Genomic DNA, 144179 nt, shown 5'->3' with positions numbered 1-144179 from the left:
AATCGTGTATGCTGCTACTGAGGCCCACTCTGACCCAAGAGCAAAGCAAGTGCATGAATCTGGGGTGTCACATAAACAAGAACTCCTTTTCAGATCCATTCATTTCTTCTAATGACGTCCATGTCTCTCTTAAGCTAAAGATGCTCTCATTTCTTCCTAGGATAGGAAGTGCAAGTCTAATTCATCAAGGGGGCCAAACATTTTAACTTTCTAAAAACCTTAACAAGGATTAGCAAGGCAGCCTCCAGAACCCACTGCTACAGTTGATTCCTAACCTGTAAGTGATATTCCTCACCTCCCTTCACTATCTCCCATTTTAGATTTCCCTCACTCTCAGCTAACACTCTTGCTAGCCTGGACTGCCAACCTGATAGGATGACCCAGATCTTCATCCCCAAGAGGTCTGAGCCCATAGTTGCCTTGCCCTTGTCAGGCTGTGGTTGTTACAATTCCCCATTTACAGTTTTCATTTGACATAGGAGTGCCAAGAGACACCATAGTTAGTCCCTGGATTCAAGATATTCCTCCCTATCTTCATTGTGTAACCATCAACCCAGGCTTGATTACCCACACTGGTACAGTAACGCCTTTCTTTGCCTAAAAAGAGGCCAGATGATACCCGCAACCTCTAGTTCAGTGTAACCTATATTGTGTTCCCCTGTACTCCTCCCTTGAGTACACATGACTGTGCAACCCAGAGAACAACACCCCAACCCCAGAGTGCTGTCCTCAACTTGACACGTCAGCTGAGCTTTCAATAGGCCTTTCCACCATTCATCAGGCTGGCTATTCCTGGATTACGGGGTTTATGATAAGTAGGTGAATTCTATAGTCAGGAGCCCACGGTGGCATGTCCTTCACTTTAGAATCAGTACAGTGGTCAAAGATGTTGTGTAGGATACTATTTTCACAGATTAGACATTCTGTTAGCACTTGTCTCCCATTGCTTCAAGTCTGACCCATGGGATTTGTTCGCGGGCACTGAGTAGTTTCCACAGCATCTCATGCCTGTAACAGGAAAACCCTAGACTTAAAGTGAGAAGCACACGGTATATATTTGAGACCTATGTCAGAAAGAAGTTGCTAAGCTGAGCTCCAGATTTATAGTGATAGAGGGATAGCATATGCTGGTGCTAGGACGCTTCTGGCCTAAATGCAGATCAAATGTATAGATCATGGTAACCTGCAAACTGAATATGGTGTGTCCTGATTTTCTGGTGCCTTAAGCACATACTTATTCTGCTTATTGGGTAAGTCAGCCCTGCAAACATAATAAAAGGCAGAATGCCATATACCAAAATTAGGACTGACATTCAGCCAGTAAGTCTTGGTGTGGCATACTGCCCAGTGGGCCTGATGGATCAGGTTTCCCTCTGATAAAATTTCAGAAGGCATAAATGAGCGTAAAAAAAAAACAGAGAGATTTCCAAAATGGCATAGCTAAAAGAAAGTCAGAGAGGTAGAAAATAGAATGCATCACATTGGAATCACTAATCAACTCATGGTTTTTCTTAAATGATAAGTTAAAAGCAGGACCCTAAAGAGACTGGAATGAAAAACAAGAAATTTTCAAAATTTAATAGATAGTTAAAGGAGAGCTATCAAAGGTTTTTATGAGGGGCAACATGAGATCAGAACTTGGCTCTAGGAAAAGCAAGTTGGTAGTAATATTTAGGAGAAGAAATGTAAAGGTTGGGAGAACAAGTGACTTTAGCCTTAGTTGAGGCACAGTGAGGCTTGAATTTCACTAACATTAATGAGACTGGAAGGAAAAAAGCAGACCAAAGTAAGACACTACTTATAGGCTTATGCATTGGCTGGGTGGAGGAGGGGAGGAAAGATATGTCAAAAACAACTTGAGGTGTCAGCCCTAGCTTATTGACCTCAAAGATGGTTATCTTTTAATTTTGATCACATTGAATTTGAGGTGTTAGATCACCCTTCAAGGAAAGGCTTGCTAGTTAGCAACAGGGCAGCACTTGGTCAGAAGTCAGCAACCAGCTGTCTTCCCCATCAAATCTGTCTTAGCTTCAGAGAACTCCTTTGCCTGAGGTTACATCCCTCCCAGAGCAGCTTGCATCCACTGCCTGAGTGAGGCAGGAGTGTACAGCTCTGGCCTTTGTGACCTGGGCACGATGTTCTGATGGGCAATACTTTCTTCACAGCTCCTTGCCAGTTTGACTTCTTCCTCTGCCTCTTAGAAGTTTCTGCTTCTTAACTTTTCCTTTGTACACTTTTTGGTCCCTAATAAACATCTTGCACCTAAACTGCATCTCAGCATCTGCTTCTAGAAAACCCAATCTGTAGCAGTAGTGATGTATCATTTGGTGGTTCTTTTAGATGCAAATAATGGAAAAACCAACTAAACATGTCTAAAAACTTTATTGTCTCATAAAACAAAAAGTTCTGAAGCAGGGTCGTTACAGAGTTGACTAATAGATGACTCAATGACATCATCATACCCGCGAGCATATTTCCATTCCCTTATGATAGGTTTTTGCTTTTATTTTTGTTTTTTTGCATGACTTCTTTGTTTTGTTTTAATCAGAGAAGAAACTCTCCAGGTCCCAGTGACCTGAATTGGGCCACATATCCATAGCTTATAAGGAAGCTGGGATGGCAATTTCTAGTATGTTCAGCTCTTATAGCAAAAGACAATCTGCCAGCAAGAATAAATTTGGGAAAATAAATGGTTTTGGGTGAGTAGCCATCAGTGTCTTCCACAAAAATGTCTGAATGTGATTCCATAAATGTAGTATGGAATACCTCATTTTCATTTTTCCCTTTAAATCAAATTGCCGTAGACTCAAAGTGCCCGTAGTTCTGTGCACAGGAGGAAATTTAATCATAGTCCCCTGGTGTGAAGGTTCTGTGATATTATTTGATGCCAAAGCATCAGGTAAAACCCTGTGGTCAGCAGCTGACACTTGTTTTCACCAAACCACCCATCATTGCAGTGCACACAGAACCTTCAGGTCTGATGTGTCCACCGCTTCCGGGCCACTCACTGCTGACACATGTGAACAAATAAAGGGGCCAGGAACCTTGGTGTCATGTGTTCGACCTCCCTAGACACACCATTCTTCCACATCATCTTCTTCAGCATCTTGCCTTATAATCCTTGTAAGGCAAGCGCTTGCAAACAATGTGCTGCCCCCTGATAAATGCGAGACCCGCCAATCTCTGATCTCTGCCATCTAAGGGACATCTCTCCCTCAAGTCACTCTCCTACCTTCTCCATCTTCTTTCTTTCTCCTCTTCTCTTTAAACAACACACATAATCTTTTCATTGAGTTTCAGCTTGGACATTATATCCTGCAGAAATCCTTGAGACAAGGAAATGTTTAGGGTTTGATTATTGCTCCGAGTTAGGAGGAGGGAAAATGCAGAGATCAAAACATGAAAGAATAAAAACTCATCCCAACCTCCACCCCAGGGTTGCCAGAATTAGCAAATTAAAATTCAGGAAGCCTAGCTCACTTTGAACTTCAGGTAAACAATGAACATTTTTTTAGTATGAGTTTGTCCCATAAGTTTGGGACAAATTTAACTGGGCATTATGCATTTTACTTGGCAACTTTAAACCTCCCCTTCCTCATAAAAAAAACTTTTCAACAGGTATAATTAAGGTTGGTTTGAAGTTTGGAAGAGAGGTTGCTATTGAAAATATAGATTTTAGAGGCTTCCAATTAGACTATAGCTGATGCTATGTAAAATGATATAAACTCCAAGGGATAGGATGTACAAAGAGAAAGAAAGATTCTTTGTATTCTTCTTAAAGTCTGGAATAGTGCTAGACATATAGATCTCAATAAATTTTTCTGCCAAAGTAATAGATTCTTTCTTCCCTGTTTTCATGATCTCTTTAGTAGATTATGTAACATAAACATATGTAGTAATTACTGTGACACCTTTTATGAATTAAGTGTAGAAGAGAGATTCATGTTTATATTATACTTTCATGATTATTCAAATAGTCCATGCATGTGACCTGGACATTATATTGATAAAAGATTCTCTCATAGATGAATAATTAGAAAAATTAATTTGAGAAATCAATATCTATTTCCAGATATTCTCAGGCAATGCATGGTATCAATAAAGCCTTAAATCTCAAATAATATTAAAATGTACACAATAGAGATGCTTTTCAATTTTTTTATGGTTAACTTAAATTCGTCATCCTCTTCACATGGCGCTTCTTGGGCAGATTCAGAGCTGTTGTCTAGCAATCAAAATTAAGTACTTTAACAGACCAGATTCTAGAAAGTACGATTCTAATTATATTGATATGATATGCTCAACAATATAGTCCATATAACTGGCTTTTCCCCCTGGGATAATTAAGAACACAGAGAGCCTACTACCTAGAGACTGGGGGAGGACACCGTCAAGCACAGTCATGATTGGAACTGCAGCTGTAGAGATAGAGCCCAGGTGGCCAAGAGGTAGTGTTGAGAGTGACAAGCCTTGCAGTCACGGCTTCCAGTGGCCAGGAAAATAACAGGTTCCAGGTAGCACTCACAAAGGCCCTGCTTTTGCTCAGCCTCGCCGCATGGCTCCCTCCAAAGCATTGTATTCAAATGCAGAGGGTTTGTATTATTCAGTTATTTTAGAATCACGTTAACCTGGTAACATTTTCAGAAAATAAGAATACCCTATGTCTAAATTGACAGTAGAAATGATTTTGAAATGAAGCAGGAGGATGTTTCCTTGGATCAGAAAGACTGTGCAGTGACTTTGGTGGTGATTATTATTCCATCTGTTGATGTGATTATGGAAATTCTGGCTGAAACTGTGAAGTCTTGTGCACTCTGCCTTCCCGGTACTCCCCAAAGGACAGAGGGCTGCCAGCTACTCAAAGTGCTGGAAAGGGATGAAAACAAACCACTGACCTTGAAGTACTGTTCAGGAGTTCTTAACCCTTTTGATATAGGTAGAGTGAGTTTGTTTCTGTTTATTTACACAGCCTACCAAAGCCCTTCAGATGTTCTTAACCGAGATTTTTTTTTAAGCTGACCTTTGAACTCCACTGCATGGTACCCAGAAAAGCTGATGAAGCTCAGAGGGGATAAAATGAAAAGCAGTAGCAAGTTTAATTTTTAAAAATAGGGTATAATATGCACATGACAATGTAAGCAGCCGAGGAAAATGTGAGTGGACCAATGCTCATGCTACACAGACAAAAGCAAAAATAATTCTTGTGAAGAGAAACAATATAAAGTAATTGACACCTTCACTTCTTATAATGTATATTTTTTTCTTGGCCATAAAGATAGACAGGGGATGTAAAAAACCCCTTCTACTTAAAAAAATTATTTGACTTTGAGTCATTGATTCATTTTTAACAGAAAAGACCACTGAGACTATTACTATATGACATCAGATTTCTCAAGAAGAGTTAAAAAAATCCATGTCATGCGGAGTCTTCCAACTCTTGGGAACTCTTGGCATCACAGGGATTTAGTCTGGTTTCTGAGATGCTCCTACACGAATGGTTTGAATTCCCTAAGGTATCCTTTTCCACCATCTGCGTGGTTCAGTGCAGTAAGATATTTTCTCTCTGAAGATAATAGAACGGGCCATTTTGCATGCCTCTTTAGAACACTGGCCATGAGGTGCTTTGTAATATTTGTGATTCAGCTTCTCCAGTGAGGCATAAGACCTGACAACATAGTTATAGAAGAAAATGAACCCTCTGTGCATCTGAATGTGTTGCAATATCTTTAAAGGTGACGTGACTCATTTCAGCCTCTGAGAGGTGGTCTTGGGTAGCTTCATTCACGTTATCGCCCACTGAAGCTATTTATTACCTAGAGGTTTTCTTTTTCACTCATAACTCATTATTCACACCCACTCCAGGGAAGCAAGCCTGAGGACAGAGATAAGACCATGACTGTTAAAAACGAATGGTGGACACCATCGTGTATTGTTACAGATCCATCGGGATCAGTTTAAGATAACACATAACCACAGTTGAAGGTCTTCCGTGCAGTGAGTTTCCTCAGTTCAAAATGGCAAAAAAAAAGTTTTATTTGATCTTTTTTGCCCAAGCCATTTCTTTGGTCACACTATGGTAATTCTAATCCCTGCCCATGTTTGAGAAATTAGAATGGCCTCATTAAATCCAGGGCCTAAATAAAGCCAGAATGGGTTTACAAAAGTTATTCTGGAGGCATAATGGACAAAAGTTATTCTGGAGGCAACCTGTTATTTTAAATCAAAATTGGAAGTATGAATGAAGTTCATAGCACTAGTACTAATATTTTTTAACGCCAGACGTGTTTTTCCATTACTTGGAATATCGCTGTGATTTGGAAATAAGGACAGTGTTGTTGAATCCTTAATGAATTTAGGAAATGCTGTTGGCTAATTTCTCATAAATGAGTCTTTAAAATTGTTTCCTCCTTCCTAAGTATTTGCTTCCAAATATTCTAGAATGACATCTGTTGGGCCTGGGAGCCGGATGAATCGGCTGACTGTTCCACAGAGGCACAAAGCCAATGAAGTGAGGGCACCAAAGTTCTTTGGATGGTCACAGTTTCCTCAAAATTTCTCCTTCCCCCTCTTCATTTATGAGCCCTGAGGTTCCTCCTATGTGTTCTGCAAATATCCCTAGTGAACCAGAGCAGGGCTGGTCTTATAAGCAGTACAATTGGCATTATTTGAAGATGTTCTTTTTATCATCTTCACAAAAATTTATTGAGGACTTACCTACCTGTGCCACTATTATAGTCACTCTGGAAACAGCCTTATAAAACAAACAAATAAACATCCCTGGTGGAAGAAACAGATAATAAACAAATAAATAAAATTTGTAGCTTGTAGGAGATAATTACCGCTATAGTAAAAACCAAAGAATGGAAGGGCTCAGGGAATCCTGAGAGTGAAGGAAGAAACCTGCAGTTTTAAATAAGGTGGTTGGGAAAAGCTTTACTGATGAAAGTAATTATTATTTTTTTTTTCCTTTATTTTTATTTATTTATTCTTGGCTGTGTTGGGTCTTCGTTTCTGTGCAAGGGCTTTCTCTAGTTGCGGCAAGTGGGGCCACTCTTCATCGCGGTGCGCGGGCCTCTCACTATCGCGGCCTCTCTTGTTGCGGAGCTCAGGCTCAGTAGTTGTGGCTCACGGGCCTAGTTGCTCCGCGGCATGTGGGATCTTCCCAGACCAGGGCTCGAACCCGTGTCCCCTGCTTTCGCAGGCAGATTCTCAACCACTGCGCCACCAGGGAAGCCCCGAAAGTAATTATTTTTGACCAAAGACCCATAATAGGTGAGGGAGAAAACTTTTTGGATATGTAAGGGAAGAGCATTTCAGGCAGAAGGAATAACAAATGCAAATGTCCTGAGGCAGGAACGCACCCAGCAGGCTTGAGTTACCACCAGGAGACTCATGTTGTTGGAATGAACTGAGCACGGGGAGGTGGGCATGGTGGTCAGAGAAGCTATCACAGGGGGAGAGAAGACCTCATCTAGTAGAGACATTTAGGATACTGTAAACAATTGGGTTTTACTCTGAGAGAGATGGATACTCATTGATGTGGTCTGGCTTAAATTTTAACAGTATCATTCAGCTGCTGGGTGGAAAAGAGGGGCAATGGTGGGAATAGGAGACCAATTAAAAATCTATGGTGATAACAAAACTGGCAAACAATGACCGTCACTAGGAACAGGCTGATTGATGTCCTTGCTGATGGAATTTGCAGCTTGATTAGATATAGGATAGGAGAGAAAGAGAAGAGTCAAAGAAAACTCCAACATTTTGGTCTGAGCAATTGGAAAAATAAGAGTTTTCATTTATTGAGGTAGGGAAGAATGCAAGCTCTTCTTTTTTTTTTTATTGGAGTAAAATTGCTTTACAAGGTCGTGTTAGTTTCTGCTGTACAATGAAGTGAATCAGCTTTATGCATACCGATATCCCCTCCCTCTTGAACCTCCCCACCTGCCCACCATCCCACTCACCTAGGTCGTCACAGAGCACCGAGCTGAGCTCCCTGTGCTATACAGCAGCTTCCCACTAATGCTGGAGAGGGTGTGGAGAAAAGGGAACCCTTTTGCACTATTGGTAGGAACGTGAATTGATACAGAATGCGAGCTCTTAAACTCCTTGATATTTGTTCCTTGGTCTTGCCCCTTGATCTGTTACAGTTCCTGCAGAGAGACAATCTGTCATTTCACTTCCTCTCTCCATTTCCCAACCATCTGGAGTTTTGAAAAATCTAAACCCTCTGTATTCACCTTACAACTCAGAACATGGACAACCCAATAACTTTTATATTTTATCAACACAATTATTTTTCAACATCTTGCAAACAGAATAAAAACATGTGTGTCTGTGTGAGTCCATTTTGTGGTGGTTGTTTAAACATCTTAATGTCTTAAAAGCATGATCGTCAGAGTCACCCCTCAGAATTTCACTTTGTCCCGGGCAGAAGGCACTTTGAATGCTTGACTCACTTATGTGGATGACTTTTAGCTATACTGTTGTTTCCATCTTGGACACTTGTTTATTTTAGGCCTTGTGACAGATGAGCTCATCCAGATCTTAAAATGCAGAATTTAAGGTTGTGTCAGACTATAATTTTATGCTAACTTTGTTTATTCCCCTCTTCAATTACTAAAGTTACCACCCTAGACTCCGGAAAATAACCGGAGACAATGTTTGTTTGGTGGCAAATTAGAAGCTGACGTCCCAGCTTTCCCTGAGTGTGACTATGTGTAGGCAATTTAATTATATTGAAACTGAGCATTATGATGTCTAAACTAACTTTCCTTTATTCTAAGATTGACTTCATGTTTGGGAAAAGCAAGAGAAAGTGGTAAATGTCTTCTAAAGTGGAAAATTTCAAACTCGAGCTACAGAGGTGGAATGCACATTCATAATATTTACATAAAACGTAATCATTTCTCCTGTCCTCACCAGAGAGCTGAAGGCAGGGGAAGTGAGGGCTCAAGCTACCGCCCATAATTGAGTTAGAGGCGTGGATGGTCTAAGGCCTCTTTCTTTGGGCAAAGCTGTAAACCATGATTATGACTGTGTCTGGGAAAACATTTTAAATGTAGAATAAGGTAACAGAGGACTGAGAACATCTACTTTATGGACACTGTGGGTTTTATTTTCGGCATTTGTAAATCTACAGTTCTTTATAAACAGAACAAAGTGGTCAATTTTCACAGGGGCTGTGCTGGCATAATGGTACCAAGGGCTTAGTCTGGGAACAAAGTCATTAAAAATAACTACGTACAAAGAACTTAGTCATAAATAATGTGCCACAAAGGATCCAAAGAAATCCAAAGGCAATAAATGATATACTTCAGTGTCTAAAAGTCTGCTGTGGGCTGCCTGATCCTATGTATGGTGAATCCCCAAAGAGCTCCTCCTATTCCTTCCTCGCTTTCTCTTGTTTCTTCCTTCTTTCCTCCCCTTTTACCCCATCTTCCTCTCCCTGAAAGCTGATGGCTTGCTTTCCATTCAGGCAATCAGCAGGAGAAAGAGAGAAAGAAAACAAAAGATAAAAAATTCCTGACGCCACTTTGCCTTTCCACTGGGCTTCAAGTTGTGATATAGCGTTTCTGTGATTTTTTTTTTTCTTCCATCAATACTATCTTTAAAATGTAGTTTTCACCAGGATAAAAAAAAGGTTAAAAAAAAAGAGGGAAACTGACATTGCTTGGAACCTGAAATATAAAGGCCATTCAAGACCTCCATGATCTTGCTTGCTTTTTACTTTATCTTTTCCTCTTTCTCAAATTTTTGTTCCTTCTAATTACTTGTGGCTTCCTCTTTGACTCTTCCTCTCATAGCAGACATCAGTGTGGCAGGAAATTCTGTTGTCTCACTCATGTGTCATTCATGTATAAAGAGTGACCTCTTCTTGTCCCCTCCACAAACCTGGACTTTTCACACTTCCAAGGGCTTACCCTGGGTTCTCTGTGGTTCATGGTCTTCTCCTCTATGAAGACTTTCCTGACTCTCTGTCCTTCCCAAATAGAATTAACCTCTCCCTTCTCTGGGTCCCAATTATGTGTTATCAAAGCAAATATGACATTTAGTTGATCAGAAAAACAGCAGCTCTTCTCTTGCTAAATGAAGGCCAAGAAAATATTTCCTTTTTCACTCTGTCTTCCAGTGTCTGTCACATATTAGGTTCTTAAATGATCCTGGAATCAATGTGTATATCATATGCCTGGCACCCCCAATTGCTTTCTTATAGATTGCCATTTAATCTTTACAACAATTCTATGATTATAAGCATAATGTTTATTCACTTCTTCTGTTTTTGATTTTCTGTGACTGAGAAAACTGAAGCTCAGAGGATGTAACTGGTTTGAAGTCACAGGTCTAATTACTGGTAGTGACAGCAGTCAGCTGTCACGTTGCCTCTCTTTCAGTGGTTCTCTGCTTTGCGTGTGCATCAGAATCACCAGGAGGTCTTGCTAAAACAGATCGCTGGGCCCTATCGTTAGAGCTTCTGACTCAGTAGGTCTGGGTTGGGGCCAGATAATTAGTATCGCTAACAAGTTACCAGGTGATGCAGATGCTGCTGCGTCTGGGACCACACTTCGAGGCCGAGTGCCTTGCATCATCTGTGCATCCTAATCTGTGAACAACTGCGCTCAAAGTGGGGCGGTGCATGGCTGAACCTTTGCAAGGAGTCTAAGAGCTTATTTGTATATCAAGCATGCCAGTAAATTGAATAGTCCTCACATCCTACCTATCTAACTATCTACCTAAAATTTTAAATTCAGATAGATGTTGTTCTAATCTACAAACTCATTGAAGGTGTCACTGAATTGGTGGGAGATTGTTGTCATTATATGTTCGTTCCTTCCATGGATATTGGAAACACAATTGCTTTATGTGAAGAGAAAACACGTTTAACATGTTAAAGGGAGGTTATCATAAGGTTACAATAATTGGGTAAATAATTGTCTCAACTTTATTGGATAACTATGCAGCCAATAAAAAAAGGTGTGGTCAAATGTATTTACGGTCAGAAAAAGATGATAAAGATCAGATGTTGAGTGAAAATAGTGGGTTACCAAAGGTATCATTTTTTAAATCTATGCACATTTTCATAGAATCCGTATGCAAAAAATAAAAAATAAAACATGAACAGTACTTACGTTTGGCTGGTAGCTTAATAGATGATTTCTTCCTCCTTTTCCTCCTCCTCCCCCATCCTTTCCTTCTTCCTTCTCCCTTCCTTTATTTATGTCTGTGCCTTCTTAATTAACAAAAATGTTATTAATTTCTACAATAAATATTATTTATTTATAAGTAAATACATTTTCTGCAATAACTATTCCTCATGTAATAAATACCTTCTCCAGATGATGAAAGCACCCTTCCACAGTACGCTCTGTGTGTAGACTGTGACTTCTCAGCTTGGAAAGCTCTAGAAATCCCCTGTTTCTGGGAACTCTGTGCAGTACAGCTCTCCCCTACCTACCTCTGGCTTTGTTTTCTTGAGGCCATCAGTCTGGACAACCCAAGCTCAGAAAGGCACAGCATTATCCTGTGATACTTCTGGGTGGGGCAAGTCTGAAATCATTGCTCCTTGCTTTGCCCCAAAGAGGAACCCTGTCAGCTTACTTCTTTTCACAACAGTGAGCCTGTTGACTTAAAGAACAAGAGAGTCTCTGTGCCATGGTTAGCATAATTAGATCCTCTTACATTAAACAAAATAATAAAAAGGGGAAATATTTCTATTTCTGAGATTCAGACACTAAACAGAATTGATAGTACTTATGGAAGACTTTCTAGGCCCCAGGCATTGAAAAAAGTATGTCGTGATCTCATTAACGATATCACAATTCACCCAGCTTCTCAAACTTGGCAATAATATTCCCAACACAGTACCCTGTAATTGCTCTTTTCTCTGCCTAGAAAGTTATCTTCCCTGGTATTTGCATGACTTGTTTTCTCACTTCATTCAGATCTCTGCTCAAATAAAACCTTCCTGGAGCAGCTTTCTCTGACCTCTGTATCTAAAGCAACATCCTGTCATTCTCTATCCCCTTAGCTTGTATCCTTTTTCACCATAGCACTTATCATAGGAGGTGCCCAATAAATATTTTTAAATATATGAATGAATTTTATCCTCATCACAACCCTATGAGGTGAATACTGACATGATCCCTATTTTCAAGGCTTCAAGATAATTGAGTAAATTGCCCACTTGAACCAAGTTGTCTGACATCCAAGTATACATTCTTAATCAGCACATATTGGAATGTTCTTTTATTGACTGGATGAAGTCTATTGTCTTAATGTTAAAAACAGGCACTTGAAAGAGCAGAGATGGATAGATAGTAAAATATTGTTGATAATGAAATGTCCAGACACATGACAAATTACTAGGGGTATGAGTATGAAAAATGATGTGTACTTCTAAGCTATCAGCAAGCAATTGAAAATACCTTCTTTTATGAGAGAGTCAAGATGGTTTTATTTTAAGATCTGTACTTACTGACAAAATTGATTGCAGTATGAGCAGGGAGAAATATTTCATTCTTCTCTATCTCTGACAGAAAGTGGAAAGAGGAAACACTGAAAACAGGAAAATATGTGTGATATCTATAGAATAGCAGATACGTAACTCACTGAGCAGCTGAAGAATTAAATCAGAGGTATGTTTTGGCACCTTTTACAGGCGCTACTCACTTCCCTTAGATTCTTTTTCTTTTCTTTCTTTTTTTTTTTTTATCATGCAGGCCTTGGATCTGGAGCCCCTTTTCTGTCCCTGTGCCTGATAGTTACAGACAGTCACTAGCGGGGCTCTTTCTGGTTACAGCAGGAAATCAGCTGGACATTCAAAGAACCAAAGAAAAGGGAATCCGGGAATCTAGCACAGGGCTGAGGCTGCTGCCCCTGCAGTAGTTCTGAACCTGGTCTGAACCAGGAACATTAGGGACTTACTTGCCAACATGATCATTTCTTAGGTGTAAAACCTACACCTTGGGATAATAAATCAGTTATGCTGAGACCTGAAATTCTTATGCCCTTTCCTTCAGGGACAGTCTGGTCCACTCTCTTTGTCATTGCCCTGGCCAGGTATCTGCCACAAGGAATTGCCCTTTTGTCTGTCATCTATACTCTTATAGGATCTGATTCTATTCTTGCAGAGACTGTCTCTTAAAATAACATTAAGCATCTTCAGATTTTTCAGAAAGTTTTAGAAGGAGATGGAGTAGCCTATAAGTAATGTTTTAAAAAATTACATTTCAAAGTCTACAGAGTAAATATCACTGTGTTTTGGGTAGATGACATAATTTGGGGGGCTTCAGGTTTCCCTGTAATCATACTGCCACTCAGTATACTAGACCAAGACTCTGTTCCAAGCTCCAACAGAAAAAAGACCTATAATGCTCTCAGTAATCTGGGACCACCCACTTTGCATATCCTAGTATAACTTCAAATAAGACCCGGAGAAGGTCATTGGTTAAATTACATGCTGATGTCTGACCAAAATCAAGGCAAGAGTGTTGAAAAGATTTATTTGCTTCTCATGGCCAAACTTCCTTTTTAGTTTCTTTTCTTCATAAAGGGAAAGAGAAAAAAAATACTAAAACAAGCAAACAAAAACAACTCATGGTATTATATTACCTCTTCATAGATATGGAAGATAAGCCAAGGAGACCCAAGATACCATACGGGGAATTATAGAATAAATTGAAATAAAAGAAAACAACACAAGTATGTAAAAATGTAATTTATTAAGGCTTTCCTGAGATAAAAGACTATTTCAGCCTATATATTTTAGAGGGATGCCAAATGCAAGAATTCAAGGGAATTGTTCCCATCTGTTCTTGAGGAATCTGACTGTAAGCAAGATTTAGCCAACCGAGAAATGACTGGAAAAGCCACAGCAAAGAAGTTTGTGGTGGTTACTGAATATATTTAACCATAAAACAAAGAGGTCAGGTCAAAATGTAAATAATATAATCTGCAGTAATTAGAAAATTAACCAAAGTTAGAAGAGTAAATGTCCTGATCTCTTTAACAAAGACTGAAGATGCTGAGTATGTTTAACAGCACCAAGGTAAATATACCCATATACCATCATTGGATTCCTGGTGAGCCTATAAAGTATTTTTAAAGCTGTAAAAATAAAAAATCTAAAATAATAAAATAGAATAAAATCAGTCATATCAATAAATGTAATTAGCTTACACAGTAGCACACACAGAAAAGAGAAAAGACTATTTGGATTACAAAGCAAAATGCTATGCTGAAACAAAAGAGGAAAGTTATGCCAGGTGAATGCTAACTAAAGGAAAGCAGGGTTTCCCCTCCCCCAGTATGAGACAAGATGTCATTGTGAAAGAAATAGAGAAAGATGTTAAAGACCTACCTTCTTGTCCAACTCTCCTATGAGCATTGTACCCAGATCATTTCACCAGAAAAATCTAACAAATTGTAATATGAATAACAGAATAAATGAAATTATTCTAGTACATTAAAAAAGAATGGAAGAGCTTAACAACACACACACATATTTGTTTATATTTGCAAAATACATTTCTGTAATGCTATCCAAAAAACAATAACATTGAGAGGGAGAATTGCGTAACAGGAGGAGACAGGTGTTGAGGTTGCGAGAACTCTTCGTTGTACATCCTTTACTACCAATAGGAAATAAAAATACAATTGGATAAAATTAACGTGGTCCATGGTAGTAGATCTTCTCATTTTGTCAAAGGGCACCTTCACTAGGTTAAAACTAAAGGAAGTTGTATCCTCTTTCAAATCTCAAAAAACCACTGTAGTCTTGGCTTAACTGGTAGGGTCAGTCCTGGCAAGGAAGTGAGGAAGAGGAGATGGTGGTCTAAATGGACCAATTCTCTGAGTGCTACTGAGGCTCCAACAGGTGGAGACAACCTCAGTGATGGCTATGCACAAAGCATCCAGACTGTCAGGGTCAAGTGGTCCTGGCAAAGCCCCAGGTAATCAGCAATGCACTCAGAGTTGACACCATCTAAGTAGGAAGGGGTGAATTTATCAGGAAGCTAATAGAGTTTCCGTTTCAAGGACTCTTCCTTATCCAGACTGTACTCAGGGACCATTTCTATGAAGCATTTCTGGCAAATTGCCTAAAGTAAATCTTAAGAGAAAGGGACCTGAATCTCTAATGATTCTGCAACACATTATGATGTGTTTCCTCGTTCAAAATAAATATTTTCCTCTGTACCTAATTATGTATCTAAAATGTATGATTTTTTATTAAAAAGGACTCAAATTATATAAGATTTAGTCCCACACAAACCTATTATTGCCCCTGCATATAGGCCTGCACTTCACTGATGCCAGAGACCTAGTTTAGGGATGCTCTTTCCTACTACCCTTTTAGACAAGCATAACAGAAAGAGCTCTGGGATCATAGAGAATGTCAAGGTGCAGTGGAGGACAATGCGAGTCCATCTACTGTGGGCTCAGTGATTTCCTGCCCTTGGGACAAGAGGCTCGTCTGTACGCTGATGGCTTTGGGAATGACCACCAGGTGGCCTCAGTGAGGACTCTATAGGCCTCTAGGGTGAGATGGAATTTATGACCCATTAGCAAGCAGCTAAGACAGTAGGGACCCATGGGAATTTTTGACATATTAAACTGGGCTTCCTGCTGAATTGAACAGGTGGGAGCATTGAGTTTGGGTACTCTGTAATATCAATTAAAGAATGACATGGGGCCCTGGGCTGGTGGGAATCGGCCATCCTAGTTATATAACTGAAATTCCATTAAGCATGTTAAATTGAATCAAGGTGCCCCCATGATACCTTTCAGCTTACCAAACATATGGAAGGTAAAGTGGGTTTAATGGGATTCTGAACATCCCAGAAATCACTTTTTTATACCAATTTCCTGCCTTTTAAAAAATTCTCATACTGTTTCTCTTTCTTTAAATTCATTTTATTTTTCCAACCAGGGCAAACAGTCGTTCTTGTGTAATGATTATTCCAGCCCTCGTCTACGTTTCAGGCCTAAGGATACAAAAAAGTGAACCACCTATTCTCATTTCACAGCTGCTGTACAATAGCAGAAAGGGTCCTCAACATGTCATTATTTCAGGCAAAGGAAAATTAATTGAATGAAGAAAGAAAACCATGCACAGTTCAAGTTCGATCACTGTTTTATGACAGTGTATTCAAGTAGTAGTATAATCATGGCAAGGCTTTCCATTATTGATCAGTTAATTATAAAGAAGATATGTATCATTTCTACCTACACTTAGCCTTCAAGCAGGAAATATTTTAAAATAATAGAAAGCTTTAGCAAGATAAATATTTAGTCAGTTATTTTTATTGACTCATGGCAGGACAGGGGGGTAAGAGAAATAGAAAAAGTAATGCCAATTTTATTATATTTTAAAAATGATTTTGAGCAATTTGTGAGAAAGGATCATTTTCTCCAAGCTTCTTTTTCAACCCCTGGCTCTCACGTTACAGTTGGAGAACTCATAATTCTACCAGGCAGTGAGTATCTGAGGAGGTGGTCAGTCCCTTCTCTGGCCACTCAGGAAAGGTACCTCTCAGGTTACATCACATGAAGCACAGGCCTCCCTGTCCTGTCACTCCTTTCCCCAATTACTTGGAGAGAAAAGAGTACCATGGGTGGATTCACCAGGTCCCTCCCCTGAATGGATACCCTGAAAGGCCTAGGAACAGGTTCTAACAGTGTGTCACTTGGTTATATGTTGTTGCCAAACTTGAATATTTTTCCAGATTTCCCAAATAAATTCCCAAACAATCCTACACATTTACATAGAATTATTATTAATAAGTTATGAATCTGAAACTTTTCTAAACTATCAATAATTAAAAATTGATCATTTTTAATCATAAAAGCACAACTAATTTATCTTTCAATTTTTTTCTATAGAAAATGGCATTATGAAAACTTTGTCATAGGAAGATATAATCAAAGATTTTTTTGCAGACAAAAAATGTAGGAAAAATATTATAGAAATGTGTTCACTTGTCAACCTTTAAGAATTACATTAATTTTCCAGATTTCGTGATGCTTGCACAGCTTTTAAAGCATACAATTTGTTGTAAATTCTTTTCTCATTTTAAATATTTAATTCCATATCTAATTTTGTAGCTGTGAATTTACATTCTTTTTCTTACAGAGGACTCCCCAAATTGCATACTGTTTATTTTTTTAAAAATATATCGTACTAATGTTATGATTCTTTTTATTTATTTGTTTATTTATTTATTTTTGGCTGCATTGGGTCTTTACTGCTGTGTGTGGGCTTTCTTTAGTTGCAGCGAGCAGGGGCTATTCTTCATTGCAGGGCACAGGCTTCTCATTGTGGTGGCTTCTCTTGTTATGTAGCATGGGCTCTAGACACACGGGTTTCAGTAGTTGTGGCGTGCGGGCTCAGTAGTTGTGGCACATGGGCTTAGTTGCTCTGTGGCATGTGGGAATCTTCCCAGACCAGGGATCGAACCCATATTCCCTGCATTGGCAAGCAGATTCTTAACCACTGAGCCACAAGGGAAGTCCTCCATATTCTTTAGATACAACAAAACCTGGATCCAGTTGATCAGGAGTGTTTTTGGTTGTGTGAAATGGTGATTGGGAGTTAGTGCTCTCTAGTCAGTCTTGGTTCAAATCTTGCCCTTGAAGTTTTCTAGTTATATGACTTTGACATTATTCCTCTACTTCTCTAAGTCTCACCTGTTAAGTTAGAATAATTTTAGTATCTATCTCATTGGATCAATAAGACAATATAACACATGACACAGTGCATATGAAAGCAGTTGACAGTTCCCAGCACTTCTGTGAATGTTTGAATAGCTGTCATATAAGTTTCTTAAACTTATAAAGCCCAAACAAAACTCTTTTTTTCTCCCTCAAACTGACTTCTCCCTTTGCCTTGCCCACCTAGTGTTAACAATCATCCAGTTTTTCAGACAAAATACCAAGGAGCTTCATGCTGTACATCTAGTTCCATCAATCAACTCTGTTGACTTTACCTTCAAGAAATGACCCTCAATGATAATTTCTCATCACTTCCACCTCCACTGCCCTAATCCAAACCACTAATGTCTCTCTCTGTACTACTGCAGTAGCCTGAAACTGGTCATCATGCTTCCTGATTTGACTCGTCCCTCCCATCCCAACTCCATTCTCTTAGCTCACTAATGTCGCTTCTACGCCATTAACTGGCCACTCTCTTCTTCTTCTGAAGCTATAGCTGTCTCTCTATACTACCCCTAATCAACTCCTTCTACCTACTTCTATCACTCCTTCTATTTACTTCTATAGTATAACACCTATAGATTTCTCGGTCTCTTTCACCTTTGTGGGGCATACTGGACATGACTCAGAGTCCACATCTCCAACCCAGGTCTTGAAAACTCAACCTAGAACCTAGTTCTCTATTCCTTGGCCTTTTCCATCCATCCCCCATGCTACACAAACCTCAAACAAAATCATTCTACTTCATGATGACATTTTACCTTGACTGAATCTTATCACCTAGAAATGGAAATACTTTTAAGTAATAAATTCCAATATCACGTTCCGTGACAAAATTGACCATATTTTGTCTCTCACCCCTCCCACTCCTCCTTCTCTCTGACTCCACTGGGTCTTCTAATCCCTACAGTCTTGCCTTTTGTCCCAGTCTCTCCATCCCCTGTGAAGTCGCTTTTCTTCCTAATCAGTCTACATTCCATGACATATCACAGCAACGTTTATTAGAGAGGAGATCAATTATTTTAGAGGGTGGAGGTGTTAGGGCAATAAAACCATCTGTTTCCTTGTCCTTGTTAGTGAACATTGTTGAAAGAAATCGTATAATCAGGTAGACTGTGGTCACAACAGACTTTCCTCAGTTGGGAAATCCTTTTGTGGGTCTCTGATTGTCTACTTTTATAATTCCCCACAATAATGATTACAAATCTTCAGCATTTCTTTTAGACCACCTTAACTCCTGCATTCTTTCACTAGTCAATAGTTAACCTTGTCTCCTTCACAAAGAAGGATTAAACAATGGATATCTTTAATTCATTCAACAAATGGTTATTAAGAAGCTACTATTTGCTGGGCACTGTTTTAACCACTCAGATATGTCACTAAATAAATCAGGCAAAGTCCTTACTCTCATCTTTAACTTTCCTTTGTTTATCCAAACAAATTCAGAAAATATCCAACAAGTATTTTGAAGTATCTATTTCATGCCAGGATTTTTTCTTGGTGAAAAGAATACAACAGTGAAGAGAATAAGTAAAATAGTCTTTCTTCATAAAGTTTTCATTTAAGTAAGGGGATGGAGAGAAAAAGATGGCAAAAAATAAATAAATTTTAAAATGTATGCACATAAATGTCAGATGAGACAGGTAAGGGGGGTAGGAACTGGTAAGACATAGAATGTAAAGTTAATACAATTATTCATTAAGTTCAATAACTTTCAAAATTCACATGCAGTTTGTAAAGAATGAAAATGGGAGAGCCAAACTTCAGATTCTGTACCCATAAGGAGAGTTGACCTAACCTAATACACAGCTGAAAAATGGGAAGGTTGACTGACCCATCTCTCTTCCCTTCTTTGTCCTTTCTATAAAGCCAATGTTGAATAACAACAGTAATGTTCAAAGGTTCTAGACCATCAGTTGTCAGGTTAACAAATATTCCAAAAGTTTTAGATTTGTGTAAATTCTGTGATCCCTAAAGTTAGCATTGGTCTCATGCACATTACTAAAGCCTCCCCCACCTGGCCATCTGCACCTCCTTCTCCAGCTTTCTAGGCTACCAAGCAAGAGAACACAACCATCTGCCTTCAGCAAGTACACTCAGTTGCCTTACAGACAGATTTCCATGAATTTCAAACAAAAAAAAGAAAGAAATGGAAAGCAATGGACTTAATATGTTTTTCCCAACACCTACTCATCAGTTTCTTCACTAAATGTCCTGAGCATATGTTTATTAGTTGCTGTGTTTCATTGCACTATTATTCCAACTAAAAATAAAATTTTTCTTTAATTGTACATTTCTAAGTTTAAAAAACTTATTTCTAGCAGAGTTTTCTATACCTAAAATTATATAGTAGAATTATGTTGATCTTTGGCCTCCTGGAATCCGTTCAGCCTTCCCTAACAGCGCCACAGTTTCCCTCTGGGGAACCACTTCCTCCCAACCCTCAGCATATGGCTTATAGTGGAGTTAACTCAAATTCCAACCTCAGCGGGGACCTGTGATGCAGAACTGGGCAAATAGAAGCCCAGTAATGGTTTTGGGAAAGTTGTGTGATCCAGGCAGCTCTTGTAAGATCTGTGAGACTTTTACTTTGGCTGCCGAGAGAGAGAATGAACTACTTCATCCAACCAAGTGTTGATAAGATTGAGGTGCAACTAAAGATCTCCTAAACTGCTGAGTGGAATGCAAAATGGTACAACCACTTTAGACGACTGTCCATTTTTAAGACAGTCAAACATAAACATATCATAAAACCCAGACATTCCACTCCTAATAATTTACCAAAAAGAAATGAAAATGTATATCTTAACAAGGGCCTCAAAACTAAAAATAATCTAAACGTCTATCAATATGTGAATGGATATCCAAAATATGATACATGCATTTAATGGAAAACTACTTGGCAATGAAAAGAACTGACTTACTAATAAATGTAGCACACTGAATGTTCAGTGAATAAAAACCAGACAAAAAAGCATACATAGTATATGACTCAATTTATTTAAAATTCTAGAAAATACAGATTAATCTACAGTGACAAAAACCATATCAGTTGTTGTCTACAGCTGGGTTTGATGGGAGACATCCATGGCAGAGGGGCAAGTAGAATATTTTGGGGGTTATGAGAATATTTTTTTAATTGATAGTGGTGGGAAGTCACATCATATGCAACTGCTAGCATTTATTGGATTGTGCACTTTGAATATTTGCAAGTGAGTTTTATGTCAATCAAGTTGGTTTTTTTTTTTTATTTTATTTATTTATTTTCAACTGCATTGGGTCTTCGTTGCTGTGTGCGGGCTTCCTCTAGTTGTGGTGAGTGGGGGCTACTCTTCGTTGCAGTGCGCAGGCTTCTCATTGCAGTGGCTTCTCTTGTTGCCGAGCAAGGGCTCCAGGCGCGTGGGCTTCAGTAGTTGCGGCTCGCAGGCTCAGTGGTTGTGGCGATGGGCCTAGTTGCTCCGCAGCATGTGGGATCTTCCCGGACCAGCGCTCGAACCTGTGTCCCCTACATTGGCAGGCGGATTCTTAACCAAGGGTAAGATGTGACAGGGTGAGAGAGTGGCAGGGACATATATACACTACTAACTGTAAAATAGCTAGCTAGTGGGAAGCAGTCACATAGCACAGGGAGATCAGCTCGGTGCTTTGTGACCACTTAGAGGGGTGGGATAGGGAGGGTGGGAGGGAGGGAGACGCAAGAGGGAAGAGATATGGGAACATATGTATATGTATAACTGATTCACTTTGTTATAAAGCAGAAACTAACCATTGTAAAGCAATTATACTCCAATAAAGATGTTAAAAAAATTTTGTTCAATAAATCATTTTAGTTATGTGAATACTAATTTTAAATATGACAACTTTTTTACATTTAAATACTATAGCTTTAATATTATAATAATATTTATTTTACATTGACATTCATTTGTCCAGGTTTTTGGAGTAAGTCTTCTGTGCTAATTAGATTTTTCCATTTTCTGTAGTCCGAAATGGAAGAATTTAAAGAATTTGCATATGGAGTCACAGGCACTATATTTTTATAATCTTAGTTAACATTTCATTATTCCTACTCACTATTAATAAAGAAGGAAAACAAGCCAGTGAAATTTACACAGTGATCTCCACCATGAATTAAAGCTGGCAGTCAGAAGAGGGAATAAATGTGGAGTGAATCCTGAAATACACTTGGGATATCACCTTCCTACACTGCCCATTAAAGGTGACATAGGCCCAGAAGAATGAGCTCCTCCTGATCAGAGGAAAAAGGAGACAAGATTAGTGTCTGTGTAGATAGTGATTGAATTTTTCAGTCTTCTGGAAAATTAAAGCCTGACCCAAACATACACTTCTGTTTTGTTTCCTTTGAGACAGCCAAGAGTATGAGATAATAATTCCAAGCATTTCAAATACCAAGAGATGCCAAGACTGATGCACTGTTTCCTATTTCATGAGCTCAGGACAGGATGCTCAGCTCATAAACACATTTAGGGAGCTTCATGGGACACAAAATCACTTACACAGCACTATGAGTCTCCATGTTTAATTCCCCTCCAAATTAATTTTTATGACTTCTCAGGGAGTCTTTTCAATTCCCTACACAGGTCATGAAATTTTGATTAAACATTTAATGAGATTCTTTACATAGATCTGTCTTATTTCCCAAGCTTCTTAATTCTACCATGTCTATTCAATTCAGTGGCCCATCTCTAAAATAAACTATTAAAAGAAACTCATTATCCCTTCATAGTTTTAGAGCATACAGTTTTGCAGTCTTGGCCTCCATAGTTATAAGTTTTTTAAAAATATGTTTTTATCTAACACTCGTTGGGAGCCTACTATGTGCTATTCACTGTGCTAGAGGGTAAAAAAGACAGAGATGAGTAAAAATGGTGATTTTTTTCTCTCAAATAATTCACAGTATGTTTGGAGATGTCAAGAAAGGTATTTGCAGTATGAAGGTGAGATGAACACAAATTGCTATGAAATATCTGGTGCACTGGTACTTTCTGGCACATCATTTTTTTTTTCAGTATGGTGTGGATATAAATTCACTCAGAAATTAATCTAGATTTATCTGTTCAATGCAAACAATAAAATTAGTCACTGCATCTTGACTCTTCTACCAATAAACATGCAGCATATCACATATACAAATATTTTTAAAAACCCTTTGTTTTATATTATTATTATGGTGATAGTTATTAATGTATGTCTGGTGTCCAATATTTTACTACAGATTTTGATGTTAAAATAAGGTAAAATAATGATGGAAGAAGAAATTAAAGCATTGTTGATGTAAGAATAGTAAGAACAGAGAACAGAGAATAGTGAGGAGGAAGCTACAACTCTGCCTGAGGCTGAGGAGTTAGGCAAGGCTTGACGAGGGAATCACATGTATATTGAGATTCAAAGAATAGACATATAGATAGACACATAGCTAGCTCGTTAGCTAGATGATTAGATAGATGGATGGATAGATAGATAAAGAGTTCGTGGTCAGGAAGAGATGGGAGAGAGAACACCCTAGTCATTAAGAAAAGTAAATGTATAATTAAATTTGTTATTAAATATCTTACCATAAAAAAATTCAGATCCAGATGATTTAATTGGTATTTCGTACCACACATTTAATGAAGAAATAAAAGCAATGTTATCCAAACTCTTTTGGAAAATATAGAAGGGAACATATCCAAACTTGTTTAATGAGGCATGCTTAGCTCTATTACCAAAACTTGACAAATACACTAGAAAAACTAGAGTCCATTATACCTCCATGAACATAGTGACAAAAATCCTTAACAGTAGCAAAAATAATTCAGCAATATACAAAATAAATAATTCACTATTGAGGGATGCAAGTCAAAAGCAGTCAATGTAATTCACCATATTAAAGAGAATAAAGGGAAAAATACCTTAAAAAATGCAGAAAAAGCATTGGACGCAATTTAAAACATATTCATCAAAGTTGGAATCAAAGAGAATCTCCTCAATCTGATATAGAGCATCTACAAAAAATACCTGTAACACAATCATATTTAATAGTAAAAAAAAGAACATTTTCCCATGAAGATTGAAAAAAAGAGAAAAATGTCTGCTCTCATCGTTTCATTCAACTTTGTATTGGAGGTCCTAATCAATGCAATAAAGTAAGATAAAGAAATAATAGCCATAACGTTTAAAAGAAAGAGTTAAAACTCTCTTTAACAGGTACCAAAATTGTTTACATACAAAATGTTTAAAACTTTTAAAAAATAAGCTTATAGAACTCAGAAATAATTTTAACAAAGTCACAGGATATAAAGTCAATATACAAAATCAACTGTATTTTTTAAAGCTAGAGGCAATAAATTGGAAAGGAAATTTTAAAAATCCATTTACAGTAACGTAAAAAATGTAAAATACTTAGGATTAAATTTAATGAAAGATGATAAACCACTGCACATTGAAAACTATCAAACGTTTATGAGGAAAAGTGGAGAGATGAACCATGGTCAGGAGTTGAAAAACGGTTGTTAAGATAGTAATTCTCTCCATTGATCTATAGATGCAACTCAATCCCAATCAACATCCCAATAGACTCTTTTGTAGAAATTTAACAACTGATTTTAAATTTATGAAAACACAAAAGATCTGGGATAACCAAAATAATTTTTAATAAGAACCAAATCTGGCTTCAAGACTTTCTATCAGGCCACTTTAACCATGCTAGCATGAAAACAAAGTGACCAGTGGAACAGAGTTATTTGTTTTTTCAAAAAGGTGCCCAGGTAATTCAATTGGGGTAGAAAAAATCTTTTTAGCAAATTTTGCTGAAACAGCTAGCTAATATATAGAAACACAAACTCAAACACTTGTCTCACACCACACACATACATGCAAATGCAATTCAGATGGATCATAGACTTAAATGTAAAAGTTAAAACTACTAAGCTTCTTGAAAACAGTAAAACCTTGTGAACCTGGAGTACGCACAGTTTCTTTCAAGATGACAAAGAAAGCACTACTAGTAAACGAAAAGAAATAAATTGTACTACATTAAAATTAAAACCTTCTGCTTCACCAAACAGCATTAAGAGAAAGAAAAGGGAAGTCATAGATGGGGAAAAGATATTTTTAGTACATATATCTGATAAAGTCTTGTATCCTGAATATATAAAAACTTCTATAAACCAACTTGTAGAACAAGTAATTCAATTAAAAAATGAGCAAAATACTCTGTTCCAGCTTTCTATCGCTGAGTAGTGAGCCACCCCAAGATTAATGACTTGAAACAAAAACTATCATTTATTTTGCTCACAAATCTGCAATTTGAGCAAGACTCAGGAGGGATAGCATGTAACTGCTTTATACGGTGAGAGCTCAAACGGCATGAAGACTGAGGGTAACTCAGTGCCTGGCGGTTGGAATGAATCATCTGAAGGCTTACTTATTTGCATATGTGGAAGTTGGTTTTGGATGAAGATTGGTACCTCATCAGGGACTGTTGTGCATAACACACTGCACATGTCCTGCCCATGTGGCTGCTTGGCTTCCTCGTAGTGGAGCAGTTGGGTTCCAAGAGTAAGCTTCCCAAGAGAATGTGGAAGCTTCAGGTTATAAGGTCTACTCAGAAACTGGCACTGTTGAGCAAGTGGCATCTGTTGCCTATTATCAGGAGTAGAAGTCTGAACACTTCTGCCCGTCGCATCTCGGTATTGAAGTTGCCAAGGAAAATACAAGACAGTCAAGCACGTGTATAGAGAAGAGACAGAGCTTGCTTCAGTAGCGGGTGTCTGTCTCCCATAGGCTGTGGGTTCCTCCTTGCATCCTATGCAGGGCAGTTAGCCTGCACACATCCTTCTTGTGCTGCAGCCGAAGGATCCCATACCCTTCTTACAGGTGACAGATACTGCAGTGGGATTGGTCAGGTGCTGTGTGACATGTTTAAGCAGAACAAAGGAGTACACATTGAGTCTCAAACAGGGAAAGATATTTTCACACAAGTTGAAAAGTCCAGCACTGGCTATGAGGAGGAAAGTGTTTGGTGAGGAAGTGTTTTGGTTGCAAGGCCCATTCTTATGTGACTAAGTAGGGGCTGGAAGACTGCAGGCACAAGACTCTTTCCCAAATGACACAATGCTTCTTCTGCCATATAAGATGAGTCAAACTGTCACAGAGCCTAGATCAATGAGCTATAGAACCTAATGAAAGAAGTGTCAGTGAAGTTTGGGACCATGTTTTAAAACTGCCACAGTCTACCTTCTAGCCACAAATTACTAGTATTCTGTTCACAACTGAAATACACTCGCCCCCTTCAAAAAACCCTTAAATACATATCTCATCCATTACTTCAGCAGGCTCAATTTTAAAGTCCAGGATTTTGTCATCTAAATGAGATATTGGTGAAGACAAGGTGAATTTGTTTTAACTTCTAAATGTGGTTCGTTTCAACATGAAGATCTGTGAATTAAAGAAACAAGTCATCCTGTCCCCCCATTTCCCCCCATCCAGCATATACTGGTGAAAGAGGCAAAGAGTAACCGAATAACTGCTACAGACACATTCAAAAGGAGGGAAAATTGGAGACACATATCAGTTACCAGTCAGTAGCAAGTTAGAGATCCAGCTTGGGCATACGTTGTCAACATTCTTGATTAGGGTCAAATACTGCTCCCTGAAAATGATTTTCTGTAACTCATGGCTTCATACTTTTTTTTCTGCTTAAAAGATTTTATGAAGCATTGCCTTAGATCTTCCTGAGCTCTTAACAATGGATCTTAAGGTATCCCCCTAGATTGAATCTTTTTCTCTGAAATGTTTTCTTACTTTGAGAATTTTCTGCCATCTGGAAAGGCTGGGAATGAGGAACAGTTTTATTTTCACATCCAGAAAGTACGGGCTTCTTTATATTTAACCAGTCATTCTTAAACTCATCTCTCTCCTCTTGCATTTTATCACAAACAAGAATACATAAGGTGGACCTTTCAATATTCTACCTGGATATCTCTTTAACTGTATGAGGGCAGACTATGTCCTGCGAGATGACGTCTATTCCTGTAAACAAAGTTTTACTACAATACAGACATGCACATTCATTTATGTATTTTCTATGCTTGTTTTCACACAACAATGGCATAGTTCAGTAGTTTTGACAGAGATCGTACAGCCAGATAGCCTGAAATATTTACTTTCTGGCCCTTTAAGAAAAAGTTTGCTGACCCCTGATAAACTTATCCTGGAGTTGTTTTGACAGAGATCGTACAGCCAGATAGCCTGAAATATTTACTTTCTGGCCCTTTAAGAAAAAGTTTGCTGACCCCTGATAAACTTATCATGGAGTTCATTTGATAAATTTGGCAAATTTCCTATTTTCCATGTAACCTCAGTTGTCAGTATTGCCACATATTTCACCAATAAATTGCGAGGGTCCCCTTTCCTCCTGCTTCCAGTAATTTCTTCACATAACTTTAAACCTTCACTGCCAGCCTTCTCTTAAGCTTCTGCTTGATGTCTTTAGGATTTTAGTAATATCCTTTGGTTTTCTCTCACCATTTAATCACAAAGCCATTGTCACATGTTTTAGTTTTTGTTATAAAGCAACCAAAGTATATTCTAACGTTGCATAGCAAACCATTCTATAGCTAAGTCTCAAAACAAAAACAATCATTTGTTTTGCTCATCAATCTGCTATCTGAGTAAATCTCAGTGGAGACAGTTTGACTCTGTTCCACTTGGTATCAGCTAAGGCAATTCAAATGGGGCTAGAGGACCCACTTGCAAGATGGTGCCCTCACATGATGCAAGTTGGTGCTGGCTGTCTCTTCTTATGCACGGGCATCTCTCCACAAGGCGGCATGGGTTTTCAAACTGCATGATGGCTGGGTTTCAAGAGAGAGCGTCCCCAGAAAACCAGGTAAGATATATAGCCTCTTATCATCTAGCCTCTGAAGTTGAATAGCAACACTCACACCATACTCTATCAGCCAAGACAGGCACTGTCTCACTTGTCTTTAAGATGAAGTGACATACACCCCTAGTGGCAGGAATGTCAAGAAAGCATTGTATAAGAAACATTTGTTATGGGAGCTATTATTGTGGCTATTTTTATTATCATTATTTTGGAAAATGTATCTGAAACAGATTTCAACAGATCCTTCACAAAAGAAGATAGATAGATGAGGGGTAAGCACACACAAAAAGAAGTGCTCAACGTCACTTGTCAACAGGGAAATGCATATAAAACCCCAATAAGGCACCATTTCACAGCTACAACCATTTCATGTGACTAAAATTAAAAAGACTGGTAACACCACACTAAACACTGGCAAAGATGCGGAGCGATTGGAACTTTCATATATTGCTGGTGAGGACATAATATGGTACAACCACTTTGGAAAACTGGCAGTTTCTTAGAAAGTTAATAGCAATTCCACACCTACATATTCACTCAATAGAAAGAAAACATTGTCCACAAAAGCCTTGTATAAGCATTTTTATAGCTGCTTTATTTATAAAAGCCAGAATGCAAGATACAACCCAACTGTCCATCAGTAGGAGAATGGACGAGTGAGTGTGGTATGTTTGTACAGGGATGAATAAATAAAAAGTAGTTAATTATTGATATGTGCAACAAAGTGAGGTGACTCTCAAAAGCATTATGTTGAGGCAAAGGGTCTAGATACAAAAAAGTACATAATAATACTTAATATATTCTAAGTAATTAAGAACAAGTAAAACTATCTATGGTGATAGAAATTAGAGCAGTAGTTGCCTTTGGGGATGAAAATTAATTTGGGATGATGAATATGACATATATCCTGGTCAGAGTGGTAATTGCCTGGGTGTATACATTTGTCAAAAGTTATCATGGATTTTTTTGCATGTAAATACCTCATTAAAATAGTTTGAAAACTCATTCAGTTGTACACATGATTTGTGCATTTTTTCTTTTATGTTATATTATAGTAAAAAAACATTTGAAGAAAAATTGAGATAAATCTGTGCGAGTTTTTAGGAAAAATGTGTGTAAGGTATCTGCCCTGCTTGTGACCCTGATCACCTCTGCCCCCTCTTTAAGAGCTATATGGATGCCCCTGAGTTATTCTTGGCAGTTTTATATAATTTGAATTTGCTTTTGAATTCCCAGTCTCTGTGTGATTCCGAACTCTGAACTCTCACATTTTCAACATCAGCTACATCCCTTGACATTGAAATCCCAGCTCTCACTGGTGTAGCACTTTTCATACTTTACTGTGCCCAGGAATCTTGTCAAACTGCAGATTCTGACTCAGGAGGTCTGGAGTGGGATTTGAGAGTCTGTACTTCTAACAAGCTCCCAGGTGATGTTGCAGCTGCTGGTTCGGAGGCTGCCCTTAGAGCGACAAAGCTCTAGTGCTGGCTGCTGTGGCTTTCCTCTCTGACTCTCCCTGCCCTGAGTGGTCTCAGGCAGGAATCTTCCCCAGTTTCTGGCACCATAAATGCAAATTATGACACTATCCGCCAGACCACTTCCTATGCCAGGCTAGCCCCAGGTCCAATACAAGGGAATTATTTAACCACTATCCACATGGAAAGTATGTTAAGTATCTCATTTATCTGGGGATAAATGTTTCCACTTCTGTTAATTTTCCAAATAACTGAAATTTACTCTAATCTACATTAACATTATTTTTGTGCATCTAACTCTTTGTAAGACTCATTACACTTCCCCGAAGTCATATTTGAAGAATACTAAAAATGATTGAATCTTTCATTAGTAACTCAGGGACATTACTAGTCTGAAATGCAGTGATACCGTCTGGAGCTATTGAGATCTGTTTATCCCTACTTAAAGAGGTCCTAGACTGCCATTCTTTCTGGGCTTTTGTGCACTTTTGGAAATAGTTTTTGTTTTCCTCATTCCCCAACAGACTCTCAGCTGTTAGTTCTTATTATTAGACTTCAGCTTGCCTGGCTCTAGCAGGCATCTTTCTCTCTTCTAATTGTTGTTTTGATTCAATTATAAAAATTAAAATAAATGATCAAGCAATGGCATTGTTCATTTGTTTACAATAAAATTTTAAAAAACTCTTAATGAGGCCATATGATTTCCTCCTGTTGGAAGATGCTGGAGCTTTAGTGTCTAACTTTCACCAATTTGGTAACTTAGAAGCTAATTTTGCCTTCTTTTTATTATGGACTATGTTCTACAACAATGTTTGTTTGTATTTCGTTTACAGACAATGTACAATAGTATCAGCTGTGGCACTGACATAAAATTAAGACTCTAGGGCCCAGCGTTAGAGGTGCTCACACATTAGATCCTGAGTTGGACCCAGGAGTCTGCGTTGAGCAAACACTTTGGAGGCTTCCTGTGTCAAGCAAATTTGAAACCCACCGTTCCTGTGCAAGTGTCACTACTCATCTGAGGATCATTGTGCCTTCTTTAAATTCTCTTTACAGTATCTCTTTTATCTCCCATCTTCTCGATTATAGCTGAGACACTCTTCATGCTGCATTAGAAGACTCGTTTGTCACAATGAGGAAGCTTCTTATCACTTAATGACTCAATCCTTTTCATTTCTTGGGGGTAGAAAATCAGAAGGGAATGTACTAACTTACCTATCAGTTCTCCACACCTGATCTGTGACCCTTCAAACTTAAACACTGACTGGGTAGAGCATCTAAGCTGCAAATTCACAGATCTGCCAACAAATACATGTTTTTCCTAGATGAAAAAAAACGGATGTAGAACTTAAGGTTTAAACTGAAGCTCATCTTGTGGATGTGGAAACAATTTCCTCTATTTGAAATATGTATCATGTATCCAACAATTAATAACTCTTGTCTGAATTTTAAGAAGTCCTCTAAAAGTGGCTCATCTTTCATTCTTTTCTGTCTAAAGTTGCATGAGACATTAAAGGAAATCCAAGATTTTGTCTAAGGTAGAAAACCAGAGAGAAAAGACATCTCTGAGATCAATTCTGGTGGAAGAAAAGCCCTCTCCTTCTCTGTCTCCCTGTGCCTGTCCCCCAGCAATTGACAGCTGTAGAAGGAAATCACATACTCATGGTCACCACCCTCAACTTTGTTCCTGTATTACCTTAGCACGTTTTAATAAGCACCTGACTCTCCACTCTCTATAACAATTCATTTATTCCACAAATATTTATTGAGCATCTATGAGGCAGGAACTGTGCTAGTTGCTAGGGATACAGGAGCAAAGAAGGAGATAAAAAGCTCTGCTTTCCTTGCATTTACATCCTAGTGGGAAAGGTAGACAACAAACAAGACAAAACATTAAGTGTATAATATGCTAGGTAATTATAAGTGCTAAGGAGAAAATAATAAAGAAGGGATGGAGATAAGAAATGTTGGTAGGACAGTTGACATCTTAGTGTGGCCAGGAAAGTCTTCTCTGAGAGGCAAGTTTGGGGTAAGTCCTGAAAGATGTGAAGAAACTAGCCACTTGGACATCTGGAGAAAGAGAATCCCAGGCTGAGGAAGTAGTGAGTGCAAAGGTCTTGCACTGAGATCATGGCTGGTGTTTTCATGGAAGGCTGAAGCTGAGTGAACAAGGGAGAGAGGAGTAGGAGAAGATCTCAGATAGGAGACTAGGAGGGACAGAAGCGAATGACATGATGCACAACAGGTCTTAATTCTTGCCCGGTTCTTCATCTGAACCAGACAAGTCATTGGTGGGCTTGAGCAGAATGATATGATCTGAATTGAGTTTTAACAGGATCATGCTGCTACGTTGAGAACAGGTTGGAGAGAGATGAAGATAGAAGCAGTATGAATGGACTAGAGTCTATTGCAATAACCTAGGCTAGAGAGGAAATGATTTCTACTTTTCTGTACTGTTACCAAATTCCCAACGTACCCTTTTCCTGCTCACTCTTAGTTGATGTGCCATCCACTGGGAAATGTGGAGCAATCTCATGAGAAGTCCCTCACCTTCCCACCACGAACTTCATATCTGCAACTGTGGCGAACCTCTCTTCCTTTCTTCTAACCACAGTGGAGGAAATTATCTTCTTCTAATAAAAGGTAAGTAGTAAAATACACCGAGTGAATACCGGCTCTGGAAATAGATGCTTGAAATATAATTTTGTCTCCTCCACTTAAACTCTCTGTGACTTGGCAAAACTCCCCTGTAGCTCTGCGCCTCCATTTCTTCATCTGCAATATGAGGACAATGGTGAAAATTACTTCAACACATTGTGTGAGAACTAGAAAAATAATAATAGTATATTCCTATCATTGAGAAGGGAGCCTGGCACATAATTAGAGCTCAGTAAAACTTGGTTTCACTTTCCATGCATGCTCTGGGGCCCCTCTTGCCTCCTTGAAAATGACACCCCAGTGATGAGTCTCCCTTTCTCCTGCATTTTCAACATTTTCTTCCTGACAAGATCCTTTTCTTCAGTGATTAAATATGCTGAGGTCTCCCCTATCTGTGAAAAAAAAAAAGGCTCCCTGGACTCTTTTATTAGCTCAGGTTTACTATTAACTAGGAAGCCTGTTACAAAAATTGAAGCACGAATGCTATATTTGAAAGGAAAAGTGAGGCAGGGAAGGCATAAAGCAACATAAAATGGGGTGTTATCAAACAGCTACCCCGTCATTATTAGCTCTCAAGTATGCAGAAGGTTATTCAACAGATAGGACTGCTTGACTCTTGCACTTTCTCTGGAAAGGCTGCAAGAAGAAAATGTGTCCCTAGTAGTACTGGCAGGAAGAAAGGTGAGGGAATCGATTTGCCTAACTCTTGTGTAGCTCTTGTTTTCCAGAGGGCAATGCATGGCCTTTGAGGAGTGAATTTCTCTGCCCTTTGGAGTTAGTGGTCTGAGTCTCTGGGATGCCAGAATCCACACTGGAATATGTTAGTCTGGCTGTGGTTGTGATTCATCCAAGTTCAGAAGTGACAGGAGAAGCCAGAAGGTCCTGTGGTGCAGCTGGTCAGCTTGGCCGCCTAAAGCAGCCGAGAGAGAGCCTGGTGCTCTTGGGGGCAAGTGACTGGTCAGGCCCCGACAAGGAACCTGTGTTGGTCAGAGCTGTTTAGCTGCCACTGAGGCTGAGCATCTGAGAGGCGGGTGGTGCCAAAGGAATATGAGTCACAAAGTACGTATGGCTGATGCAGCCTCAGAGCAGCTCACATTTACTCCTGTTTCTTCAACTCTTTACAAATTTCTTGAAATAACAGTCTATACGCTCTCTCTCTTCTTTACATCCTATTAGCTCTGATGTTGCTTTTCACACTAACCCTAACCATGTATTCAAATGGCTCCCAGTAGAGATGACCTCTATACATTGATGACCTCATCAATGACCTCTGTGAGCCTAAATCCAAATAACGTTTTTCAATCCTTATCTTATTTGCCTTGTCAGCATCATTTGTTGCAAATTGATAATCTTCTTCTCTAGTCATTCTCTGCCCTTGGCTTCCAAGACAAGGACTTCTTCTAGATTTCCTCCTATCTTTCGGCTTGCTGCTTTCCTTCTCCTCTACCGCGATTCCTTTAGGTGGTAGAGTTCCTCAGGGTTGCATTCCAGATTGTCTTCTCTCCTTTCTCTACTTGCTCTCCCTTGATATCGCATCCATTGCATGGCTTTAATTACCACATATAATCCAGAGCTGCCTCCTATGAAACTATACCTTTGACCCAATCTTCTCTTCTGAGGCCCAATCCAACTTCTGTTTATTTTTATTTGGTGTTTTTACAGACACCTCAAACTTAATCCTACTCAAAATTTAATGCTCAACGTGGGAATCATCCTTGACTCCTCTCTCTCTCTCTCTCTCTCTCTGTGTACATATAATCACCATGTCTTGCATATTTTACCTTCAAAATCTTTCTTGAATTCATCTAGTTCAGCCCATTTCTTTCCTAGGTCAAGCCGTCCTTTGCCTGTATGAAAACAATGACCTTATCTTTAGTTTCCTTTCATGGGCCACTCCAATCTATTTGCCACACTGCAGTATAAGTGATCTTTCAAAACTATTTCCTAGGCCCTACACCCACCTCCCAGTAGTAACTTCCCTCTCCTCTCTTCTCAGCTGAGCAGAAAAATCTCTAATATGTACTTGCAATCTACATTTACTGTTTCCCATCTCCTAATCATAATTGGCCCACTCCAAAAAAGTTTCCACCTCCCAGTAATTCCCTCTCTTCTCCAATTCTTCCCAGTTAAACTAAAAAAAAAATAATTGCTCATATAATTGCAGTCTACATTTTCTCAGGATAGTTCCCAATCTTCTAATCATGCATTAAACCGTTCCAAGATGGCTTCCATCCACATTGCCTGCTGAGATGTTGCTAAATCCACAGGGGCATTTTAAAGTCCTCATCTTATTTAACCTCGTAGCAGCATTCCAGAGTGTGGGTCTCTTCACTTTTCTTGAGATACTCTTCTTTTTTCTCTGTCAAGAGGTTTTAATTTTATATTTTAGAAGTTCCTTTTGTCTTCATAGACTCCTCATCTTTCATCCAACAATCACATGTTAGAATTACCGTAGACCCTTTCTTCCTTTTCAATTTTATCCATTGCATTTATTTTAAATGACAGTGTATGTATAACATACACTAAATTCACATCTCTAGCTCATGCTTTTTCTGTTATCTTCAGATAGATATATGCATGTGGCTACTTATATCTCATCTTGAATATCTCAAGAGAACCTAAAACTCAACATCTTCAAAACCAAACTTATGAGCTCACTCTTGAAACCTTGTGTATTTTTATTGTTCTTTGTCACTGTGAATGGCACCACTAGTCTTTGAATTTTGCAAGCCAGACTCTTAGCAACATTTTACTGTCCTCAATTGTTAATTCAGTCCTGCATCAGGTCAGCTCAATATAACCTTCTGCATATCTCCTTAAATAATATTTTCTTTTGCAAGGCATCAGCAACTCACTCCCCTGCCTAGAGTAATTCCCTGAAAACTTTTGACCCTTATGATAAAGTTCAATATCCTTATCATGGCAGGCTTTTGCATGACCTGGATCCTGCAGATCTTTCTGATCTCATATTATATTACCCCCCTCTTGCTCATTTCTCTCTAACCACAATGACCTCTTTTCCTCTGCCTTGAATGCAATAAGGTTTTTCAGTTTCTGGGCTTTCACAATTTCCCAATGAGGTCTCTCTTTGCATATCTAAGACTCACTCATCTTCTAGGTCTTGAGTTAATGTCTAGTCCTCAGAGAATTCTAAATTACTAGAATAGAGTTCCTTTGTTGTATATTTTCACTGCATAATTTACACTTCTTTTGTAACTCTCATTACAACTTTAATTAAATGATGATTTTAATAATTAAATATTTATAATTATGTTTTTATATTTTTAATTAAGTAAGTGCTATGGACTGAATCCCATCCCCCCGCTCCAATTCATTTGTTGAAGTCTTAAGCCCCAGTGTGATGGTATTTGGAGATAGGGCCTTTGGGAAATAATTAGGTTTAGATAAGGTCATGAGGTTGGGCCCTCATGATGAGATTCATGCCCTTAGAAGCAGAGACACCAGAGAGCTGGCTCTTTCTCTCCCACCATGTGAGGACATAGTGAGAAGGAGGCCCTCTGCAAGCCAGGAAGAGGGTTCTCACCAGAAACGGAATCAGCAGCATCTTGATTCAGTCTCAAGAACTTCCAGCCTCCACAACTGTGAGAAATAAATTTCTATTGTTTAAGCCACCAGTCTGTGGTATTTTATTATGGCCGTTTGAGCAAACTAATACAATAAATCATTAAATATTATTAATTAAATAATTTAAAAATAAGATTTGCTTTCACATCTTAGATACCATGAGAGCAGGGACTATATCTGTCTTATTGTTTTATACCTGTTCCCTACACCAGTGATGAGCTCATAATAGGTACTCAATAGATATTTGCTGAACAAATGATGATTTAATCTTTATAAACTGTTGCATCTTATTTGCTTGATTCCAGTTATTCTGAGAATTCCAAACTTGTCCACAAGTCTTGAACTCTAACTAGTTTTTAAGCTCTTGGTTTATTTTGTGATGCTGAACCTTAATCCATTGCTATTTTAGACCTACCGTCTCTTGCTGGAGTTCTGGACAGAGGATAGGAGTATGACCAGAAAAGCACTGGACCAAGAGCAGGGAGGCTGGTTCAGAGGCTGACACTGACCTAGTTAGCTTCTGAGACTTTAGTATGAGTGTTATACCAAATGAGGACCTCTCAAGTTTATTAGCATAAACTCATCCAGCTAAATGTTTTTCCTTTACTTCAAAGACTTTGTACAAAAAAAAAAAAAAAAAAATCCAGTCATTAGTTTTGTAGATTTAGTTATATGATCTATTCATCTGAACACAAGGAGTATCTTCCTTCTGGATTTCCCAGAGAGAACAGAGCCTTTCTTCCGCGTGAGTTTGAGCTGTGTTCCGAGTTAGCATCTGCAGCATAAGTAATCAAGGACAACTGCTCAGAAATATAAGAGGAGTTTAAAGATTTGCTCTCAGGAACCCAGAGCAGGTAAACATTGTTTAGAGACATAAAGGCTTGAGAAGAGTGATCTTTCCAAGTAGATTTGGAGTCAATAGAGGGGAAGTATTATTTGGTCTTTTGGGGAGACAAGAAAACAAAGTTACTGTAGAATTCTTTCACTGAGGCTTAGTGATTATCTATGCAAATTACAATGCTGAATGTAGAGAATGTCTGTTCTGTTCTCTAAAGTATGAAAAGCCAAGACAGCCTCTGTGTGTGTGTGTGTGTGTGTTTGTGTGTTAGAGAGAAAGAGAGAAAGAGAGAGAGAGAGAGAATGAAAATGAAAAACAAGAGAACTGGTACAGTTTCATGCTACCCTGTACAGATTTAGAGACATGTTTCCAGAACCACATTATTTTTTAGTTGAATATTTTAGACATTTTAACGTCCTCCATTTAGCTCCCCCAGGAAGGACAAGAAAAAGATTTTGTGGGGACTGAAGCTTATAAAAAGTGATAGTTATTTTTTTTTTAAATAAATTTATTTATTTTTTTAATTTATTTTTGGCTGTGTTGGGTGTTCGTTGCTGTGCGCGGGCTTTCTCTAGTTGCGGAGAGCGGGGGCTACTCTTCGTTGCAGTGTGCGGGCTTCTCATTGCAGTGGCTTCTCTCGTTGTGGAGCACGGGCTGTAGGCGCGTGGGCTTCCGTAGTTGCAGCACATGGGCTCAGTAGTTGTGGCTCACGGGCTCTAGAGCGCAGGCTCAGTAGTTGTGGTGCACGGGCTTAGTTGCTCCGTGGCATGTGGGATCTTCCCAGGCCAGGGCTTGAACCCGTGTCCCCTGCATTGGCAGGCGGATTCTCAACCACTGCGCCACCAGGGAAGCCCGTGATAGTTATTTTTAAGGAAAAGACATAAGGTATGAAGGCAATTATTCATTTAGAATGAGAGGAAAAAAGCACAACTGATGATATATTTTAAAAGCCAACAAATATCACAAAAGTCACAAAAAACACAGTTCTGTAATACTTATTTTCTACATATTTTGGCTTTGTAATATTTGATCATTTCCTCATATGACAAAAATTTTGTAAAATCATTTTCTACAGGGAGAAGAGAAAGATAATCATTCTTTCTCTAGCTGGGTTGAACAAAATTTGTTCTAGGTTACTTATAGTTGAGATGCCTAAACCTGTGACTGCACACATATATACTTGCTACTTCTGCTACTAATCTGAGAAATACTGGCAACGTGATAAATTCTATTTCTCATAATTCTTATCAAAAAAGAAAAAAATTACATTGCATTTTTATGTGAATGTGTGGCATTTATTGTTTTCCTGACAGAAGGGAACAAAAGGAACCACATGTTCAACATGTAATTTGATGCATTTCATGATTAGAATTATTCACAAACTACCATTTGACTCCATACATTTCAAATATTATTTTGCTTCCACAGTCCAGAAAATTCCAATTCCAAGAACTATCAAATGCATTCATATCGTAATCAGACACATGCCTATCCACGTACAACAAAAGGCCTATCAGTGCAGTGACCAGTGAAGACATTCCTGAAAGACAGTAGTACATTGAAGCAACTAGCAACTTAATAATACATAGAAGTGACTGTAAACCATAAAAAATACATGCCACCAAATCCTAACTAAATTCCCAACTCAATTTCCCCTAAGCCATATCCTCATAATATCCATTCCAATGCTACCCAGCAGAAGAGGAAGGGAGACAAGGGAGAGAGAGACAATAATCCTAACTGATTTCAGCTAAAGCATCTTCCTTTTATAAAGTTTATAGCAAAAACATATAACTACATGAATACTTTGCTAAGTCCCACCCAGATAACCTTGATATCAGTATATGCAAGTGAAAGTCTCTGAAGCATAAATTTCATTAGCTTTGTGATAAATCTGCTTTTGCCCCCAGATCTGTCTCTGGTGGAAGTTTCATTCATCAATGTATGGTGTTTCATGCAGAATGAAGACTGTGGAAAGGACAGTAGGTGGAGAGGAAGTCTGGCCTCCTGCAGAGTAGAGGTTCCACATGGCCTCTTAAAGGGCCATTAGTCCTGAGCCTCATATTTTGTCTTCTACATCTTTGTCTCCTGGAATATCAAAGGAGAAAAATATGTTTAGTATAGCAGGGGCTTCCATTTTTCATTATTTTCATCATGAAGAAAATCAACCAAAGGAATAGGCACTGCTTTTCCAGTGATGCCCAGGCAGGACTCTCATAGAGGGAATATGTGGTCGGGCCACAATGGGTCAGTGTCTAGCGTTCAGTTTTGTAGACCCAGAAACTCAAATTTGTTGAATCTGGAGAATTAAACCTAGCTAGTTACACTCAAAGAAGCTGGTAGGAGAAAAACACAAATGCTAATTTAGTAATTTAATAGAGCATAATTACTGCTAAGGAGCTGAGACATTTGCCTTATGGGTCAATATGTTTTTTGGTTGTTTATGGTTTTGGTTTTTTCCCAAGAGAATTCTACTTGGGTTGCAAAGGTGTTATTAGAAGATTATTTGGGCAGCACAAATCAAAACATGGTATTATAAACTGATTAGACAGAATGCCATTCTAATAGAATCACACCTTGGTCACCATGTCTCAAATCTGAGTGTTCACAAAAACACCTCAACCAAATAGAAAGGAAAACATCTAAAACCACTTTGAATATAACCATTACTTCACGAGTTGGCAGTATTTTATTCTTGTTCTATGAATCAGGATGCAAATATAATGAGATTTAAAAGGGGTTCATGAACAATTATTCAAGGCAGTTTGGAATGTTTGGGATTTAAGAGCTCAGAATCATAAAACCTAAATATGTCTTTCCACAGACTGGACTCATTGCCACTTGAAAAGATCATGACAGGCTTAATTAGCTGTGAGGTTGACAATATAAATGGAATTAATGGAATTTATATTTTAATTTAAAGCAATAAAAATTCTGTAAAAGTGAGTTTCTGAGATATTGTTGCTGCTTTTTAAATCTTCATTTTACTGATGTTGAGAAGGCCTACTAAGAGCCAACTCGAAACAGTTATAGATTCTTAAAGCGAAGACTTTTGGAATGGATGCAGAGAGTGAGGGCTAGGAAGCACAGCTGCTTCCTTTTAAATAATAGCAAGCACACATTTTTTTAAAGAGTGTTTTTTTAATAATGATCTAAATCAGTAATTATTAACTGAGGGTGTCCATCAGAATCAACAGTATACATATATATATATATATTTTTTTCTCATATGTATGCCTGGTCCCCACCCTGGACTTCCTAAAGAGAAATTTTATGGTTGAGGCTTAAACATGTATGTTTTTGAAAAATTCCATAGGGTGATTCCAATATTAAGATTCATGGATAAATGTGGAAAAAACTGCCCGTGGTATACTGTCAGGCCAAACCAGGATATAAGAATCTAAAGACTCCTAAGGCAGGAAATTTGGATTCTATGGTTGGAAGTGTGCTCTGAAGCGGCACTCGTCTGCTTGTGAAAGTCATTACTATGTCATTTCCTCTGACTAAAGTCTGGATTTGGAAGAATGGGTCGAATTATGTCCAGCTTTGTTGTTCATCCAAGGTATTTTTATCTTTAGTTATACAGGATGGGAAAATATTAAGCTAGTGCTAGTTTAATGAAGTTGAAAACATTTATAAACAATTTTATTTGGTGATGAAATGGAAGTGATTTATTCTGAGAAGCTTGGTGCAAAAACCATTTGCATTTTACTAAAATTGTTTGCATTCTGGCAAGGCAAGGCATTTGATAATGGCCAGATCCTTAATTATTAACACCCTCTTCCTAAAATTATTTGTATTACATTATGAAACATATTCTTAATTTTCAGAAAACTTTAAAAAACTGTATCTTACTTTCATATAGAAATGAATAAGTTTTAACATACTTTCATTCAAGTCATCTTTAATTTTTAAAATCACCTGGATAATTTCAGAACTAAGAACTGTCATTATCATATAGGTAACTAAGACTCAAAGAAAAAGTTTTTTCTATCCTAGTGTCATGCAACAGGACTGGATGTGAGGAGTATCAACTGCTTTGGGTAATTTACATATGTAAATCTCAGGTATTATTTTGATAACCCCATGGGAAGATTATTTTTTCTACATTTTAAGGGTGAGAAAATGAGGATTAGAGGGCTTTATTAACTTGCCCTTAGCAACATGAGAAAATAACAGAGTTAAGACTGTCTGCCCCCCAAAGCCCATGTTCTAATGATATACTAACTCCTTTCAGTAAAATGAGGAAACCTACATAATCTCTAAGAACTATCTGGACCTCTTACCTGCCCACCCACCTCTTGGGCCAGTCAATGAGCCTTCAATTGGGTCAAGAAAGATTCCATTGCATTTTACTGCTGAAGGAAAAATGGAGCAGATAAATATGGAGGAGAAAATAGGACTCAGTACAAGGCCTTCCTAAAAGGTTAGGATCAGAGCTGAGAAATCAATCTAGTTGATATAAAAATGTAATCATTTTGCATCAGGCACTGTGTTAAACTATGGGATAGATGACGAAGACAAATGATGTGCCATTGAGAAGTTTACTATCTAGTGTGGGAGGTGAATGATGTCTGAAAAGTGCGACCAATTTGGTCTTAATTCTATCAAATCAAGGTTTTCAAGAGTAGGTAATAAATAGAATCCTCTATTGTTCAGAATAAGCTTCAGTAACAAAATAAACTTGAAATCTCATTGCCTTAATACAATAAATGTTTATGTGCTGCTCATGCAAATTCAGAACAAGTCTATGGTGCTGGAGGTGGAAGGCTCTTCTCCACACTGTCACCCACAGACCCAAACTCCTCCATCAGGGATACAAGGTTGTCATGGAAGGGAAATAAAAGCATAGAGGACTCATACCTGCTCTTCTGTGCATTGTTCTAGAAGTGACACATGTTACTTCCCCTTAAAGCCTCTGGCCAGAGCTTGTCACATGAACCCACCTAATACAGGGATCCGGACTTTCATTAAGCATTAAAATCTTGACTGCAAATTTCAGCCAGTTTTGACGAGAGTCAGGGTGGGGTGTATGGAACATCATAATCGGGGAAATCTCTCCACAGGTTAGTAAAATGTTGATCTGGGATACAGCATCCAAGGGGAAACCAAACTGAAACACCAGTAGGTAGAGGCCATTATGAAGGGCATCGACTGGATCCTGGGAGAGAGTGACCAAAGAAGATGGGGAACAAAATAGACAAAGAGAGCAAACGGCAGTTTCTTGAATCCCCGGGGGGGGATAGCCCAGGAGCCATTAGTAAGGTAACTCTTTCACCGAGTTATGTGTAAAGAGTGGTTTATTAAGAGGAATGAACCAGTACAGACACTCCATTTCTAACTTTAAGTTTATATGTTTCTATGAATACCAGAAAGCTGTGCCTGCAGTTGGCTTTCTTTATTTGGAAAAAAAGAGAAAAAACAACCCAGTTTCTAGAGAATTAACTTCAACTTCCATTTGCCTGGAAGTTTGGAAAGGAGAAGTAAATAAATCACCTCATCATGCTTTTAAATTGTTTCAGATCTAGTCCTGTGAAAGATTCCTTTGAGTATTACGAAATGGCCACAGAGATGAACAATGCAAAAAGGGATTTGAGAAACAGAATAAGAGCTAAAATGGGTAGAAAAAAGGAGTAAAATCTGAATAGGTAAATTAGTTAAGCTGGATGGAGTATATATAAAGTGAAAGCACTTAGATGCCATTCAGTTATGTCACACTTTTGCATGAACATATCTGTAAAAAATCCCTGGCATATACTACTCACTCAATTTTTATTAGGTGTCATTTGACATAAGAAAAGAATATTTCCCTAAGATACTATTTCTAACACACCAAAAATAAGACATCGGAGCAGAAATCTTGGACATGGGGTATGTGGTAACAGCTGAGCTAAATGGAAAGTTGAGTAAATAATGAAGTACTTTATATTTGCCTATTTATCAATATTTCTGAGTTCATTTACATATTAGAACTCCAAGGAAGTAATCATACCTGTGCTTCATTAGATATAATTAAATGAATTATATTCTGTCTTATTCCCCAAAAGTGCTTGTAAAAATCTCATTTCCTTATTAATATGATTAATGGAAAAAACCCTTAAGCTCAGTTTTGTACACAAAAAACCAATTTATGACAATGATTTCCAAAGCTTTTTAAGGCAGATAAGGATGAAAAATGGTGATTGAACTTTTTAACAAGAAGCATGGTCCAACAGGAGAATTGCCTTACAGAGTGATGAGCTCCAGTCATTTCTACTTTTGACATGCAAGCTCATTCACCATTTGTCAAGGGGATTCCTGACAAATGATAATGTTACTAAGAATTTTGTACTAAAGTAACTTTTTTATATATCTTATCCATGAGCTACTGTGCTTTTACAATTTCAAAGGATTTTACAAATCCTATATTTATGCCCTTATATATCGAGACTTAGAGATTGAACCTTATAAGGTTAGGGAGTTGGTGTGAGGTGAGAGAATTGTCTTTATATGTTGAGGTGTAAAATTATAATGGACCATTGCAGAATGTAAAAGACAAGCTCTTCGGAAACTTCAAATATCAGCTTACCGTGTCTTCTTTTAATTTGAGCAATAATGAAATAGCACTGGCCCTTGGCCACTGGGAGTTGATTACTAGAAATACAGTAAGTGAGGAAGATATTTTACTGGCGTAAGTTTGGCCAAATGACTGGGCCCACCCACTATTGATCCTCATATCCATTTTGGCTTTGCAGGAGGGGGACTTAATATCTCTAGTACCATGAACCTGTTTGTCTTCAGCTCTGTCCCCAATACCTTCAGGAGATTCCCCAATTCCCATTTCAGATAGACAAGTAACAAAAGTAATCTGTTAGGTTCTATCTCCACTGAAGAAAGGACTTGATATTTAAAGAAACTTAAAAGTGGAGCATGGAATAAATTCCTAAAAATAAGATTTGGGAGTCTGTTTAATCTGCTGTCAACAATATTTTGGGACTCTCATCATCTGAATACTTCTTAGGAAACTGGTCAATCACTTTGGAATAATATGGTTTATTTAAAATCTGAACAACCTGAAAGCATGCCATGGAACTAAGACGATCTATTTTAGCCTAAACTACAAGGTTAAGGTTTGTCTGTTTTAATATACAATTTTAGAAGACTTTCTGGAATCTCACTTAATTCTCTAAACACATTTGAAGTTTCCATGGTGATTATCCCCTTTTTTTCATGGGGAAACCAAGGCATAAAGAGGCCAAGTAATTCAGTTGAGCCATGAAGGACGAAAAGAAGGAGCCAGGATTGAACACAGAGCTCACGCTCTTTGCCAGTTCATGATCACCTTTTGGCCTTCCTACCATTTTAGGTGATTTTATCCAGTGACACGCTAGGAGAGAGGAAGAAGGCAAGGATGGAAAGGAAGTTTAATTTGGGGCTCAATAATGGTGCCAGCTGAATAATCTTCTCAGCACCACACAAGTTAAAGTATGCCCATCAGTGTTGGAGTCTTCACTATACAATTTCTTAGTGTCAAAGATGTCAATTGCAAACCTTGAGATGTGCTGGGAAAGAATTCTGAGATTGCTCTTGCATGACCTCACAACAGCTTATCTCTCAGATTCAACAAGAATACAGAGGACGAATTGTGAAAAAAACCAAAGCAAAAACATCTTTTCATTTCTCAGATTAGGGTGGTTTAGTTCTCTTCACAGGTTTTCTTTTAATAAAGTGCTCTTAAATCACACACTTCCAAATAATTAAAACATTCAAGTAGGTTAGAATACAAAATGTTTGTATGAATATTCCCCCAAAACATTAAATTAAACAAAAAGTATCAGGTCAAAGAAAAGTTTTGTTTTAAGATAGAGATAATACATTTTACTCTGAAAATCTTTTTAAGAAAAATAAAAAAATACAAGATAAAAACCATCCATAATTCACTACCAGGAGATAAGCACTGTTAACATTTTCTATTTTAAATATATGTATATATTCACACATATGTATGTATGCATATGTACATACAAATGCATAGATACATGCAACAAAATATCATGAAGGTGTTTCCACATCCATAAAAATTTTTCAAATACTATTTTGTGGCAGAATATTCCATCTTATTCCCCAATAATTAATGCCCTTGACAAGTGTTTGTAATAACATAAACTTTAATGAGCATCTTCCTTTTTAGAATAAGTTCCTACACATATCATTGCAAGTTCAAAGAGTATGGTTCTTTAACATAGAAGTATATTGTTTTGATGTATCAATAACTTTGAAGTATATTGTCAGGTCACACCCCCCTGAAATGTCATACCCCAAGAATAAGACAGTAACTTTCCTTGAACATTAATTAAAACTGGGTATTGTCAGAAAATATACCTAATTATATTGGAAAGGCAAAAAAAAATTCTGTTATCTCAGTTCTTGAATATCCATGTCTTTAATTTCTACTGAGATAAATATACTTATCCATTTTGTTGGCCTTCTGTTTCTTCTATGATGATGTTATTTTCAGGTGCAAAGTCATTGTTTTATTATTGATTAGCAAAAGGTCTTTTCATATGAAGGATATCAAATCTGTATTATGTATTATTATTTTTTTTTTTTAAAGAAATTCACGTTCTTTTATTTATTTATTTATTTATGACTGTGTTGAGTCTTCGTTTCTGCGCGAAGGCTTTCTCTAGTTGCGGCAAGTGGGGGCCACTCTTCATCGCGGTGCGCGGGCCTCTCACCATTGCGGCCTCTCTCGTTGTGGAGCACAGACTCCAGACGCGCAGGCTCAGTAATTGTGGCTCACGGGCCCAGCCACTCCGCGGCATGCGGGATCCTCCCAGACCAGGGCTCGAACCCGTGTCCCCTGCATTGGCAGGCAGACTCTCAACCACTGCGCCACCAGGGAAGCCCTATGTATTATTTTTTCATGAACTTTTACATTTGCCTTTTCATCTTGTGTGTTGAGCCAAAAATCTTTTAATTTCTATGTAAGAAAAAAGATCAAGTCTTTCTTTTATGTATTCTGCTTTTGGAGTTATGCATAAAATGTCCTCTCTACCCCAGTTATATGCAAATAGTCACCCATGTTCTCTTTTAGAATGTTATAATTTTGTTTTTTACGTTTAAATCTTTAACATATAAGAAATTTATTTTGGTATTTGAAGTAGATACCTAACTTTAATTTTTTTAAGATTGTTAAAAACCTGTCAAAAATCACCTATTAAATAATACATTCTACTCATCACATTTACTGTATATTAAATTCACCTGTATCTAGTCTCGCCACACACACATATGGGCAAATATATCTATATATATATGTAGATAGCTATATATATTTCTGTGTCTGTACTTTCTATTTTATGCCATTGATCTGTCTGTCTCTTCTTGCAGTCGCCACTGTTCCAATGAATTCTTTTACCTTAAAAATACCCCTGATCTATTAAGATAAAGCTGACCCACCGTATTACTCCTATTTTTCCTTTTTTTTTTTTTTGCCTAACCATTTAAAAATGCATTTCTCAGATTTTGTTTTTATTTTTTTCATCTACAGGTCTTATCTTTTAAATAGACATAATACTCTATTATCAAGCATTCTTGGAATAGGCATCTAATGTTTTTCACGGAAATGCCTAGCAGTCAGGCATCAGAATCAAAGAAATCAAAATGCTATTGAATTCCTGCAACAATGATTGGGACCAACATCAGGACTGACCATGTGTGCTGAAAACTCCCTAGTTAAAGCAGAGCAAGGAGCAGGAAGTGAGGTAATGTGAGTGCTCCACTGTGAGTTCATGGCCACACCCCAATTTATTTCTGGAAAGTGCATGTGACATCTATTCACATACATTGCTATCTTTATACTCTCCAGGATATGACAAATAAAGTAACAGCTCCAAAGGCAGTCTGTTTTAGAAAATTACTTAGAAGAGAGGGTAAAATTAGGTTTTATACACAAAATAGACACTTAGAGGCTCTTCTAAGACTTGGTATAACTTAGGATAAAACAACCTAGTTTTTGGGGTGTTTTGATCAATCAACTTGCTCTATCCACTCTCGGAATAAGTCCTTCCCTGCACCGTGCAGCAGTGAAATGTATGTCTTCCTTATAAACAGGTAAAGGTGTACTTTTGGAATAGTTTTCTTGGTGGAACAGATGAATTAATATTGACCCACTGACACTCTTTTGTCCAGGGGCTTCATGCCTAAAGGTATATAAAAGGACGACAGGCTGAGATTAGATGTGTAGCCTGTGGCTGGGGAGAAGTGTAGAATTACTTGGCACACACAGGGATTTTAGTCAGAGCTGAGGCTGCATTAGCACCATGTCTTAATCAATTGCTGCTAACATCAAAGAGATCCCTAATACACAGCGTATCTTGCCTGATTGGCATTCTGGTCCAAAGACTCCATCTCTCCCTACTTCACTGATTTGTTACAAGAGCATTCCATTCCAGTGCCATTCCAATCACATTTCCTAGAGAAGAGTATCCACAGGGTATTATAAGTATTTTTTCCTTTTCCTTTTCCTTCATCGAATTCCAACAATAAGACCAGGAATGATCAGTGAGCATTCACATGTCTTTACTTAATTCTATTAGAAATATCCTGAAAAACCTCCCTGGACATCCGATAAGAAGTCTTTTCACTTACTCAAGTCAGAGCATGATCTACTTAATAAAGTTTTGCACTTATCTCCAGAAGGTGGTCTTTACTAGTCTGGCTTTCAAGTTGGAAAGAGAGAAGAAAAGTTGATTCTTTGTGGATTCTGCTCTAAAATTTAACCCTCAGGCAATTAAAGCCTCTTTATCCAAATCAAGTCGTTGTTTAATGAGGCCCCTTTATAAACACTCCAAAACATACTTTCAAAACAAAAGTTAGAAAGCCTGTAAGATCCATTCTCAAGAAAGATCTCTTTCTGTTCAAAACCCGTCCTGACCTTTTTGTTGAAGAAGAACAAAATAATGTAGTAACAAAAACACAAGTGGCTGCCAAAGGAAGAGAAAAAAAAAGTTCCTGTAAGGGGCTGAAACAATAAATCTCCTCTCTGCTGAACTCCCAAAGGGAGTGTGTGCATTTCCTCCTGTTCTTTATCAGAACCCCCGAAATAAGTAGGCATGGGCAGTGGCTGTTCACATCCAGCACACCTTTTCCATTTGCTAAGAAGGCCCTGCCAGGCTGGGAGGGAGTTTGTCCCTGCCTGACTCTGGAGAGAAGAGCCACTGTGACGATCCACAGGCACCATGAAACTGCTTCAAGGGACCGTACTTTGTCTTCTTCTGTCCAGTCTTTGTAGCAGTGTGGACGACGCAGGTACCCTTTTCTCTTATTGTTCTGACGGTGTGGATCAGAAATCACTAGTGGGCGGCTCTGAGCCTCAGTTTACCTTCAGGGAGCCTCCCCTGAAAAGCAGACGCAGCAGTGCATTTGCTGAGTTGAGTGTGTGTGCAGGTGGGCGGGGGGTGCGTGGAGAAGGCTCCACAGAGAGGATGTTTGTTTTCACGGAAGGAAAAGTGTTTGCTGCTGCAGCGGCCTTGAAGTGTGTTCCATGGCATCGTAAAGGTACTGGGAATATACAATAGCCTTTTCGGACAGTAACAATCTGGGGCTCAAACGCTGGCTAAAAATGGGCTATTTCTCAAAAATGTGCTCTTTTCAGACATAAGCCTAGAAATAACAAGATTGTCATGTACCGGTGAAAGGCTGTAATCAGAAACATTGCTCTGCAGATGCTGGCCTATATTTGTCCCAACTATCTTTTGGCTCTGATAAATTGAGAGGTTGGATAAAACTGCCTAGGGAAGTGAATCTTAATATCTTGAGGGGGGGTGGGTGAGAATGGAGGAGAGTCACTTGATTAAAGTTTAATGGATGCTTGCTCTAGAAATTAACACAGATACGTACAATGTTTTGCATAACATTTCAGGGAATTTATAGACATAAAAACCCTACCCATTGACTGCAGGTTCTGAAACTTAGATAAAGGATATATATGCACCTACATAAGCCCTGACTATATTAATGACCAGTTGCAAGAAATGATTGCATTTGACTTTTGACCCTTCTGGAGGGATTTACTGTAAGCAATTAGATTTAATCAATATTTATTAGGCTCTCACCATGTGTTCAGCAGTGCAAGGAATACAAAAATGAGTAAGACATTGTCCTTGCCCACAGTGGCAAATGCACTATTGGGAGAAATAAGCATGTAAATCTAACATAAGACAGATTTAATAGGTGCAAAAACTAAAGTACAAACTATCATAAAAGAACATGGTTGGGACACATTGATTCTGACTCTGAGGAGCCCTGGAAAAAACTCAATTCTAACTTTATTTTGCATGTGCTCTTTTCAAAATTCACTGCTTACAAAATTCCATTTGCAGTGATTATGTAGGAAAAAATAAGCACACTCCTTCTTGAACAATATTTATCATTAATTTCTCAAAATATGTATATAAATTTAGTACAAATACCCAAACACTGCAAAATCACATACGATTGATTACAATCCATCTGGGAGTTTCCAGGGTTAAGTTGCAGTGGGTATAAGACCAGAAAATTTAACTTAGATGAGTTACAAAGTTCTGATTATTTTAAAAGAAAGAATATTTATGAGATGACACAGAAATCAATGCACTAGCTTATAAGTAACTCTTCAGTTTGCATGGAAGAGATAGATAGGAATGGATTACATGTACTTCAGAAAGCAAAGTGTAATAGAATCAATAGAAGCAGCCTGCAAAACCTGACCGTAAGGAAGCTGGAAAGGTGAGAGATAACCCAAAGATGACCTGGCAGATTTTTCTATTATGATCATTTTAGGAAAAAAATCAGCGTCCTTTAGCTCATTGGTAATGAGCCCAACCTCTCTATTAATAGTGTCTTCTTTCTAATGAGCTATTAACCAAAGTAAGATAATTTCTTTTTTTTTAAATTTAATTTTATTTATTTTTTTATACAGCAGGTTCTTATTAGTTACCCATTTTATACATATAGTGTGTATATGTCAATAATAAGATAATTTCTTATTTGAGCAGAGACAACGGTTACATAATGACTATCTCCTTCAACCTCTCCCATCGAGCCTTTGTTAATTTAAGGCAAGTGTCTGTAAAATCTACCCCATTTATCCTAGAAAAAGAAGTGCTGGCTCAGGAGCATAAATTGACCATCGGAGTGAGGCCTACAAGGAACTGGAAGAGATTTTCCCATTCACGTGTATGATTTTTTTTGCACCTGGTTCTGCCTGTTTTATGTTTTCCTTCCCAGATACGGTTCAGGAAATGAAGCATTTCCTAAGCTGATTTATTAAGTTTTTTTCCTAACCCCCTGTACCGGAAACACATTGATTTCAAAGCTTTATATGTTCCCCAAGCTTAGAATGCTTAACATATTTCATCAGCAGAGTTGATTATAGGAGTACAGAAGGAGGCATTTCATCTGTCTTAAATTCATAAGTTGTCAAGAAGATCCATGCTTTTTTGCATAGTAATTTATTCCTAAATAATGATCTTTTAGAGAAATTGACTACTTTTCTTTTTTGTCAGTTTCAGATTTAAATAAATACAATATAGTTTTTTGTGCTCTTCGTGAAAACCAAGGAAATCTTTCTGCATGGCAGTGAGTGACTTTATTACTTGGTTAGCGGTACAATATTTTACAATTTCCAATTTGGAAAGCTGTTCTATTGAAATATGTATGGGAGGTTCTTGAAAAGGAACTGTCATTCTTTCCCAAGGTTTTCTAAATTGTATTTAAAACTGAACAGACCCCTGCAGTGGCTTTTAAGCTCCTTTGGCTTTTAAGTCTAGACTGATGAGCTTTAGACTGTCAGGACTGAGAAAAGTTAAATGAAGAAGGATTCCAAGAAAAGGAGGCCCTGGAAGCAATTTACTTTTCAAGTGCCATTTGCTTTTTGAACTTTACATTAATTTAGGAAAGATTAAAATGTTTTAGCCATCTGCAAGTAGGAACACACGTCACTTTATTGGTGTCTGAAGAAGAATTTAATTGCTTGTTGAAATTCATTTGTTAGGAATTGAACATTCAATTTCATGGGAAAAAAAATGGATTGAACATCCTATAAGACAAACACTATGCTAGATGCTGTAGGTTTATAGCGATCACTATGACTCAACCCTTGTCCTAGAAGTGGTGGGGAGAGAGGAGGAGGAGACAAATCATTATAAGTTTGATTCTATTGTAAGTCTTAAGTGGTAAATAAAGAATGCTATGGAGAATTCACAACTAGCTTAGTTTTGGGTGTAGGAACATCAGAAAAGCCTTCATATAAAAGTGGAAATTATGATAAACTTTGAAACTTGAAACACAGGTTGGATGGATGGAATTTCTTGAATAGGAACTTAAAAACATCAGTATGTTCCAGTCTAGAAATTTAAGGAGGTCACAGATTGGACAGAGGTTAAGTGTTGGAAATATAGCCTCAGGATATGTTGAATACCAGGAAGAGAAATATTGACTCAGATAGTTAATTATATTGGATTCTCTAAATGTGTTTGAGCATGGGAATTATATGATTGGGACCATAAACTGAGAAGATTAATCTGTCAACAGGGTATACATTAGACTATGGCAGTCAGGAGAGAGAAAAGGTAAAGAAAATGGTTCAAATGTTATTGCAAGTCTGAAAGTCTGTCAATAAAATGAAAAGAAGGGTCTAGGGAAGAGCTTTAAAGAAGTAGAAAGTTTGTGACTTGACATATTATTGACTGGCTATGAGAAAGATAGTGACAGATGTAGAGTGTTATTTGAATAATAGAAGTAGGGAAATGCCTGGGACCAGACGTATGGAAAGCTAGGAGGAGATGGTTTAGGGAGAAAATGATGAATTTGATTTTGGACATGGTGAGTTTGAAATCTTAATAAGATATTCAAGTGGAGATGACCAATGGTAGGTTAAAATTGTCTAGTTGGTAGATGGAATGGCCCTGGAGGTGATGGTGAGGGGATGAGTATTCTTTTTTTCTTTTTTTTTTTAAAGCTTATTTATTTATTTATTTATTCATTTATTGATTGATTGATTGCTGTGTTGGGTCTTCGTCTCTGTGCGAGGGCTTTTTCCAGTTGCGGCAAGCGGGGGCCACTCTTCATCGCGGTGCGCGGGCCTCTCATTATCGCGGCCTCTTCTGTTGCGGAGCACAGGCTCCAGACGCGCAGGCTCAGTAGTTGTGGCTCACGGGCCTAGTTGCTCCGCGGCATGTGGGATCTTCCCAGACCAGGGCTCGAACCCGTGTCTCCCGCACTGGCAGGCAGACTCTCAACCACTGCGCCACCAGGGAAGCCCGGGATGAGTATTCTTTACACTTGTCTGCCAAGAGATTTTAGTCCTGTCCTGCTCACTGGGAGATTAATAATATAGCAAAGCAATTTATTTCTCTGCTGGATGCCCATATTTATAACTCTCTTATGGCACTTATTTTCCAACTTTATCTTAGTTATTTGTGTGCATATCTCATCTCCTCTACCAAACTATAAGCACCATGAAAGTAGGGGTCATATTTATTATAGTCTGTATAGTAACAGTTCTAAACATATAATAAGGATATAATAAGCTGAATGAATGCATACATGAATGATATAGTTGCCTATTCATTTTTAATTTCTTCCTCTGATAATCACTTTTTGTTTACTACCTTATCCTTGTGAAAGAGTTATGGACAGGTATGAATCACAGAACATAACATGAAAACAAGTGGAGTATTTTGATTCCTGGCTATCAGGAATATATTATATATTATTTATAAATATAATATATATAATATTATACTTATTATTATTATATAATATAATAGAATATAATATATATTATTAGTTAATTATATATATTATTAATATATATATTATATAATATATATAATATATTATACTTATACTCGCTAAGTGCGAGCCAAATATATGGAAAGGGGCTTCTTATCAAAGTAAGTCAATTCCCAAACTCCAGCAGAGGAGATGTTAGGGATAGGTGGACAACCTAGTACCAGGGGACAGTAATTTACAGCAAACCTGGATGAATAAACTACTCTGACTATAATCATTGGGAGGAAGAATATCTAAATACAATTGATTCTGCTTCTCCTTTTTTGGGTATCAAATACTTTATGTAATATCTTCTATGGTTATAAATATTCAAGGAGAAACCTTATTACCAACTTCTCAAAAATTCAAAATGGCTTTTTTTCTAAAAGCAAAGTTCACATAAGAGAAGTTGGGAGAAAATTAAATAAATATCGTACATCATTAATTCATGTGTTATTTTAGGTAACATATGTGTTGCTTCAGAGCAGATTATCTTACTTGTTACTTCCTCTTAGCTTAGTCACTATCAATAGATCTTACCTGAAGTGGGTGATCTATTATAGAAAGAGTGAATCAGTGCGGAAACAAATTCAATGGGAAAAGTTTCCAAGCCTTTTATTTAGCATTCTTTCTTTACTACTCTTTTTTTTTCTTCAATGATCTTTAAAAGTAGAAGTGATCATTCTAGAATTCTTATTTTTAAGAGATTCATAACAGCTGTCACTGGCAAATTGGCAATTTTATCTTGCTGATTGTAATTATTCAGATATTGAGAAAAAAAGATGAACGTCTGAAGGTTTCAAAAAGCTTCTAATTTACTGGATAATTGCCCATCCTTTCCTTTTCATTGATGACGTTATATTTCAAGCTTCAGGTAAATATTTTAACTTGTGAATAATTATCTAGTCCAAGTTCCTTATATTCTTTTTTTCTTAGTCATCACTTTCCAACTTCCTCTTCACCTCTGAGAACAATTTGAGATGTGTTTTTCTAAACATTGAATGTCAAAGCAGGAATTTACTCTAAATGACATTCCATTCAATTCCTGTGTAGTAAATGTCTCCGTTCCTGTTACTGAATTCCTGTGGGTCATTATAGCTCTGTCAGGTTAGGATAATAATGCCTGTTGAGTGTTAAAAGAAGTTCTTTTAGTTAACAAGTAAGATCCTTTTTCTTTTTCTACTGTTGCACACAATATCAGCAGTAGCATGGGAAACATTAGTGGTGTCAATCACATCTAGAAGAGCCACTATATGATTCCCAAATTTCGGCAACCATAAAAAAAATAGTTTTCTAAACTTGAATAGAGGTTTTGTGTCTTGTAGAATGACATATCAGTAGAGATAATCATAAGTCTCTAAATAGAAGCAGCCACCTACATCCTCTCTGGATGCCTTTAATCTAACCATTGCTATGGCAACCTCTCAGGTGTAGCTTGACAGTATCTTGTCTCAGGTGAATGAGTATCTCTTGCTTTCTTGTCTCCTGTTGTTCTCATACTAAGGTATGCTTCACCTACAGAAACCCACCTGGCACTGTTGTGTATCTGAGCTAGAAGTGCAGGAGCCTTAGCACTCTATGAGACAGCCTTTGCCCAAAAGAAGAATGGGGCCAGTGAATAAATGCTTTCCTCTTCTATTGCTGCTCCAGTTTCACTATTTTAGTTCTCTACTCCTTTTCTTGAGATCACTTTCCTTTACAAACTGCATACAAACCCTTGTCTCAGGCTCTGCTTTTTGGAGAAATTCAGGATTGATTATTTTCTGATGGGAACATTCTGGTTTGGATGATAATATATACATTATACCAGAGTTTCTCTGATATTCTAATTGATATTCACTACCTTTCTTCCTCTTCATTAAGAAAAAATTTGAAAAAGCTTTTGTTGAATAAGTTAAATAATATTCTAAGCAGGTCCTTTCCTAAGGCAATCATTTGTCTGTATAGAGTCAATAAGGAACTATATTGTGAGGTCGGTAGTCAAAAATGTCAATGTCATTGATTTTATTCTTAGTGTGCTGCTCATCTGAAATGTAAACTGATTTTTATTCTGTTTAATCAGTCATATTCTGGCCTAAACCTAAATTAGTTGTGTCAAAAAACAGAGAATGGAGACTTTCCTGGTGGTCCAGTGGTTAAGACTCTGCACTTCCACTGCAGGGATTATGTGTTCCATCCCTGGCTGGGGAACTAAGATCCTGCATGCTGCAAGGTGCGGCCAAAAAAAAAAATGGAGAACACAACTAGGTCTGGTCCAAGTTAACCAAGATATGTATTGTTACAACATCTAGTGACATCTACCATTTGTTGTGCCTGGCACTTTACACACATTACTTCCATCACAACATTTCAAGGCCAGCTTTGTCATTCCCATTTTACTGATTAGGACACCGAGGCTTGGAGATGGTGTAAAGTTATCCTAGAGTGATCGTGCTTAAAATCAAATCAGAGAATATTATTCTTCAAAATCTTCCCTTCTAGCTTGCTATCTTCCAATGCAGTACAACTGCAATAAGTTGAGTTTTTCTGATCAAAAGAATAAGGGTAGAGACTTTCCACTTGAGTCGTTTGGAAGCACTGCTGCCTCTCATAGCCCCTTCAGCGTCTCTAAACTGCAAACTAAGACCACAGTGCTATGAATGAATTTCTACTTAGTGCTAATTAGCCACTTAATATCCTGGATTCAATTAATTATTAGGGGATGGATTAAAGGAGTTGTAGGCATTTCCCTACCTACTCACTGTTATGTTGGTTGGAAAAAAATAATGTTCTTGGCTCTAATGCAAATGTCAGTGCAGCTAATATGGGACTTAGAAGAGAAGGAAAGAAGCAAAGAGGAAATAACTATTAGTGAAATAATTACTTAGTGTCACATCTATAATTCTCCTGGAGCCAGACTGTCTGGGTTCAAATTCCAGCTCTGCCACTTACTATCTGTGTGAACTCGGGCAAGTTATTTAACCTTCAGCTTTCTCAGCTATAAAATAGGCATGAGTACAGTCTTACCTCATAGGGATATTGGGAGGATCGTGTGAGGTACTACACAAAAACACTGAGAATAGTGTCCAGCATATAATGACTCTGTTTTGCTGAGTTTGGGAACTCAGAATCCTACAGATTATAATATCCCATTCCTTAGACAAACTACTTTATTGCCAAGTTGATTCCAATCTAGAATCAGCAAATATTTAAATAATTACAATGTTCATTCTCACAAAGAGAAAAACCAGCACATAATTTTTCACAATAGGATTGAAGTAGGAATGAAATACGATTGCCATTTATGTTCTTAATCATAATATATACAGGCACAATTTGACATATACAGACTGGTATATTATCGAAGATGCCTTTCAGATTTGTAAGTTATTTAACTCACTGTATAAACTAATCACTCAAATTAATAAGCAAAATTGTACTTGTCTTTAATGAAAATTCTAACTTTTTAGTCTGAGAATAGTCAACATCCTCAAATATTATTTCTTATCTTAAAGCGTTGAGCATTGCTTACTCTTAGAGGTGGGATACGTTAGTGGAAGGAACTTTGTTCTTAATGTGAGAACCGACCAACTTTGGATCCAGCTTCTTAGTATGCTGAAGCCCGCCAAGACACTAAATTCTTGTTACCCTCAGTTTCTTTATCTAAAAATGAGAAAAATGATAATTGTTGACACAATATTGGTGTTAAATGATAATTGGAAAACCTATTTTAGATGCTCTGTAAGTCATAACTCACTATTAAAATTTAGTTATTAATATGCAACCTAACATTTAACTCACGGAATCAATAGATGAAGAGGAATGTACTTCATAATTTGAGAATTTTTCTTTACTGGCTGGGCCTTTAACTGCCGAGCCATCATTGCTCTTGTAGCCATATACCTTTACGTATTTTTTTACGGCTGCTACACACTCAAATTGCCATGCGTTGAAATTATGCCCAAGTTAAAAAATCACACACACAAAACACAGAAAATCATTTGTATCACACATTGAACTTATTTTTTTTTCCACCTCTTTATTGGAGTATAAATGCTTTACAATGTTGTGTTAGTTTCTGCTGTACAACAAAGTGAATCAGCTATATGTATACATATATTCCCCATATCCCCTCCTTCTTGAGCCTCCTTCCCACCCTCCCTATCCCACCCGCCTAGGTGGTCACAAAGCATCGAGTTGATCTCCTTGTGTTATGCAGCAGCTCCCCACTAGCTATCTATTTTACGTTTGGTAGTGTACATATGTCAGTGCTACTCTCTCACTTCATCCCAGCTTCCCCTTCCCCCCCGAACTTATTTTTAACTTAAGTGGAAAAAGGAACGATTTGTGTGTGTGTGTGTGTGTGTGTGTGTGTGTGTGTGTGTGGTATGAACTGTGAAATCGTCCTCCTAGGGCATTCAGCAAGTATGAGGACATAAATGCTGAACTCCCAGACACTTTCCCTAGGGAAGAGAGGCCACTCCTGCATTTGTCAGCTCAAGGCTATTCTGACAACTCCTCTGTCCAACAATGAGACATCACCCAGTTATCTCTCCCCCTGCAAATCCAATTTTAAAAAATGAGAATCACCTTCTTAAATGCACATAATTAACTAATTTAAAGATTTATTAATGATAATTGCATTATTGGGATTAAGATAATTATGTGAATCTATAAACTTTTTTTTTCTTTTTTCTTTTTCATTTTCTGATGGCCTCATTTGTTGGGTGCAAGTTTTATATCAATTAACGTTTAAAACTCTATAGATTTGCAAAGTAGAAGAAAAATGACAATGCTGTCAATCATTTAAAAACCCTTTATTAGAGTGCATTACAACCTAACTAAACATAAATCTCTTGGAAGCAAGGACAATGTCTAATTGATCATTGTTTTCCCCATGACCTATCTTTGAACACATAGGTGATGCTTCCCAACTGGCTCTTGCTTTAATTTGGAGAACTGTATTTCTTCAAAAGTCAGCAGAGTTGAAAATACCCAAGGCATTCCTGGCTTTGTTTTCAGTGACTTGAGGGCAATATTTATTTTTATCCTTGGCCTGGGTTGTGGAGAAGCTATGAGTGTCATTTTAGGATACTCTGTTCATTGGCTGAACTTATTTGATTCGCTTTATGAAGTTGACCTACTGTCTTATCTTTGTATGAATAGCAGAAAATGTCTGCCTTTCGTTTACGTCAACTGTCCAAATCACACAAGAATGGCGTGATTATCTGAAGGCAAGTGTTGAATCATTCCTGTGTCTTGCTCACAAGAAAAAATTGGTATCCTTTTATTCTAGGCACCATTCATCAGGTAATCCTGAATCATTTAGCTCAGACTAATCCTTACCCCCACTAGAACAAAATGTAAAATTATGGAAATTCAAGACACACTGATTACAGAAGTCACCTCTCTGTTTCTGAAGTCTTGGTTCAGAATGTCGAATAAATAACTTTATCCTAACTAATCCTGTTCAGAAGTAAAGGTATCCAATAATTCAGTTATTCCCAGGTTTTAAAATTGTCACTGATCAATAAATAATCAAAATGCCACCTGGGCAGTTGACATGGGACTAACAGCTTTTTCCTTTGTCAAATAAAAACATAAAAGTCCTACAACACATATACTATTTTATGAGCGTATTACATAAAAGAAAACCTACTGTAGCTCCTTCCATATATTTGGAATATAATGATGTTCTCTTCCCTTCTTTTCTCATTGAGCTCTGGCTGGTGTCACAGACCAACGCTGTGCAACTGTGCGGGGTGCGCTGTCTTCTGAGCCAGGACCATTTGGCTTTTGTCACCAGCAGCCACAAGCTTGCTGTGTGACTGAGCCAAGCAATTTTTTTTTTAACCTCTCAAGACTTTCATTTCTCCATCTATAAAATGATGTGGTTTGACTAATCGATATTGAGGTTTTCTTCTGGATCTACAATTGTATGATCTTACTGTAACAAGCAATTTCTGTACATTTAGCCTCAAGTTATCTTGCTTCATTTTCATTCTGTTATTCCTAAATATGTTCATTCTGGAGCAAGATGTTCAATTCTGTTCCCTAATGTTTACCTCCTTTGGGAATTTTCAGATAGGGCTGTTAGAACGGATCTTCTTTGCATGTGAAAAAGCCAGTTCTGTGCCATGAGCAACATTTCTCAGAGTACATACCAATGAAAGATATTTTTTTTCCATTTTTCTACATGGCATTATTTGTATTTGGCTTGGCTGAGGGAGGGGTAGAAAAAAGGACTGAGAGAGAGAGAAGGAAATTTTCTGACATCAGAAAAAGATTGAGAGGAAAAATGAGGTTAAAAGAGATGGAGAAAGTGATTGAGGCTGATAGAGAGACAGAGGCTCTCTGAAGGGGCTGGGATGGAGAAAGGTCAAGAATGAGAAGTGGAGGAAGGCTGATAGAGAGATGGGGACACATTCTTTTTTTTTTTTTTAACATCTTTATTGGAGTATAATTGCTTTACAATTGTGTGTTAGTTTCTGCTGTATAACAAAGTGAATCAGCTACACACATACATATATCCCCATTTCCCCTCTCTCTTGCGTCTCCCTCTCACCCTCCCTATCCCACCCATCTAGGTGGTCACAAAGCACCGAGCTGATCTCCCTGTGCTAATGCGGCTGCTTCCCACTAGCTATCGGTTTTACATTTGGTAGTGTATATATGTCCATGCCACTCTCTCACTTTGTCCCAGTTTACCCTTCCCCCTCCCTGTGTCCTCAAGTCCATTCTCCCTTCTGGGTCTTTATTCCTGTCCTGCCCCTAGGTTCTTCAGAACCAATTTTTTTTTTTTTTAGATTCCATATATATGTGTTAGCATACGGTATTTGTTTTTCTCTTTCTGACTTACTTCACTCCGTATGACAGACTCTAGGTCCATCCACCTCACTACAAATAGATGGGGAGACATTCTAAATGCTCTAATGATTTGGGAGGAGCTTTCCCCATCGGCCCTCTAGCCACTTTTACAGATCTAATACCTTGTAGAGTTCTTTCTTATCATTAAATCTCTTGCCAGTTCATTCCTCCATCCATTGCTTTGGCTGAATGCTGAATTTTTCAAAGCACTTTCACTGATCAAATATCTCATTTAATCCTTGACATTCCCCAGGGGATTGGCCAAGCTGGTGTTATTTGTGCTCATTATCAGAGGAGAAAACCCAAGGACTCACACTTTGTGACTCGAACCAGTAGCCCTCAATGTTAAAATATCTATTAAAATATTTGTTTCCCAGTGTTCACTCCCAGTTATCTCCAGGCCACTCCCTTTCAGTAAAACCCAGAAAACTATTTTTCCAGCAATTACTGCAGATAATTTTTATACACTTGTACATTGAAATACACTCTGAGAAATCCTGGACTAGACTCAAGTTTGTGACTAGTCATCTGAGCTCTTTTCACTGTCCCATACCTGCAAGGTAACCAGAGGTGTCTGGAGGTGTTTATCTTTCAGAAAAGTGCTAGGGTGTAGTGCCTTCAGGGAAAATTTTGGTATTAATTCAGTGTAACCTAATTTCTTTCTTTCTTTTTTTTTTTGTTTTTTTTTGCTTATACTAGTTTAGGATAATAGGAAATTTGATTTGGCCAAGACAAATATTAGTGGAAACGTTGAAATCTCCCTAGTCACATAGGCTTAAATTCCAGCATTTTTTAACCATCTCTTTATAAGGAGATAGTCTTTACTCCCTACTCAATGTAAGGTCTTTTTGATTGCTTTCCATTCTGCTATTAATCTCCCTTCTGTTTTCACTAATACCAAAAGACCATGAGCCTCTGCTGTATAGGCTGCTCAAGAAAATTAGCCACATTGAATAATGGTTTGATTAGGGAAACAGCTATAGTAGTCCTATCAAAGTTTCAAGTGGGGTCAGGATGTGTTTGATAATCCAAACACAAGTATTTCTGCTTCCCAGAGAACTGTTAAGAGCCAGAGGAATTTGAGAAGGTAGGGAGGATTAAATGATTAGCATTTAAGCATGAAGAGAAATGGAGAAGCGGTGAGGTTATGAATCTGGGCAATATATACAGGGAAACCTCCAGTATTAGAAAATGACAAACAAATCTGTAAACTGGTCATTACCCTGCTGTTTCTTAATAAACCAGGATAAGATAAGTTTTAGAAAGAAGTCAACAGCCTCTCTTCCAGAGTTTCAGAAACTAGAAACCTCTGATATCTAACTGGCAGAAGTGTGTTGTTTGGCCACACAATGTTTTATGACTACAGGCTACTACTTAAAAATCAGCAAGTTTCACAAAACAAGAATGGCGACAGAGAAAGAAAGAGAAAATCTTATTTTCAGCTCTTTTGGCAACTCTGGGTCTCATATTTCCTCACAGCAGCACTCGGTTAAACCTGAGTAATAAGTGCCCCCTTTTAAATTGGGGAATGCTCTCATTCCTACAAAAGTATGTGCACTTCCACCCAATCTGACTCTCTCCTTTGCTGCTTTGCAGATGTGGGCATAGGGTTAATCCCTTCACCTGTAGGATTTCATCTAAGCATTACGTGTGCAATTTGCAAAGCTATCACCATGTGCATGGTGGTTCAATAGATTTTTGAAAGGACAGGGTACTGGGACAATTTTCTGCAACTAACTAGGCTTGCCAGCTCAATCTCAGAATTTTAAAGACATTCCAGTCATCATTTTCTTTTTTATTTTTCATAAAGATTAATGCTTTTATTACAATATGCTATAAATAATTAACTTAGCCCTGATTAGTACTCTTGTTTCACAGTCTTGAGAAAGCATAAAACTTAGAAAATAATTTAAAGAATTTAGAAACAACAAATCATAGCATACGATTAAAATGTTACTTTATTTTTCTTTCCCATCACCTCTTTACAATTTATTTGGTGAACATAAACTTCCTGCCCTTAATAAAAATATTGAAGCTCCATGACTTTTTTGCTTACTCTTAAGAAATGGACAATTCTGTGGACAACAAAATTTACAGAGGCTATCAATTTAAAATTAGAATATATGATACAAAATCATAACTGAAAATTCTCCCCTGTAGCTCATGCCTGTGTCAGATGGAATTCTACAAGTGGCTTCTTTACAAGTTCTCTATTTTCCGGTTCCCTATTCCCTCTCCAGCCCCTTTCTGACCACTCCACATTGGGAGCAGAGTAAGAGAGGAATGAGACAGTTGAATGAAACTTATTACTTGACCTGGCACCATACGTAGTGCCCAGAGCCTGGAAGATGGTTAAAACCAATAGCCAAATGGTGCATTTTCATGGGTTCCTCAAAGGTGTGCTTTTGGAACTGTCTCCCCATGCAGCAACTTGGTTCATGAGGATGGATCCTAGTCTGGGAGTTCAGTGGTTACTCCTTCCAAAGCAGTGGTAATCCTGTGTTACCTCAGAGCTCCTTGATGCTAAAGTGTCCAACTCTCCACACAGTCCCCAGGAACAGGACTCAAAACAGCCCACTCTTTCATTCTCGCTCTTCATTTGGTCCACAGGAAACAGTCTTATATCTCTTTCTCTAACACTCCTTGCTCAGGTAGGCTTATTCTCAACATAGTAATAACTTTCCTGGTCCTACACCAAAGCAGCTAGGCAGCAATCCTTCATTCTCTTGATTTCCCAGGGGTAAATCAGATCCAAGGCCACTATGCCTTTCAGCTGTAGGGACCACATAGTAAGGTAGGTTTGAATTGCAGGGGGACAGACAAGCCTGGCTCCTTAGGGGTGAAGGAAGTTGGAATGGGATTCAAAAGAAGTATTCGGCGAAGACAACCTCTTCTCAAATAATATCTATATATCTCTCCACACTTTTATTCTTTTTATGTTATACAGTGGGTAAAGAGATTCAAGGGTCCACAGACAGGTTTTGGATATTTTATTTGAAATTCTGCATACAATGATTTATCCCACCCCTTTGTAATTTTACCTATTTTGGTACCTGATTAAAACTTTAATGTTCACATATTGTGCCAGATGTCTTACACCAACATTTCCTTCAAAACAGCTAAAGACCTGGATGTGTATTTTCTCTGAGTTTATTGTAATCATGCTATAAACCAATATTATAATTAGAACAGTGAAATTTCTGTATGCTTAGAAATGAAGATATTCATTTATAAAAAACCTATGGATATAGGAAAAAGAATCATGATAGAAATTAGAACTATATTTTGAATATGAAGGGAAATAAAATATTTTATAACAGTATATGTATGATACAGCTAAACCAGTAATTAGAAGAAACTTTATAGTCTTAAATGCACACATTAGAAAGAAAATAATTTTTAAAAGGCTAAAGTTAACCCACATAAAGTATAAGGGAGAATATAATAATAAAAGCAAAGTTAATGAAATAGAAAGGAAATATATAATGCAAAGAATTCATGTGTATATTAATAAGATTGCTAAACCTCTGCCAATACTAATCAAGCAAAAGGAGAGAAGAAGAAAATCAATAAAAATGAAAATTACAGGATCATCTGAACACATGCAGGAAACACACTTTTAAGAATTCAACATTTCTTCTTGATAAAAACGTTTAGGAAACAAGACTATAGAGGATTTTCTTAATCTGATAGGGTAGCTTCAAAAACTACAGCAATCATTATACATAATGGAGAAATGTTAGCTTTCGCTTTGAGAATGAGAATGAAAGAATCTTGCCCAGCAATGCTACTTTTATAAAAACACTGTACTAAATATGCTAGCTAGTTCAGTAAAACAAGAAAAATAGATAAAAAGTAGTTAGAAAGGAAAAATAAAAGCTGCTTATATCTGAATCACTTTGCTGTATACCTGAAACTAATATAACATTGTAAATCAACTGTATTTCAATAAATAAATATCTTTTGTAAATCATCCTTTCAAGTAAAAATGGTATTCTGCAGAAAAATACAAAGTTCACTTTGTAACTCAAGCTGCATAGGTGCTTTTCCTTGAGACACCATTGTACTTGTTATGCTGCAGAAGTGTTTTATGAATACTTCTTGTTTCGTCACAGATAACAATTAAAAAAGTGCATTCAAATAATATTTAATAACTTTTACTGTCATTAAAGAGATCCTAGGTGAAAAAAGGGAAAACCTTAAGAAATACCACAAAAAGAAAGTTATGGAGAGAAATGTCAGTAGCCTTCTGAAGCATTTTGTGACAAGAACAATCTTGTTTTAGCAAATAAATCTCTGTTGTCATTAATCATACTCTATTTGCAAGTTCCCCATTTCCCTCACATCTCTGGAACAAATCCCTTATGAATAGGGAAGATACTGTGTTCTTTTTAAAGTTTTAATTTAGCTATTATTGATTTCCTCCCAGTCTCATTCTGTTATTCTCTTATTGCAGGTTGTCATTCACCTTTACTTACTTAGGGTCAGAGGCCTTTCATGTAAGACTTGCCTTCGCTCAGGTTTGTCCTCTTGCATTGAGGTGGCCTTTTGTAAGATATTTCTACCTGGGATTATTTAGTAGTCAGAGGCATTCATCATATTTAATTTGAGTAGTTGATTTGTAAATCTGCCCCGCTAGACTGAAGGCTGACCCTTATGTTAGTGTACCTCAAGATCTCTGGTCTCCACCAGGTCCTTATTGTGAGGCTAGGACCTGTCTTCTGAAGTCTAGATTGAAGCTTGCTTTGTATGCTTCTTGGTGTTTCAGACAGGCTGTCATGAGAAGGAACAGTGTTTAATCCTCCTTAGGACTTTAATTTCATTCAAATTCGACTTTCTCCTATCTCCATCTAATTCAGGGTAAGAGAAGTATTTTAAAAATTTTTTACCATTTTTAAAAACTGTTAAAACATTTATTAAAAGTACTTATAAGCAAAGCCATGTGCTTTGTTTTCTATAAAATCGTTTCAACAAAGTAGCACATCTGACTTCATAATTTAACAATAATGCCATATTTGCTTGTTAATTGAGATTTTACAAAATACTTTTACATACATTATCTCTACAAAACCCTAAAATGCAGGCAAACTGGTATATGTTAACTATTTTCAATTTATGAATAGAGTTTTAAATACTTAAGGGAGTTTAATTAACCAAATATATAAATGGGATTAAATGTTAAAGAGACCTTAAGTTATTGCTAAACTTGCTACATTAATAAGTAGAATAATAACATTTGTAAATTGAACTTAAAAACTTGAGAGAAATAGACTTTTTATTACATGAATTAAAAAAAAAACCTGAATATTAACTTCAAAACTAAATTAATCTCTACAAAACCTTTTCTGCACACAAAATATATACTTGGGGACATTAAAAAAAAAAAACCACATTTAACAACTTGAAGAATATACTTACAAAACATATATTAAATATCAGCATCATAAATATAAGATATATAAGTGAATTCTTTGGACTGGTAAGGGAGATAAATAATTAATTGTATGCCATCACCTAGCACAGTCCTAGAACATAGTAGGCATTCAGTTACCATCTGTGTTAGATGAATGAAAAGGGACTCATTAAATGTTCAATTGTGTGATTTAAGAATTGCATATTTAGAAATTCTGAGGAGAGGATAGTCACTGTAGATGCAACTAATAAATAGGGATTCATGCAGATAGTACAGCTTCAGTTGAACTTTAAAGAAAAAAATTATCCATGTTCTATAAAAGTTTTATTAAATAAAAAAGAGGGAGGAACAACACGGACAAAGCTACAGAGTAGGAAATAAAAACGCCATGTTTAAGGGATAGAAAACCAGATTATCTATTGGGGAGCAATGGGAAATTTGAGTGGGTAGATTCAAATTTTAAACAAAACTTTGAAGTTTCTTCCAGAATACAGAACTTTATTTTTTTAAATTGAATAATCTTTGTACTTGAAAGTAATCCAACAAATTGTAAGTAATGTGGTAGCCAGTCTCCAAGATGGCTTCCAGTGATCCTTTCCTCTTGGTATTTAAGCACTTGGGTGGGCCATTCTCACACTTACTTAGGACTGAATTGTGCGAGTCTTGGAAGTCAGTGGAAGTGATGTGTGATTTCCAAAGCTAGGTAGTAAAAGACACATGGCTTCTACCGAGGTCTCTCAGATTGCTCTCTCTGGAGGAAGCCAGCCATCGTGTTATGTTGTGAGAACAGTCAGGCAGAGAGACCCAGTGGAAAATAACTGAGACCTTCCACTGACAGCCAGCACCAACTTGCCAGCAAGGGGAGTGAGCCACCTTGTAAATGGATTTTCCAGACCCATCAAGCCCTGAGCTTACTGCAGAAACTGTGAGAGACAATAAATGATTATTGTTTTAAGACACATGCTTAGGAATAATTTGTTGTGCAGCAATAGATAGCTAATGCAAGTGTCATCACATAAAATTTGAAATACATTTGAGTTTTTGACACTCAGATGAACAGAACGAACATCCTGTATCAAGGGAATTTTTCTAGATTGCAAGGTAAATTCTTTTCTCTTAAGCTATATCCACAGTAAATATTCAATTAATATTGGCAACATCCTTGCCTATTAAATTCAAAAAGTTCAGAGCTTTAATTTACCATTGAAGAACTGGTGCAGCTAGAACTAGAATGATTCTTTATTACCTTTTTTGTGATACTATATTACTACTACCAACAGTAATAAGTTTTATAAGCATATAGTTTTTTTCTATTCTTCCAACATAGATAGTTAAAAAGTTACACATTCTAATTATGGAAGTTATCATGTTATTTTCATGGCAGATATATTTTACTAATTAATTTGGTTTATAGTTATCATTTGCATTTCTTGATGTGCTTACATGAGAATTAATTTGTTAATGAACTGTATTTGTCCATTGTTTTCTCTGAACATTAGTAAAATAATTACTGAATTTTTTCATCTAATGAAACAAAAAGGTGAAATTTTAGGGTGAAATTTTTAACTTTCATTCACGTATTGGGAAATTAAATTAAGGAGACAAACAATATTAAAGAAACAAATTTGGAAAGGATTAAATTAGTTTCAGATATTATTTCCTCAGATTAAAGAGTAAATCATTCCAACTCCTTTTCCTTCTCCTCCTGGAATTCAATTTACCTCTTTACTCACATAAGTTTCTGGTTTTTGACAATTTTGCTCCTATTTGTTTAAACTGCAGAGATGTAAATTGAATTCATGTTCTAATAAAAATCTAACCACTACTGAGCAAAATAGCAAGTTACTTCTTAGTTGTATAGCACGATCTCGTCATACAGTTCCATTTGCAAGTATAATTTTATAAAATATATTTTATAATATGATAGGTATCATATTAATCATTCATTTCTTGCTTGGGGTTTCCTTTGCCTTTACACCTTTTTCTGATGTATTTATTTTTACCCTATTTTACTAAATTTGCACATTTTTTGCTTTTGCTCTTTTGTTGTTTACTTTATATTTATTCCTACTAAAGTTTGTCCTGTAAATGAATAATAATTTAATTATTTTTATATTGAAAATTTCCTTACTATTATCCAAGATATTAAAAATGCAGCTCAACATACTCTCCTTTAAAAACCTGATTTAGATTCTAACTGGATTATTGTAGGTCATATGGCCCCTTTTTTATATACAGTTGATCCTTGAACAACATGGGTTTGAACTCTGTGGGTCCACTTATATGTGGATTTATTTAAATAGTAAATACTACAGTACTATGCAATTGGAGGTTGGTTGAATCCATGGATGCAAAACTTCAAATATAGAGGATAAGGAAGAATTGTGGATAAGGAGGGCAGACTATAAATTATGTGTAGACTGCACAGAGGGTCAGCACCCCTAGCCCACATGTTGTTCAAGGATCAACTGTATAGCATTTTCTCCACATAGGTATTTGAGACATTAAATAATTATTGATCACCTATTCAGCCCTTAGTTTCTACCTGTATTATCAGTCCCTTAAACAATACTGAGCTTTGGGCTGCTTTAACCCTGATTCTTAAAGAAAGATGGGAATAACGCATGGTGGTATGAGATAAAAAGGGAAGGATAAAAACGGAGTTTGGGCTGACATTCTGTCATAAAATTTAGGACATTACAGAGTACTTTAAAACTTACTGAGTGGGGACTTTCCTGGTGGTGTAGTGGCTAAGAATCCGCCGGCCAATGCAGGGGACACGGGTTCAAGCCCTGGTCCGGGAAGATCCCACATGCCACGGGGTAACTAAACCCATGTGCCACAACTACCTAGCCTGTGCTCTAGAGCCTGTGAGCCACAACTACTGAGCCCACGAGCCACAACTACTGAAGCCCGCGCACCTAGAGCCCATGAGAAGAGAAGCCACTGCAACAAGAGAAGCCACTGCAATGAGAAGCCCGTGCACTGCAACGAAGAGTAGCCCCTGCTCGCCACAACTAGAGAAAACCCATGCGCAGCAACGAAGACCCAACACAGCCAAAAATAAATAAATAAATTTATTTAAACAAAAAAAAGTCTTACTGAGTGGCCTTAAAAGGCTCTCACCTAAAGCAGTATTTCCAGGGTGTGTAATGGGTACAACTGGTGGTACTTGAGATAATTTTAGGCATAAATGGAATTAAACAACATTGACTCAAATCTCTATGATACTTACAGTTATACAAGTGTATGTTTGGTGTTATGTCTTACTGTGCTGTAACACTCATTAATTTCACTTTTCAACATAGGCAGAGCAGGACTCAAGCCTGGAACCATCATAGTCAATGATATCTTTATAGAATATGAATTTTGTCATAGTATTTATTTTTATAGTTAATTTTTTAAGTGACTTGATTTTAAGAAAAAGAGTAAGGAACCAATAACAGATAGAGTAGAGAATATGAATAAGCTCATAAAACTGGTACAGGAGTGAATGAAATTTTGGACACACTTTACTAGAGATTAAACCTTAGGAGGCTGCTATAACCAAATATGGCGTTTCCTTTTGCCAGCTTTTCTTTTCTCACTAAGAAGTTGCTAAAATGGACAAGAGTTTTAAAGACACTTTTATAGTTGGTAAGTGACTCTTCCGAATTTTAGCAAACACATTTCACTTCAACCTTTATCACCCAAGAGAATAGGAAGTGTAATGCTTTCAAATGTTACTGAAGTCTCACTAGAAATAAGAAAAATGCCAAAAACATAGAAAATTCTTCCCAGATTTTAAAATGACCCCTATATCAGAAAAAAATCATAAATCCAAGTTTATGCAGCATTCAACACTGTTGAGTTCACAAAAAAAGCAGAGAAATGTTTACAAATAGTAATAAAGCCTAAAGGAATAATGATTCAGCAACAAACTTAAACTCAGAAATTTTATTTCAGTATGAAGTTTCAATAGTAGATCATATGTTCAATATAAATTCAACCCAAGTTTGTATTTTCTATTTTTAGTTGGTAGTAATTCTATTTAAAGTGATAGATTAATTATAATAGTTTGAAGATTCTGGCTATTCAGGTAAAACTTATATTTAGCATATAATAAACAGTTAATAAACACCTATTGTCAAGCACTAGTAATGGGAGATACACAGATAAATGTTAATGCTATCTATTAGAATTGCTTGAAAATTGATTTTTCTGGTATATTTTACATAATGATTCTAAACTAATAAAAATGTTTAGTTATCACTAATCATTAGAGAAATGCAAATCAAAACTACAATGAGGTATCACCTCACACCAGTCAGAATGGCCATCATAAAAAATCTACAAACGATAAATGCTGGAGAGGGTGTGGAGAAAAGGGAACCTTCTTGCACTGTTGGTGGGAATGTAAATTGATACAACCACTATGGAGAACAGTATGGAGGTTCCTTAAAAAACTCAAAATAGAACTACCATATGACCCAGCAATCCCACTATTGGGCATATACCCTGAGAAAACCATAATTCAAACAGAGTCATGTACCACAGTGTTCATTGAAGCACTATTTACAATAGCCAGGACATGGAAGCAACCTAAGTGTCCATCGACAGATGAATGGATAAAGAAGATGTGGCACATATATACAATGGAATATTACTCAGCCATAAAAAGATGAAATTGAGTTATTTGTAGTGAGGTGGATGGACCTAGAGTCTATCCTACAGAGTGAAGTAAGTCAGAAAGAGAAAAACAAATACCATATGCTAACACATATATATGGAATCTAAAAAAAAAAAAAGGTTCTCATGAACCTAGGGGCAGGACAGGAATAAAGACCCAGACCTAGAGAATGGACTTGAGGCCATGGGAAGGGGGAAGGGTAAGCTGGGATGAAGTGAGAGAGTAGCACTGACATATATACACTACCAAATGTAAAATAGATAGCTAGTGGGAAGCAGCCACATAGCACAGGGAGATCAGCTCGGTGCTTTGTGACCACCTAGAGGGGTGGGATAGGGAGGGTGGGAGGGAGACGCAAGAGGGAGGGGTTATGAGGATATATGTATACATATAGCTGATTCACTTTGTTATAAAGCAGAAACTAACACACCATTGTAAAGCAATTATACTCCAATAAAGACGTTAACAAAAATGTTTAGTTATATAGAGCACCATGTTTCCTAGGCATACTGGATAAAAGAAATTAAGTATATATCGATAATGCAAGATTACATCTATTGGTTTTCTCTCATTAATACTGCTGTTAGGAAAGTAAATTTAATTGTTCTGGCATGAATTCATCTTCAAAACCAGAAAAAATCAGTTTACAAATAAATGTCAACTGCGATCTAATGGTAACCTTCACACTTAGAAAACACTTTATTACTTAATACTGGTGGTATCTCAGATTTAAGTAATTATCGCTGCTGCATTGAAGTGCTTGTTCTGTAGCTCCATAGTCTATTTGTTCTGATTATCCATCCTGCCATATTTGTGAAGCAAACAATTTATAGCCAACTCTGGAATAATTTGCTAGAGAGCAAATTTACAATTATCTTCTGCAGCAAACACATAACTGTGACTCAGCAAATTTGATTCTGAGTCTAGTAAACAGTATTTAATAAAATAAGAATAATTTTATATAATTCAGATAGCTCCTGGATCTCTCCACCTTTAATGTAAAAACATGTTCAGATTATAGACTTACTTGCTGCTCTGGGAAAAAGCCCAAGGCACCCCATTTCCTCAAATCTTTCATGGTGGAGGGAGGATTGAGTTCTCATGTTCACTTTTCTTTCCACCTGCTTGCATCCTTCAAATTTTGTACTCCACTTGGTTTCTTGTGACATTTTCTTTAACTTTGCACTGGCAACAACCAAAATGTAGTTCCCCTTTCTTTCCTGCATGCCCAGAAAGATCCACTTAACTAAAGTCTTGCTGGGTATTTGCAGACTGCATGTGGAATAGGTGACTTTACTGAAGGAAGGGAGGTTTTACAACAGAGTGGTGCAGAGTTAAGAATGTGTTTTAGATATCTCCGTTCTTAAAAGTCTATTGGATGCTTTACCTTCTTTCTTGGTCTATTCTCTCTCCTCTTCCCGCATATCTTCTGCTCTCTTACCCTCAAGGGTAAAAAATAACAGATCATTTCCATTTTCTTGTGCAGAACAATTCAGTTCTCTTTAGCTCTTTCTCTTACATTTCTTATAGTTTTGGACATCCTTTTGACTTTCCAAAAGCACTTCTGGCAAGTGTACACCTGACTGTTTTTTCTTAGATAAGAACAAATTTTCCATCCTAGTCGTCATCTTGGCATTTGGGAAGGGATTTTGGAATGGTTCATTCTTCTAGTTAAATTTGAATGATACTATGCAAGAGGGCACTACTTTTAAATGATGAGGCGAATTTGAGTTGATTGAGAAATAAAAGTATACAGTCATCCTTCTCTTTATTTTATTTTATTTTATTTTTAAATTTATTTATTTATGGCTGTGTTGGGTCTTCGTTTCTGTGAGAGGGCTCTCTCTAGTTGTGGCAAGCGGGGGCCACTCTTCATCGCGGTGCGCTGGCCTCTCACTGTCGCGGCCTCTCTTGTTGCAGAGCACAGGCTCCAGACGCGCAGGCTCAGTAATTGTGGCTCACGGGCCCAGTTGCTCTGTGGCATGTGGGATCTTCCCAGACCAGGGCTCGAACCTGTGTCCCGTGCATTGGCAGGCAGATTCTCAACCACTGCACCACCAGGGAAGCCCCATCCTTCTCTTTAAATATGGATTTCCTGATTTCTTTCATTGTCAGCAGAGCTGAATGTATCAGAAAGATACTTTCCAACCAGGCTTTGAAAACATATTCTGTAAACGTGTCTGTTGCCTACTATTAAATAACAAAAATCTGTTGCAATGTTCAGTGTAAGCTCTTTCTTTTTCCACAGACTGCATCTGTCCCACAACACGCAGAGTTATTTTTAAATGTGTTAGATTTAATTAACCCATCACAAGTGACTTTTCGATGGCATCCTAAAGGAATGTTCAGAATACTTTTAATTTAGAAAATATACCATATAAAAGCTAGTCTCCAAAATCAGAAAGTAGACACCATGACTTCTTCTCTGTTCTTATATAAATACATGATAGGTTCCTACTGGGCATGTGGTTCCATCTGAGCAAAACTGAGCAGTTTTTCCATCTCCAGTGTGGAAAAACAGATTCACAGAAAGAAAAAGTATGCTTTTATTCTAGCACTTAGAACCAGCACATATTGGAAACAAAGAGCTATAAATCCCCTTCTCTGTAAGTCTTTGCTTGTTTGTTTCTAATTAAAAAGTATGAGTCATGGGTGTTTAAAGACTGACCCTAATTATTTGCAGGGAATGGATAAGACAAGGGTATCAAATTCTGGCTCAGTTTGGGATGCTATATAAAGTCATCAGTCAAATAAACAAAATTGTACTGTTATTGACATACTAAGATCCACAAAGGAGTGGTCCCCCAGTGTTTTGAAGATAAGTACCTCATTTACATGAAAATTGTGAACCCCTTCCCAGTAAGATAATAATTGCACCCACTAATTGAGAAAACAGAATGCTGCTAAATATTTAGCAATTTTTAAACATTTGTATTTCATTAATCACAATAGAAACTATATAAATTTTAAAATGGTAGCATATATGTGTGAATCATTTTTTTTCAATATGCAGACAATATTTACTTTGAATATAGATTCAGCGATCCCTGGTTGAAACTCTGTAGATCCCAAGAGTACCATGCCCACCGCATGGTAGCAACTGTGGACCTATGGAACAGCAACATGGGAAACCTCTTTCTTCTACTACATGAAACTGACTTTCATGTTTTCTTTATTCTATCCTGCAATCTTTCTGTTCCATTATTATAACCATAGTTTCTTAAAAGAAATGGTGTAAGAATATCAGAAAAAGATAATACTAAAAATAATTTATAAAATCTGGCAAAGTTGTTGTCAAAGTTAGGATGTAATTGGGAGAATCAGGTTATGATTTAGGGAGGAGCTTACATTTTATTTAGAAAGACTTTACTAGCTTGAACTTACTGACTTGTTGGACATGGCTCTGTAAGTAGTTAATCAAGTATTTAGGGACAGTATAAGCAAGAAACATCAATTTGTCTGACCTATTGGTAGAGCTCTAAAATGTATCTCATGTCATCGACTTTTTAATCAGGATAAATTCAAGTGTAACCTAGATGTTAGCTGCATCTCTCGAGTTTTATATATATATTAATGTTTTGCTCTGCACAGAAACCCTATAGGGTATGTTTCTATAATTTTAAAAACAGAGGCTAAAGAGATTAAGTAATTTGCATAAGGTCACATAGCTGGTAAATTGTGGAGACCTGCGGTCACCTACTTCCTACACTACACTGCCCCTTGTTTTATTCCGTGCTAAGATATTTTTTCATTTATTTAGTGTCTTTTCTTGCATTCACAGGAGACCCTGAATATATATGCTAAAAATAATTTGATGCAGATGAAATAAAGAGGGCAAAATAGTTCTTTGATGTGATCAATGTAAATTATTGGTGATTTTGCTGTAAAAGTGAGAGTGAACAATAATATATTCACTATATCACTGTTGCCTTACCCCAAAACAAGAAAGGAAAAAAAAAAAGATTTTGTAACATTTCCCTAAATCCAGAACAAGTAACAAATAAAGGACACTGAAAAAAATCATGTCTTAGAAAGCCCTTCATAAATTTTCTGAGTCATATGATATTACAATAAAAGTTGACTTTCTTACTTTAAAATTTTTTAGTAAAGTTGTTTCGCACTAGTATTCTATTGATGAACAAGATAAGATATAACTTTGAGTGAAGAGATTTTGTTCTGTTTTATTTAATCATCCATGATGGATGATGTGACTGGTCAACAAAAAAAAAACGGTAGTACTACTGATGACAAATGCTTTTTACTTTCAGTAATTTATATACCTTAATTAGTTTCATTTGTTTTCATAATTATTAAGAACAATATGAGAAAAAAAAATTGTGCTCTAAAGTACTCTAAATAATACCGAATAGTAGCACAGAAATACTGCAACCACAAACGTGACATTGCAGTTCTAAGACTAGCCAATGTAGAGGAAAAGCACATGAAAGATGGGATTAGAACATCTGAGTGTAAATAAGGCTCTAACACCTTCTACTGTGACTCTTGGCAAGTCACAATCAGACCTCAGTTTCTTCATCTATAAAATGAAGATAACAGTATTGTCTGTTCTACTGTTCTATGAAATTGTTAAAATCAAATGATGTCAGTGAAAGCAATTATTGTTACACGTGTTTGCATTCTTGGAATGTCTGTCATTTAAAGTTTTTTGTCACTTCAAATAATTCTTTTTAGGGCAAGAAAAGATTGTCTTTGACTTTTCAGAAGATAGAAATAACTTTTTGTCCTTTTATTTTACCCCTTAATAACTGAAATTGCCATCTTTCAACAGATACAAATTAAAAAGCATTTAAAATCAGTTAGAGAGTTTTCCTTTACACTTAGAAAAGACAAAAATAGAGTAGATGAGGTGATAAATATGACATCTCAAAGTCAGCCAAATTTCATTTTCTAGCTTCAAATGCAATACTGTAGACTTTTTTACAAACTCAGCTGTCACTCATTAAATGTAGACATGAACACACACACACACAGACCTACACACACACATTGCTGAGAAGGAGCTGTCTAGCTTATTGTATATGAGCTCTATTCATTCATGTAGATGTTAGCTTACCTATATAAAATATTTCATCATTTGTTCTGCTATGTAAAAAAAAAAGTTTCAACACAAAGTATTCCAAATATCTATTCCAAACTTTGTCTTTCACATTTTCTCTGTTTCTGGGTAGACTAACACCCTAAAGGGAAATACATTTTGTCCAGGTAACATTATCAGATTGCAAATAAACGTAATCATTTTCTCCCTTGCAATACAGAATGCCTTTTGGGGCTTAGATTTCTCCCAGGTGATGAGTTTATAACTCTATAAAGCCTTTGTATATAACTGCTAAAGTACAAGCTTCTTTCTTGGTATGTAGAAATGCAACTTATGCTTAATTATTTGCCATAATGGATATTTACGTTGTAATTTAATCTTACAGGTAATATAATTTTATAGTTGAAGAGATTTTGTTCAACAGACACTTTTCATAGAGAGGAAACTGAGGCCCAAAGTGGTGAAGTGGCTCACACAGTTACATAATTAGCTGATGTCACAATTGCCAAGGCTGTGTGTCCTTCCACCTCCCGTGGTGTCATTTCATGTGTGTCAATCACTCTTCTAATGTCACTGCTGGTGGAACGTGTCTAGTGAGACCTTCCCTGTACCTGAAGAAATGCCAGGAGAGCCTGTAGTGAAGACCCAGGATTTCAAGTGGTGACATTCTAAGCTCAGAGGAAAGCTGGGGGCGCCATTAGAGAGAGAAGAGGACCACCTTCTCCTCCGTTATCACTGCCCCTGTGTGGAGCCCAGAGAAGGGACAGAGCAGCGCTGTTCCTCCCAGGACTGAGAGGGCCCTTGATTGATCCCCTTCCTGAGACAAGCCCAAAAGACTTGCTTGTAAAGTTTGCTGGTACCGACAAGAACCTGCGAAGCCTAAGCATCTCGTTTCCTGGGAAGATGCTTTCTGAGCCACAGAACCACAGCTCCTCTTTGGGGTCAGAGCAGGGCATGGTGGGAGGGATCTGGGGATGGTTGATCTAAGAGCCCAGCAGTATGGCCAGGTCACTCCTTTCCCCTAATACTCCCACTCCTATAAATATTAAATATAACCTTTGCTTTTTTATACCTCAAAGAGCTGAAACTTTCCAAACCTAATACAGTATATGAAAAGTCCCCTTATAATAGAGTCCACAATCTCAAATATCTCGTTATTATGCAACTTGAGTTTTAAAGCATCACAGTTATTTTGTGAAGGAAAAATACCTGCATTGTCCCATAATTTCAAACCTGACACGTGGGTGAGTGGAGGAAACTTGCCTTGGGAGCCTCCACCTGTGTGTCAGCCAGAACACCTTGGATTCTCAGGTCCATTTTGCAGATATTGTTGTTTTCTGTTTAAGAAACTCACCAATGTACTGCTGCCTTCCCGTTCTCCCCAGAGGGGCCAGGTGGCTGAGACACCTGTCCGTGCTCGAGCCTGCCAGGCCTGGCACTCCTTCCCCACCTCGCAGATGGCTGGCAACCCGAGGAGATTCGTCTTTAAGGCATAACTCGCTCCCACTTACCTGCATATTTTCCTCTCTGTGAGAGATGAGATCTTCTTCTTTTTCTTTTTCTTTTTTTTAACATCTTTATTGGAGTATAATTGCTTTACAATGTTGCATTAGTTTCTGCTGTATAACAAAGTGAATCAGCTATACATATACATATATCCCCAGATCTCCTCCCTCTTGCATCTCCCTCCCACCCTCCCTATCCCACCCCTCTAGGTGGTCACAAAGCACCGAGCTGATCTCCCTGTGCTATGCGGCTGCTTCCCACTAGCTATCTATTTTACATTTGGTAGTGTATATATGTCCATGCCACTCTCTCACTTCATCCCAGCTTACCCTTCCCCCTCCCCGTGTCCTCAAGTCTATTCTCTACATCTGCATCTTTATTCTAACTTATCCCCCAAATTCATTCCACCTAGGAAAGGTAAGCATTCTAAAACCTTTTGTGTTCACTACAGTATTTTGTTAGCCTTAATTGAAAAAGTAAACTTCAAATCCTTTTTTTTTTTTTAAGAGTTGCCACTAGCTCTGATGTTTTCATTGAAAATTAAATTTTTCTGTTTTCCTCTCCCAAAAGATTCTATTTTTAAGTGTCTAATATCCCCAAGGCCCCGTTTCAGGCCTTATGTTATATAGCCTCTGTTTTACTCGGCACTATTGTCTTTGCCCTTCTCTTTGAATATCCTTTCTTCTTTTTCTACCATGAAGCATGATTTTTCTTTCCTTCTTGTGCTCAATTATCTGATTCCTTTTGGCATCTGTTCCACGAAGAAAATGATTCTCGCTATCCTAGACACATAGAGAGACATCACCTTACTTTGATTTCACTTGTATAAAACCAGCTATGCATAGTATTAATTATACAGCACCATTTTTATAGGGCACCTAAGCATAACCTTATAGGTGTTTCATGCATGTATAGCTTGAGTATCAAAATAAAGTCTAAGATCCTCTAGGAAAAACATATTTTTAATTTTTGCTTAGGTCTTATTGAAATAGATGCTTAATAAATGTTTATTGAGGTATGTAACTCATTGGCTAGTAGTTTACTTATACATTTCATATAGGATATCATGAAATTTTTAGATCAATGCAAGTAGAAGTCATCAGGAATACATCATCACATAATAATTGTTGTTTTCTTTTAATTGGGGAAAAAATTAACTTCATTTAATTTGGTTGGCAATGAACCAAACTGACCTGTGCTGTATAAAAGAGCAAGGATCACCATTAATGGAAAAACGTGTTGCTATGACACTGATAATCAAAATGAGTTGGTGCCTTGTCTTTCACGAAGGCTTTCTTTTGATGGGAATATAGAAAGTGGTATCATATTTCATTTATTTATTTTTATTATGTTACTATAGAAATATATTTTATTTATCTATAAATTTTTGTATATTATACTATGTAATTAACATTTTAATATATTTTTAATGTGTGAGGGAAAATTGAAATTTTCCACTTAAACTTTGCTAATTCTTTGCTACTTCTTTTCTGACAAAGAAGATACAGGGTATATTTGAACAAAAATTATAATGCTAGCAACTACTGACAAAGTACTACGAAAAAGGACCTTCTCACTATTTATAATACCCCAATTTGTGCATTGCCATCACATACAAACGTTAAGAAGTGGATCTCTGTATTCACTATAAGCCATGATACATAGGGGAGAGGCAACCACAAATGGCAACTTAAAATTGACAGTTACTTTATTTCAAGATAAAATCTGTATAAAGTTCCTAAAAGCCTAAGGGGTGGCATATATAGGAGATGGCATTGCATGAAGACAATATGAAATAGTAGAAATAGTATGTTGTAAGCTATTGAAATATAAAATTAGCTACTTTACCTTCAATTTCATAGAGCAGTTGATCTATTATTACCTAATAATGGTACTTTGAAGGTTTATAAGACCATTCAGTAGTTAGCATTTTGAATTTACTCTAATTATATATTTCTAAAAAAACCATTCTTCTGCTTCCTTAAAGAACTTAAAAACTTCTTCTGAAATTGTGTTTCTGGCTAAAACTGGCAAAGTAAATATTTTCAAAGGGAAACTTCAGCACTGTCTCTGCCACAATTGCATTCCACATACCCAAATGGTAGAATTAGAAAAAAAATTTAACTTTTTACTAATTAGTGCTATGATCTTTTAAAACTACCTTAAACTCATACATTTTTTAAGCTGTAAAATGTAGGGCTTCTATTCCATTAAGATCTTTTTGAAAAGTTCTTTCCAGATCTCAAGTTCTAGAATTCTAAGTTACTGTCATTCAGTGTTTGTGTTGATCTAGAAGAAGCAAGATCAATCTTCTTTATTAGTGGATTTTCAGTGGACTTTAGAAACAGAATTGGTAGGGAAAAAGATAGCAGGAGTAGCAATTGCTCCTTATGAGGATGGATGAAATTCTAACTCTTAGAGACTATTTGTGAGTTACCTCTAAATGTAATTACAAAGCATGTCTGAGAAGATTGGAGTCGATGACTTGATCATTTGAAAACAGGAGAAAGTATGAATCTTGGTTTCTAGCCATAAACTGAATTCTCAAAGTGCTTATGATTTTTATAATTAAAATAGTTATTTTATTAAAATCCCAATAATGCTTCATCCTTTCATAGTGTAGGAAACTGGTGCTATGGCATCCCTTGTGCTCTCTCAGTTGGAGGGTATGGATATAGGGTAGAGTCAGGATGAAATGCCATCTGTTTCTCCCGAGAGCAGCGCTATCTGGTTTGGCACAAGCAAAGCTGTGAAGCACAGGTCTCCTTGTTAAATTATTCTTTAATCACTTTGGAGATAAAGAGAGGGAATATGCTACCTCACAGTGTCCTATGAAGAGAAGACACTTCAGAATTAACCATTTTCCTCAATGGTTTATTATGAGATCAAATCAGACCTAGAAGAGATTTACAGATAATACAGTAAAAGCATAACTGATGGTTACTTGAATCCTGGTCAATAAAACCTTCAACAGTGGTAGTTAAAGGGAATAATTCTTTTCCACCGTATGAGGAGAGAAAGTTTCTATTTGCAGAATTTTTTAAAACTCAGTAAATCTCTATTTTTATTTTTCAATTATAAATAGTTTTAAAAGATTGGAAATATTTAAAAGCTTTCAGTCTAATATGGAAACATTTTATATGTGTGTTTATGTATATGTACATGACAGTATGAATGCCTGTTATTAAAAAAAAACAAACTGTGAGGTATTTTGTTTCATCATCCTAGGCACGTAGCAGTAAAACATCGGTGGGTCTAGTCACTTCCACATTTTTAATATCACACTCCGTCACAGGCAGAAAGCAGGTGGAGCGGGGGTATGTGGCTTGGCATGGAGCCACCTTCCCATGGCCAGATGCGTGATGGTTCAGGGTATCTTCTCTGGAGTCAAAGGTGTCTGGATTCAAATTCCAACTGTATTACTTCCTAGTGTATAATATGGACAAGTTGCTTACCATTTTTGATCCTCATCTGTAAAATGGTGATCTAAGAGTATGAACATTGTAGGGTCTTAGAATTAAATGATATAATCCATGGAAAGTACTCACATGCTACCTGGCACATAGTGACGCTCAGTATTCTTAGGGGTTGTTTGTCAGTCCTTGCTAAAAGATACTCTCTGTTGAACAATCTGAAGAACTAGTAATGGAGACATTGATGAGTGCTAATGGATTAAGGTTTTACTCAGGGAAATCCGTGGCCAAATGTGTAGAAGGACGGTGAGGAGGAGAAGCCTTACAGCACATCTCAATCTTACCACATAAGTAGCTAGAAATGTGTCTTGTTGTAGTTTGCCTCAAGTCATTGTATGGATGAGAACTCACTGATCTCGCATGATGACTTCAAGAGGGCCGACCACATTGGTGAACATAAAAATGGCGGCTTTCAATTCTGTTCAACTGGTATCTTCTCATTCTCTGCCCCACTTATTTCCCCATCGTGTTTCCTACGGTTGAATTTCCATTTGGTCACTTCCCATGGCTCCCCACAGACTCGTAGATAAAGTCCCAAGTCTCTGGCTTGGTGTTCAAAGTCCTTTACAATCTGGTCTCCAGAATTTTACCAGACACATCCACCATGTCCTGTCGTAGCACACAGCAATCCAGCCAAACAGAGCTCTTTGCAGTGCCCTCAAATACCTCTCACTCCCCCACTTCAGACCTTTACTCATGCTCTTTCCTCTTCCTGTGTCACCATATTACTCACTCTTCAAGCTCCAGCTCCTATGTCAACTCTCTCATGGAATATTCCTTGCTCATGCCAGCAGGGTGGTCATTTTTTATCTTATAAATTCTTGCCCCAATTTTTTCTTGTCCCACAGTTTTCACATTTTTAGCTGGAATCACAGTAAGAAATACATTTTGCATTGACACACATTTCATTCTCAAACACACACACACACACACACAATGCTAAACAAAAGCTTCATGAAACAATACTTACCCTCATTATTTGCAATATTAATCTAATATTGCCTCTTTTCTCTTTCATTTGGAAAAAAAAGCTCTGGCTGCAATGTATTAAATAGACTTAAATTACTCTTTAATTGTATCATAATCTGAAGTTTGAAAAACACTGGTCTACACAACTCATACAGAATATTCTTTATTATTTATTGTGTATAGGCATTATGTTCCCTACCAGATTAAAAGCTACTCAAGGGTGATACTATGTGGTACAACATAGAGTCTTTTGCAGTATCTAATCATGCTTTTCATATTAGTTTCCCAATAAGTATGTGTGGAAGCAAAAAAGGAAAGAAAAAAGTAAGGGAGGGAGGAAAGAAATATGAAAAATATCTCTGGAGTTGTTGATTATACTCAGAAATTAAGGTTGTTGCTATTTAGCAAGTCAACAGAGATCATTCAAGTTATTTACCGGTGAAATTTCCAGTCTATGGGGTATATGCCTCTTCAAATAACTTCTTCTTCAGTCTCAATTTAAACTTAGAAATTAGTGTTACATCATGGACTCTAGGACAGAAAGAAAAATAGTGAGAACAAAATGACTAATAGAGAAAAGGTAACCTCATACACACTGTGTTCCTCTTCTCTGCTGAGTATTGGGGGGGAGGAGGGCATGGGAGTAAGACCAAGGGTGTGAAGTGTTTCTTCAGAGGTGAAAAAAGCTTTTGACTTGATTTCGGTAAAGCCCGTGAAAAAGCAGTTCTGTCATTCCTGTATGTGCGGAAAACATCGGTATGTGCTGCATACATCAAGCAATTTCTGTGAGGTGTCTGTAAACAAAGTCAGCGCTAAGCACTAACACTCCCAAGCCCCTCAAGTCTATAAAATAAAACAGGAAGTACACTCTATCTCATGACATCTCAAATATTGCTTTTCAATGACTTGAAAGATTTTTGGTTTTTTTTCTCAGATTCAAAGAGGAAAATTTTGGATGAAATTTAAATTTGAGAAGTCATACGAATGACATACAATTACTGTAATGACATACTCAGTTTGACTGGGATTTGAACATGAGTCTTTGTTATTCAAAGTCCATCCTCTCAACTACCTGTTGTACTGACTCTGTATACAACTGACCCTTAAACAACATGAGTTTGTACTGCGTGGGTCCACTTATACGCAGATTTTTTTCAATAGTAAATACTACAGTGCTACAATCTGAAGTTGGTTGAATCTTTAGATGCAGAGAAACCTCGGATAGGAAGGGCCACGTATAAGTTATACTTGGATTTTCTATCTCATGGAAGGTAGACGTCCCTAACCCCCAAGTTGTTCAAGGGTCAACTGTTCTGTATACAAAGTAACAACATAAAAATAGTGCTTTCCATGAACAGGAATATTTTTTCCACATCCTTTGTAAACATTTGTTTGCTGTTTTTTGATCTGCAACATAACAGTAAGTATACAGAGACAAGTCCAACAAATGCAGGATTAAAAAAGTATATAAATGCCAATAAGTTACAATAATATTATATGAAACAAATTTTTCCATAGATCACTGAGAATTAAATCCTACATACTTCACCTTAAAAAAATAATATTGCAATGGAAGTTTTAAGAATTATTGTAAGATATTGGCTTTCTATTGCCAAAAAATAATTATTAAAAATAAATATATAATATACATAACAATGTATTGTCTTCACTTCTGTGCCTTTGAGAGAAATAAGTCATTTGAAAAGTCAGATTTATGGTGGCTCTATCCCCAAGAATGTAGGCTTGTTGCAATTGTTGAATTTCTTTAAAATTTATTGTCTCTTTAGAATATATATGTAGTATATGGAGAGAGAGAGAGAGAAATGCTATGTACCAAAAAGAGATGCACTAATACTGAGATTTTAGTATTTAGTAACTTTAACATGCTCTAAAACATTCAGTAAAATATCCACTGCCCAGAGAGTGCCTATTTAATTATTTCATCAGACAATGTTAGTTTAGTTGGATTAAAAATATTGTTAAGTTTCAAACTCATACATTTATTCCTCACTAGTTTTGTCAGCTATTATTTTGTTTCAGAACCACAGACTGCTTCTGCCAACCATCTTAAAAATTCACGCCATTGGTGAGAAGCAGATGGAGTTAGTGAATGAATACTGAAATCAAGGCTGAATTCATTACTATTAGAAAATTAATTCCAAAACCATACCTGATGCAGTAATATACATACAGTTTACTTTGTTTAAATATACTAGGCTGTTGACTGGCAAAATAAATGTAAATTTTAATGCAACTGCTTTAACACAATTTACTTTTTTCAGAAGTCAAAGATACAACCACTCCTGTATTATCATCAACTTCTGCAACAAAAACATCTGTACCAACATCAGACACAACGTCATCACCAAATGTTGCAGAGAAATCAACAGTTGAAATATCTACTAAAGGTAGGATTAACTCTTCATGAAATTTACTTTAACTTTAACAAATTAAATTAGTAGCACCCATATAAACTAATCATAGGAAAGTCATTTGGGAATCTTATATCTGTGTTATGAAGGTCTAGGTTATTTCACTATTTTGAAACTCATGTGTTATTTTGGGTTGGATACAGAACCATGAGATCACAGTGGGCTTCTTTGATGATATCGCTTTGGGTCACTTCCTGTTTGGGAATGATCCTATTGTGATGGTTACATATACAAAGTTTATTTTTAGAGAAGAAAAAATTGTCATTTCTCAGTCATAAAAAATATCTTTGTAAATATTCCAGTTCCCCACTTAAGCAGCACAGCTTACAAGGTGAAACTGTATTAATAACAGAGCTGCTTGTATATTTTGGAGATTAATTCTTTGTCAGTTGCTTCCTTTGTCAGTTGCTTTGTTTGCATAGAACAGGGAGATCAGCTTGGTGCTTTGTGACAATTTAGAAGGGTGGGATAGGGAAGGCGGGAGGGAGGCTCATGAGGGAGGGGATATGGGGATATATGTATACATATAGCTGATTCACTTTGTTGTACAGCAGAAACTAAACACAACATTGTAAATCAATTATACTCCAATAAAGATATAAAAAAATAAAGTATTAGGTAAACTGTGCAGAGCCAAATATCTCCTCCCTCAAACACAGCATGTGTATATATAAGAACCAAGATTTTATAAATGTCACATAGTAAAAATAGAATCCTTGCCCTAATCACAAAAGGACATTCTAACATGTTTTAAGAGAAAAGGGAATGCTACCATGAGTAGCAAATCAGTAAGTTGTGTTCACTACTTAAAGCAGATCTTTATCCTTTTGTTGGTCCCCCTGTCCTGTATGAGTGCCATCTTATCTGAAACAACATTTACTACGTGCCCACTCTATGCCGGGAATTATTCTTCATATGACGAAGATTAAAAAGATGACTAAGGGCCAGTCGGAGCATGCGGCAACTGCAGGGAGTGGGAGGAGGGGCATGGGAAAAAAGAGGGGACTAAGGGTTAGATACTGCCCTCAGAAGCCTAGGAGAGGGCTTTGTACAGAGTGCGAAATCAATTAATTGTTTCATAAATGAAAAAAATTAATTAATTACAGGAGTTTGCAAGTTCCTTTATTATTTATGTTTATTGGAAGTTTCAAAGCCACAGCTAAATCAACAAAATGAAATCTTATTTTGGGAAAAAAAGGCACATTACTCCTAGGTCCTATTGACCAGGTAATTTTTCCCACTGGGAAAAATAAAATGATTTTAAATAATTCACTTTTAAAGAGACCTAAGTAACAATCTGCAGTAGAAATTTGCTTTTGGGACCTCTCATACAAAAGTGTGTGTGTCTGTGTGTGTGTGTGTGTGTGTGTGTGTGTGTGTGTTTATCAGGCCACCCAAGCATTCAGTACTGACATTCCTTACCTTGGACAAAAGAAGCTGGAAAATGGAAAAATAAAGATAGACAAAGTTTTACCCAGTATCTATAGAAGGATTTTAATTCACCTTCAGATTTGACTTCCTTTTCTTTACTCCATGACAGGTGAGATGAAATTGTAATTAATAATAATGTCATCTATCTAGGAGCTACCAGCAAGGAACCCTTAGAAACATCTCTGCTGTCAACACTGTCTTCAGTAACCACAGCAGTTAGTGGTGAAGGTGAGTAATGTATCTGTTTTGCCACCATTTTTCTTTTATGTATATCATCACATACCATACCATAATAGTCACCCTTTTAAAGTATTCAATTAAGTGGGTTTTAGTATATTCACAAGCTTCTGCAAACATCTGGGACATTTTCATCACCCCCAAAAGAAACCCTACATCTATTACCAATCACTCCCCATTCCACCCTTCCCCTAACCCCTGGCAACCACTACTTTCTGTTTCTATAGATTTACCTATTCTAGAAATTTCATATAAATGTAATCATATGATATATGATCTTTTGTGTCTGGCTTCTTTCACTTAGCATAATGTTCTTAGATTCATCCATGCCATAACATGTATCTGTAGTTTATTCTTCTCTATCACTGAATGATATTTCATTGTGTAGATAGACCACATTTTGTTTATCTGTTTACTAGTTGATGGACATTTGGGTTGTTTCTACTTTTTGCCTATTGTAAATAATGATGCTAAGAACAATTATGTACATGTTTTTGTGTGACCATGTGTTTTCATTTCTCTTGGGTATTGTCAAAAATCAATGAACAAAAACCTCAGTATTTTAAATAGAGTTGATGGGCCAGAAGAGGGAGCTCTCACACCCTGAGACAATACCAGAGCCCAGCAGGAAGCAGAGACTCTCTTCTTTCCTGGCAAGGACTCAATCAATGAAAAGCCAGGGACTCTTTGTTTACTATCGCCCTCCCCACTTCCTTTTCCCCTCTATAAAAATATTCTTCTTCCCTTGCCATGTGGGAACTTACATGTGACTTGCCATGGTTGCAGACCCTGAATTGCAGTTCTCTTCTGATCCCAAATAAATGCATCTTTGCTGGAGAAATATCTGTCAGTCCATTGGCTTCAGGTCAACAATGAATACCTTGAAGTGGAATTGTGGAGTCACATGGTAACTCTATGTTTAACTTTTTGAGGAACTGATTTCCAAAGCAGCTTCACTATATTACATTCCCACCAGAAAGGTATAAGGGTACCTATTCTTCATTTTCTAGCCAATACTAGTTGTCTTTCTTTTTTGTCATAGCCATTCTAGTGAGGGTGAAATGGTGTCTCACTGTGGTCTTGATTCACGTTTTCCTAAGGACTAATAATGTTGAGCATCTTTATTGGTGCTCATAGACCATTTGTATATCTTCTTCGGAGAAATGTCTATTCAAATTATTGCCCATAAAAAAATTGGGCTATTTCTCTTATTATTGTTGAGTTGTAAGAATTTTTATTTAATATATTTTAAGGACTAGACCCTTATTGGATAGATAATTTGCACATATTTTCTCCCATTCTGTAGGCTGTCTTTTAATTTTCTTTAAGGTGTATTTGAAGCACTAAAATCTCTAATTTTGATAAGGTAAAATTTACTTGCATTTTCTTTTGTCATGTGAAGGAGGCAAAACTTTGCCTCTACCTATCCTAGGTTTTCAGATGGGAATTGTGAACAAAAAGACTAACAAGAGAAAAACAGTTTGTTGACACATGTAATGCATATCACTTGAAAAACTTAAAACAAAGAGTAAATCAAAGTTGTGGCACAGAATTTCAGTTTACATAGCATCTTCAACAACAAATAATAAATTTGTAAAAAAAAAAAAAATAAAGACAGGGCAAAGGAAAGCAGTTAGGCTTCCAAGGCAGCAAACTAAGGGAAGATCAATATACGGAAGGAAACTAACAAAGTAAAGTTTGTTTGCTGATTCCTCTGCTGCCTTCCCTGCGCTGATGAGTCTGGCTCCAGTAAAAGGAAAATTTATATCCTGCCTTTAGGCAGAAAAGGGAGATATTTTTATGCATTTGCTACTTCTTAATTGCATTCAGTTTAAAATAATTTTATATCAAAGATGCATATTTTGGGGTGACATATTCTGGTTTCCTTTAGTAGTTTGTGCAGTGGATCAAATCAGAGAAATACTTGCTCAACTCAAGATCACAAAGATTTAGACCAATGTTTTTTTCTAAGAAGTTTATACTTTCAGCTTTTAAAGTCTTTGATATAGTGTGAGGTAGATGTCCAGCTTCATTCCTTTGCATGTAGTCATCCAGTTGTCCTAACACCATTTGTTGAGAAGACTATTCTTTTCCCACTTGAATTATGGTAGCACCCTTGATAAAAGTCAGTTGGCCATAAAGGTATGTTTTTACTCCTGGACTTTCAATTCTAATCCATTTATCTACATATCTATTCTTATGCCAGAATCATACAGTCTTGGTTATCATAGCTTTGCATTAAGTTTTGAAATTGGGAAGTGTGACTCCTCCAACTTTTTCTTCTTTTTCTAGATTGTTTTGACTATTCTGGGTCACTTGAATTTCCATATGAATTTTAGGATAAACTTGTCCTAACTTTCTGCAAAAAGTCAGCTGGGATTGTGGTAGGGATTGCATTGAATCTATAGATCAATTTGGGAAGTACTGCCATCTTCACAGCTGTGAGTCTTCCAGATCATGAATACAGGATGCCTTTATTTAGGTCTTCTTTAATTTCCTTTGATAATATTTATAGTTTTCAGTGCAGAAGACTTTTACTTCTTTTGTTCAATTTATTCCTAATATTTTATTCATTTTATTGCTACTGTAAATGGAATCATTTTCCTCAATTTTGTTTTTGGATTGTTCACTGCTACTGTATAGAAATACAATTTATTTTCATATATTGATATTATATCCTTCCACCTTGTTGAACTCATTTATTGGTTCAAGTTGTGTGTGTGTGTGGTGTGTGTATTCCTTAGTATTTTCTATATATAAGATTTATCTGCAAATGGAGATAGTTTTAATTCCTCCTTTCCAATATGGATGCCTTTTATTTTCTTGCCTATTTGCCCTGACTAGAACTTCCAGTTCAATATTGAATAGAAGTGGTGAGAGAGGGCATCCTTTTCTTGTTTCTAATTTTAGGGGAATGCTTTCAGTATGTCACCATTAAGTATGATATTATTGTAGGTTTTTCAGAGATGCCCTTAATCAGGTTGAGGAAGTCCTCTTATATTACTAGTTTGCTGAGTGTTTTCATCATGCAAAAGTGTTAGATTTTGTTAAATGCCATTCTTAGTGTATTAAGATTATTATGTGGTTTTTAATCCCTTATTTTATTAATATGGTATATGACATTGATTTTCATATGTGGGACCAATCTTGCATTCCTGTGGTAAATCCCACCTGGTGATGGTATATAATGCCTTTTATATGTTGCTAGATTTGTTATCAGTTATTTTGTTAAGAATTTTCATGTCTGTATTCATAAGAGATATAAGTTTATAGTTTTCTTCTGTTGTCTTTGTCTGATTTTGGTATCAGGTTAATACTAGCCCCACAGGATGAACTGTGAAGTGTTTTCTTCTCTACTAATTTTTGGAAAAATTTGTAAACAATTGATGGTAAATATTCTTTAAATTTTTGGTAGAAGGTACCAGTGAAAAATCTTATCCTGGGATTTTCTTTGTGGAAAGCTTTTGATTACTAATTCAATCTCTTTACTTGGTATAGGCCTTTTCAGATTTTCTATTTCTTCTTGACTCAGTTTTGGTAGTTGATGCAACTGGGGTGTTAAAGTCTTCTACTATTATTGTGTTATTGTCAATTCTCCCTTTGTTTTTGTTAATATTTGCCTTATATATGTAGGTGCTCTTATGTTGGATGCATGTATATTTACAATTATCTGATCTTGTGGCTTGATCCCTTGATCATTATGTAATGTCTTTCTTCATCTCTTGTTGCAGTCTTATTTTAAAGTCTGTTTTGAGTAACTCAAAGTGGAGTAAATACTGCCAGCAGTTTACGTTCAAGAGTTCAGAATGCTACTCCCACTGGAAGGGCTGTGTCCTGGCAAGCTGCCCTCTGCCTGACTTCCTAGAATGCTCTGGAAGGTGCATTTTTCTGACCAACAGTCAGAATTAATTACTTTTTCAATTGCTAAAATGTGGGGGCCAGAGCTGTGTAGACTTAGATGAAAGGGAGGAAAATATTTCATTTTTGCAACTCCAGCCTGAATGGGCAATATTGCACATTGCTCAGCTTGATTTGTTTGTTAATTCAATTAAGCTCAACAGCCCACCTACAGTGGTTTGGTTAAATAAATTATAATACATGGATTTAAAAAGAAGTAAGTAGCTCTAAAATATACCATCATAAAAATGTGTCTAATGTATGAAGTGTTTAATGCACTTTGAGCAATCTTACCTCAATAAAGTGGTTTTTTAAAAATAAATTTAAAAAAATAAAGTCTAAATTGTCTGTTATGAGTACTGCTACCCCAGCTTTCTTTTCATTTTCATTTGCATGGAATACCTTTTTCCATCCTCTCACTTTCAGTCTATGTGTGTCTTTAGATCTGAAGTGAGCCTCCTGTAGGCAGTGTATATATGGGTCTTGTTTTTCGTTTTGTTTTGTTTTTTTAATCTGTTCAGCCACTCTATGTCTTTTGACTGGAACAGTTAATTCACTTACATTTAAGGTAATTATTGATAGGTATGTATTTATTTTCATTTTCTGGTTGTTTTGTACTTCTTTTCTGTTCCTTTCTTCTTCTTTTGCTCTATTCCCTTATGATTTGATGACAATCTTTAGTGTTATGTTTGGATTTCTTTCTCTTTTTTGTGTGTCTCTATTATAGATTTTTGGTTTGTGATTATCATGAGGTTTATATATAATTCTCTCTCTTTCTCTCTCTCTATATATGTTTAATGTTTTTGACATCAACTTTTACATCTTTTTGTTTTAGGTATCCCTTAAATACTTATTGTTGATATAGATGATTTTGCTGCCTTGTCTTTTAACTTTCCTACTAGCTTTATGTGGTTGATCTACTACATTTACTGTATGTTTGCTTTTACCAATGAGATTTCTACTTTCATAATTTTCATATTTCTAGTTGCGGTCTTTTCTATTTCACTTAGGGAAATCCCTTTAACACTTCTTGTAGAGCTGGTTTAGTGGTGCTGAACTCTTTTAGCCTTTGCTTGCCTGTAAAACTCTTTATCTCTTCTTCAAATCTGAATGATATGTTTTCCAGTTAGATTATTCTTGGTTGTAGGTTTTTTCCTATCATTACCTTGAATATATCATGCCACTCCCTTCTGGCTTACAAAGATTCTGCTGAAAATTCAGCTCATAGTCTTATGGGAGTTCTCTTGTATGTAACTAGTTGCTTTTCTCTTGGTGCTTTTAAGATTCTCTTCTTATCTTTAATATTTGTCATTTTAATTATAATGTTTATTGCTGTAAACCACTTTAGGTTCATCTTGTTTGGAACTCTCTGTACTTTCCAGAAATAGATGCATGTTTCCTTTCCCAGGTTAGGGGAGTTTTCAGCTATTATTTCTTCAAATATGTTCTCTGCTTCTTTCTCTCTTTTTTCTCCTTCTAGGACCCCTTATAATGTGAATGTTAGTATGTTTGATCTTATCCCAGAGGTCTCTTAAACTGTCCCCATCTTTTAAAATTCTTTTTTTCTTTTTTGTTCAGCTTGGGTGATTTTTCACTACTCAGTCTCCAGTTCACTGATCGTTCATCTGTATCATCTAATCTCCTGTTGATTCCTTCTAGTGTATTTTTTATTTCAGTTATTGTATTCTTCAGCTCCATTTGATTCTTTTTTATATTTTCCAACTCTTTATTAACTTCTCAACGTGATCATTCATTCTTCTCCCAAGTTCACTGAGCATTTTCATGATCATTACCTTGACCTCTTTATCATGTAGATTACTTATCTCCACTTCACTTAGTTCTTCTTCTTGGGTTTTGTCTTGTTCCTTCATTTGGAACATATTCCTTTGTCTCTTCCTTTTGCCTATCTCTATACATTTATTTCTACGTATTATGTAGGTTGGTTATGTTTTCCAATCTTTGAGAAGTGGCCTTATGTAGGAGACATCCTATGGGGCTCAGCAGCCCATATCCTTCTGGTCACCAGAGCTGTATGCTCTAGGGGTGCCCCCTATGTTGACTGTGTGGGCCCTTCTGTTGTGGTGGAACCAACTACTGTGGGCACACTGGTAGGCAGGGCTGGCCCCCAGGCCAGTTGGCTGCCAAGCTGTAACTCATGCGGCGACTGCCAGCCCACTGGTAAGTAGGGCCAGGATCTGGCATGGCTGGCTGTGTGACCCAGCAGGTCCCGGAGCAGGTGCCTGCCTGCTGGTAGATAGGACCAGGTCCCAGGGTGGCTGCTGTGGAACCTGGGGAGTCCCAGGGCTGGTGACAGCCTGTTGGCAGGTGGGGTTGGGACCCGGAGCAGCTGCTTGCAGAGCCCCAGATCTCTAGGGACCGGTGCCTGCCTGCTGGTGGGTGGGTAAGCCCCTGGCACTTCAAGGCTAGAGGGAGGTTTCCAAAATTGTGCTTGTCGGCACCAGCATCCTCATGGTAGAACAAGCTCCCCAGAATGTTTGCTGCCAGCATCTATGTTCCCAAGGGGAATCAGCGTTGCTTCCTGTCTCTCTGTGAGGCTCTCCAAGATCAGCAAATGAATCTGACGCAGGCTCCTTTCAAATTACTGCCTCTGTACTGGAACTCGGAGCATGTGAAACTTTGCGTGAGCCCTTTAAGAGTGGAGTCTCTGTTTCCTATAGCCCTCTGGCTCTCCCATTACACAAGCCTTGCTGACCTTCAAAGCCAGATGTTCTGGGCACTCATTTTCCTGGGAGTGTAGGACATGGAGGTAGCAGGTCCCAATGTAGAATTCAGACCCCTCGCTCCTTGGGGAGAACCTCTGGAATTGTGATAATCCTCCCGTCTGTGTGTCACCTATCTGTGGGTGTGGGTCTTGACTATACTACATCTCTACCCCTCCTACCCGTCTTGTTGTGGTTCCTTCTTTGTATCTTTAGTTGTGGGAAATCTTTTCTGCTAGTCTTCAGGTCACTTTCATAGATAGTTGTCCTGTAAATAGTTGTAATTTCGCTGGACCTGTGGGCAGAGTTAGCTCAGGGTCTTCCTACTGCATCATCTTGCCCACACCTCAGGATATATTATCATTTTTTAAAGATTATTTTAAAATTGTTTAAAAACTGAAAAACTGAGTTTCAGAGAGCTTAAATGACTTAACAAAAAAAGCACAAAATTCATAATAACAATTTAGAATTTGAAAGTTGGCTCTTTAATTTAAAATTTTTGTCTCTATTGAACTAATTCATAATCACCTATTACTTAATGAGTAAATATTACTATTTTAATCTCAACTATTTAGACTTCACTATTAAATAGTGAGCCCCTCAGGTTTTAACAGTGCTTATATAGCACTTTTCCTTCCTACACAAAATAGTCACAGAATTCTGTAACTTTTTGCCTTTCTTTTCCCTTTTTGGTGCATGTTCTGGTTCTTTCCCTGCTTTTAGGCTATATTTTGGGTGAGATCGCCAGCCTGCTATGAATGGTTATTTCTTTTAGGTTGCTCCTTTAAGTGGAAAACACATACACACATACATAAACACACACAACCAACTTGCTAGCATTGTGTTTAAAAAAAGAGTAAATAAGTCCAAGTGAAAGGTGATATTCTTGAGCATAGTATAGAAACATTATTAGCACATGAACTTCACAATAACACAAGATCTTCTTATTTCTGCCTACTCTGATGTTGTTCATCTTACTTTCAGTGTGGTCAGACAATGTCTGATTTTAGGACCCTCGTTATTAATTCAATTAGTTGTTGTCTAAAATTGTTTGTAATTAGCAGAAACGTTTCCTCATAAAATCTTTTGCGAAAGTCCAAAATGTGAATATATCAGACAAATAGAAGTTGAACCGCCCAGTTTGAAGCAGTGTGGTTGTATGTGCAGGGCGGACTGCTAGCCATTTCTCTCTCTTACCACCAAGCCTGTGAGGCTTCCCTACTGAACCCTTAGGGCTTTAGTAGTACAGTTACAATTTACTGAAATAAGTCATTATTCTGTTTAGCTAAATTCTATTCATAGTAAAATAAGTAATGAATGTGTTCTACAACTGGAAAACAAACAAAGCAATTCTTTTTCACCCCCCACCTAAGCTGGGAATAACCTCATCTGTAATTGTTAATTACAGTTTTCCAAAGGGGCAGCTCAAATGTTTGAGAAGCTTTTAATGTCCCCATAAGCACTGTTGCTGATTTTTCATATGTTAGAACTTATGGGTAAATAGGATCAATTGATATGAGAAAATAAAGAAGAAGCTCCTACCAATATTTGCTCTGGCTCCAAGAAACACTGTTAAAATAGATTTTAAGGAAATAGAAAGTCAACATCTATTTGTTAGTGAAGTCTCTAAGAAAGAACGAAGGGATTAAAAAATTACTACATTGCTCCGAGGTCACCAAATACCTCAACCCACTTGATTTGGGGGATATATAATGCAAAAAGCCACTCTAAATACAGATATAAGTTTATTCATGACCTAGGATCAGTCCCAAGTTCCTATATGAGCTTACCTTGGTAAATTGGGTTAGAGAATTGATAGATCTGGAGACACCTAAACACCTTATTAGGCCAGGCCTAAACAGCAGGGAGCTCTCAGTAGTCTGCTGTGGCCTACTTTCCTGGGGTCATACTACATGATGCTTGATGGTTTTGCAAGAGGTAGGACATTGCTAAACACACAGTTCCAAGGGACCCTTAATGCCTACCTTAATTTACCCTCTAAATAATATGGAAAAGAAAAAGGAAATTTAAATCTATATAGAAATAAAACTTTCCCCTCTTCTTGTCTCCCACTGAAAGCTATAGTCCTACTTTACGTACATTCCTTCACCAGCACCATTTTGTGCTTCTCCAGAATCTTTGGGGACACCGGGATAGTCTGGTTGCATGATCTGAGCTCCTCTTCCTCAGGAGTGAGTACTGGAGGGAACGACGTCTTAGTTCTCTTTGAATTGTTCAGGTATCTGGCTGACATTCCTTCACATCTTTTTCCCTTTTAACTTATTTACATTCTGAGGTATTCCTTTTCACTCCAGTGGAGGCGTTCAGAAGAATCTGAGCAAAACCTCAAGAGGCTTCTTTTCCATTCTTTGCCACTGCTTTGACACATCTTCCTAGGATCATTGGTATAAACATTTAGGCCCTTCACAGTCTTTCTATGGGCTCTTTAATATTACCTCAGAAGTCACTTAAATGAATCAGGATATTAATTAATTTTACCCCAGACTACCCTCATTGTTATGGGTACATAATTTCTATGAAGCACTAGCCCATAAAATGATCCCTGAAAATGGAACTACCTGGGCAAGTGTTTTAGAAAATACTACCCTCCGAGGCTTTTACAATGCACAATAACATCTGTAAAAATTCTCAGTAATCCTAACACAAAGACATTCATTTGATGTTTTTTCAGAATCTATGCAGCTCCAAATAATTTGACTATAAAAGTGTTTTTTAACATAAACAAAATAACATACCAAAGTACTAGTATTCTATAGTATATGTTTTGGTAAATGTTGACTTCAAAATCTATGCAGCTCCAAATAATTTGACTATAAAAGTTTTTTTATAGTCAAAATCTATGCAGCTCCAAATAATTTGACTATAAAAGTGTTTTGTAACATAAACAAAGTAACATACCAAAGTACTAGTATTCTATAGCATATGTTTTAGTAAATGTTGATTTTGTCAAAAAGTCACTTATCCCATATTCTATTTCTGAAGACAAAGTGACCACACAAGGAGCTTTTGTTATGTATATTGGACAAAACAATACTGTCAGTCAAATTATGTAACTTCAAAGGAATAAAACTGCTTAATCCCTTTGGCTGCACAATTTAACTCCATAAATCCTCCCTTTCAAGTCAGTCTGTTGTAAACACACCTTAAATTCCTAATATAATTAATGTTCACATTTGTTGCTTACTTCCAAAAATTTAATCTCTCAAAACATACAACATGAATCTCACATTGAAAATACCAAGACAAATTATAAAACAGCCCATATTCCTCACATTCATTCTGCTTAGTTCTAGCCAATGGTTCTAACTTAGGGCTGTGTTTGGAGTCAAAGTCTCTTCTCTGCATTTACACTCTGGTATTGATGAGACTTTCTCCAGCATCTCTTGTGTTTGATTCTTTATTCCAAGTTAAATATGGTTTAAAAATTCCTCATATTTTGTCTTTCATGTATTCCACCTGTATCAAATTCTAAGGCTTAACATAAATTTCAAAAACACAAGTCCTAAAGGTAAAGCCACTATTATCTTGATGCTGTGATTTAAATTAGTATTGCTCAAGCAAAATAATGTTTGTCAAATCTGATACATATATTATTACCTAGACTTACAGTGTGAGTCACACCTGTAGACCACAGCTGATATATAGTGTTTTCTGGGGGAAAATGGCCAGACAGAAAAACTGAAAGAGAGCAAACCGTATAAGTTTAAAGAACAGCTTTGAGATTGGTTTCCTTTTGCTCTGAAGTGTCAATCACTTCTTGGCAGAAGTCCAGAATCTACTACCTGTGAACCTGAAGTGCAATTGGGAACATTTTCCCAAGAAGATGTTAATATAAGACTATGATTCTCATATTTTAATAAATGTAGGTTACCCATTTTCTTTTCTTCTGAGATTAGGATTTGAAATATTTAGTACACCAGTAAAATTTGAAAGTTTATGCCTGTGGCAGCATTAGTCTCCACATTTTTCATTCTATTCACTTTTCATTCAATACATCTTTCATTCTATTCTATTTTCATAGTCCACCAGGGATATTTCTAAATATTTGGATCACTTTCAAAACATTCCTGTCTCCTTCCATGGCCTAATTGACATGTGTAATTGATAACCTGTCCTGAATTGAGTGTGGGCTCTAATTCTATTCTCATCTGTGAAGTATATTCCACATTAATAATAAGCAACTCTCTAAATAAAATTTTTGGGATTGTACCCCCAGCTACTCCATTATTCTCCTTTTCTCTTTGTATTTTCGTAAACTGGCAGCTCCTCACATCTTCCTTAGCTATACATTCTATTTTTTCCCATCACCGAGACTGTTGAGTCTGCTTTATATGAGGGAATTCTTTAGGCCATCAGGATAGCTTTTTCATGGTTTCCAATTTTAGCTCAGCAGAAGAATTCTTCTCTGAAGATTTCTGAAGAAGAACTCCTGTTCTGGTGTTTTCAAAGCATATGTTCTTGGAGTTCCAGTGAGAAGCAAGATCTTTATCCCCACATTCCTCCGTCCTCAAGTGTTGAGTTTCTGTACCTTTCCCACTTCCATACTATTACAAAGATCAATTTCTGCTTTCCTTATATAATAAGACATTTCTTTTCTTCCTCAAATATTTCCCTCTCAATTTATTACTTCAAGATTCCTCTGAAGTTGGTGACCATTTTCACTCATACTTTCTTATATGCAGTGTTAATCCTATAGCCTATATTCAAATTTATTCACTTTCTTTAGCATACCAATTTCTAAAGGCTTTTTGCCTGAAGACATATTTACCCACTGTCTATGAGGTCTTCCTGCAAACTCTAAACTTCTCCAGCATGAATCTCTCAAGTGCACTAAGAATTTGCATTACACTATAGATGCTTATTGCCATAGAATGAAAGCTGATTGGCACTTCTGGAAGGCACCAGCAGTTAAGGCTTCCAGACCTCTTTGTGATAGGAGTCTATTAAACTGTCTTCTCCCCATCTCCAGCCAACATCGTACCTAGCTAACACTAAGCGTGCACTAACCAGCATGCCTATCTTTACTAACTCAATGTTCCCCATGATAGACTTTGAAAAGACTGAAGGTCATCAATCATTTTGTTTTATAATATTTGTGCAAATATAGATTATTTAAAGTAATCTTATTCCAATGCTATTTTTGAAAACTCAGCTTATTTTTTCTTTGTTGCTGAATTTCCTTTTTGCCCCCCAAAAATGAACTAAATATAATTAAAAGTTTATTCTGTTTACTTCTTGTTATCTCTCTCCTCCCTGCTATTCCACCTACCTGAAAATTCTCTCCTAGATAGCATGGGAATCATACTACCACTTTCAACTACTACTACTGCCTTACCACCCCCTTTCTAGGGTAGCTGAGCAACTAAGTTTTACATCAGAAAGGTTTGGCTCTCTGTGACTGTGGGAAAATTATATAACTTTTCAGAATCACGTAAAATTATGATCATAATTGCTACTTAATTCATAGAATTACTGTTATGATCAAGTGAAATAACCTATATCAGACATGTAGGAGAGTCTAATGTCCCTCCACTTTTAAAAATGTAGTTAACTGATTCACCAAAAGACAGACATCAAAACACTGGATTTCTATATCTTGATCAGAAGACTTTAACTAATCTTCAAGTTGTAACTGGATGTTTATATTAATATTAATGATATGATCTAGTGATTGTTTACACCCCTGATGGCTACTCATTCTTTTTTACATAATTAGGATCTACAGCCAAAGGTGTCACGAAGACTGAGTTCATCACTACAAGAGAAACAGTGACAAGTCTTCCACTTCCAAATGCTATTTCAACATTACAAAGTTCCCAGTCCAAGAGTAAGTACAACAATTTGTGCTGAAATGTTAAACTAGTTTATTGGATAGAACTAAACTCAGAATGTTTTCCAGCCCACAGCTACCAAAGAACAATGCCTTACTTATATTCTCTCTTAGTCTCTACCAAATGGGACAACCATTTAGCGACTTTGCTTTGTACAGTGATACTCTATCCCTCCATAGCCACAAATGAGTGGATGCCAAGGAGGATCAGTCCAAGCCTGAGCAATAATCTATGATATCACCTGGCACAAAAAGGTGAGCTTGGCCAAAAAATTAGACAACTTTGATGAAATGGAAAAATTCTTAGAAACAAATTGCTAAAACTGCCTCAAGAAGATAGGAAGACTGAAAAGACCTAAAGCAATTTAAGATTCTGCATTAGAAATTTAAAATGGGCCCATGGAGAAAACTCCAAGCAGGATGGCATCAAGTGTGAATTCTATCAAAATATTCACAAAAGAAGTAATACTGATTCTTCCCAAACTCTTTCATGATGTAGAGGAAACATCGCACAGATAATTATCTGAGACCAGTATTACCCTAACACCAAAGATAGAAATGAATGAAAAGGAAACACAAAGAAAGCTACAGACCAATATCCTTCATGAACACAGATACAAATATCCTTAATAAAATATTAGAAAAAAATCTGTAACATATGAAAAGTGATATAAAGCATGAACAAATGGAATTTATCCAGGAATGCAAGGTTGGTTTAACATATGAAAATCAAGTAATGTAATACACCATATTAGTAGACTCAGTAAATGCAGAAAAAGTATTTGACAAAATATAACACCCACTCATAATTAAAACTCAATTAAATATAAATAAAATGGAACTTCCTCAAACTGGTAAAGGATATCTATGAAAAACATACAGCAAACATCATACTTAATAGTGAAAGACTTAATGCTTTCCTCTTAAGATCTGGAACAAAACAAAGATTCCACTCTCACCAATTCTATTCAAAATTATAACTAGAGGTTCTAGACAGTGCAATAAGCTGATAGATAGATAGGTAGGTAGATAGATAGATAGATAGATAGAAAGGGACAGATAGAATCATTCATCCAGATTGGAAAGGAGGAAATAAATGTGTTTCTCTCAGTAGACTGCATCATTATCTATGTAGAAAACCCAAAGATTTCACAATAAAGCTACTAGAACTAATAAAGAGTATTCTATACCAGAGGATACAAGATATGCACAAATAAATCATATTTCTTTATGTTAGCAATGGCAATCCAAAAAATAAGGAAATAATTCCATTCATAATAGCATCAGAAAGAATAAAGTATTTAAGAGTAAATTTAACAATAGAAATGCAAGATTTGTACACTGAACTATAAAACACTTCTGTGAGAAATTAAATATCTAAATGGAAATTTCTGAGTTGGAGAACATGTGAAGATTTGAGGAGAGTGGTGCACTAGGAGAGGACATGGAAGCTCCATGCCCTTTCTCCATACCTTGCCCTGTGCATCTCTTCCATCTGGCTCTCCCTAAGTTATAGCCTTTTATCATAAGCCAGTGATCTAATGAGGTAACGGAGTGAATTATCAAGAAAGATTTGTCCCCATCAGTAGGGCTAGTGAGTACCAGAATTAACAACTTGGCATATCTGATTCCTTGCCCTGTGTTCTTTTCTTTATTGCATGCTGCCACCTCCCTGGGTTTTTTGTCTTAAGGCAGATAGTCATATGAGTATAACTGAACTAAGTAAGACTAGTCAGTGGTACCTGGCACATCACCTGGAGGGGCTCTAGTGGGTGTCTGGGACCCTAAAAAGGACACATCATGGGGTCAGTTTCCAGGCAAGAGGAGCAAAAGAACTAAGGGACCCCCAAAGCCAAAGCAGAGCTGAGCCTATTCTGATCACATGCTCTGGACATTCACAATGTGGAGCCTGGTATCAGAGCACATCTGGGAGATGTGGCAGGTGTGAGCCAGCAGGCCAGACACAGCAGAGCAGGGAGGGGAAGGCAATTTATGCCTTTTTAATGTAATGCACACACAATTTAAATAGTACATTTATTTTAGTATTATGTGAAAAGACCACTTGTTAGTTTTAGTGATTCAGACAAGCCCACTAAGGATCAAAAACGAAAATTTTTCATTAGTACAATTACATCTGGTACTTGAGCAAAGAAATCAGATTTTAAAACATTACTGCCGGTGGGAAAGTGCTAGTGAGATGCAAAAATGACATCATTTTGATTCTGACTTTAGCCACACAAAGCCATTTCAAGGGTTCACAAGAAAGATGGAATCGCAGGGGAAAGAAAAGTAGAATGTGAGTGTGTTGCTGCTGTATCTTTAAAATTTTTTAAAGCCAGTGATGAATGTTTTGAACATTTGCTTCCTTAGGTTTTATACTGTAATAATCTACCATCAATTTTCATAACAAATATAATTGTTTCTAAGTATATAACCATCAACAAAGACAGAAATAGAAAAAATTAAATGCAAACAGAAACACTTTACCTAACCATATATAAAATTGTTAAAAAAGCACAAAAAAAGAAACAAAAAGAATCCAAGTACTTTAAACAATGTAGTCTTAACTGCACACCCTCCTCAGTAGAACAGATAAAGAGGGGGAGAGAAAAGAAAAACACTGCAGAGAAATCCTGAAATTCACTTGATGAGTTTGTTTTATTGAAATGAATATAGCAAATCTAAATACTTGGTACTACAAGATTGAAAAAACATATAGATGTGTTCTCAATGTCAAAAGGGAAGATACAAATACAGAATGGGGGAAGGAAAAAAACACTGCGTTATCATATTGAAACCGAAGGCATCAGCATAACCTCACGATTAAAATTCAAATACATATTTAACATTGCAAAGAATAAATAAATAAATAAACAAACAAACATTACATGTTTATGGATTGGAAGACTTGATATTTTAAGATGGCGGTTGTTTCCAAGTTGATCAGTAATTGATAAAATAGTCAGTGCAATCCCTATTAGAATACCAGCAGGTTTTTTGCATAGAAATTGATAAGCCAATCCTAAAATATATATGGAAATGAAAAGGACCTTGAATAGTCAAAACACTTTTGAAAGAGAACAAGATTGGAAGACTCGAACACAGCCAATTTCAAAACTTACTCTAAAGCTATAGTAATCAAAACAGGGTGTGGTTAATGTGTTAAGAATAGCATGATTCATAATAGTCAAACACTGAAAATAATCCAAATGTCCATTAACTGGCGAAATAGAATATCTCATTGGATTTTCCATTTGGAATGCATCTGTAATATTCCAAAACATGGGATATCCGTATAATAGAATACTATTCAGCAATTTAAAGGAACAAAATACTGATACATTCTGTAATAGCATGAATCTGAAAAACATCATACAGTGAAAGAAGTCTTTCTCAAAATACAAACGTATATGATTCCATTTCTGTGAAATATCCAGAAAGGATATTTTCATAGGGACAGAAAGCAGGTAAGTGGCTGCCTACACCTGGAGATGGGCCTGGGGATTGACTGCAGAAAGGCCCAAGGAAGTTTTTTGTGTTGAAGAAAAGGTTCTATAACTGTAGTATAGTGATGGTCACACAACACTATAAATTTACTAAATATTATTGGGTTGTGTACTTAAAATGAGTGCATTAAGTGTTGAGTTTCCAAATAAAGATTTGTTTAAAAACAAAAAGAAAGAGAATGTTGATCTAGGCCAATAAAATTCCCTTCTGGGTAATCTGAACTAGAAAACCCAAACAAACCAGAAAGTCAGGGAAACTGTAGCAGCAAGGTTTTAGTAGAGTGAGTCTGAGACAGCCACGGTGATTGGTGTGCATGCCTGCGGCATAAGGAAGCAGGTATTATGAGTAAGCAGAGTTGGTAGAAGAATGGAGAGAGACTATGTGGGGAAATGGAGAGACCCCGCGAGCAAGATTAAGTTGTTCAGGAGAGACAGAGAGAGTAGCAGGGCCAAGAGATCCCCTGGTTCCTGACAGTTTTCCAGGTCCAGTCCACACGTGTCTTCACAACAAGGACTTCCCTTATTCTGGCCTCTGTGACCGGAAGTAATCTGTACTTTTAGTCAAACTATCCTGAGTAGAAAAGCTAGCAATCTTCTGTAAGAGCCTTATCAGATCCCGTTCATTATAAACACTGGATGTACTGTTGGCATACCCATAGTCCTTAAGAACAAGCAGCTACAGGTGACTCACAGCCTCCAAGTCTCTTCTTGGGAGACCTCTAAGGTAGAATGACACAGCAAGTGGGGACTGTGGCCGCCCAAGGCCCACTGTTGTCTAGAAACACATCGAGAACCTCCATCTCCCCCTTTTTTTATTGTAATCGTCTTAGACACGACATAAAAAAGGTTATCTAGACAAAGTCGAATTTCACACCATAATTGTAAACTAATAATTTTATTTAATTAGTCACCACATAAAGACACTTAAAGAGGAGGGTCATTTTTCCTTAATAAGAAGAACATTTTTTTGTGGTAGTGTTTTGGGCTCTGATGAGTAGAACCTATTTTGTAGGCAGTATATGTCTGAAAAGTACCTTTGGCAAACCAAAGCCTCATCCATCTCATAATATGACTGCCCCCAAGACAAACAAGAATAAAAGTGAATACGCATCTGCAAAATGTGCAGCAGTTGAAGATTAAACTCAAATAATTTGTACTTTGCACTGACACCCACCCAGGCAGTGCCTGATGTGGAAAATGTCATTCAAGGACCATGGTTTATTAAAATTAGCGCTTAGACAGAAGTCTGTGGTCAATCCCATGCGCCACTTTAGATTCCTAATTCTGCCTTGATTCATGCAATAAAATGCCCTCTGCATCTCAGTTCTGGAGACTCCTGTATTTATTTGGCTTCTAAACACAGTCTGAAGTGGCTTTCTTCCAAGTAGTTTAAAAAATACACCCACAAAGCCATTTCTTGAAAAATGAAACACCCTGGAAAGCAAGGTAATGAAAGAAGGGTACTTACTGCTGCCCTTTGCATTTGCCATTTGATTAACCAGTTCTATACTAAGTCCTTTAGAAATGTTGTTATAAAACTCATTCTTTGGGCAGCCATCCCCCCTAGATCTCTCTCGTTCCTCAAGGTGCTTCCTGCTAAGCATGGACTCCACTTGATATAATGAGTTTGCACACGTTTCCATCGGCGCCTGATGGACCAGGAGTCTGCCCAGATTCCTGGTTAGCGGGGCAATGCTCCCTTTCCATCTCCACCCCTCACACACACAAACATTCAAAATTAGTGGAGCCAAGACAGAGAAACAGAAGGAGAACAAAACAATCTATAGGCAGGGGAAGGTTGAACACCTCTTAAACATATGGGCAATGGGTCCTCGGAGAGTGACTGTCAGATAAAGGCACTGTGGGTACATTATCTCAAATGCAGGCTTGATTTAGAGTAGAGAAGAGTTATCGAGGTCTGTTGCTTTACTCCCTAGAAAGGTGGAATGTAGATCAAAAAAGCATGTTCTCGGGGCTTCCCTAGTAGCGCAGTGGTTGAGAATCTGCCTGCCAATGCAGGGAACACGGGTTCGAGCCCTGGTCCGGAAAGATCCCACATGCCGCGGAGCAACTAGGCCCGTGAGCCACAACTACTGAGCCTGCGCGTCTGGAGCCTGTGCTCCGCAAGAAGAGAGGCCGCGATAGTGAGAGGCCCGCGCACCGCGATGAAGAGTGGCCCCCGCTTGCCGCAACTAGAGAAAGCCCTAGCACAGAAACGAAGACACAACACAGCCAAAATTAATTAATTAATTAATTAATTAATTAAAAAAAAAAAAGAGTCTCCCTTGCCCAGTTAGTTTGAGGAAGCTCCCAGAGAAGGCTCTGATTAGGTTGGCAAAAAAAGAAAAAGCATGTTCTCAAAACATTTCTAATCGTTTCCCATTCTCTTAAAGTTGTGTGTATTTCTCCTTTTTTATTCTTTTATTCTGCCTGTAGAAGACACATTTCTAGAATACTAGGATTTTTAAGATAGAAATCCTCATTAATTCAGTGATCTGACTTTATAAAGAAACGAGGGCCCTTTGGATTAATTAGTAAATTAATTTATTCACTAAAAATCTTTTGGAGAGCATCGGTGACCTGACATGCCCCCTAGCTTCTGGAAATTGCCAGTAATTCTCTGCATTTCTTGGCTTATAGATACATCCCTCTAATCTCTGCCTCTGTCTTCACATTGTCTTTTTCCCTGTGTGTCTACATACGGCCTTCCCCTCTGTGTCTCCTCTTCTGTCTGTGCCTTCTTTTTTTATAAAGACACTTTCTTGGGATTTTGGGCCCACCCCAATCTGGAATGATTTCATCTCAAGATCCATAATTACACTGGCAAAGATCCTTTTTCTAATAAGGCTGTATTCACCGGTTCTAGGTACACATATCTTTCCAAGGAAGTCAGGGGGAGGGGGATGTCACCATTGAACCCACTCCAGACCGTGTCCTGAATTTACCCTTGTTACGCCTAGATTTCAACATCCATGCATTTGCCATTGTCTGTTGGCAGGGCTACCGCACTGGGCACTGAGGAGTGATTCAAAGAAATGTCAATCACAGGAGTCCCCATCCTCCAGTATCTAAACTGTGGGAAAATTGGACGTAAAACTCTGTTGTAAAATTACAAATCTTCTCCTCTTCCTGAGTTCCCTGTTTCTGCCAGTGGCTTAAAAACGTGACATCCTCTCTGACTCTTTTCATTTCCTTTGCATACCTGATGGTTTCTGAAGAGAGAAGAGAAAAGTAAAAGGAAGATGGAGGGGAGAAAGCAAAATAGATGCTTTTCTTGCTGGAAACTTAGTCATTCAGATATCTATAACCAGATTTGAAAGCAGGTATAGTTCACACTGTAAGAGATTGACAGGGAAGGAGAGACCATTGCCCTTTCTCCCTTTGGTGGATTTTGTCTTAGCTGAGGAGAGAATGTGGAATAAGATTATAGGTAGAAGACAAATCGAGATGGGCAAATGCCAGGACATAACTCTACTAAGGCAAGTGCGTGGATAAAAATACTTCTCAGGCTTTTTCCACTTAGAGCTTCTGCTACCACAGCATATACAATATTACAGACTTGAAATCTGAAGGGAAAAATCTGACTTTTGTTAAGTAAAAACGAGTAACATTTATAAGTAATCAGTAGGTTATTTAGTCAGAGTTAATAACATTTATATGTAACAAATAGTTTATCATATATGTTTCCTTTTTGCATAATTTATCCTAGTTTAGTATGGAGTTTGTTTAACACAAAAATCATATATAATTGTATAGTAATCAAGTAGCCACTTCAGATATACTACTGGTTGAACATGAGAATGGCCTCTGCCCAAGCCTGTGCTTTTCAAGGCACCACACCCTTCCTAAAATAATAAAAAAAAAGGGCTCTACAATCATGCCAAGAGGAAGTTAGCTTATTGGTTACAAACAATGATTCTGAAATCAGATAGCTTAGGTTCAAATAAGAGCACAACCATTTATTTGGACTGTGGCCTTTGGTAAGCTCCTTAACTTCTCTGTGCCTCAGTTTCCTCATCTGTAAAGTAGTTGTAATAAGACTACACCCTTACAGGATTCATGTGAAGATTAAAAGAGGTAAAAATATATAAAGCTTAAAACAGTGTCTGGAAAGTAAATAATACATTTTAGCTATTGTTTTATTAATGATAATCCTTATAAAAGCCAGGCAAAGTCGGTATTTATGATACCAGTTTCACAAATAAGAAAACAGGTTCAGAAAGACTAAATGACTTGGCCAAGGTTAAATTAAAAGATGAAATTCAAACCCTGTTTTTCTTGCCTCAAATCCACTATACCACACTTGTTCTCATTACAACTGTTTTACATAAGGTATCTAAAGGAATTAGAAAACAACTAGCTTTTAATTGGGTGCATCATATGCTTGACAAGTAGGAGTTCACTCAATATGAGAGATTGACGGACTGATAGGCTGGCTGAATATGAACCTGTGATTCTCACCAAGGTGGTTCTTTCGCTGTTGCCAGATTTATTGCTGACTGTGGTATTTGTTCATCCTGCTGTCCTCATCTGTATGGTCCTTCTTTCATCCCCTTGTCTTTCCTCCAATTGCTTATTCAAATTCTACACAACTATCAAGAGCCTCTGCAAGATACTACCTCAGTGTTTCCCACAACTTAATGAGTGTTGCCAGATATGCGTACCATCTGCACTATTATTTATTTAGTACTTTCTTTCAATTGATGCACTTTTTATTCCTAAATTTGTTTGAAAAATAAACCATCATAAATGAAAAACCAGTTTGACTGGGCATAAACAGAAGCTAGAAAGTCACTATGATGTAAGCAAAATAAAACAAAATTCTAGCTAGATTTTGTTGCTTGCCAAAGGCTCTGAGTTTGAGGCTTGCTTGTCCTTGTTTAAGAAATAAATCAAATACTTACCTGGAAAGGGAGATACCAGGATCATGAAGGTGATTTTCCCCGTCGAGGCTTATCCATAGCACCCTGGATGTGCTGTGCTGACCCCTGTGATTTCCCCAAATGTGGAAAACTCCACTGAATAATTTGTGATTGTCGGGGAATGCATTTGTACTTCCTGCTGTGGGGTGAAAAAAAAATGATAAGCACATGCTACATATTAATGACATATTTGCATCAAATTGAAATTTTGAAACTTCGTCATTGAAATAAACAAAAAAGCTGAAAAGAAAATAACTTTCTCATTTAGTGTTTCAATCTTATTTAATGCCACTTTCCAGTACTGCCTCATAGAATCTCTCTTACAATGCTATGCATCTCATGCTTTGGAAAACACTAATTTACCTGATCACCTATCCTCATTAGTTCTCTTGTGAATGTCACCATTTATCTATGACATTTATTTGGGAACTTAATTACAACGTTTCTTACATGATATTTAATTAGTTTGTATCATTTCATGTGGGCCGATAAAGGAGGAATACTCAGGATAACAAGGTCTTAGTCACAAGTCACAGTTTAGCCAAACCAGAACTCATCTCATATACAGTGACTCAGTCAATGCTTTGTTTGGAAGGGGGGGGTGGAAATAAGAAGGAAAATTTGAATTGGTCATAGTAAATTATTTTTAAGCAGATCAGAAAAGTATTATATATGGGAATGGCTGTATATATTTTTTCTCCTGGGCCTGTTAATGATAAATCATGTTCTGTGTGTAATTATATACAGTTATATATAGCTGTAAATATAATGGCCTTCATAAGATAAGAATATTTAGCAAAGTTACTTGTTGTATTATTGCTTATTATTTCTGTTTTAAAAGCTGATAGTTTAAGCAAAGTTTAGCTTTGGATTAAATTGTGGATTAAAGTTTAGCATTTCAAAGTTCATTTGCATTTCATAAGACTTCAGTTTCATATTAGAGACAAACTCAACCAAGAGATTTTAAGTTGCCAACCACCCTGATTAAGGATTTGGTTTTTACTAAACATCTAAGTTTGAGACTAGTTTACACACTTATTTGCTATTTGACTTCACCTACTTCCTTTTCTTAAAAACACATTTGCGTTATGAAATTTATAAATTAAAAAAGGACAAGAATAATACTTCAGCCATATTCCATAGCATTCCTCTCTATTAAGATTTTATATGCACAGAAATGAATCCAAATTTGAAAATAGTATGCCATATGAAAACACTTTATTATCTTCAGAATAATACATCCTTGATTTTAGTATTAAAAGGTATATATATTCCAGTATTGATTAAATATTTAAGATTTACAGAATTTTGTCCTCAGAATAATAATATATTCATTCATATATAAAAGTCTGGACCTCTTAAGACTCAATAAAAGGATTTTGAATTTTTTTAAAAATAAATTTATTTATTTTATCTTTGGCTGTGTTGGGTCTTTGTTGCTGTGTGCGGGTTTTCTCTAGTTGCAGTGAGCGGGGGCTACTCTTCATTGCTGGGCATGGGCTTCTCATTGCGGTGGCTTCTCTGGTTGCGGAGCACCGGCTCTAGGCGCGTGGGCTTCAGTAGTTGTGGCTCACAGGCTCTAGAGCGCAGGCTCAGTAGTTGTGGTGCACCGGCTTAGTTACTCCACAGCATGTGGGATATTCCTAGACCAGGGCTTGAACCCGTGTCCCCTGCATTGGCAGGCGGATTCTTAACCACTGCGCCACCAGGGAAGCCCAGATTTTGAATTGTTATATGTTATTTTTTTAATATTCAGCTACATCTTTAAGGCATAGTTATTTTTCTTTTGTGTAATATGTCCCTCTAAAATCATTATGCATTTTTAAACATCTTTATTGGAGTATAATTGCTTTACAATGGTGTGTTAGTTTCTGCTTTATAACAAAGTGAATCAGCTGTACATATACATATATCCCCATATCTCCTCCCTCTTGCGTCTCCCTCCCATCCTCCCTATCCCACCCCTCTAGGTGGTCACAAAGCACCGAGCTGATCTCCCTGTGCTATGCGGCTGCTTCTCACCAGCTATTTTACATTTGGTAGTGTATATATGTCCATGCCACTCTCTCACTTGGTCCCAGCTTACCATTCCCCCTCCCTGTGTCCCCAAGTCCATTTTCTCATTATGCATTTTTGAAGGATGAAAAAAATGCAAACAAGGATAGTCAGAAGGTTTTGTCTGATATGAGTTTAAAAATTTTTCATTCTCTCTAAAGTCTATCAGCAAGAAGGTTATGACCTGATATTAAAAGCAGGAGGAACAAAAGGTTTTGATTTCATTTGTATTCTAATCCTCTGGCAGCTGATAAATATTTTAACTGCAACTTTCAAATACAACATTACGCCATGTTCAAGAGTATTTTAACTAGTTATCAAAAGTAGGAATTAATTACATAAGCTTTCCACTCAGAACAGTTTAGTGGAAGGAAAAGCTGTCTCTTTGAGTAAAAGAGAATGGACCGTAGAACCAACAGACCTGAATTATAATCACGGTCCTCCCTTTGAGAAAGCAGTTTCACTGCTTTCAACTAATATTTGCAGGTCTGCAACATGGAAATAATAATGTCTTTCTTGTAGACATCAGCAATTAATATATGGAACTGATCATAAGAGTTGCTTGAAAAATAGTAGCTATAATTATCCAAGCAGGAATATTAAGTAAGACATTCATTTTCTCTTAAAACTTAAATTCAAAGAGGTAGAATTAGTTTTATTATTATTACTTTCTATTGTTCTTCGTTCATTCCTTATATTTTTATCAGAGACCTGGTAGTAGGCTCTGCGATTACGGCTCTGAGTAAAACAAGAAATCTTTGTCTTCCTGGAGTTACATTCTAACTGACAACAAACATATTTTTAAAAAAATCAATGTCCCTGGAGTGATAAAAGTACTGTTGAGCAGATGAGGCAGAGTGGGGGGCTAGCGTGGAGGGAAATGTATACAACGTTAGATAAGTTGGCTGGAGAAGACTTCTCTGAGTGGTGAAACCTGAGCAGAATCCTGAAGGGTGGGAAGGAGCCAGTGTAGGCCTGAGAGGGCAACACTGAGGCTAGAGAAGAGCAAGCAGGGACACCTGAGGCAGGAGGAGCCCTGGCACGTTGATGTACCACAGAGATGCCCAGCAGGGCGAAACAGCTGGAGTGAATTGAGGAGCAAGGCAGGAGCCATGTCCTATGAAGAATTGCCAGCTGTAGTGAGGAGAAGAATAAGGCGCCCTTGGAGCAGCCAAATTCAAATTTCAAAAGATTTTTCTAGGTGGCTATTGCAGGTACTAAGGGGACAGATATAGGTGCTAGATGAACAGTATTCGATTGAATGGTGAGACATATTTGGAATATATTTTGAAGCTAGAGCTGATGGGGTGAGAAAAAGAAGTGAATAAGAAAGACCACTAGTTTTTGGCTTGTGCACCTGGGAGACAATTGTACCATGGTTTGATCTAAGATGGTGAGGGGGGAGGTGGGTTTGAGGATACTAGTCAAGAGTTATGAATGGATAAAGAAGATGTGGTATATAGATACAATGGAATATTACTCAGCCATAAAAAAGAATGAAATAATGCCATTTGCAGCAACATGGATGGACCTAGAGATTATCATGCTAAGTGAAGTAAATGTGACAGGGCAAGTCTAATATTATACTATTGCTTATATGTGGAATCTAAAACAAAAAGATACAGATGAACTTATTTACAAAACATGAATAGACCCACAGACATAGAGAACAAACTTACGGCTACCAAAGGGGAAGTGAGGGAGATAAATTAGGAGTTTGGGATTAACATATACATATTACTGTATGTAAAATAGACAACCAACAGGGACTTACTATATAGCACAAGGAATTATACTCAATATTTTGTAATAACATATAAGGGGAAAAAAAATCTGAAAAAGAATAAAAAGAATATATATATATAATATATATTATATATATATTATATATATATATATATATACTGAATTACTATCACTGTGCTGTACACCTGATATTAACACAACATTATAAATCAACTATAATTCAATAAAAAAGAGTTCTGTTTCAGGCATGTTAAATTTGAGATGCTGGTGAGACAGTCAAGTGAAAATACAAAGGAAGCAAGTGAATATTTTTAAACTATCATTATTGGGCTTCTATTTGTTTCAATTTTTTTCTATATTTTTTCATTTGGCAAATCTTTGTTCATGGTGCCAACACTCCAGGTTGTTGAAGTGATCTTTGATTATGATTCTCTCAGGTAATTTTATTTGTAGAAGCTCTTCTGAACTATATTTACTTTAGAGGAATTCCCTAAGTTTCAGAGGAATCTGTATGAACCGTTCTGAATCTTCCTCAGGTCAGGAGATGCACAGTATCTTAGTAGGAATATGACACATGGCAGTGCCACTCATGAAGTACCTGCCAAAGTTTCTATAGTTGTCTGGGTTATCTAGGCGTATTCAAGATGTGGGGTTGTACTCGGTGCTCCAAAAGAGGATTCAGCAAAATACAGCTCACAGGCCAATCCAGACCCACACCTGTTTTTGTAAATAAAGTTTAATGGGAATACAGCCATACATATTCTTTAGGTATTATGTATAGCTGCATTCACACTACAATGGCAAAGTTGAATAGTCACTAGAGATTTATGACCCACAAAGCTTAAAATACTATTTGGCCCTTTACGAAAAAGTTGGCTGACCCCTGCTCTGAAGTTTCCTCTAATCAGGAAGCCTCTTGATTTTATGATTTGATGAAAGTAAATCAGAAATGAGCTAAGATCTATATCCATTTACCACCTGGAACAATTGTGAGAGTACATTTGATATTCAACATTTAATTTTAGCAATTTTCTTTTCTTTCCTCTAAAGCTGAGATTCAGAGTTCAATCAAAGCCACAGAAACACCAGGTAAGTTAATTTTCTTTCTCTGAAAATATTCCTGGGTAAAATCCCAAGAAAGAGACAAAGTAGATCAATCGGTCTGAGGACAGGGTGAAATAGTACAAAGGAAAACATTACATGGCAACTAAAATATTTAGGAAACCTTGTGTTAAAAAAATGCAGTCCCAGAGAATACACAATGATGTGCCTCAGTGCTCTGGGGCTGGGATGAGTGGAACCAGTTCTGGTAAATGCATAAAGCCTGTGGAATTTTCCTCTGCTCAGAACCTACTGTTCCTGGTCTGTTTCTGTGGTCAGCTTGCCCTCTCTCAGAAGTATAGAGTGTGTGTTTGCTGTCTTCTCTACTTTCTAACAAAGCCTGGTCCTGGCATCTGAAGAGATGATGTTATAACCCACAGTTAACAACCTAAAATGTTATCACTTCAAGAAGTGCTCATGCTTTGCCATCCTTAGTTTTAAACTGAATAAATTCTGGATGATGGAGCAACAGAAATTGAAAAAGATTACTGGGCAGAGGAAAATGATAATGTTGAATCTTCCTGTTGTTTTGAAATTATAATTGTTTGGGGGATTTTTATCTTCCTACATCCTACCTGGTACTTATATAAATGACAAATCTCTTAGGTTCTCAATAATAACCACCTTTGGTATATATAAAATGAGAAATACATGAAATAAACTTGTAAGATCATGTAACTTTTTTAAAAATTGGAAAAATAAAGCCATGGAAATTATGATTGACTCTGATAACATTTTCACAGCAAATGTCCTAAATAATCATCATAGTCTACCTTCAAAGAATTAGAAATGGAAATCATTATGCTTTTAACTTTTCATTATTTATCTTCTACATAATACATCAAATGAATAAAGAAGTTATTTTTATACTGTTAACTCTCTCTATTTCACCTTATCGCCATATTTTTTATTCTTATTTCCATCTACATAGTCTAGAAATGCAACAGAAAAAACATTGGGAAAAACAAAGCAAAACAAAGCATAAAAATAGTACATCCAGGCAAAGAGGGTAGCTTTACGTTGGCTGATGCTTTGCACTGTTCTGGAGAAGTCCTGTCCCCCCCGCTTCATGGATTGGTTATCAAGGAGAAGTTACAGATGAAAGACAATTGGGAAGCTGACAAAGTGTCAGCTCGTTTTAAGGGGAGACTGAAGCATCTTTTATTTTGTTTAAAATAATGGTATTTACACAATGCCAACTTTAACTATAATTGATTTTTAAATGTAATAAAAAGCCCATTTAGACTTTAATTTTGAATTACGGAAACTAATTCTCCTAAAACAAATAATAGACAAACCATTGATTTGAATAGCAGACTAGAAAGAAATGAGGCTGATTCTATCAGCTGTAGAAAAGTCAGTCTCAAACTTCAGATATATGTTTTGGCTAAAGACTAAATCCAGATACACTCAAAAAAATTCACATATATTCACTCATATGATCAAGGAGAGGCATCTTCCTTAAAATAATTAGCATTTCTTTTTTAGGTAAAGTTGAGGTAGACTTCTTGCCCACAGAATTATTAGTACTGCTTCCTTCCATAAATATGAGCTAAATATACATTTAATCTTTGACTAGAACATACTGAGTTCTCATGTTTGATATTTTCTTTCAGATTATGCATCTGACTTTAATTTCCTTGAAAAATTATGTTTTTACCACTCTCTTCAAAAACTATTTTTAAGGATCTAGAAATTGTTGATTGTTTTATGTAGGATCTTTTATTGGAATTCAGGATAAGTAAGGCAACTATATATAAAATGTGAATTATAAGCAATTATACATAGATATGACATTCAATTTTACGTAATAAAGATAAAAGAAAGATAGTCATAGTTAGATGGAAATGATCAATCAAAGTCAGAAGACATGTCCATTCGTTCCATTCAACAGAGCAAAGGTAGTATGAATGGACAACTGAGTTTAACAATGCTAAGCATGAGGAATTCATGCCCAATATCTAAAGCATGGGGGAAAGTCAGACTTCACCTGACCACTGTAACATACCTGTTGAGACTCCAAATTTTGTATAATCCCCTGCCAAATATACAGGATGGTATATTCAACCAATCACCACTAACTGAGGCATTCAATAAATATTTGTTCTGTTCCATCACACATAACACTAGCTAAGAGTTTGAGTGTTACATGGAGCCTGCCATTAAGGGTTACTAAAGACCGGTCAATATTATAAATAACTATAATGACTCCAGCAGTCGTGTAGGTATAAAGTGATGTGTCATAGATGAGCCTCAGATAACCTTATGTTAAGATCAGAGGAGGAAGAGATTTTTTTCCCTTTAGCTGTTGTTGTGGTATACATTGGGTGGGAAAGAGCAGTTTAAGAAAGATGAGGAAGAGGTTCATGAAAAAAGCGACCTTCTAGCTGCCAGATTTTTCTACCTACTCATTTTTTTAGCTCTGAATTCAGAGCTAATGAGGAGATAGAAAGACCCACTAAAAAGTGATGAAAGACTGTTTATTCCCCAGAGATGTATGCAGCCATCATGTGGCCATTACAACAATTTAAAGCAATGATGGAATTCACTTTTCTTTAGCCTTATCATTTTCTCACAGACAGGCAGAGCTAATAACTTGTCCTTGAAAATGAACCTCTTGATTTCTTTGATAAGACACCTCAGCTCCAGAGAAAAATGGAACAATATGCCTCAGAGTATTGGGAAAGGAATAAACCATCTGCCCTTAACTTTCTGAAAATACAACTATATTTGTCAGGGTTTTCCAGAGAAACAGAACAAAAAAAAAATATATATATATATATATATATGTATTTGTATATATGCATGGAAATCTCTAAAGAGATTGATTATGAAGAATTGGCTCATGCATTACAGAGTCTGAGAAGTCCTAAGATCTCAGTTGGCAAACTAGAGGGCTGGAAAGATAGGAGAATGGATGGTATAGTTCTAGGCTCAGTCCAAAGGGCTGAGGACCAGGAGAGCAAACGGTGTAAGTTCCAATCTGAAAGCTGGCAAGCTCAACACACAAGAAGAGCCAATATCTCAGTTCAAAGGCAAGGAAACACTGATATCCCAGCTCAAGGCAATCCGACAGAAAGAGTTCTTCTTACTCCAGGGAGCCTTTCTGTTCTATACAGACCTTCAACTGATTGGATAAGAGCCACCCTAATGGAGGGTAATCTATTTCACTCAGTCTACTGATCTGAATGTTAATCTCATCCAAAAAACACATTCACAGGCACACCCAGAATAATGCTTGACCAAATATCTGAGAACCCCATGGCCAAGTCTAGTTGACACATAAAACTAATCACCACAACAACATTCTCATAGTCCCCAGCGCAGCTTGTGAAAGTTCTCACTGTACCCATCTTCTTTACTTTCTCAACTGTGTTTCAGGACCTCAGTTGCATTGTAGACATTAATTTTGATGGAAAATCAGAAGCCAGTACAGACAAAAGTCCCATCAAAACTGACTACTGGCCTTTGGAAAAGAGGATGCTGTGTCTTGGTTCATTCATTATGCTTGACATCTTATGTAATGCCTGGGATTGGTTACTCATCTCTCGGAATTTATATCATGTGAAGCATGAATTATTTTTATACAGAGGATTACTTACCTGAATGTTCGAACTTTGAATGACAGAATCTTAATACTATTGTTCAGGTAGAACGCACTCAAACTATTAATATACCCATAGCGAAGTGATATCCAGAGTTGTTTTTATTAACTTGGAAATTTTATGCTGTTTGAAAATTAGTTGAGAATAAAACAACTCAGTTATGGAATGCAAAATATATAAATATTTATGTGATAGGGTCTGGCATAAACTTCCACTTAGGAAATTGTATGAATCTATAAATCTAGGTATGGCTATGTGAGTTCTCCTCTAGTTCAGGGATCTGATAACTGAGAAGTGCTCGACCCTGTTCTTGTGGCTCTCTAGTCTACACTGAAAGGTCATAAAAACTCACAGTCTCAACTGATTAGCTAGCCAACACTCACTTTAAGAACCGACACATTTCAATGATATTGCTAAGGGTGTGAGCTCTTCCAATGAGCTCTACAATGTGCTTTATTTAATACACTAGGAATAATTCTGTCTGCTTGTGTGTATATGCAGAGTCTGGTTTGGCCTACTGAAGGAAGGAGGTGTTTAGTTTGCCTTGGTAGGAAGAATACCTTCTCGATTGGAGCCAAAATTGAAATAGATAATATTTCATGTAACAAAAATAAGAGGCATGCACTTATAACTCATTCCGACTGAGGAGCAGCTTAGGCAGCACAGAACTGTGGTTGACAGAACAGAGTCTAGAGTTTGCATTCAAACCCCAGCTCTGTGTGACTTTGGGCAAATTACTTAAACTCTCTGGGCTTCAGTTTCCACTTTATGAAATGAAAATATTATTAATATAATAGTGAGTGTAAAACACTTAGAACAATGCCTGGCACATAGTGTCCCATGACTTGAAAATAAAGTCCTTTTTAATATTTTCATGTCCATGTTTTGGATCGCTTACGCTCACATTCTCAGAAAGCATATGGCACAGGAAGAGTTACATATTGAAAAGCTTCTCAGTGTTTTCAGGTCGTACTATCCAAATTGTGAATTTAAGGTAAGATGATGTATATATTTTGGGAGGGAGATGAGAACATTCTAAAACTTTCAGAATGCTGAGAAAAAAATTTTGCTGGTCTCATTGATAATGATGCCATTAACAAGTAAGATGAACTCAACTCACTTGAAATCTGTTGGTTGCATGGCATAATGGAAAGGAAACCGATAGGGTTTTGAGTCATACTTGGCTTATGTCTTAGCCCTTCTACTTATTGTCAGACATGTTACCTTATCTCTCTGAGCCACAGTATCTCTCATCTTTAAAGCACATAATAAAAATGTTTAAGAATAAGGTGAGTTAGCACATATGGAAGTAATTAGCACAGTTCCCCATTTATTCTTTGTGCACTGTATATAATTTTCTGGAAGTTAATAACTATTTATATTAAATCACAAAAGAAAAATATGCCCTCCTTCTTCAACATATATTTCTACAGAGTTACCTAAAGTAAACAAATCTCTAATCACAGTTATTACTGGGTTAGAGGATGCTATTACTTCTGGTTAGTTATGCTGATGGCCCAAAGCAAAGTGAAAGAACTTTGAGATAAAAATTGTTTTTGCATAGCTTGAAGTGTACAGCTAGGTCAGAAAGGTCAGGTCTGATGAGAGCAGAAATTAATTTTTATCACGTGAAGGCAGAAAAGTTTCCTTTTGTCATTTTGCCCATTACATAGATGGGGGGATCCCGTTAAAAGCGAAAATGCAGACTAGCTATGACAAAATCTGAATTGAAAGGAACCCTGACAAGAATCTAAATCTTAAAGCTAGAAGAGACCTCAGGGATCATACCAGCATATTCCCCTCCCAAAACAGAGAATGGGACCAACCATCCTCATAGCATTTATTGACTGGACCGCTGACGTGCCACTTACTTATGTAATAGATCATTTTCCACTCTGATAATGAAAGCCTAGAGTAAACCACGCTCCCTTTCCCTGAGTGTCAGCGTGCTCAGAATCAATTCTTATGACCAACACCAGCAACCGTATTGATGCTTGGTACTAACTCTTAGGAGGAGCTTATTTGTTTCTTCCATTTTCCTTTGTTCTGATTTCTCATTTTTATTTCATTCATCTTATGGCCTATATCATTGCTTAAGCACCTCTAATTCTTTCTGTTAAGAATTAATTTATAAGTAAAATTCAATTAACAATAACATGGTATCTCTTATTTTAATCCCTGACATACTGTTTTGTTTTTTTTCACATCTGTCAACTTTGTGCTGTTCACCTTCCCTGTGAGAGCTCCTTAAATGAAATAACTATCTCATGTACTCTGTTGTATTTCCTTCAGCATCTACTCTTGGACCCAGAGTAGGTGTCTATTTTTTTCTATTACTTCAGAATGAATGAAAAAAATTAATGAGAATGATTTTAAATAAGTACCCATCCTAATATTAAGGCAAAAAAGGGAAACACATGAATTCACTTCCTCCTCAACAGTAGTCACGTCTGCTGCCAAAAAATTTGTTTGTCCATTCAGCAAAACTTACGGTCGCTACTTGTACACACTGCTCTAGCGTTTGGGAAATATCAGTGAGCAAAATAAAGATTCTTGCCCTCGAGGATCTTATATTCTAGTATAAGTATAGACAAACTATAATCAGTACATGTATTAATTAACCAAATTGTAAAGCAAGGTGGGAGGTGATAAGTGCTATGAGAAAGAGAAGATGTAGAACAGTGTAGAAGGGAGGGATTACGAGTGCTGGAGAGGTGGGGACCATTTTCAGTATTGAAAAAGTGGTCAAGATAAGTCATAAAAAAGGTTTGAGAAAATACAAGAAGGAAGTGAGCCCCCTAATACATGGGGGAAGAGCATCTAAACAGAGCTACAACTTGAGGAGAGGACTGGTGTGTTAAAGAAACAGGGCAGGGAGAAAGGCAGGGGATATACCAGGCAGATTACCTAAGATTTGGTGGGCTATTTCAAGGACTGTGACTTTTTCTGTAAGTGGAATGGAAAAACACTGGGGATTTTGAACAGAGGGGTGACATGATCTGACTCATGTTTTATAAGTATAACTCTGATTGCTGAGGAGAGACTGTCAAATGAAGCAAGATTATCTTTTGCAAATTTTCGAGGAGAGAAATGATGGTAGCTTGGACCAGGGTGGTCATAGGGTGGCATGCAATCTCCAAATTCTGAATATATTTTGGAGGTGGAGCCTATAGATATTCTTGATGACTGCCTTTGGAATAGTATAGAAAAAGATGAATCAAAAATAACTCTGAGGCTTTTGGCCTGAGCAATTGGAAGGAATATCTGCCATCAGCTAAGATAGAAAGGCTGCAGATAGAGCAGAAATTCAAGTTTGGACATGTTGAGTTTCAGATTTTTATTATTTGCCATTATTATGAATCTGAAATTTAGGAAAGAGGTCTAGGCTGGAAGTATAAATTAGGAGATCATTTGCACTGATATTCTATTTAAACCTTGAAATTGACTGAAATCACCAATGAAATTAGTGTAGTCAGAGATGAGGACGAAGGACTACATTCTGGGGCCCTCCAAGACTGAGTCAGAAAGAAGAGATGAAACCAGCCAAGGAGACTGAGAAGAATAAGACTTAAGGTAGAAGAAAAACCAGCAGTGTGTGCTCTACTGGAGCCACGTGAAGAAAATGTGTTAAGGAGGAGTGAATGAGTTATTGTGACAAATGCTGGAAAGTTCTTTTTAAAAGTGAGACATGAATCCATCAATTTGCAGTTAGAGACCAGTTCCAATTATTTATAAATAATGAAAAAAATGAATAAGCATTCCGTTCAATTGAATTTAGCCCCTCAGACACATATCAGATGCACACATATCAAAAAGAAGTATAGGAAACATGGTGAAATGAAAATAGAACACACAGTTTTATTTTCTTTCTCACACTAGAATATTTTATCCTCTACTGCCTCTCACACTTTTTCTCCTGTTAATATCTGTGTATGATATGCTTTCCTTTAAGGAAGGTTTGAGAAGGCCATCAGGGACTCCTCCAGCTCAAGTCCCTCCTCAGAGAAACCCCTGGTTCCCAGGAGCAGACCTGCTTTCATATCCTTGCCAGGCTCAATCACTGGCTGGGAGCAGCCCGCAGGAGGTATGGCATCAGCACAAACACAATGATGGAATTCAGAGAGCAGGTGGGGAACCTCGGTCAATTACACTGTAGTTCACCTTCCATGAGGTGCATTCTCATAACCACCAGAGGTACCCTGGGATATCAATAAGGTCTTCTGTCTTTAAAACTTCCAATGATTTATCTAGTAATTGGTTTACAGCAAGAGCCAAATGTGTTCCACGGTCAGATGGCAATAGGGTAAATTTGTTTTTTGTTTTTTTTAACTTTTTACTTTATATTGGAGTATAGCCAATTAACAATGTTGTGATAGTTTCAGGTGCACAGCAAAGGGACTCAGCCATACATATACATGTATCCATTCTCTCCCAAACTCCCCTCCCATCCAGGCTGCCACATAACATTGAGCAGAGTTCCCTGTGCCATAGAGTAGGCCCTTGTTGGTTATCCATTTTAAATATAGCAGTGTGTACATGTCGATCCCAAACTCCCTGACTATCCCTTCCCCCCATTTTCCCCCCGGTAACCATAAGTTCGTTCTCTAAGTCTGTGAGTCTGTTTCTGTTTTGTAATAAGTTCATTTGTATCATTTCTTTTTAGATTCCGCATATAAGGGATATCATACGATATTTCTCTTTCTCTGTCTGACTTACTTCACTCAGTATGAGAATCTCTAGGTCCATCCATGTTGCTGTGAATGGCATTGTTTTCATTCTTTTTAATGGCTGAGTAATATTCCATTGTATGTGTATGTGTGTGTGTATATATATATATATATATATATACACACCACATCTTCTTTATGCATTCCTCTATCGAGGGGCATTTAGGTTGCTTCCATGTCTTGGCTATTATAAACAGTGCTGCAATGAACATTGGGGTGCATGTATCCTTTTGGACCATGTTTTTCTCCAGATATACGCCCAAGAGTGGGATTGCATGGTCATATCGTAGCTCTATTTTTAGTTTTTTAAGGAACCTCCATACTGTTCTCCATAGTGGCTGCACCAATTTACATTCCCACCAACAGTGTAGGAGGGTTCCCTTCTCTCCACACCCTCTCCAGTATTTATTGTTTGTGGGTTTTTTGATGATGGTCATTCTAACTGGTGTGAGGTGATATCTCATTGTAGTTTTGATTTGCATTTCTCTAATAATTAGTGATGTTGACCATCTTTTCATGTGCCTCTTGGCCATCTGTATGTCTTCTTTGGAGAATTGTCTGTTTAGGTCTTCTGCCCATTTTTTGATTGGGTTGTTTGTTTTGAGGATATTAAGCCTCATGAGCTGTTTGTAAATTTTGGAGACTAACCCATAGGGTAAATTTGGGTACGCATTATTACAATATACTTGGTTCCGCAAGTCTCTTTATTACAACAGACTTTGTTCTGAGGTCTCTGCCTCAAACAGCCTACTCTAATTTCTGGCCTGAAGTTTGCAAACTAAATTTAAGTCATAACATACCATATCTGCAATTCAATAATCATTACAGTCACCAAAAGTCAAGGTCTAAGAGCAAACTGATGTCATCTAAGAACACCTATACTCCAGTTTCTCCAGTTCCTGACCAGAGCAAAGAAGCTTCTGAAAACATGTAAGTGTCTGAAGAGTCATATAGCTTTACACTTAGAATATCTGAGAAAATTAGATAAATTGACTTTGGTTGAAAGACACAACTCTGTAGGTGCCTAATCACAATATAACAATAGGATATTATTATAAAGTAATATATTAATATAATATAAATTAACATAATTTTATAGTAATTATATATGTTATAAACATATCAGTATCAACACTTCTAAGCAATTTAAATTTATTTTTACTCATTTAATTTTCACAACACTATGATGTAGAAAAATTATAATCACCATTTGTAGATGTGGAAACTCAGACACAAAGAGTTTAAGTGCCTTGCCTAAGATTCCACAGCAAATAAGTGCTAGAGTCAGATTTGAGCCCACATACTCAGTCTTCAGAATCATGCTCTCAACCATCCACTGTACCTCTCCTGTACCTCCTCTGCCAATGCCGCTTTAGTAGTAACATGGCATAATAGAGTCTCAATGAAATCCACAGAAATCATAAGCTCTGAACATACCATGGCTCCATCTTAATTGCAGGAAGAATTACATTAAACTCACAATTTATGAATTCAGCCAAGACCTGTAATTTCATCAATATGATCACACTAATGGACAGGGTTTCTCAAACTGTCAGTTAATTCCCATTAGTGGGTCATGACTAGTATTTTTTTAAATGAAGTAAAAGAGACTAGAAAACACCAGAAATCATTCAATGTAATAGAGGTGAAGTGTGTGTACGTGTGTGTGTGTGCATGTGTGCTGGTTTCAGAAATGATTTATTAACTAAAGTTTGCGATTAAAAGAAAAAAAAAAAGTCTTTGTTCAAGGAGCCAACAAATCCTCTTTTAAGAAGGGTTAATTCTATTGCCTCCCTGTGGGTCGTTAGCAATAATGGCACTGGACAGTCAACACGTTTTAACCTTTTAAGGAGGAAAGCTTGGAGTTTCATCAGAACCAGATAGATTATACTCAGAACTGTAGCCGCCACTTAGCTTGTCTATGAGAAGGTAATAAGGTAGAATGTGGAGTCTTGAAAATTAACCCTTGGGAAATCCCAGGGGAATTAATGCCATTGGTTATTTAATCAGCCATCTCATTCTCTACCAACACAACCAAAAGAGCATTCATCCTCACTAGAACACTTGACACTGGAAAAAGCAACTAAGTACCGAGGTTTGAGCTAGTTCCCACTCTTGTATTTAAGATTCCTTTTTCTGCCTGCTCAGTGCACGAGCCTGACATTTTTCTTTGTTCTTACGGGCATATATCTAGCTTCCTCCCACAGATCTCTTGCATGGCAAGAACAGACTCTTAACATTATTCTCCCCCCACAAATGTCAAAAATGCATAAGCATGCAGTGCGTGCTGGGCTGTGGGTGACAAAGAGGGAAAGATCCAAGGCAGTCATAGGCAATATCAATTTCTTTCATGCAATTATGCATGGCCTTCACACTCCTAAGGGGGCCATAATTGTAAGAAGTTCCTCTTAGTTTATCCAAGCAGTCAGCTACATCTTACTGCATACCCACTGTGGTCAGAGCTTCGTGTGGTGGATGGTGGGAATTACAGCCCTCACACTCCAGGAACTTGCAATTCAGTGTAGAGACAAGGCAAACAGGTGTGATTGAAAGATATTACTTCATATTTCAAGAAAAAGAGAATTATTTTTCAAAAAATGTTCAAAATACAAATTACTTTTTATTACAGATTCACAAGAATAAATGTTGTACACTTATAAAACATATAATTATCTATGTTTCCTTGAAATTTATTGAGATTTATGAGTTTTGAATAATAAATTTTTATTTATTTATTTTTGTTTTAGTCCTTCTGACTAAAGATGGCAAATGTTGACTTATGCAAACAAGTAATAATAATCAATTTAAAATTAACATTTGCCCTGGTAAAAAGAGCATGGATAGTGGTGGAAATGCATCCAAGCAGCAGTTACTCTAGAAAAGGCATACAAGTGTAAATCACTGCTGAGATAAAAATGAAGGGATCTTCTATTATTTTTTTCCCCAGTTCTTCCAACCAAAGCCTCAATTGCAATCTTTCTCTTTGACCACTAAGAAACATTATAAAATCTGAAGTCCTGTGTATTTATGTCCATTTTAAGTATTTATAGTGAAAAAAAAATCACTATCACTCAAAGTTGTAATATCTAAAATGTGACTAATGCTTTTGCATTGATTTGCATTCTTATGGGATGCAGAACTTCATGCAGTAGGTGATACAGTCTGTAGCCTAAGATGAGAAACTTGCTCAAGTTTTTTTGGCCAGTTCTTGAAGATATAATACTAACACCCAGGTTTTCTCATTCCAAATTTAATCATCTCTACAGGAGGAGATAGAATGAACTCATGATTTAATGTATAATTGTATGTATCCCATTATTCAACAATAAGCAGTTTTTACAGATCATCAGAAATGCAAATTGTTTGAATCTGCAAAGAAATCCAGTAAGAAGAGCAAATACTCTCATCTGACGCTACATTTATCATTTTCCTACAGTTAACACTCTACAACCAGATGCATCACCTTCCAGAATCCCTACATTATCCTCAATATCAGTAACAATTCTGGAAAACATCTCCCAGTCTCAAGGTATGACTTCTGTGTGTATGAGTGGAAGCTTGCTTCGCCTGACCCCTCCTCGCCAAGAAAACCTCACCAACTTAAAAAACAGCTTATTGAGGTATAATTTATACACAACAAAACTGCACATCCTCAAAAAAGGGAGGGGACACGAGGAAACTTCTGGAGGTGATGACTCTGTCTATTACCTTGATTGTGGGGATGGTTTCATGGGTATATGCATGTGTCCAAACTCATCAGATTGTATACATTAACTCCCTACCAATCTTGAGTCATAAAACAGAACTCTTTCAGAATGAGATAAAATGTTTTCACTCCAAGCTTCATACCTATAAATCACAGAGGCTTACCTAAATGGGGAGTGGGGAGGTGGGGGGAGGTTTGTGAGAATTGGCACACATTAACCAAAGGTGACTTTTTTTCTTTCTTAAAATAACAGGCACTGAGAACGCAAAAAATGCAAGCTCTTCTTCAACCAACCCCTCTTATTCCAGTGAGTAATACGTGCATCTTCATTCAAGGCGGTAGAACTGCAGAAAGTTTGAATGTTACCAATAAGGGAAGGGATTCAACTATAGACAGCCTTTTCTCAACTTTACTGAACCTGCAATCCCATTATAATCCTATATAATTGCCACCTGCTTTGAAAGTTTCCTCCCATTGAGTCTGGTTTTAATAAATACACTTTGGGGATTTTTTTTTTTTTTCTTACCTTAGTGCTAAGCAGCTACCACCAGGGGTCAAGGTGAATTGATGGGACTAATCTCTGATAAGCCAAACTGCATGGGCAGAGATCTCCATAAAAATGAATTTTCACCTTTACAAAACTTTATCTTAATGTTAAAAATGGCCTTTTCAGAAAAGTTCTATTTTAGCAAAAACATATATATGTCAGCCACTGTTTATGCTAGGACTGAATAGAGAATATTCATTAATTTCCCTGAAAATTAAGAATAAGATGAATATATATGAAGCTGTGATGATAAAAGATTATCTTAGGTTCAGGTAAAGTCATTCCATTCAGTAAGTCAGCATATTGCACTTATTGAGCTGCTGATTCATGCCATCTTCATTTTGGGAGGCACTAATGACCTCATGTAAGGTCTAATATGAACCCAGCAGAACTTACTTAAAACAAATATTTAACCATAACAGTGAAGTGTAACCCACCCTACAAATGAATCTCCTAACTATTCTCAACCCCCAGTAAATATAAGGAGTACATATGCCAGCAGATGAGAACACCTAACTAAATAGTAACTATAACATCTATATCTCTACTTATATCCCTATGACAGCTTTTTCCTTTCTTCATTCTTGTTTTAACCTGGGAAATGACTGTCAGAAAAGAAGGCAGATGCTAAAACAAACAAACAGCAAAACCCTTCTTTTAATGAGAACAGGAAAAACTCACCCTAGTTTACTGTAGCAACACCACTCCCCGAAGCAGACATTCACAATTACACACATGCTTATCTTTCTTGGACCATATTGTTCCACCATGATATCCATCTATATCCACTTATGTTATTGTATGCCTTTTTAGTCCTAAGATATTTTTACAGAAAGATATTAATGATTTTTTTTTTAAGAAGCCAGCTTTATGACTAGAGCATTTCCACTAGAACCAGTAGAGGATACATATTTCTTTTTCTTCCAGTTTTATTGAGATATAATTTACATACAGCACTGCATAAGTTTTAGGTGTGCAGCATAATGATGTGACTTACATACATCATGAAACTTATCACAATAAGTTAGTGAACATCCATCACTTCATATGGATACAAAATTAAAGAAATAGAAAATTTTTTTTTCTTGTGATGAGAACTCTTGGGATTTGCTCTCTTAACAACTTTCATATGTAACATACAGCAGTGTTAATTCTGTTTATCATATTATACATTAGTGCTTATTTATCTTATAATTGGAAGTTTGTGCCTTCTGACTGCCTTCATCCAAGCTATGTATTAGTAACTTCACTATAAAGTAGTAAAGAATATAAAGTGTGAATATGGGTCTGACCATAGGGGACAGCTTCTGCCTGACCAGTCTCCCATCTCCTCATTCCTTCAGTCACCAGGAAAGTGGGAACTGTATTCCTTAGGTTTGGAGTTTTATTTCAGAAAGGCTACAAGACTGACATCAAGTGGATACATCAGAAATGACAACTAGGGCAAAACCCAGGAATCAGATAATTATCTTCTTTACTTAAAAAAAAAAAAAAACTTCTTTTAAATAAAATGATGTTTAAAGAAGAAAGGAAGCATACAGTGCTTTTCCTCAGTTCATGAACTATTTATTGTGAAATTCAATAGCCACTCTAACTGACAATGTCTCCAATACTTTTTAGGTATTATTTTGCCTGTGGTTATTGCTTTGATTGCAATAACACTTTCAGTCTTTGCTTTGGTGGGTTTGTATCGAATGTGCTGGAAGACAGACCCAGGTAGGTAACAGTGTTTTGTTTCATTTTGCTTTCCTAAAAGGAGAATATACATGCTCAGTCTAAACTTGAACTTAACCTCTTAAGAGGAGAGAGGAATTATACACCGAAAAGAACTGCTGTATTGCTTGATCACAGAGGTAGAGGGAAAGGGGCAGAGACATCCATTGAATGCTGGTGAATGTAAGGAGTAGGAATTAACTACTAATGGCAGATAATATCGAATATGGACAGATTTTTTTTAATGAAAAAGCCCTAGTTTTGTGGGTGGTCAGGGGAATATGGTAGTAAAGAAGGCATAAAATGACATGCGTTAGCTATAGCGAAGATTTGTTCCATTTCCGTGTAACAGAGAATAAAGGGAAGTATCGCTAAGGATTTCACTTTGGGACCCATAATTTCAAGAAGAGTGTTTTGTGACTTACTTCCCTCCTGGGAGGCACAGCTTCCTTCCTATGTAAGTGTCTTCCACAACCGTGTGCTCTGCTAATTGAACCAGGTCCTCATGGTTGATCACTGTTGCAGTTTTTAGAGGGATTCTAGTCCAACAGTTCTTTATTATTCTCCTTAATCTCTCCATTAGCTTTGGAAAGTCTTTCTTCTTTCATTTAAAGTGACACTGCCTTCTTTTACATCCTCGCCCTTTTTCTTCTTTTTGCTGCTTCATCTTCTTCTCCCTGCCTCTTGAATATTTATGATTCCCGTAATGGCATTATATTTTAAAGTCTTTTATTAAATAAACTTTGAAACTTTAGGATAGATTTAGATTTACAGAAAAGTTGTGAAGATAGGTAGAGAGTTCCCATCTACCCTTATTATTAATATCTTATGTTAGTATGGTATATTTGTCACAATTAAGTAACCAAAATTGATACATTATTAACTAAAGTCCCGATTTTACTGAGATTTCTTTCGGTCTTTATTCAGTCTTTTTTCTGTTCCAGGAACTTGAGCTCTCATTTTATTTCATGCTTCCTCTGAATCCCCCTCCAGTTCCCGGGAACTCGCCTATGTTATCTTAAACTTCAAGCTATCTTTCCATTTCAGACACCTTCCTGGTTGTATAATGTAGTGCCATGTGTTCTGCTTCATCCATGTTATTCCTTCTCTTAGAATGTCCAGCCCCCTGCTTAACTTTTATAACAACACACCTAATCTCCATCTTATCCATTAGGATCTAGCTGAAAAACAAACTTAATCCATATTTTTTCGACACCCCATCTCTTTAAGCAAAGTGGAGTGTTCTGTTACTTCTAATTCCACAGAACTTAATGACAGTATTCATCACACTATAGTATAGTTACTTCTCTATAAGCCTGCTTCCCCTGCACGTCAAACATCTTATTCTGTCTAGGCTGCTGTAACAAAAATGCCATAGACTGGGTGGCTTAAACAACAAACATTTATTTCTCACAGTTCCCGAGGCTGAGAAGTTCAACCAACGCGCCATCAGATTTGACGTCTCATGAGCGCAATCTCCTGGTTTTCAGATCTGCCTGTGTCTTCATGTGGCAGAAGGGACAAGAGAATTCTCTGGGCTTTCTTTTATAAGGGCACTAAGCCATTCCTAAGGACTCTGCCCTCATGACCTAATCACTTTCCAAAGGCCCAGCATCCTAATACCATCACATTGGGCATTAAGATTTAACATATGAATTTTGAGGGGGGGCACAAACATTCAGTCCATAACTTCAGGCAACCAAGTCACAAACTACGTATGACTCACATGGCATTGTGCATAATAAATAGCAGAGAGAGCCTTATGATATGCTTGTTGAGTTAAATTTTGTAATTTTCAGTAAAGTAGAACGTTTCCTTTCCTCACTTTAATTCTAAACAGTTCACTAACAGAACTCTACCTAAGTCTCATATACTGTTAAAAAGTAAAAATGAATCATTTTTATGAGCCACACTCTTCTTTGTTTACCCCATGGACAATGTGCCCCCAGGACACTAATGAATGCTGTTCCTGAGGCCAATCCCTGACTGTGCAGGGCGCGGACAGTTTGGCGCCTGAGCAGGACAGTGCAAGGGAAAGTAATGAGGTGAAAACAGCAGTGTTCATTTTAGCTCTTGCTGTAAAATAAGAAGAAAACAAATCAATGTCTTTCCCTCTGGGAGTTAGTGAATAAACTTCTTAATAAAGTCTGAAATATGCTTCCTCACTCAGTTTCCAGAGGGGAAATAGCATTTTTATAAATCAGTTTAATGTCTCTAAGTTTCTAAACCACCAATCCTATCTTTTATGGGAACTCAACCAATCTAGTTGAAGCCAGTGGGTGTTGAGTATACAGGATAGGGAAAAAAATTGTGGGCTAAATCCATTAGTAAAAATACCCTGTACTGAAAAACTGCTTTGCATAGGAAGATTTGCAAATAAGTTATTTGAAAAGTTGACACTTTCTATTAAAGGGGACTTTATAGGTGAACTGGATCATTCAGAAAAACTGTATGAAATTCCTACCACTATGGAGAGTTATTCTGAAGACATGCAATAGTTTATAACCAAGTTGGGCAATTGTACAATTAGCCAAATCTATTTGTCAACTTTGTTTTCCAAACAGAATTCACAGTATTGTTATCATTAAATTAGCACCATTAAACACCTGGAGTTAATCACTCTTCAAGTATGTGGGTGAGACTTCATTAAGTTCAGAAAATTCATAAACCCAATCATAAACTGATCTCTGGAAGCCAGTATGAATCAGAGATTTCTGTATGAAATTAAGCTTATCTGGATAATGTTGACAGTAGTGTGAGCTTTAACCCAAATAACAATGGCATATATGCAGAAAGTAGTCTGCTGGTATGCATCTATCTGCTAATGAACCCATATTACAGCATTCTAAGAAAAAATATTAAAACAGGCAAACAAGAAAATATCTGCTCATTGTGAAACAGGGCTATGAGCAGCACAGGTGATATCATACATAACAGTTATAATGGGTATTTTTAAATGTTTTTAAAACCCTACTGACGGTAGGGAAGATGAGGTTAGATCTAGTTGGTGAACAGCATACCGTGCCATGAATTAAATTCTAGGGATTAAGATTCATGTTGGAGTAACTTAGCCAAGGTGACAGAAATAGAAGTAGCCAAAATTTTTGTGGAAATCAAGGTCTTTATAAAACAATGATGGTCCAAGTCAAGAGAATGATATTCAAAAGGCATATCCTGATGACAAGAGCTACCTTAGAGATGAAAGGAAATCCAAGAGATGGGAGCCGAGTCATGGAATAAAATCACAGCAAAATCCGGAACAAAGCAAGGACCTTAAGTGATTACATTAAATATTTTGCCGATAGGCCACAGAGTAATGCAAGGTTTGACCAGCACGATCGGCTCCCGAGAGGCCATGCTCTTGTGCAGAATGAATCACTCTGCGTTCTCACAAGCCTGACTTGCTTTCTACCGGCCCTCGTAGAACAGCCTGGCAAAGCGGACAAAAGATTAGTTACAGTTAGAAGGCTCAGTGACATTTTGTAGGGCACTTCTGAGAAGCTGAATCCGTGGGCTTCAGAAGCAATTAGAAACAATATCAACATCATGGCTCACCACAAATACAGAAATTTAGGTCCCCAGAGAGAGCAACATATAAAGAAAAGCCAAAAATTCTATTCTTTGTTATAAGAAGGTAATTCAATACTCTGAGAAGAATTTGTTTCCAGAGATACTGAAAGCTTTTTTGGTGTCTGTGGGATGTACAGTAATGGATAATAGTTCCACACAGTGATACGAAACTATAAGATTAAAATTAGTCCAGAGCTACGTTCAGTGGAGTTGGCCTAGTTGAGACTATACCATGAATGTATTAGCTGTGACTGCGGAATGAGTAGTCACCACGTCTGAGGAAATGGTCAGTGGGCCGGGGAATGGGGCGAGAGACTGAAAAGTTAAAAATTGGCTTTAGAGACATCTTTGAGCAGAAAGTGGCAGGGGTCTCAGGTTTTTTGCAGCCAAGCTCTTCACAACTCTAATAACAATTCCCTCCTCTTCTAGGCACACCTGAAAATGGAAATGACCAGTAAGTAATGCTGCATCATTGTTTTCTTCTAGAAGCTCTGACCCTCTCATTTATATAGGGGAAAGTATTGATCCTCTACTCATACTTCTTCTTCGGGTTTTTCAAGCATTTTGTAGAAGGCACAGTATATGGGGTTTGGCTACCTATTTGTCAGAGAGCTCTCAAGTATGAGAAAGTCAACTGAGAAATTCCAACAACTGAAAGAGAAGGTGGCTCTTAAAGCTTGGGTAAAGTGGTAAAATCAGAAATCAGAAGTTGCCAAAAAAAATCAGAGAAAAACATAGCTAGAGTTTTAAAATAGTTTTCCCATTGAAATTTTCAATATGCTTCTCACAATTAGGGAAAAATCATGCCTGCACCTTGAGACAGCTCTGAGTGGCTTTACTTTAACAACAGATGGTTATTTTGCTTTGACGTTACTAAAACAAACAAAGCAGTTGTTAGCAATCCAACCAACTGTTACAATCAAGGTGCTGCAAAGAGACAAACTATTTTAATGTCAAAACCAAATTCTGTGGTTAAGTTTTCTGTGTTGAGCTGACTTTGTAGCCTGCCTTTTTGTGGGTGTCTTTGTATATTCATTGGGTTGTGAACTTTAAGAATAATGTCCCTATGCCACCTACCCTTCTTAATTAAAAGTAGAGGTTCTTGAGATGTCCAAGGAGAGGAATTGGGGTTTGAAACTATTTTGAGTCTGAGAAGGGATAGGTGGGAACTCTTGTTGAAATGGACAGTTCAGACACTATACTGCAGTGTCCACGACCTCATGAAAAGGAATTACCCAGAACTCAGACCAGTCCAAAAGGTTTGGAAACATTTCTATGTCTTCCCCTCACAACTCAGAAGTGGAGGCATGTGCAACATGGACCTCATGACAGGTGGTTTTTTTGTTGTTTTTCTTTTTGGCTGTGCTGCTCGGCATGAGGGATGTTAGTTCCCCCACCAGGGATCGAACCTGTGCCCCCTGCATTGGGAGCATGGAGTCTTAACCACTGGACCGCCAGGGAAGTCCCTACATGACCCATCTTGATGTTTAATTTAGCTGATGATCATCACCGTAACAGAATAACAGAGATTTATTGGCTTTATTCCAGAAATGAAAGTGCTATAAAAGTATATGTGTCTGTACTTGAAGAGACACAAGTTTTGCCATAGAAACACAAAAAAATATATATGCACGTGTATCTTCTTCTTTCTGTTTGTATCATGTTTACTTTCCTTCACAGATATGTAATGCTAATTACTGTGGTGCTAACTTAATGTTTTCTTTTCCAAATAGACCTCAGTCCGATAAAGAGAGTGTGAAGCTTCTCACTGTTAAGACAATTTCTCATGAGTCTGGTAAGCTCCCAGATTGTCGATTAGATGAAAAATGGTTATTTCAAAATCTAACTTGGATTTTGTTCATGTGAACATGACCAAAAGCATAACTTCTCTAGAAAAACTCAATCATTAACTCCCAAGAAATACAAAATTCTCCTATGAAGGAAAGATGAGCCCTAGAAATACCATTTTTGGTAAGGTTATTAGACTATCTGGCTTTTGGAGGTTGCATGCAGATGTGTTCTGAAGAATGGGTGGTGACTAGAGGCATTTTCTTTTCTGCAGTAGTGGCAGAAAAAACATTAAATATGCCACAGGGGTTTTTTTTTAAAGTATTGCTGTTGTTTTGTTTCATTTTTGGTAATGGCTGTGTACAGTCTACTGGAACTAGGATTCATCAGTTAAAATGTATATCATATTTTATATCACTTCACATACTTTAACTGAGCTTCTCAGTGAGGACAAAACACAATTTCCTGTTGATAAAATTTACATTTCTTTGTGCTAGTTTCTTAGGTTTTGATTTTGTTTGGTTTGAAATCTAAAAAGGTTTTCAAAATATAGATATGATTTGTATGAATTATATTTGTATCGAAAGCAATGAAAAATGAGATGCTAGATAGTTTTTAAAAATTAAAAAAACACAGATTACATTTTTGTTTTGAGTAAACAAAATATTTAAAACATCAATATGACAAAACAGATAAATAAAAAGTAATTATGAGTTTTATGAAACAATCTATGTGGCTCGAATTTAAATATCAAGTTACATCAAGACATTTACTATATTCAGTCCCCCCAATTTTACCTATACAAAATAGTCCCATAATACATATGTTATGTGAAGTGAGAGCTATCAGATGATAAACATTATAAATACGTTGCAGGAAACAATTTTGTAAAGCAAAAGTCTATAAATATAGTCCCAATTCAAGAGCAAGATATCAAAGGCTGAATGAGGTCCACATTTCAGGTAGGAGATTCCAACTAGAACAAACTACAACGGATAAACAAAAGAGTTGAAAAGCAAGGGCACCCAAAATCTGCAGAGACGTGGCCAAATCCCTCATGGGAGCCATTTTCTCTTACGAGAGACTTTCATTCTTGTATCTCTTACACATTTCTTTATTCCCACACCGTTCTCTTGAAGGTAACCATATGAATGAATGAAAGAGTAAAATTCCTCCACAGGGTAATTGGAAACCACTCACCAGTTTCTCCTGGCTGTTTACCAGCCTTGACTAAGTAGCTGAGCCTATTCTACTTTGTCAAGGAAAACCTCCAGGCAAGCAGACTAAATGTGAACTAGTCTTGAGTAAGGTTATGAAGGACCCAGAGTGTGACTACACCATTTATCAAGAAAAGTTCTCAGAATCTGCCTGTGACTTGTAAGCAGCATGACAAACTGTAATTTCATGCATGCTGTTTTATCCCCTCGGGATTTAAACCAAACACTCGGCAGCTTCTGGGGGTCTCCAAGCTGTGGACCAGAAGCCTCTGTATAGGAGCCCTTGGCTCTCCTGGTGACGAGGGGGCTGAGATCAAGACCACCTGCTCTGCTACCCATTTCTACCAGGGAAATGACAATTGACACCAGAATCACGGCTCTCAGGAGGGGAAATCCACAGAGAAACTTTGTGTTTCTTGGTTGCAAATTTGCTTTCTGATTCTTCTTCAAGGCCCAAGCATAATTCTGTGTAAGCTACTGTCTCCCACCCTCATACTAACTGCAATAATAAGTGGGTAGACCACAGTGGGATAGTTAAGAAGACCCTTAACTACCCAAACTTCCTTTTCTTCATAAGTAGCTTTTCAGGTCATAGGTCTAAGGAGGAAATATTACTATGGAAATAATAAGATCTAGTCTCTGGTACTTTTATTTCTGCCAACCTCCAGTTAGAAAGCACACTTCTTTTAATAAAATAAAAGTCAACCTAGCTGATTATAGAAAATATTTGGTAATAGGGGAAAACTAAAATAGGTGACTCAGAGTTGATTTCAATAGCCTAGAACTGATAATCTAAAACAATGCCCTCCAAATTCTCTTTGTACTACCACAGTTTTTATTAAAGTCTGTCCACCATTAACAGGTTTTGGTGGTTCCTGAAACACCTGCAAACAAATCTCTTCCCACCTTCTTTCAAAACTTATTCAAATATGCTTTCGTTATAAAATTATGCTCACCACACTCAATAGAAATTACATTATTATAATTATTTTCACTTAAATATCTCTTTCCTAATAGTGACATCATTCTAAAATATAACTAGAATAGTCTGAAATGATTGTTTTATATAAGTTCACAGGTTTAGCCTAAATTTCCACTATCTCCTATATAAAAATTTTTAAATAGTTAAAAAATACAGAAAAAGAATTTGATAGAACGAATATGTGACAACTCACCACTCAGAACTGATGATTGTTATATTTCATATTATGTGCTACATGGCCTAAGGGACATAGTATTAATTAATGCACCAATGTGGGTAACAACATGAAATTTGAGATTCAATGGTCTTAAGAATTCATTGGATTGGTCAGTATGTCAATTTATAAACTCTGGTCTTATATCTCAAAATAAATTTTGCCATTTTAGAGGTCAATATATCATGTTTCCAAGGAAACAGAGCTCTGCAGCAATTCACCTTCAGGCGGAATGCCAGTAGATGCTAAATTTTCTGGGTTTCTACAAGCCTCTATGTGTAATGGTTATTGTTCTGAGTATTTTCTCCAGATAAGACAGTTCCTTGCCTCAAATCCTCCTCCTCTAATTGGCCATGGTGTTCATCCATCCACACTTCCTGCTTCTTCTAAATATGTTCTTTCTCAAGCAGGGTTCTTCCGTTGAAAATGTGGCCCACAATGTTTAAAATCTGATTATTTCGATTGGGAGCTTTCTTTAATGTAAAAGAGAAAGCCTACTAGGGTATACACAAGAATGTGCTTTCAGAAAAAAATGAGCACCAAACATAGCAGATCACGGAGTCCTTTATGAGAACATATAAGATGCCACTCAGGTTTAGTAAGAAGTCTTGCCAAGTTAAACATCCTCATGATTTACTACAAAATATACATGTGACATGATGCATTTTAAACATGATTCCCACTTACACCACTCCTCAGAAAGTTAATGTACATTATCTCATTTTTAACATGTAAGGCTATACAAATATGAAGAAAATTGTCTAAATTAAGGAATACATGATTCCACAAAAGAAAGAAAACACTGTATCACTGAATTTAATTTCAAAGCATCACTTGGTTTTGAACTATTTGGAGGAAGAAAAAGCAGATCTGAATCCATTTATAATTTTCCTTTGCTTGGAAAACTCTGATAAGTTTTTATTACTTATGATTAAGTTCCAACACTTTAGCATGTCTACAAGGCCTTTCATGATGTGCCAGATTTCACTTGCTCAAATTTTGAACCACTTAATAACACGTACTTCCCAGATGTCACTCATCTCCTATCCTCTGTGTTCCTCACTGAACTCAAGCCCTTTTGAAGAAGGAGACAGCACCTTGGTCTCCTTTGTCACTCCCACCTCCCCCTCCTACTCATTGTGGTAATTACATATTATTCATATATTATTAGTATACTAATACTAATTAGTATGTTATGGTAATTACTCATTAAATGTACAGTTACTTTTCCGTTTATTTGTGTTTTACAAACATTCATTAACAACTAGAAATGAACAACTGTAAAGATGAGGGAAAGATTCATAGATGTATAAAGGCATACAGAGATTCAGCATCTGTCTTCACAGCCCTTCAACAGTTGCGTCAATCTCTGCATTTACACCAAGGCTTCCTTGACTGTCCCAGCTGTACGTGGTCTTTCTCTCCTCTAACTGTTGATTGGCAAGTCATCATGCACTACTGCCTTGAATATCTCTTCGTGGCTTAAACTGCCATTTTAATATTTGACCACGTTATGCATAATAGAGAATGGGGGGAAAATGGGGAATAGAAAAGAATTAAAAATTACTTATGAGAGAAAACCTTGATATGATCAGTATTGGCATTTGGTGTATTTCTTTTTTTTTTTTTTTTAATAAGGGTTACTATCTTTTTTTTTTATTTATTTATGGCTGTGTTGGGTTTTCGTTTCTGTGCAAGGGCTTTCTCTAGTTGCGGCAAGTGGGGGCCACTCTTCATCGTGGTGCGCGGGCCTCTCACTATCGCGGCCTCTCTTGTTGCGGAGCACAGGCTCCAGACGCGCAGGCTCAGCAGTTGTGGCTCATGGGCGCAGTTGCTCCACGGCATGTGGGATCCTCCCAGACCAGGGCTCGAACCCGTGCCCCCTGCATTGGCAGGCAGATTCTCAACCACTGCGCCACCAGGGAAGCCCTGGTGTATTTCTTTCCAGTTGTTTTTTTCTAGGTGTATATGTACTTTGTTTGCTTTTACCATATATATCATTATTGTAACTATTATTTGAATCATATGGTTATTGAATCTTTCCACACTTTCTACTCCCAGTTAGACAGACTTTGGGAGATATTAAGAATTGAAGTTTTTCATATGATTTGTTTTACATGACTTCTGGCAGACAGTGGGGGTTCAATAAATGTTTCTTTTGTTTACTTCTTATTCCTGTACTTTGTAGCCATGGATTCCAGGACATGCTGTGCTTTTTGTTAAATAAACAATAGTGAGCAAAGGGTTGTAGTGGGGCAGGGGCTGTGAGGGCTGTTGCTCTGAGCCTGACATTTCTTGAAGCAGAAGACTTGAGGAGCTCTTGAAGGGGAGTCCCAGGTTTGTTCTTCTTAGGTCTCTGGTACTATTTATTATCGCCATGACAGTGTAGGTAACGGGTGACATCAATGGAGTCCCCAGAAGACTGGTTTCCTAGCTGGCAGAAAAAAGCTGGAGCAAAACAATGACATTTATTCTCAAAGTTGGACACTTGGACCCATACTGATTTTATATAATGTGACTGCTGTTGTTACTTGAATCTACATGAAAGACACAGGCAATGTGAAATGCTTTGAACACAAACCCAAGAGCATGTAAAAATGCTTGGGGGCTTCCCTGGTGGCGCAGTGGTTAAGAATCCGCCTGCCAATGCAGGGGACACGGGTTCGAGCCCTGGGCCGGGAAGATCCCATAGGCCGCAGAGCAACTAAGCCCGTGCGCTACAACTACTGAGCCTGTGCTCTGGAGCCTGCGAGCCACAACTACTGAGCCCACGCACCTAGAGCCCGTGCTCCGCAACAAGAGGAGCCACCGCAGTGAGAAGACCACGCACCACAACGAAGAGTAGCCCCTGCTCGCCGCAACTAAAGAAAGCCCATGTGTAGCGATGAAGAACCAATGCAGCCAAAAATAAATAAAATAAATAAATTTAAAAAAAGAATGCTTGGGGCCTCTCAGTTCCCCATCATCCTAAGTTAATATTTATCTTTATATTGATGATGGAATAACATTGTTATTTTGAGCAATGTTCCCTGTGCTGCTTTGTATGTCATCAAAGTATTCATGTTGGCCTATAAATTCATTTTCACGAAACTCTCACTGAATTATTCAAACAAAGGACCCTAGAATGTTTTCCTGATAAAATGGCATTTTAAATATATGATGTAGTTTTGCTCAGGCAGAGCCAGCTTATGGAACAAGCAAAATTCAATAACTTATTCCCTAGGGTGCCTCTCTTGCTATCACCTCCCAACTCACACCCCCTATCTGCAGGAAGTGAGTTAGCATTGCTCCTCTAGGGTAAAAATAAACAATGGCCGAATAAAGCTCATAAATCTTGGTGAACGATTTCCAGGCAATACCAAGAGGTAAGCTGTGGCTCTAATGACGTTCTTGAAGGGAAACTGGACTTTCCTTGAAAAACAAAAAACAAGCCAAGAAACTTTTATTTTCATGCTTATTCACTCTCTGAGCTTATAGACCAAAGCATATCTTCTGTTTTTAGGTGAACACTCTGCACAAGGAAAAACCAAGAACTGACAGCTTGATGGATCCTCTCCACACCTGGGCAATAAATATGTAAGTTCCCTAATTTCACTCACTGCGATACTCATTAATATCTGTTTTGTTAGCCTGCTGCAGCTCAGATTATTTTTAAAGACTTTTATAACCTGAAAAGTTAATAGCTTGTGTCAGCTAAACCATCATTTTCTATTTGTCTAAAAACAAACTCTAAGAACACTTGCCAGAGAAATAAATGTCTTGGGGGCTGTAGAAGATTCTTCCAGTTGCCCTGCCTACCTCAGGAATGATACAATTCATTCTTTCTGCCTGTTGGTAATGTTTCCTCATAGATGCAGTTTGCCTCTGCCTGGGTCAGCATATACATACTTAACAGTGGCAGTTAGACAGGGTTCTATTGCTAAGGAAGACTTGCAGGACCCAAAATGACAGTAAACAAAAAAAAAAATAGGATATGACACAGCAGCTGCATTAAGGTAAGAATGCGCATCACAGCCAAAGGCTGGCTCAGGGAGAGGGGTCCAGAGATGCCAGGTGGGAGATCCAATTGTCCTCTCTCAGTAAGAACCGTACCCAGATGTACTTTCTCTCTGGAGCCAGGAACCATGGATGTGTGCACAAAGTACCTCAAACAAGGTGATCCAAAATGCACCCTCAGCTGGGGTTTCTTATACAGTAAGTCCCGTACATATGAACCTTCAAGTTGCGAACTTTCAAAGATGCAAACATGCGTTCCATCAACGTCAGGCATGAGTGAAATTGCACTCTGTCTCCTATTCCTGACGACCCTTCAGCTCTACCATCTCCCACCTCCTCTCCCTCCTCCAGTCAGTAACTCTTCTTGCCTGTTCACTCGATGCCAGCTGTTGTTCTGTACTACTGTACTTTTCAAAGTACCATACTGTAAGAGTAAAAATATTTTCTTCATTTTTTGGTTTTTTAAATGTATTATTTGTGTGAAAAGTATTATAAACCTATTACAGTACAGTACTATACAGCTGATTGTGTTAGTTGGGTACCTAGGCTAACTTTGTTGGACTTACGAACAAATTGGACTTACGAACACACTCTTGGAACGGAACTCGTTTGTATATAGGGAACTTACAGTACCCAGATGGTCATGTAGGCACATTCTTGCTGTATAACTAGATGAGTGACAGAGCCCTCCAGGTGTCTCAATGAGACCAGATGCAAGGTGATCAATCTCATTACATTAATTGTTAATCAATGAATAATTGAAACCTCTCAAAACTATGGTTACAAGCAACTGCTATTCTGTGTGTTCCATTCTTTGACCAGGAGTCAGTGCAATGCAGGTACATGTCTTATTTCAGTAAAACAACTCAGCCCGATTTCAGGCCTGCTGGAATTAACCTTTCCAGCTTAGCATGGGACTGTCTTTTGCTTTTCTAGAATTGGGTAAGAAAAGTTTCTTTTGACTTATTTTTCACAAGCAGCATTGATTAAGTGCCCTCACAATTAGTGTTTGATAATTTTTAGAACCTGCAGAGAAATTTACCCTTTAGCAACTAATAGTAAAAAGGCAAAAGAACAGATAAGTAGGTGTATGCCCAGAACTGGCCTAAACACAATGGTAATCACTCTGGGTAGTGTCCGGGGGGAATGTCATTGTTATGCTCACTACTTATGTCTACTTCCCAGCACGAATACAATGCTGTTACGGATACTCAGCCACTGTTTATTGAATAAATGATGCCAGCCATGCTTCTCTGGCCAGGAGCAGGAGACATAAACAAAGGAGTGTCATCCAGACATGCATCGGTGTCAGAATTTCATCCTTCTCTAGCCAGCAAGGGGTGGGTTAGGATGAGAGGAATCTGGGACTTTGCCTGTCCTTTTGCAATGCACTCTTTCAGATGCAAGATTCAAGAACCTGAGAAGTGTGAGAAATTTGTGGAGACGTGGTCCAGCTCCCTCTGGTATATGGCAAGCTTCCTTCCATACAAGCTATGGTTTCTTTGCAATCCTGTGGCTAGTAAAAGGATGCTTTCCAGATTGTTAAAATGCTCAAATCTTAGTGACCAGTTGTCCAATTTGGAGGAAGAAGAAGTCTTCTGTTCAGTTGGAAAGAGAAAGAAAGAAAAGTCTCTATGCAGGAGACAGTCTCTATACAGGAGAAAAGGAAGAGTACTGACCCAAACAAGCTCAACAAAATGAATTATCATCCAACTCCCATTTCTTTCGATTTTTGTACTTTAAAAAATATTCCTAGCCTCTAATCTCATGTCTTTTGATTTGCAGAGGTAAATAGCTTCTGTTGCCTTTCTGAGTAATTGTGGAATTACATAACAATGTTCTGAAGAGTAAAGATGAAAGTAATGGGAAGAAACATGTTTGAAATTGGTCAGTTCTATTGTCTATTTGTCTTACCCTTTTTTCAATATATTTCTCTTAGCAACCATTGTACTTTAAATGTAGTAACCGCTGAGTAATTGCTTTCTCCTAGAAATCAGATATCACCTAGAAATAAGATATCAACTCAGAAATTCAGGATAAATAGGAATGCATTTATCAGAACTAGAAGTTGAGAAAAGAAGTTGAGAAGTCTTTGGATTGGTATGCAACAGCAAACACTGATATGGAAACATTCACTCATGTTAAAATTTTTCACCTCAGGATAAATTTCTAGATGTATTTAATGCCTGCTGCTTCGTATAATGATCATCTATTTTGTGCTGAATGTTGTACTTAATGGAATTCCAAAATACCTTTAATCTATGATCCTTGCCCTCTCTGCAAAACTTTGTCTAGTGAGAACATGAAATCACACACAAGAAATAAGAAAATAGAGAAAAAAATTAAAAAGCTATATGGGCATGATTGATACAATTCATCAATTCAATCTAGTTCTAAAATCTCTTAAGACTTTTATGTCAACAAGAGGAAGGTTGATAGGAGTTTCAAAAAATACTATCTTTCACTGCAGATTTATTGCTATATTTAGGGACCATAATTTATTTAGAATAAGAAAATGATTATTTTAGTTTAAGCTTTCCCTGTATAATTCATTTTCCTCTCAGCTATTAGCTGATACCTCCCTCAAAATGGCTATTAGTGCAAAAATAACTTGTGGTAAGTTTTGAAGGCCACTGGAATCAAAGATTAGAGATACATTAGCTGTATGTACTTCTATACATATTTGTGCTCACTTATAATGCAAATATGCTCTGTTATTTTCTTCTGAGATTCTTTTATGACAAGAGTTTAATTCTTTTATGACAAAGTGACAAGGAATTGATTTGCTGTTACCTAGGACTTCTGCTAAGGCCAGAATTTTTATGCCAAAATGTAGAGCAGGAAAGCACATCCTTTTCTTACTGATGCCAACAAATGGTCTGAACAAATTGGTTAATAATGAGTGTGAAGGGACATTAGCTAATAATATCTATATGGGGAAAATATATAAAAAAACTAAATGTAAAAAAAAGTAGAAGAAAAATTTGTTAGGTGTTATTATGTGTCTGATTAGGAATTTTCAGACCATGAAACAATATAACACAATGGAAATAATAGGAATTCTACTACATCATGACTTAAAATTTCCAAACATAAAAATTATCATAAAGAAAACTATAAATTATAAATCGGGAATATGTTTGTCATAAATATGAGACCAATTCATTAATATTTTAAATATACAAAGACATTTATACAAATCGGAAATTTTTTAAATGAGCAAAGGCCATGAACAGGCAATTCACAGAGGAGGAAATAAAAATGGTAATATAAAATTATAGAAGAGTTCCTGTACTATTACTAATCAAAAATGGAATTAAGACCAAAAAAATTATAACCTTCAATTACTTGAGTTTTTCTTTTTCTAATTTTTAAAAATCATACTGGTGAAGCAAATAGTATCATATGCTGCATTTGACAGTATAAATTGGATTAACTGGATTAATCTTTCCTAAGAGCAGTTTGGTAATATTCACTAAGAGACTTAAAGTATTCACATTTGTCACCTAGTAACTTAACTTTTAGGAAATTTTCAAAAGGAAATTATTTGAAATGTGATTAAAGATTAATATACAAAGAATGGTAGCAAACATTTAGAAACAGCATGTCCAGTGGTATGGAAATTTCAGATAAATTAGGTATGATCCAATCAATGACATTATACAACTAACAAAAGTGATTATCAAGACAATTTTTTAATTGCATGTAGACACGTCCAAGATATATCTTAAATGAGGGGAAAAACAATTTTAGAACTGAGAAGAAAGTCTTTTAATTGTTCTGAGACCAATCCTGTGCTGCAGAAGGGAGGAGACCTGCTGCCGCCTGGCCGCTCCCTCTGCAGCAGGTCTCCTGTCCGTTCTGTTCCAAGCCACCTGCCAGCGTAAGAAGTGAGGGGAGTTTCAGGTCAATGAAGAACCAAGGGGCAGCAAGACCAATAACTTGTATGAAGGTCTCATCTCACAGATCCTCAACAAAGTGGAATGTTACCCCTTTCTATTTTTCTTGCAGATACAATTCACTGTACTTCTGTAATTTTCTAAATGATACCCTTGATAATCTAAAAGCATCTTTGTGAACTTCCAGAAAAGCTTAACATGTTTTTCAATTATTTTTCTTACATTTTAAAATGAATAATGAGGGCTAAAAAGAAAACATCACAAGTAAAACAAGATTTATTTTCTGATCCTGGTCTATGGCCTTCAACAAATTTCTTTATAATGCTTTGCAGTAGGTTCCACATCTATAAAACCAGGACAGAATGACCTTTTCTCCTAAAACCATTGTGCTTCTTTGCTTATAAAGTGTTGTCAATATGATTAAAGAATCTATCATGAGACTTTATTATTAAAGTGATCATTAATTTTTTGTAAGAATCACAAATATACAAAATTTTAGGGTTGTGAGAGGTTCAGTGACCATAAAGTTCTTCAGTGACCATAAAGAAGCCAGCACACTGAATTTTAGAGCGATTATAATGTTGGAAAGAAAGCTTATGCTGTATTGGTACAGACATTCAAACTGAAATGTCAACTGATGAATAAAATCGTTAATGAAGCAAGCAAAATTCATTTCTTGAGAAAGACTGTCAATGTGTAATACACTCTGATGAAAAATCCAGTTTGTTCCTATATTGGTTTCTGATCTTTGAGAAAAAAAAGATCAATACAATATTAATCATGAGCATTATCCTACTCACATAAATTGAGATGTTTACCTAGCTGATCTATGCTGCAAACGCTTAGCTTCACTTAGAAACTCACCTACGGAGGATTACAGTTCCATTGAAGAAAAAGTGACAGAGATCTTACTCCTTACCCAGTACTAGACCAGGTATTAAGAGGGACACAACATGGTTTGCTGTCCTCAAGGAGCTTAGACAAGTGTAGAGAAATACAAATAAGATCATTTTAATAGAATATAGTAAATAAGAGAGTGGTATGTAAAGATAGCCATGGTACCTTGAAGTTTAATGGTAAATTTCTTAGAGAAGATAGTATTTAAGTTGAGACTTACAGGGTAAGAAAAAAAAAATGACCTGGGTTTTTCTAGACACAGGGAATATGTAAATGCAAAGAACTGTGAAACTGAGTGGTATATGAAAAAAATTATAGATAATTGGTTAACTTAGAGCTGTTCTATATACAGCTGCTGCAGGGTCAATGAACCACTGATACTATTCCACAACAAGATTAAGTACAGAAACTGAGTGTAAGCATTTAAAAATTGTTATAGCAATCTGCTATTGCTTCAACATTTTATTCACATTATTTTATTCTTTAAAATATCAGTTTGCAACTGATTATAAATTTTTAAAAACCAACCTGGTCCATAGATAACTTGGGAAGCAAGGGCCTGGAAGATATAGTTCAATGCCAGAAGGGCTGAGAAATGAGGCTGAAGCAGTGGAAGACACCAGATCATGAGAGGTCTTGTTTCCCATGCTAAGCTAAATCATAAAGGACTTCACATGGCGAGAATGAAATACTTTCTTTTTCTAAGCAGAATAAAATCTGACTCTTTCCTTTTTACTAATGCCATCAAGCAGCCATTTATTTATTTGGGGAGACCCTCTGACCTTGAATGTAAAACACACCCAGGAAGTTAGTCCAGAATTTGAGAGCGGGGAGTGTTTCAGTCATCCCTGTAATCATTATGCTCCTTCTAGGGCTACGCCATGCTCTGGCCTGTGCGAGACCATCTGTCAGCCACAGGTGCTCTGGGAGGACATTAGAAATGCCCTGCTTTACAGTCCTTTCCACAGACTAAGACTTGACCTGGATCCTGTGTCCACTCTCTGTTCTTCCAACTGTCCCGCAAGACATGGTAACCAGTGTCCAGCTCCCGCACTGCAAGGCAGCAATGCAACCATCCCTAGCAAAGGTCCTGCCTCACCGACCATGCCATGAGGGAGCAAGATGCAGGTCTCCACCCTGGTCCCACTGCCCACCCTCACCCCCCACCATATAATCCTCCTCCCAGACTCCAACAAACCACCGGCACTGCCATCAGCAGCACGACAGCACCTACCCTGCCATGCCGGGCACGTGCCCCTTTCCCAATTAAAGCACAGAAGCTTCCTTCTCCTGCTCTTTTGGGGGGCCAATACACAAAGTTGTTTCTGTACCGCAAACAAGAAAACCCAAAGTAATAAACCAAAGCCCTGACTCTCCTTCCTGTGAAGGAGAAGTGCAGAGTTGCCTGTTCACTCTTCTCCCTGATAAGTACGCGGCAGCAAAAGCATGAAAGTTGCCAATAAATTTCTTAATTACTCACATTGTTACCCCAAGCAACAGACCTCGAACGATGTCGCGTTAGTGATAAGGTACAGTGAAGTGCTTTAATCAGAAGAGGAATATGATGAGATTTGTGCTTGAGACACATCACTGAGTGTTCAATGTGGAAGATTAATTCAACAGGAGTAAGACCGGAAGCCGAGAGGTCAGAGGACTATCTCAGTATTCCCCGGGAAAAGAACAAGGGCTTCACCAGGTCTGCAAGTACAGTAGGGATACAGATGAAGAGGCAGAATAGAATAAAGAATTGCCTGGAAGGTAGCATTCTCCAGAGGTAGGGATTGTGTGCATGTAGGCATTGGGGAAGGAGAACTGTTAGGGGTATAGATTATGCCCACAGATCTAGCGTGAGTGCCTGGATGGATCATGAAGGTAAGAGCAAAGATTGGAATTACGGAGCGAGAGCGAATAGGTTTGGGAGGCAGTCTAGTGGGTTTCCTTTCAGACTTGTTGAGGTTGAAGTGCTTATGAGACATTCCAGTGACTCTACTGGGTGGAAAAATTCAGCTGGTCACTAACATTTCTTACCAAGAGATGGTCTCCCCCAGCATCTCTACTTCTTCACTTTCTTGGAATCTGAACTTTTTTGTTTCCCCCTTTCCCACCCCACAGGCTTACTCTTCAGCTTCTGTGCTCCAGAGGTAGAAAGGGAGAAAGCCCTGTGGATTCAATCCTGACTTCCAACCCTGCTCGCCAGTGTGCACCAGTCACCTGTCCCAATAAAGTGATGTCCAGATGACACGCAATAATAGAAGAGAATCGGAAACCATCCTCGGCCTCTCCTGTCCTTTAAGATGTGAAAAAACACATTACCACATTTTATAGGAACATTCCTAGGGGAGGGAATTTTAGGAGGGGCATCTGTGAGCAGGTAACCTGACAGCCCAGGCAGGTGGCTTCACTGATGAAATGACTGTCCCTTGAGTTTAAAGTTTTCAGAACTAACATTTCTTATCCACAGAGACTTTCCTACTTTCTCAGTGTTCTTTTGTTACCTAACGTTTGTATTTATTGTTTTCCACTATGTTAATGCAGGGAACATTTGCAAGTGTATTAAATATTGGGTCGAAATCCTGCCATGCCACTTTGTACATAAAGATATTTTATTCATGCTTCCATGTGTTACTTTTCATAAATAATTGCTGTGCTCAACACACTAAAAATATGATAATACGACTGTGAAAATGGCAATGATATTGTCTTCCCATAATTATGAGTATTTTGGGATTGATTATTAGACTATGAGAGCTCACTAATGAAAGGCATCTAATAAGTGAGAAAGGGACAAAGGATTCACGTATTAGACCCTGTTCAAGGGAAGTCAATTTCTTTGGTCTTTCTCTTTGTAATTCACACTATGTGACAAGGATGTAAGGGCATTTATGACACTCTGTACCGCATTCATTACGAAGATAACAGGACTGTGCTTTTTCATAATCCACTTGATTGACACTATCTCTGTGCATTTTTATTTTCTTTTAGAAATGTATTGATTTGTTCTAGCAATCATTGTTAAATCTCCAGTTTGTAGAAACCAACATTTCATAAATACATAATTGTGATATTATTTTTCAGTGTATCACTTTCCTAAAAATACCATATGATTATAGCTGCCACTCCATCAGGGTCAAATTCTTCTGTTGAAGGCTGACTGATAAACCTTGACTACTCCTTGGACACAAGGGATCAAGACATCATGTTGGCTGAAGTTCTGTGGAAAGTTTTGGAACGAAAAAGCTGCCAGTGGCAGCTCTTTAACTTTTATGATTACCTAAGCTGATTTCGGTGCTAAATTATCTTAGTGATATGAGGACAATGTAGTAGAGACAGAAGGGTACATTTAAAACTACCTTTTACAATTTATTTTGTTGCAGTGTATTTTAAAGTGGTCAGCGTTAAGGATTATGTGAATAATCATTTTGGTTTTTGCTCCCTGATGTCTGCACTACTTCTAATCAAGGACACCAAACAAGAATACTTATATTTCTTACTGGTGCCTCTTTATGTTTCTTTGAGAAGAAAAATGGGGAATAAAAAAG

At 37.1% G+C, this 144179-nt stretch overlaps 1 protein-coding gene and 1 non-coding gene across 4 annotated transcripts; both read left to right on the top strand.

The window, feature by feature from the left end:
- The first annotated feature begins 47237 nt into the window (after positions 1 to 47237).
- EMCN (endomucin) lies at positions 47238 to 143253 on the top strand. 3 transcript variants are annotated; one of them, XR_005020056.1, is made up of 13 exons: positions 47238 to 47443; positions 82164 to 82289; positions 83895 to 83972; positions 96336 to 96446; positions 109729 to 109767; positions 121548 to 121640; positions 122071 to 122124; positions 123985 to 124080; positions 128077 to 128101; positions 129381 to 129442; positions 135351 to 135424; positions 137630 to 137731; positions 142753 to 143253. XR_005020056.1 is itself a non-coding variant. In XM_036853579.1 (12 exons), the coding sequence occupies exons 1-11, from the start codon at positions 47374 to 47376 to the stop codon at positions 135383 to 135385; spliced, it is 789 nt and encodes a 262-aa protein (XP_036709474.1). In that variant the 5' UTR covers positions 47238 to 47373; the 3' UTR covers positions 135386 to 135424; positions 142753 to 143253. The 3 variants fall into 3 exon arrangements, 2 of the variants coding, with proteins under 2 accessions (XP_036709474.1, XP_036709475.1); XM_036853579.1 differs by lacking the exon at positions 137630 to 137731; XM_036853580.1 differs by lacking the exons at positions 137630 to 137731; positions 142753 to 143253 and adding an exon at positions 137030 to 137611.
- On the top strand, positions 104852 to 105017 carry LOC118896251. Its single transcript, XR_005020157.1, has one exon. It is a non-coding gene; the product is annotated as a U1 spliceosomal RNA (small nuclear RNA).
- Positions 143254 to 144179: the final 926 nt, after the last annotated feature.

The sequence above is a fragment of the Balaenoptera musculus genome, chromosome 5, assembly GCF_009873245.2.
Source record: "Balaenoptera musculus isolate JJ_BM4_2016_0621 chromosome 5, mBalMus1.pri.v3, whole genome shotgun sequence".
Lineage (NCBI taxonomy): Eukaryota > Metazoa > Chordata > Mammalia > Artiodactyla > Balaenopteridae > Balaenoptera > Balaenoptera musculus.
This window is presented reverse-complemented; position numbering and strand designations above follow the sequence as displayed.

What these genes read in the sequence shown, in the direction of transcription:
- EMCN (XM_036853579.1), top strand. Translation starts at nt 47,374, where the DNA reads ATGAAACTGCTTCAAGGGACCGTACTTTGTCTTCTTCTGTCCAGTCTT. An exon ending in TAGCAGTGTGGACGACGCAG is followed by an intron (nt 47,444 to 82,163) that starts GTACCCTTTTCT and finishes TACTTTTTTCAG; the next exon opens with AAGTCAAAGATACAACCACT. An exon ending in GTGCTGGAAGACAGACCCAG is followed by an intron (nt 124,081 to 128,076) that starts GTAGGTAACAGT and finishes CTCCTCTTCTAG; the next exon opens with GCACACCTGAAAATGGAAAT.